General features: G+C 42.7%; 2 protein-coding genes and 1 pseudogene across 5 annotated transcripts; 1 reads left to right on the forward strand and 2 right to left on the reverse strand.

Annotated features, from left to right (window-relative positions):
* Positions 1 to 7,393: 7,393 nt before the first annotated feature.
* LOC105713801 (small ribosomal subunit protein eS26-like) lies at positions 7,394 to 35,174 on the reverse strand (annotated as a pseudogene).
* On the forward strand, positions 35,145 to 72,103 carry FAM234B (family with sequence similarity 234 member B). The gene is made up of 13 exons (XM_012447704.2): positions 35,145 to 35,209; positions 45,123 to 45,518; positions 48,340 to 48,438; positions 51,808 to 51,996; positions 53,115 to 53,245; positions 57,143 to 57,290; positions 57,641 to 57,782; positions 58,786 to 58,929; positions 59,110 to 59,191; positions 62,246 to 62,401; positions 66,836 to 66,953; positions 68,460 to 68,680; positions 69,295 to 72,103. Exons 1-13 carry the CDS (start codon positions 35,173 to 35,175, stop codon positions 69,298 to 69,300), a joined length of 1,869 nt encoding a protein of 622 aa, XP_012303127.1. The 5' UTR covers positions 35,145 to 35,172; the 3' UTR covers positions 69,301 to 72,103.
* A 79-nt stretch (positions 72,104 to 72,182) lies between these two features.
* On the reverse strand, positions 72,183 to 82,367 carry GSG1 (germ cell associated 1). Of its 4 annotated transcripts, XM_064377696.1 has the most exons (7): positions 82,278 to 82,367; positions 78,880 to 79,198; positions 77,615 to 77,755; positions 77,261 to 77,308; positions 76,313 to 76,465; positions 75,212 to 75,323; positions 72,854 to 73,304 (listed from the first exon to the last, which is right to left on the reverse strand). In XM_064377696.1, the coding sequence occupies exons 1-7, from the start codon at positions 82,284 to 82,286 to the stop codon at positions 72,962 to 72,964; spliced, it is 1,125 nt and encodes a 374-aa protein (XP_064233766.1). In that variant the 5' UTR covers positions 82,287 to 82,367; the 3' UTR covers positions 72,854 to 72,961. The 4 variants fall into 4 exon arrangements, with proteins under 4 accessions (XP_064233763.1, XP_064233765.1, XP_064233766.1 ...); XM_064377693.1 differs by lacking the exon at positions 77,615 to 77,755 and having other exon boundaries at positions 72,183 to 73,304; XM_064377695.1 differs by lacking the exon at positions 77,615 to 77,755 and having other exon boundaries at positions 72,183 to 73,304; positions 77,137 to 77,308.
* Between the last annotated feature and the right edge of the window lie 61,812 nt (positions 82,368 to 144,179).

Consider the following 144,179-nt stretch of genomic DNA (forward strand, 5'->3'; position numbering starts at 1 on the left):
TATCAAGTTTGTTGGCAAAGAGTTGTTTACAGTATTCTTCTTTTCTCCTTTTAATATCTGTGTGATCAGTAGTGATAACCCTCCTCTTATTTCTGACATTGGTAATTTATGTCTCTTCTTTTTTTCTTGGTTAGTTTGGGTAAAGGTTTATCAATTTTTTGTTCTTTCCAAAAACCAGTCTTAGGTTTTGTTGATTCCCTCTATTGTTTTTCTGTGCTCAACTTCATTGATTTCTGTTCTAATTTTTATTTCTTCTGTTCTCGTGTTAGGATTAAACTGTCTTTCTTGCTCTAGTTTCTTAGGTGGAAGCTTAGGTTATTGATTTTAGATCTTTCTGTTTTTCTAATACATGTGCTAAATTTCCCTGTAGTCACTGTTTTTGCTGCACCTCACAAATTTTGGTAAGTTGTATTTCCATTTTCATTTAGTTCAAAGTATTATAAACTTCTCATAAAAGATAAGTTGTTGAGCCCATATAACTTAAAAACTGACATATTTGCTGACTATGTGTGCTTAGAGAAAATGTAGAGAACAATGTGAGGCCAAAGTTATGGAAACAGTGGAGCTTGTGAACCAAGAAAGTGGAACGGGTTTTAGCTAGGCAGGGAAAAGTGAGAGAGAATTCCAGGGAAGAGTTTAGATTGTAATGCCTATTGGGAGAATCTCTATTTGGAAAGTATTTTATTTTAAATATATAAAATACAAAACAAAATTATCAATTTAACATGCAGTTATGGGTATTTGTAATAATATTTTCTTTTCTTTCTTGTTTTTTTTTTTTTTTGAGATGGAGTGTCACTCTGTCTTGCCCAGGCTGGAGTGCAGTGGTGCGATCTCAGCTCACTGCAGCCTCCACCTCCTGAGTTCAAGTGATTCTCTTGTCTCAGCCTCCTGAGTAGCTGGGACTACAGGTGCATGCCCCGACACCCGGCTAATTTTTTGTATTTTTAGTAAAGACAGGTTTCACCATGTTGGCCAGGCTGGTCTCAAACTCCTGACCTTGGGTGATGCACCCAGCTCGGCCTCCCAAAGCGCTGGGATTACAGGCATGAGCCACTGAGCCTGGCTCATAATATTTTCTGATAAATGGCTGTATGAAAGCGCTTTAAAATAATCAAAATAGGCCGGGCATGGTGGCTCATGCCTGTAATCCCAGCACTTTGGGAGGCTGAGGTGGGTGGATCACCAGGTCAGAAGTTCAAGACCAGCCTGGCCAAGATGGCGAAACCCTGTCTCTTTAAAAAGAAGAAGAAGAAAAAATAATCAAAATATACCTTTTAAAATAAACAAACAAATGAAAAAACAAAAATACCTTTGAGTTTCTCTTGACCTTTATTGTTTGGCCCATGTGTTAGTTACAAGTGTGGTGTTTAATTTCCAAATATTAGGGAGATTTCCTAGCTATCTTTCTGTTACTGATTTCTAGTTTAATCCCATTATGGTCTGATAAATTCCTTTGTGTGATTTCTATTCTTCTAAATTTGCTAAGGTGTGTCTTATGGGCCAGAATGTGGTTTATCTTGATGAATGTCCTGTGTGGGCTTAAGAATAATGTGTATTCTGCTGTTGTTGGATGGAATAATCTATAATGTTAATTAGATCAAGTGATCGATAGCACTGCTTAGGTCAACTATATCCTTACTGATTTTCTGCCTGCTTGATTATCAATTACTAACAGAAAAGTTGTTCAAGTTTCCAACTATAAATAGTGGATTTGTCTATTTCTCCCTTCAGCTTGGACTTGGGCACGTTTAGGATTGTTACATCTTCTTGGAGAATTGACCCCTTTATCATTACGGAGTGCCTTTCAGTCCCAGAAAATTTTCCTCATTCTGAAATCCATGTGTCGGAAATTAATATGGCTCCTTCAGTACTCTTTTGATTAGTGTTAGAACTGTTTATCCATCTCTCTCTCTTTCCCTCTTTCTTTCTCTCTTGCTTTCTTTCTCTTCCTTTCTTTCTTTTTCTTTCTGTCTTTCTGCATTCCTTTATTTTTAATCTGTCTGTCTTTATAATAAGAATGGTTTTCTTGTAGATAATATATAGTCTTGTTTTCCTTATCTACTCTGACAGTCTCTGTCTTTGTCTTTTTTTTTTTTTTTTTTTGAGACAGGGTCTTGCTCTGTCACCCAGGCTGGAGTGCAGTGGCTTGATTATGGCTTATTGCAGGCTTAACCTCCTGGGCTAAAGTGATCCTCCCACCTCAGCCTCCTGAGTAAGCTGGGACTACAGGCACATGCCACATGCCTGGCTAGTTTTGTTTATTTTTTGTAGAGATGGGGTTTCACCATGTTACCCAGGCTGGTCTTGAACTCCTGGGCTCAAGCAGTCTATCTACTCCTCCTTCCCCAAGTGCTGGAATTACAGGCATGAGCCACTGTGCCCAGCCTCTGTCTTTTAATTGGTGTTATTTATTGAAATATTTGGATAAATATCAACTATTTGCAACTCTTTTCTATGTATCACCAGAGGCTTTTCTGCCTTCTCTGGTTTCAGTTGAACGTTTTATGTTTCATTTTATCTGCTCTATTAGTTTATCAATTACATTTCTTAAAAAAAAAAAAAAAACCCAGCACTTTGGGAGGCCGAGGCAGGTGGATCACGAGGTCAGGAGATCGAGACCAGCCTGGCCAACATGGTGAAACCCTGTCTTTACTAAAAAAATAAAATAAAATAAAATTTAACTATTTTCTTTAGTTTTGGTATGCATTAAGTCTATCTTCAAATAACACTATAACATTTCACATGTAGTGCAGATACTCTCTTTAGATTGTAATCTTAAGCAAGTCTGGAGGATTTTAGAGATGAATGTGTGGAGGAGTGAATAATCTACTTTATCTTTCATGGGTGGAAAAAGAGGTTAATAAGTCCCATACTGCCTGCTTCTCCCCGTATCACCTAAAGGTTTGTTTTTATAACTTTTTGATTCTATGTGATTTGGTGCACAAATACACATAACTCATATCTTTATTATGCATTACATGCTTTTCATTATAAATGGCTTTAAAAATCTTGTTAATGTTTTTTGCTGTTAACTCTGATATTAAGATCATATCCCCAGCTTTTTTTTCAGTTAAACTTTTTAGACACACTCTTGCTATCCTTTTATTTTTAACTTTTTAAAATTTTGATCACACATATTTGGCAATGGACAAAGAATCCCACCTCTGCCTATATGTTCTACAATGCACTCTACATCTGAAATCACACTTTTCTTGTGCAGAGATGCATCCATATGCATATGATCTTTACCAGAGAGGTTTCCAGATTTATTTGTGATTGGATGAGAATGTGTATTCAAAGGTAATATAGTACTGGAGTTATCTTCACGGGTATCATACTCCTCTTGACTCAGCCCCTACCTCACCACTAAAGATTCGTTGTTGAACAAAGCAATAGACAACAGAAAATCTCTTTTAGGTGTGCCCAAAACAGAGTTTCGCTTTGCAATCCAATCTGAAGACTTTTTAAGAAGCATATTTATTCAGTAATGTGCTATACAGAAAAAGAAAAGAAAGTGTATTTAGCTATTTCACATTAATTCCACGACAAATGTTTGGTTTTGTAATAAAATTTCAAGTTGAGTTTGTGTCCTTTGTAGGGACATGGATGAACCTGGAAACCATCATTCTCAGCAAACTGACACAAGAACAGAAAATCAAACACCGCATGTTCTTACTTATAGGCGGGTGTTGAACAGTGAGAACACATGGACACAGGGAGGGGAGCATCACTCACTGAGGTCTGTCGGGGGGAACTAGGGGAGGGACAGCGGGAGGTGGGGAATTGGGAAGGGATAACATGGGGAGAAATGCCAGATACAGGTGATGGGGAGGAAGGCAGCAAACCACATTGCCATGTATGTACCTATGCAACAATCCTGCATGTTCTTCACATGTACCCCAAAACCTAAAAAGCAATAAAATATAAAATATATATATATTTTCCATTTTCATAATTTATAGCCTTTTTGTTTTTTGTTTCCTGTGCCAACACTAAAGCATTTGTATTTTTGAGCAAATGGTTTCCTTTATAACTATGTTATTTATAACACCCTATTCACCTGTATTTCTTGAGATAAGGCCAATTAATTTCCTACAATGACCAGCAATAAAATTAACATCTTTGTTCTTCCACCTCCCTCCTGGTGTTAGTTTGTAAGGAGTGCTATAACAAAGTACCAAGACTTGGGTGGTTTAGCAACAGAAATTATTATCTCACAGGTCTGGAGGCTAGAAGTTCAAGATCAAAGCGTCAGCAGGGTTAGTTTCTCCTGAGGGCTGGAAGGGAGGGACCTGATCCATGTCCCTCTCCTAGCTTCTGGTGGTCTCAGATATTCCTTGGCTTGTAGATCGCATTCTCTCTGTGTCTTCACATTGTCTTCACTCTGTATGCGGCTGTCTCTGAGTCCAAATTTCCACTTTTTTTTTTTTTTAATAGATACGGAGGCAGTCATACTGTATTAGGGCCCACCCTAATGACCTCATCTTAGCTTAATCATCTGCAAAGACCCTATTTCTAAATAAGGCTACATTCATAGGCTCTGGGGATTTCAACATCTTTTTTGGAGGAACACAATTCAAACTATAATAATCTTCTACTGCTAGATTTTATCTGCATTACCCACTTTTTAGTGTTTATGATTTTATTATTAATTTATTATGTTTAAGTTATATTTTTTACTTCTAACTTCAAATGATAAAGAAATCAAATTACTTCCTACTTTCTATCTTCTCTTTTGATTACCACTCAGTTTTTGCTGATTATCTCATTTATACATTGTAGAGCTTCATAACATTCCCATTTCACTCTATTATTTCCATGTTTGTTCGACTTCGCTTGCTTTTCTCATTCCTGCCCTCTTTTCATTCCTGTAATTTCTACAGTCTCTTCCTTCCCTCATTCTTTTATTTCTCTGACATTTTTATTTCTGCTTCTTTCTGAGCTCTCGAGTTTTTATATTTCTGCTTTTAAGTTTTGTTCTATAGTGATAATTGTTTCATTACATTTTTATAACTTGTGACAAAATATTTGGCCTAAATTTTCATCTGCTCTATAGGGATATTTTTCTGGTGTTTTTTGATCCATTCTTTTTCTGTTCCTTTTATCTGTTTTTTCCTGTTGTATCTCTGGACAGCTCCTGTGTGGTTCTGTTTTGAATACTTAGGTTTTTTTTGAGACTGAGTCTCTCTCTGTTGCCCAGGCTGGAGTGCAGTGGTGTGATGTCAGCTCACTGTAACCTCTGCCTCCCAGGTTCAAGTGATTCTCCTGCCTCAGCCTCCTGAGCAGCTGTAATTACAGGCACGCGCCATTACGCCTGGCTAATTTTTGTATTTTTAGTACAGACGGTTTCACCATCTTGGCCAGGCTGGTCTTGAACTCCTGATCTTGTGATTCAACTGCCTCAGCCTCCCAAAGTGCTGGGATTACAGGCGTGAGACACTGTCCCCAGCCCTTGAATACTTTTAAATAGAGTGTTTACTGTATCAGTGATTCATGGTAAGTCAATGTGGAGAAGGGGCAAGAATGTGTTTCAAGCTAGGGAAATTTTAAGAAACAATTCTCAGGTTTATGCGGGAGTTTATTTAGCCTTCCCCCCACCCAACCAGATAAAAGCTGTTCACAATGTAAATTGTCTCTTTTCTTAATACCCCATGGACAGATGATGAGAAGGAGAAGAGGAAGAGAATGTGGAGGAAGTGAATATGCCTGCACCAAGGGATTCTTTTTTTTTTTTAAAGGAGTCTCGCTCTGTTGCCAGGCTGGAATGCAGTGGTGTGATCTCAGCTCACTGCAAGCTCTGCCTTCTGGGTTCAAGTGATTCTCCTGCCTCAGCCTCCCGAGTAGCTGGGACTACAGGCGTGTGCCACCATGCCCAGCTAATTTTTGTATTTTTAGTAGAGACCAGGTTTCACCTTGTTGGCCAGGATGATCTCAATCTCTTGACCTCGTGATCCACCTGCCTCAGCCTCCCAAAGTGCTGGGATTACAGGTGTGAGCCACCATGCCCAGCCGGGATTCTTCTTTTAAACCTACTTCATTTGTTTCTAAATCAGTCTGTGCATCCCAGTTTCCATCAGTGCAAACACCGATTTTGTACTTCAGTACGTGCCCTTAACCTTGGTGAAATGCCTTTGCTACTTCTTTCTGAGATTTACAATCCTGAGGGATTGCTTCCTCTCTGAATTTTTTTGGAATCCCTGCTTAATCTTCTCTACTTTTGGCATTCTTTTGCTTACTTTGAGGTTCAAGGTTTTAAATGTTTCCTAATTTTACCGAGTATTATGTTTGTGTTTGCTTTTCTCCCGCTCCTTGCTATTTTTTTGATAATTTTCTAAGAGGCAAGAGAGAAATTCTGCTTTTACACCACTGTATTTAATTGAAAAGATGGAATCTGCATTTTGAAGCTTTTAGTGTGATAGATGTCCTCAAATTCTTTGATGTTCTTTCCATTGAGAGGTGGAGTCTATTTCCACTTCCCCTTGAATCTGGACTAGCTTCAGCCACTGACTTACATAACTATAGAAGGTGGCAGAAATGACACAGCATGACTTTTGAGTTAAGTCAGAGAGATGGGGCAGCTACTGCACTGTTTGTCGATACACTTGCCCTTGGAGCGTGAGCCATCATGTAAGAAGGCTGCCATGCTGTGAGAAGGCCTAAGCCACATGGTGGGGCCACATGAAAAAGCTTGATTGATAATCCCAGTTAAGCCCAGCATCTGAATCATCCTAGCCCAGGTACCAGACATATCCTTGAAGAAGATTTTATCTGCAGACATTTGAGCTATGCTCAACTGCTTAAATCTTTCCAGTGGCATCCCCCAGACATGGTAAAACAGAGACATGGTATCCTCACTGCGATCTGTCGGAATTCTTGACCCATAGAAGCCTTAGGTATAATAAAATTGCTGTTTTATGGCATTCGTATGAAGGAGATTATACAGCAACAGACAATCAGAATGTCTGGTGAATATTTTGCACAATAAAATTTGAAAGCTACCATCTGAGAAAATTTTTACTCTACTCAAGAAAGTTGATGCTGTGGTTGTATGCTGTTTTAACCTAGATAAGCTCAAACAATTTCCTTGTGTGGTTCTAGGTTGGAGCTGGCCACAAAAGAAATCTGTGCAAGATTTTAAGGGTGGAAATGAAGAAGCGGTCACTTTTTTTTTTTTTTTAAGCAGTCACTTTTTTTTGAAGCAGTCACTGCTCTAAAGGACAGTGTAGGGCATCAATTGCCATTGCAACCCAGATATGTTATCACTGATCTGCTGATTTACCTTGTTGGCATGGATGTCTAGCTCCTTCAGCATTTTTTTCTTTTAAATATAATTCCCATTTTATTTTTCTCCAGAGAATAGTTTGTCTTCAGTCTTTAGGAACTCAGTTCCTTACATGGGCTTTGGTGGGGATCATGGGGCAGCATCTCCAGGCCTAAATCTGGGTGGGAGTGTTCGGTCCTTATGGGCTTCACAAGATCAATTCCTGACTACTTTGCTGTGAATTGCACAGCTCACACATAATAATGTAGTGCCATATACAGCTTGGGAAGCACATAGGCATCAAAGATACTCATTTCAGAAATGTCCCTGACTGTTGCAGCCTTCACTATGTTTCATATGATGAATTCCCTCCCTCCCTCCCTCCCTTCCTTCCTTCCCTCCCTCCCTCCTTCCTTCCTTCCTTCCTCCTCTTCCCTCCCTCTCTCTCTTTCTTTCTCTCTCTCTCTCTCTGTTTCTTTCTTTCCAGAGTTTCACTCTTGTTGCCCAGGCTGGAGTGCAATGGTGCGATCTTGGCTCACCGCAACCTCTGGACTTCTTGGGTTCAAGCAATTCTCCTGCCTCAGCCTCTCAAGTAGCTGGAATTACAGGCCTACACCACCACGCCCTGCTAATTTTGTATTTTTTTTAGAGATGGGGTTTCTCCATGTTGGTCAGGCTGGTCTCAAACTCCTGACCTCAGGTGATCTGCCCCAAATGACCAATATCTTAATGGCCTTGTCCTTGGGCATGCATCAGGCACAGTTCGTGCAGCAAATAGGCTGCATGTGGCCATGGCCCTTTTTGGCAAGACCATTGTTCCTTCTTTTCTTTGTCACCTTGGAGACACAGACCGGAGACTCCTTGTCACCTTGGAGGTATGGACTGGAGACTCCTTCAGCTCTTGATGGAGCTCTTTGAGTTTTGGGACAGGTGAAAGTACTGCTTCATGGTGAAATATGCCAGAGACCAGGATCATTAACAGAGCCCTGGGGCAAAACAGTAAAGGAGTATTGCTGCTCATCTCACATTAAAAGCAAAAACCTGAAAAACCTTTGGCCCTCTTTCTTGCTGAGGGTTGAAAAGAATGCTCGTGCTAGCTCAATAATGTAGACCAAGCAACACAGGGCTGTGTTGTCTAGTTCAGTTAAGGTGCCATATTGCAATGTATTTGGGTTGCAGTGGCAATGGTATAGCAGCTGTGTATGGAACTACAACTTTGTTCAATCTTTATAAGTTTATAGTAATAGTCCAGCAGCCAGTTAATTTTTTTTTGTTATTTCTTTCAGGGCCAGGAAAGCAATTTTAACTGGAATGTGATGGAGACCATGATCCCTGCTTTCTTTCCTTCTTTAAAGGTGACACTGATATCTGTAATTCTTTTCAAGGTGTGGTTTTCCTTCCGATATACCATCATGGCTAGAAGAGAAGACATGGGTGAGCTTAGAGGCTTCCACTTGGCCATTTTTACCATAATAACTCTTATTCAACAGGTCAAGAAAGAAATCTGAGGGCTTTTCCAGTTTTTAATTCTAACCATCCCAATTATGCACTTAGGGGCCCGTCCAGGTACCCACTGTGAAATAGACTTGGACTGGGACTCCGTGTATCTCCTGGCTTTCATAAGCTCCCACTCTAACTTGGGGACTGTGCTGGCATTTCAGGCCCCCAGGCAGAAGTATCAGCTAAGACTGTGTGTCTAATAGCCCTCAAAAATCTGGGCATTTCCCCTTTCCCTAGCATATCTGGAAAAAGGCTGCAGGTCCCTTTGGGGAGGGAATGGGGGCGTGCTTATTGTATGTATTTGCAGTGACATTGCAGGATTCCTTATCAAGGGGATTAGACTTCCTCTTTAATCAGTAGGCTTTGGTTCTGAGAACTGGCCTAAGATCTGAAATATAGGTTTGCAATTACCTGTTTGGTGACTGACATCAGCCTTTTGCTCACTAGCTTTCAATTTCTGTGTGGTTGTATAAACCAAGGTTATACAGTCTAATTGTTTGCCCTTCTGTATTGCTTTTTGTAACACCATGGTCCATTAGCCATTGCCACAGATCCTAGTAGGTCAGGAAACCTTGACTGCCACTCTAGCTTTGGTCTGTATTACAGTAATTATGTTCCTCTTGACTGCTAAGATTAGATGCCACCATCTGGTCTCTGCTATTCTTGAATCTTATCATCCCCATTGATAATTGCCCAATTCCATTGCAAAATCTCCTGCTCTCAAATGTGATATACAGATGTACAGAGGGACAGTGATAGCTGATCTCAAAAGATGCTGGCACCTCACCAGCACTGTTATTACTTCCTCTACTGGTTATTACTTGGGCCTTCCTGGGGGACCTAGTCAGGTGGTAGGTTCTCTGATTCACATCACATAGGATTTTAACATTTATACTTTTCTGAACCTGTTGACACCTTTCTCAACACTCTGTTGAGGCAGTTCTAGCATCTCTATCTCACAGGAGACTGATACTGTAGCCAAGCCTTGAGGAGTAATCCCAACAGCATTTTAGGACTGACTACAAGTGTCCTTATCAAGACATTAAGTTCCAAGTCATGAAAGAGTGCTCCCATATTATTATCTGCTCACTTAGTCCACCTTATATTCTGCCGTCCCCAGTCTAATGTCCTCAAGCTCCACTCCCATACACACCCCAATTCCCTTTAAGATGTGTTAACCAGGTCTTTAAATTTGTCAGATGAGTATATAATATGCTTCCAGAGGAAGAATTTTCACTTGGGTTGTGCTGTGACTTGTTCCTCGGCACTGGTTTGGAGGTAGTTAGGGAAGATGGAGTTAGCTCTTGAGAAGGATAAGCACAATTTTGTGAAGCACCTGCCTCACGTGAGCCCTTTGCAGGGTCTCCTACTGAATGGAGGCTGTTCTTTAACAAGGGGGAGGGAGGTTTTTTCACCAACCTGGAGGATTAAGAGGTATCTGATGGTTCAAGGTGGTCAGGTTCATGCAACCAAATATCCTCATCCTAGTCTCTGATTCTCATGATTATCATACCAGATCTTCGACCTTGACATACGAGACCTACTGAGGCTGTCTTGGAGCTCTGCTAGCCTGGCAATTCAAGTCCAGGCTTGCTTTTGAACCGTGCCTGCCCTGTGGCTACAAAGGATAAGAACCATTTTAAAACACAACCATGGACGCTTTCTCACTTTCACAGGGTGTCTTGAGTTGTCTGCCTAACCCGTACCTATCTATGTTTTTTTTCCTTTTTTCTTCAAGACCTCTAAAGCCATGAACAAAAGTCAACCAAATTCAGTTTTTATAATGATCTTTTCCTACTCATCCTACTTGGTGCTTTTTAAGCCTGACCAGTAAGTGACCAGTCTCAGCATCTCAATCTGAGGGTCTGCTTTCTAGAGCTACTTCTTTATTTAACTTATTTTTAAATTGACAAATAAAAGTTGCATATATTTCTGACATACCACATAATTTAAAAAGTATGTATATACTGTGGAACAGCTAAATCCAGTGAATTAACATATGTTTTATCTCACATACTTATTTTTTGTGGCAAGAATACATAAAATCTACTCTTAGCAATTTTCAAGTACACCACAAGCTGTTATAACTATAGCCATGTTCCACAATCATCATCTAACATCATTATATTCTACGATAGATCTCTCTTTTTTTTTTAGATGGAGTCTCACTCATTTGCACAGGCTGAAGTGCAGTGGTGAGATCTCGGCTCACTGCAACCTCTGCCTTCCAGATTCAAGCGATTCTCCTGCCTAAGTCTCCCAAGTAGCTGGGATTACAGACTCACGCCACCACACCCAGCTAATTTTTGCATTTTTAATAGAGATGGGGTTTTGCCATATTACCCAGGCTGGTCTTCAACTCCTGACCTCGTGATCTGCCCACCTTGGCCTCCCAAAGTGCTGGGATTACAGGCATGAGCCACCGTGCCCAGCCAATAGATCTCTTAAACTTATTCCTCCTATGAAACTGAAATTTTATATCATTTGACTGACATCCTCCTTAATGACCTCCCTATCCATCATCATTCTACTCTCTGCTTCAGTGAGTTTGGTATTTTTTTTAAATTCCACGTATGAGTTTATATGGTATTTGTCTTTCTGGGTCTGGCTTATTTCACTTAACATAATGCCATCCAGGTTCATACATGTTATTGCAAATAACAGAATTTCCTTGTTTTGTTTCCAAGACTGAATAATATTCCAGTATGAGGAGCTACTTCTAGTACCAACTGTTTAGCCTAGGTTTCTTTAAAACACTGAGCCTGAGACAAGACTTGTGTGATGGTCATTATTTTGGAAAATGATCCTCCAAAGAAGAATGAGGGAAGGATGAAGCAGGAAAGGAGGAAAAGCTAACGTCAGAGCACCTAACTGAGTGGATCACACTGTGGAGAGCTGGAGATTAATCCTATTAGGGACCCTCTGGGAAGTTATGTCCAGCGCATGTAAGAATCGTCTACTTGAAGGAGAAGAAGGGAATATTTATCACTGACTTCTATACGTTGCTGGCTGAAGATTGTCCCATGGGATATAACTCTCACATTTCCATGTTTGAAGAAGTATTTGGTTCTTTTAGGTAATAAATGAGATGATGAATGAGGCTTTTTTTTAAAAGTATAATTATGAACTTACGGATTTTAACATATTTAAGTGTCTCTATTGTAATCATTATTCTTATTGATAATGTCCCATCTTTGGCTATTGTGAGCTCCTTCAAAGTGGTGCCTGTGACCTTTTAACATGAGATCAGCAGACTTTAATAGCTTCCTTGTTTTCTAGTATGTCTAGGTCTTCTAGGCTCATTCCTGCTCCAGACACAAAATTCTCCATTTTCCCAAGGAGCCCTTCAGAGATCACGGTCTGGCACTAGAGGTCCTCGTTGCTATTGGGTTGGTCAATGCATGGAAGGCCTGTTCCCTGGACAGAGCTAGAAATACGTTTTTGTTTATGGAAAAGGGAAATACCTCATGACTTAGTACGTATATTTCCAATTCAAATAAAGTTTTACAGTTTTTCTTTACCTACCTTCTTTGATTTTATATTTGCACTTCTTTACTCTTACTAATTAACATAATTACTTATTTGCTTGTTAAAAGAAAAACTTTAGACACAGTAAACAGTTTAACTGATCAAAGAGGGATTCACAAATTGGGCAGCACCCTCATCTCCTGGAGCCAGAATAGGTTTGGAGCAACTGCGGAGCTGCCATGTGGTTGGATAATATTTATGGACAGAAAGAGGAAAGTGGTGGACAGAAAACAGAAGTGAGGTACAGAAACAACTGGATTGGTTCCAGCTCAGTGTTTGCCTCGTTTGAACATGGTTTGAACAGCTGGCGGGCTGTGATAGGTTACAGTCTGTTTATGTATCCAGTTAGGTTACGGTTCACTATATACGGAGCGACCTTTAGGCCAAACTTAAAATATGTAAGGAGGCAGCTTTAACTTAACACAGTTTAGCCTGTTCTATTTGTATATATAATTGTTTCAAACATCATTACTATTTGTATATATAATTGTTTCAAACATCATTACTATTTGTATATATAATTGTTTCAAACATCATTACAAAATTACTTGTTTGCTATATCCTATCATATACACATATATAATAGTTTCATATTCACCATGTCAATATTGTTATTAACAATATGATCCCTGAATACAATTGAAGATTTCTTTGCAATTCTACTTTTCCCTTAGAATATATCCCACTGGGAAGATACAGTCAAATTAATATGTTTTGAAGTTATCAAATTAATTGAATATCACATTCTCTATATGTTAATAGCTAAACCATCAACTTAGTATTTATTTTGTTTTCAGTTTTTAGGAACTGATTTATTTTTTTATTATGTAAACCATTTATGTGGTTTGTAAGTCAAAAGCTCTGAAACAAAGTATATTTAGAGAAGTTTAACTTCTAACCCTGTTCCCTCTAACTTGCTTTTTCCTTCCATTTTTCATTAAAGTTTAATTTATTCTTCCAGTTTTTTGTTTGTTTGTTTTTGTAGAGACAGGGTCTTGCTCTGTCACCCAGGCTGGAATGCAGTGGCATAATCATGGCTCCCTATAACCTTGAACCCCTGGGCTCAAGCGATCCTCCTGCCTTGGCCTCTCAAAGTGTTGGGATTACAGGTGCGAGTCACTGCACCTAGCCCCTTATTCTTCCATTAAAAAAAAAATCTATCTATCTATCTATCCATCCATCCATCTATTCGCATTCCTTCTTTTCTTAGATAAAAGGTAGAATACTATACACTTTAATCTGCATCTTGCTTTTTTTCACTTAATCACACTTCATGAAATTCACTTTGTAATGGTGCTTAAAGATTGTATTCCTTTCTGGAGCTTCATAATTCTCCTTTTTGTGAATTTATCCAAATATCAGTTAAGACAGTGCCAGCAGATTTGGAAAGTAACTGAGTCATTAACTAGAAGGATAGATTTATCACCTATTGCAATGTGGAAGACTGCAAAAGGAACAAATTTGGGGGGAAGTATCAGAAATTTAGTGGACATATTTTGCTTGAGATGTCTATTAGACATGTAGGAAGAATTACAAATTGACAGTTTTGGATATGCTGGTCTAGAATTCAAGGGTGAGGTCCAGACTAGACATATAATTTGGAAGTTAATAGCTGGGGAGCTGGTGAAGGAATGGAAGAGTCTAGGCTGGTTATTTCTCCCCTGATTTTATTAACTCCTAAATTTAGGAGATTTGGGTTGCCTGTTTTCAGCCCCTGGACTCCTGTTTCACTGGTTTCCATGGTGAACAGGGAGGCAGTCATTGTCTCCAAGCAGAGTAGGAAAGGGGCAAGAGGAAAATGCAATCACGTTCTCGCTCACCTGTGTCCCCTGCCAGTCTTCTCTCCTGGGCGATAGTCAACCCTTCTTCTCCACCCTTTTCAGGTGCAGGACTTCCATCTCCCAGGGGTTTCTTACTGCTGATGTAATTAGTTCCTGGAATTTATGTTTCCTTCTGAGCTTCTCCTTGTTTGATTCTGGGGAAGGGAGCCAGCAACCCATGCCAGTTTTCCATCTTTGCAGGAAGTCAAATTCTATTAGATTTTAAAAATTAAACAAGGAGAAATAATATTTTTCAGAGAAAAAAAGATGGGGAAACTCTGATTTATCATCTCTTTCAAATATCCTATGAAAATATTTCCAGGAGATTGACTCTGATTAGACTCAGATTGGGAAAACAGGGATTCAACAAAGCTGGGAACTGCACACTGGTTAAGAAAATAAAGAACTACTTGCCAGGAAACAAAAAATATTCTATGTGAAGACATGCTTTAACTCTAAAACCTTTCTGACATTCTACTTTGGGTAAACATGTATAGCATTTCCTTAAGAGCTACATTTCCCCAGCCTGCAGTAAACAAGGGGAAAGAGATCAAGTTGATCACAGACTGCTTCTCTTTAATCTTGTAGGATTCACTACTACTATGTAGAGAAAATGTTTTAACATTATAAAGTCAAGCATAAAAACCTACAATCAAAGTTAAATATGATGAGCATTAAAATAAACAGCAGAGATAGTTTATAAAATTAAACTAGATGATATAACTGGAAGTTAATAAAACCTAAACAGATATTAGAAAAGTTTTCTGATAGAAATTAATATCTACATTTTTATATAGTTTCTCTTGATTGACTATGTCCTTAGTATACTCTGTTTTTTGTTTTCTATTTTTGTACTGGTGGCTTTTAAATGATTTTTACAAGAAATATGTTTATTATCTACCAACACAGATAAAAAAGGAATCAAAAGGGAAAGTTCCCCTATGAGAGCAGAAACTTCCCTTCATGAATGCAAAGCAACGTACCTCCCAGAGATAATTGCTCTTGACAGTTTAGTACGTATCTTTCCAGACTTTAAAAATACAAGTCAACATTTTTACATATACACACATATATTTAATACATACATATTTCAGATATATGTAGAGAGATCATTACATCTCTATATATCTGGAACTTATGATGAGCATGTTTATATATTGTTAGTACATTTAGATCTATGCCATTATTTGAAATTCATTTTGTACATATGTTAATAAATTATATTTTATTTCATTGAAAAATACTCACAAAAAGAAATTTAAAATGAACCCACCTGTGTTCCCAGCTACCTTGGAGGCAGAGGTGGGAGGATTGCTTGAGCCTGGGAGGTGGAGGTTGCAGTGAGCCAAGATTGTGCCACTGCACTCCAGCTTGGGTGACAGAGCAAGACCCTGTCTCAAAAATAAATAAATAAATAAATAAATAAATAAAAAATTAAATAAAATAGAATAGAATAAAATGAACCATATATTTTTATTCCTTTTTAAATTAAAACATTATAAAAATAATCTGAAAAAGTAGTATCTGGTCATTGGTCCCAGTTGTATCACTTCTTTTCTAGTTGCCAGTTTGTATTTTTTTTACATTCACTAAAAGAGAGAAGAGATCAAAAAAAAGAAAAAAGAAAAGAGAGAAGAGATCCACAGATGTGTAAGGCTAAGTGTAAAAAGGAATACATTTGTAACAGAAGCAAATAAACTCTTGAATGCCTGATCTTTAAGACTAGGTGGCCGGGTGCGGTGGCTCACGCCTGTAATCCCAGCACTTTGGGAGGCTGAGGCAGGCCGATCACCTGAGGTCGGGAGTTTGAGACCAGTCTGACCAACATGGAGAAACCCCGTCTCTACTAAAAAAAATACAAAATTAGCCGGGTGTGGTGATGTATGCCTGTAATCCCAGCTCGGGAGGCCGAGGCAGGAGAATTGCTTGAACCCAAGAGGAGGAGGTTGCAGTGAGCCAAGATTGTGTCATTGTGCTCCAGCCTGGGCAACAAAAGTGAAACTCCGTCTCAATTTATAATAATAATAATAATAATAATAATAATAATAATAATAATAATAAAATAAAAAAAGACAGGAGTGGAGGAAAATATCAATTTATCAAATAAGAGAACAGAGATGGAGGATTAAAATTCAGATTAAAAAGAGAATTTGAAAGGGATTATATGGGATAGACAGAAAAACTTCATGCAAAATCCTTTCTTTAAAATGTTTACTGTTATTTAAATTGGCCTTGTAATAAAGAAAATAGCTTCATTCTTACAAATGAGAACAAAACTTCAGGTTTTTCAGGCCAACAAATGTAGGAAAATAAGAAGTAAGTTCTGTGATGAGACAGGTTGAAGTAGCCCCTGGTACATTCATGTCACTAAAAATAGCCATTTCTTTAATGACAAAATAGCTATAGAAAAATAATGAAAATTGCCATTCTTGGTTTTGAAGCCTCTACCAGTTGAAATGGAAAATTTCTCAGCTTTTAGAGTCCATATCTAAGGCCTTTAAAGACCTAAAGCCCATGCAGTGAGAGAGAAAACATTTCTGAGAGGCAGGAGGAATTAACTTCATAAAGAAATATCTCTCTAGGGAATGTAAGGCTTTATTGCAGAAGTAAAAATTAGCCTCAGAGGAAAACCTTTTGCAGTAAAATGACAAAACTTCATGTAAGGCAAAGGGAAGGGGAAATTTCTTTTTTGTTTTGAGACAGAGTCGTGTTCTGTCACTCAGGCTGGAGTGCAGCTCAAGCAATTCTCCCACCTCAGCCTCCTGAGTGGCTATGATCATAGACATGTGCCACCATGCCTGGCTAATTTTATTTCTTTTGTAGAAACAGGGTTTTGCCATGTTGTCCAGGCTGTATTTTTGATAGAAAGAAGAAAATAACCTCAAATAAAATTTCCTAGGAATTCTGCGTCAATATTTCAGGCATTTTCAGGGTTAATGCATGGAGCAGGGATTCGACCTTGCTCCCTCTGGCTTCAGAAGACAGTATCAGTTCTCCTGGGAGGCAGTCACAGGTGCAGTCTCCAAGCCCTACAATAGTGGCTATCTGCCGTGTGCCCTGAGCTCTGGGGCGTTGAGAATGTCCCAGCAGAGACAGAATGACTGAGGATTAAAGAAGCAATTGCAACTCACTGGGGATTAGATTTGCAGACCTCTGAGATCCCTTCCAACATTGAGATTGAATGTTATTAAAAGAAACAACCACACACACAAATCCCCTTCAGCAGGGCTGAAATTGGACCTGGGTAGGGGTGAGGTAGGGTGGCTATGTGGGGTGGGGAGATGGCAGGGATGTGGGAAGACCTGGGGAAATGTTTCTAGCAGGGCCTCATCAATAGAAACAGTTTGATTGCAAATGCATAGCTAAATTCACTGGGATGTGGGTGGGGGCAGGTAAGAGAACTCCCCCAAGGAGAGAAATAGGGACTAGCAGGGGCATGCTTCACTCAAATGGCGTTGCAGCCACTGGAGGGGACTTAGATTTCAAGGAAGACACCCCATAGCGTGGGATTCCCTGAGGCAGAAGGCTCAGAATTAGGGCCCCTTTTGTGTGAGGGTTGTACTGCTCTTCACTCTGAAATTGTCATTCTGGATTTACTGAGAAGGCATGAAATTAAAGTTGGTAGGTGAACTATATATCAGGCAAACACATTGTGTTTAGGAATAAAGAAGCATTTTTTGTTTCTTGTTCCATCTTAAACTAAATGTTTGCCCAATTTTCTCCTCCATTTCTTCATTTAAATTAAAGCTGAAGAACAAGTAGTTTTTTGAGAACCAGGAACTGGAAGAGATGATAGATCACCAATGAGATTAATATTTTAAAACCTGAGTAATGATGTAGTGGAAGATAGATTGAAAGTTAAATTGTTATTCTACTTGGAAAGAGTTATATGATATGAAACTAAAGGGTAATACAATTATTCAGTGTCTAATATTTTAGCCCCAGTTTCAAGGTGAAAGAGAAAACATGTATACAGATTTTGTCAATAAGAAAACTCAATAAGTTTTTAAGGTTGAGAAAAAATATTTCTAGTCTTTTTTTTTTTTTTTTTTTGAGATGGAATCTCGCTCTGTCACCCAGGCTGGAGTGCAATGGCGTGATCTCGGCTTACTGCAACCTCTGCTTCCCGGGTTCAAGCAATTCTCCTGACTCAACTTCCCGAGTAGCTGGGACTACAGGTGCATGCCACCATGCCCGGCTAATTTTTTTTATTTTTAGTAGAGACAGGGTTTCACTGTGTTAACCAGGATGGTCTCAATCTCCTGATCTTGTGGTCCGCCTGCCTCAGCCTCTCAAAGTGCTGGGATTACAGGTGGCTGAGCTGCCGCACTCGGCCTAAATATTTCTAGACTTAAAGAACAAGTTCAGGTTATGTGGAAGTTCTCTATGAGGAATCTATTTGTCTTAGATCCTCTATTAGTGAAGGAGAAAGTAGCTTTATGTAAATAAAATCTCTGAAAAATAAGACAACAGATTTTCATGACTTTAAGGCCAAGGCATAAAAAGAAAATGCAGAAATAATATTTTTTCAGTGAAATAAGTAGCTTTATGCACAATCTCCTGAATAAAAGAATAAAATCTTAGATTTTTGTGGTGGAGGGTGGGGGGCGGGGTAGGAAGAAAATAAAGTATTTGTGATGGTAATAAGAAAAACAGCTTCATGTCAATCTCTGTAAGAATCCTACTTAAAAGTCTTCAAGCTACTGACAAGGCAAAACAAACAGCCAAAAAAACTAAACAAGTCTTTAACTCCAGGGTAAAAGAAAGAATAAAAATTAAATGTCTAGTCTGGGCACGCTGGCTCAAGCTGTAACCCCAGCACTTTGGGAGGCCAAGGCAGGCGGATTACAAGGTCAGGAGCTCGAGACCAGCCTGGCTAACATAGTGAAACCAGGTCTCAACTAAAAACAAAAAATTAGCCTGGCATTGTGGCACTCGCCTGTAATCTCAGCTACTCCGGAGGCTAAAGCAGGAGAAACGCTTGAACCCAGTGTAAGTTCTTTTAGGCTGACTGACGGCGCCATGGACGCCATGTTAACCTCTGTGATCTGCACGGATACTCCAGATAAGTTCCTGGAAAATCTAAAGTAGCTGAAGACCAGGATAAGAGGAAGAATGATCAACCCCTGGTGGCTACTAAATTTGAGACATTCTGTATTGTTCCTTATTCCGGCCCTAATTGATAAGGTCATTGGACTTTATAACAGACCTTGGTCAACCTCCTGACCCTAAAATCCCCTCCTAGCTTGCAAACCTACTAACCCCCTCCCAGCTTGCAAGAAACCACCCTAAACTGTAACTTTCCACTGCCTGCCCCAAACCTATAAAACCAACTCCTATCCCACCACCCTTTGCTGACTCCATTTTTGGACTCAGCCTGCCTGCACCTAGGTGAATAAACGGCCATGTTGCTCATACAAAGCCTGTTTGAGGGGGTCTCTTCATTCAGCACACACGTTTTAACACCCAGGAGGCGGAGGTTGCAGTGAGCTGGGGTCGTGCCACTGCATTCCAGCCTGCGAGAAAGAGCGAGACTCTGTCTCAAAAAAAAAAAAAAAAAATTTAAATTAAATGTCTAATTTCATGGAAAATAAACTCCATGCAATATCATCTCTCTTTTGTTTTTGTTTGTTTGTTTGTTTGTTTGCAGAAAGTGATTTATTTAGGTAGAGAAAGAGAAAAGGGAGAGGAAGAGAGAACGCTTCCACGAGAGAGAGTGTGTGAAAGGGAACCCCAGAGCGGAATCCAAGAGAGAGAAAGACAGCTTCCATGAAGGGAGTGTCTGTGGAAGGGGATCCAAACATGGAGTCCCCACAATATCGTCTCTCTAAAAAATTATCCTGGGTTTCATTATTAGGCTCTTCCAAAATTAGGACAAGAGCCCTTTCTTACCTAGGCTGTACCTTCATTCTTTTGATCTTGAGATAGAAATTTCAGACACGAAAGGACAGAGGCTATTAGTGAATTTTTTATCACCTTTATCCTCATCATACAGTACCATGTATGACCCTCGTGGCTCCTATCCTCTGTCTGAAGATTCCTCTTTGAAGTTTCCAGTGGTCCTTGGCCCACATGTGGTGTGTCTGTGTTCATCAGGACATGGATGAAAGACAGGTTGCGGACCCTTTGCAATTGAGTATCTGCAGGCATGCCCTCATGATTATTTCAAAAAAGATTGCTTTTCAATTCATATACATTACTTTGTTCAAAGCATATCCTATGGGCTTACGGAGATATCACATCTTATCCTCTACTTCATTTGGTTCACCGAGGGACAAGTTCATGCCTGTCCTCTTAGAAACATGAAAAAATACAAAGCACAATTTCTCAGGGAAGAAGGACTCTTCATGGTGAAGTTAAAAAAAAAAAGTCCACATTTCCCTCTTTGTGTCAGATGTGCAGCCTGGCTTTTGAGAAGAGGTTTATAAATCTTGCAGTGCCTTGTTTAAGAATAATAATTAGTAATGGTCTGTTAATACCATCTGCTTCCCAGGAGGAGAAAGAATCACTACAGGGCTGGATTAGGGCCTCTCTCCAATCCTACATAGGGACATTTGCAAAGACTCCCATAATAGGTGTTAAAAGCTTGACTAGAGAAGAAAGTTGCTTTAGAGAGAATCTCTCTAAGATAGAGCAAGAAGTAGATAAGATAATACTACTGGGAAAATCTACTATATAAGAGAACAAAACTTCACATCTACTAAGCAGAGGCAAACAAAAGGAATATTTATGATTACTCAAAGTTGAGGGTACTCAGTAAATTAATACCCATCTTCTCTGCATAGCTCTGATTGAACTGAAGGAGCAGATGGAGATAATAGACTGAAGGAGCAGATGGAGATAAAATATCAGCTTCACTATTGAAAGAAAGCTACGCTGAATGATGCGGTTTAGATCTATTGCAAAAGGGTTTTGCAAATTCTTCCTCTGAATTGGAGGCTGGCACAGCTGGACAGCTGTAGGCCCCTAAGCCATAGCAGAGCCGAACAAAGTGTGTGCTCTCTGAAGGCAGGCATATTACTCTCTAGTCTTTTCTTCCTTGATCTCTCTGTGGCATTTAAAATAATTGGCTATGCTTTTCCCCAAAATACTTTCCTTGCTTTGTTTCAGGGACACCACACTCCCCTGGTTATCCTCTGATTATACTGGCTATGCCTGCTGGTTTCCCTGGCTAGTTCCTCCTCTTCTCCCGGAACTGTGAATGCTGAAATACTGCACAGTTCACTCTCCCCTCCTCTCCTGTATCACACATGCTTTTAGTGATCTTATTCAGTTTTCTGACTTTAAATATGGGTTAGGTACATTAGTTACCAAATTTCCTACCAAAGCTACCAAATGACTACCAAATTTATGTCTCCACCTAGGACTTCTCCTTGAAGTCTCGAGATTCACACATGCAACTGCCTAGTCAACATTTCCACTTGCATGTCCAATTGGAGTTGAATTTGACACATCCAAAACCAACCCCTGATGTCTCCTTCCCATTCTACTCATCTCCCAGTCTTCCCCTTCTCTAGTCTTCTCGTTGCTAGGGCCAAAAGACTCATGACTGTCCCTGACTCCTCCTTCTCTCATGCCATACATTCAATTCTTCAACAAATCCTGTGGGCTCTTCCTTAAATTAACTTAAGAATCCTACCACTTCTCCCTACCCCCAAAGATGCTAAACTAGTCTAAACCACCAGAAGTTCTGGCTGGGGTCACTGCAGTAGTCAAAAGTGATTTATCATCCCCAGGGTCCCCACAGTCTGTTCTCAAGACAGCAAAGTGATCTCAAGGGACACTTTTAAAATGTAAGTCAAATAAACACTTCTGTGCCCCGAAGCCTTCAAAGTCTCCCTATTTAATGTAGACTAAAAGTGAAAGTCTTTACTTTTCCCCACCAAGTCTACAGAATCTGTTCCTACTCTGGCCATATCTGACCTCATCTAATCTCTAATCTCTCCCTAGAACCATCCTTTCCTGGCCTATGCTGTTGTTCCCGCCTGTAATCCCAGCAGTTCTGGAGGCTGAGGTGAGTGGATCACTTTAGGCCAGTAGTTTGAGACCAGCCTGGCCAATGTGGTGAAACCCCATCTCTATTAAAAATACAAAAAGTAGCTGGTGTGGTGGTGGGTACCTGGTACCTGTAATCCCAGTTACTAGGGAGGCTGAGGCAGAAGAATCACTTGAAGCTGGTAGTTGGAGGTTGCAGTGAGCAGAGATTGCGCCACTGAACTCCAGCCCGGGTGGCAGAGCGAGACTCTGTTTCAAAAAAAAAAAAAGACACTTTCGGAGGCCGAGGTGGGTGGATCACGAGGTCAAGAGATCGAGACCATCCTGGTCAACATGGTGAAACCCCGTCTCTACTAAAAATACAAAAAATTAGCTGGGCATGGTGGTGCGTGCCTGTAATCCCAGCTACTCAGGAGGCTGAGGCAGGAGAATTGCCTGAACCCAGGAGGCAGAGGTTGCAGTGAGCCAAGATCGCGCCATTGCACTCCAGCCTGGGTAACAAGAGCGAAACTCCGTCTCAAAAAAAAAAAAAAAGAACCATCCTTTCTAGCAACCTTTTTGCTGGTCTTCAAACAGGCCAGGAATGCTTCTGCCTCCAAGTTCTTATTATTCGTGATACCTCTATTAGATTTTCTTCCAATATCACCCTCTTATTGAAGCCTTCCCTAACCATCCTGTTTAAAATTGGACACCTGCCCACCACTCCCTGCAACTTCCACATTGCATCTCCCCTTCTCTATTCTATTTTTCTGTAATACTTATCACCATCTGACACAGCATATATTTTACTTAACTATCTTCTTCCCTGCTTGACCCCATAGCTCCCACAAACATACATGATGAGGACAGGGACTTTTGTCTGTTTTGTCTGGTGTGACATCCCCAGCCTCTAGAATAGGGCCTTTCAGTAATGACCACTCAAAAATTTTTTGAATAAATAATTTTATTTTTATTTTTTTGAGATGGAGTCTCACTCACTCTGTTGCCCAGGCTGGAGTGCAGTGGTGCTCACTGCAACCTCTGTCTCTTGGGTTCAACGAATTCTCCTGCTTCAGCCTCCCAAGTAGCTGGGATTACAGGCATGCACCACCACGCCTGACTAATTTTTGTATTTTTAGTAGAGATGGGGTTTCACCACATTGGCCAAGATAGTCTCAATCTCTGGACTCAAGTGATCCGCTTGCCTTGGCCTCCCAAAGTGCAGGGATTACGGGTGTGAGCCACTGGACCTGGCCTGAATAAATAATTTTAAAAATGAATCAATGCCTGAATCTCAAAGGGAAGCAGCAATGCTAAGCATGACCTGCTTCCTTCCTCTGAACCCTAGTCAGGAAACTCACAAGATACGCTAGTGAAAACCCCTCCACATGGGCATCTGAGGATTGGGGAATAAGTGTTCCCCTAAAAACTGATGGGGGAAGATTTATCACAACGTGTCTCTTCAAATCAGACCAGTGTTGTTCTTAAAGATTGGGGAAGTGGAAAAAAGATTAGCTTCATGAAAAATCTCTCGGGAGAAGAATAAAACCAGGGTTTTAAAAATTGAATCAGAAAAAGAAAATGATTTGTGTTAGGAAACAGCTTTAAGCAAAATCTAAACAATCCACCTTTGGTCATTAAGGCTGGGGTAAGAGAATAAAAATTAATCATTTGATTAAAGAATAAAATTCCCAGATCTTGAAAACTAAAATATAAAAGGAGAATATTTATTGGAAGAGAGAAGAAAAAGAAGTGAGTGAAATTTTGTGAACCGGACAAGTAAAAGGTAGCTCTTCGTACAGAGGTCCTTGAAAAGTTTTCCAGAGCCTTTAGTTTCTTAAGGATAAACTCTTGGAAGGAATAAAACATAAAAGAAAAAATTAAAATATTTGCAGTGGCAAAGGTACAGTAGATTTATTTGTCTCACAACTCTCTCTAGTTTGTGGTTACATGCATACTTTTAGCTCTGCCACTGTGATTATTTCTCTCAAAACCTCAACTGGGCCAGGCGCAGTGGCTTACACCTGCAGTCTGAGTTACTTGGGAGGCTGAGGCAGGACAATTGCTTGAGCCAGGAAGATCGAGGATACAGTGAGCTGTGATCATGCCACTGCACTCCAGCCTGGGCAACACAGTGAAACCCCATCTCAAAAACAAAAACAGCCCCGTCTGGTGGCACGTGCCTGTAGTCTCAGCTACTCGGGAGGCTGAGGTGGAAGGATCGCTTGAGCCCAGGAGTTCTGGGCTGTAGTGCGCTATGCCGATTGGGTGTCTGCACTAAGCTTGGCATCAATATGGTGACCTCCCAGGAGCAGGGGACCACTAGGTTGCCTAAGGAGCAGTGAACTGGCCCAGGTTGGAAACGGAGCAGGCCAAAACTCCCGTGCTGATCAGTAGTGGGATCACGCCTGTGAATAGCCACTGCACTCCAGCCTGGGCAACATAGTGAGACCCCATCTCTAAAAAGAAACAAAAAACAAAACAAAACAAAAAAACAAACAAATAAACAACAATTGAAACAGAAGAAACACAAAAAACTCTCAAATGGCATCCTAGATAGAAATTAAGCCTTGCATCAAGTACTGTGTTATGTCAAACCCCAGGTTGACAAACCAAGCTTGCTGCCAAACCCAGAAAGCTGCCAGAAGTTGTAGATGGTCAGGTTTTATTAGACTATCTTGAAGCCAAGATTATAATGAAAAATGCTTAAGAAGTAATTCTTAGGTCATTCATAAAATTACATTAAACAATGTGCTTCAAATAAAGAAACCGAAAGTATTAACTATGTAGGAATGAGACTATGGATAGTATTTAGTATGATTGTGTGTTAGGCAGAATGTATTTTTATTTATTTTTAACATTTACTTATTTATTATTTTTTGAGATGGAGTCTTGCTCACTGCAAATTCCACCTCCTGGGGTCAAGCAATTCTCTGCCTCAGCCTCCTGAGTAGCAGGGATTACAGGCACCCACCGTCATGCCTGGCTAAATTTTGTATTTTCAGTAGAGACAGGGTTTCCTGACCTCAAATGATCCACCTGCCTTAGCCTCCCAAAGTGTTGGTATTACAGGAGTGAGCCACCTCACCCAGCCTATTTATTTATTATTTATTTTGAGACGGGTTCTTGCTCTGTTGCCTAGGCTGGAGTGCAGTGGTGCAATCATGGCTCACTGCACCCTTGACCTCCTGGGGTCAATCAATCCTCCTGCCTCAGCCTGGAGCTACAGGTGTGCACTACCACACCCAGCTTATGTTTTAATTTTTTGTAGAGATGGGAATCTCTCTATGTTGTCCAGGCTGGTCTTGAACTCCTGGCCTCAAGTGATCCTCCCATCTCAGCCTCTCAAAGTGCTGGGATTATAGGTGTGAGCCACCACAACTGACTGAGAATTTATTTTTATATAGCATATCTCAGCCAATGGCTGTTTACCTTCCCTTCATGACAGGTCAATTTAAAGGGAGTTTATTTCCACATATTATGTATTAGGCTGTCACCTAAGGCAATGGTTCTATATAGCCCTGCCATCATTCAGGGCAGAAGACAGCCAGGGAGCCTGAGCGTTGACAAGATTTGATCCAGTCCCCCCCAGGTGAGAGCTGACGGAGGCTGCAGGAAGACCAGCTGCTGGGGTGGCAGGAATGTATTAGGCTGGGTATGGGTGACTGTCTCATTTGCAGTCAGGCTCGCAGGTGAAAAGTGAGAATTTGTGCACATGTTGTATCTGGGAGACAAAGCACAGGTAATTGAATCCACCATCATGACCTCTCACTTGTAACTAACTGGTCTTCCTGTCTCCATTCTTGTTCTCCTCCAGTTTATTCCCTGCATAGCAGCCAGTTGGATCACATCACTTTTCTAATTAAAGTCCTTCAATGTCAAGGCACCTGCATGATCAGGCTCCTGTCTGCCTCTTGCTTCTCACCATCAGCTCTTTGCAACTGTACTCAGGCACACTGATTTCCTCCATAGAACCAAGCTAGCTTCCTTCCTTCCTTCCTTCCTTCCTTCCTTCCTTCCTTCCTTCCTTCCTTCTTTCCTTCCCTCCCTCCCTCCCTCCCTCCTTCCTTCCTTCCTTTCTTCCTTCCTTCCTTCCTTTCTCTCTCTCTCTCTTTCTTTCTTTCTTTTTTTTTTTTTTGACAGAGTCTCTGTCGTCCAGGCTGGAGTGTAGTGGTGTGGTCTTGGCTCACTGCAACCTCCACCTCCCAGTTTCAAGCAATTCTTGTGCCTTAGCCTCCCAAGTAGCTGGGATTATAGGCATGTGCCACCACATCTGGCTAATTTTTTGTATTTTTAGTAGGGACATGGTTTCATCATGTTGGCCAGGCCGGTCTCGAACTCCTGACCTTGGGTGATCTGCATGCCTCGGCCTCCCAAAGTGCTGGGATTACAGGTGTGAACCGCTGTGCCTGGCTGAACCAAGCTTTTTTCTGACTCAACCTTTATACGTCCTGTTCTTCAGCCTTTACATGAACAACTTCTACCCATTCTTCAGGTCCCGGCTTAAGCATCAGTTTCTCAGAGAGCCAGTCATTTCCTCACTCCTCAAGTTAATCTATGATCTCCCTGTGATTCTTTCTTACAGTATTAGGTTCTTTTCCTTTATGGAGCTTGCCACACTTTGTAATCATATATTTGTTTATTGCCTGCTTAATGTCTGTCTCTACCCTAGATTGCAAGGCTTTTGAAGGAGCTTACTGGATTTGTTTACTATTTTATTTTATTTTATTTATTTATTTATTTTTTTTAAGATGGGGTTTCACCGTGTTGGTCAGGCTGTTCTTGAACTCCCGACCTCAGGTGATCTGCCCTCCTTGGCCTCCAAAGTGCTTGGATTATAGGCATGAGCCACCATGCCCGGCCTGTTCACTATTTTATATCCAGCTCCTTGAAAGCACTGGCTAGGAATGGCCTCATGAGAAGGCTATAGTCAGTGGACATCAGGAGCAGGAACTTGATACTAAGTGTCGATTTTCCTATTCTGTGTTAGAATTCCCTTTTTTTTTGTTTTGAGATGGAGTTTCATCCTTTTTGCCCAGGCTGGAGTGCAATGACACCATCTTGGCTCACTGCAATCTCCTCCTCCTGGGTTCAAGTGATTCTCCTGCCTCAGCCTCCTGAGTATCTAGGATTGCAGGCACGAGCTACCACGCCTGGCTAATTTTGCATTTTTGGTAGAGACTGGGTTTCACCATGCTGGCCCGGCTGGTCTCGAACTCCTGACCTCAGATGATCTGCCCCTGCTCAGCCTCCCAAAGTGCTGGGATTACGGGTGTGAGCCACTGGGCTGGCCCTTATAATTCTTTATTGATTCATGACAGATTTCAGTGTTGAATGTAGCTGTTATTTGGCCAACATTTGTTCTCGTTGGTTGGGAGTGCTAGCTGATGAGTCAGACAGGTTCTGATTGGTCAGGACTTATGCAGTACTGTTTTTTTCCTTTTTAGATTACATCCCTTGTAAGTGAGGCTTCTCAGTTCTCCATGCTCATTGGTTAAGTCCTAAGTAATGCTCTAAAAGTCAGTAAATTAAGGTACCACTGGCTGTGTGACTGAAGTTCTAGAACACTTCATTTTTCTGCACATCTTCAAGTATTTATTATTGATTTAAAAATTTATATTTATTGTATTATATTTATTATGCAGATGTGCAGAGATGAGATGGCCAGAGGTAATTATCGGAAATGCTAAGTCCACCTAACAGGAGGGATGGGGAGAAGTGGCAGCCATGAGGCATATGTGGAGCACGTGCACACTGCTGAGATTCACATGCAGAGGGACTGCATTCCCCCAAGTCATGCAGCCTGGGTGCTTGGACCGTGACATTGGTATGAAGAAGAGTGGTGAAAGAACATGAGAACATTTGCATTACACAAAGAAAGAAATATGAGCTTAGGAAAACAGTTTTATTAATTATTAAGTCCAGCTGGGCACAGTGGCTAACGCTTGTAATCCCAGCACTTTGGGAGGCTGAGGTGGGCAGATCACTTGAGCTCACAAGTTTAAGACCAGCCTGGGCAAAATGGCAAAACTCTATTTCTACAAAAAATACAAAAAGTAGCTGGGTGTGGTGGTGCACACCTGTAATCCCAGCAGCTCAGGTGGCTGAGGTAAGAGGATTGCTTGAGCCTGGGAGGCAGAGGTTGCAGAGAGCTGAGATCACGCCACCACACTCCAGCCTGAGTAATAGAGCCAGACCTTGTCTCAATAAAATAAGATAAAATAAAGCCCCCCACTTTTTTTTCTAAATTGATTTCACTCTTTTCTTATAATGTGATGGTTATCTATTCTTACATTCACATTTATCCAGTACACATCTGGGGCCATATGCTATGCATTGTATAGGGCTAAAAAGACACAAAATTTCACTTCCATTCTTTAAGAACTCAACATTTAGTATGAGAGTTTTAATATGACAGACATATATTCAAATTTAATATTATTCAAATTTAATATGGTATACATGTATTCATATTACAACACACAGCTGCCTATAATAAATACTTGAAGATGTGCAGAAAAATGAAGTGTTCTAGAACTTCAGTCACACAGTGAGTGGTACCCTAGTTTACTGACTTTTAGAGCATTACTTAGGACTTAACCAGTGAGCATGCAGAACTGAGAAGCCTCAACAAGGGATGTAATCTAAAAAGAAAAAAACAGTACTGCATAGGTCCTGACCAATCAGAACATGTCTGACTCATCAGCTAGCACTCCCAACCAATAAGAGCAAATGTTGGCCAAATAACAGCTACATTCAACACTGAAATCTGTCATGAATCAAGTACTGTCATAAAGGAGTTTATAGTTTGGTTACAATGCTATAAGTGAGGCAGGGATTACAGATAGTTTTCCATTTTCGAGCTGAATCAAATTGATAGGTAGTGGCTCCCTGGATAGTGGAGTGAGGGATTCTGAAGCTATGCCTGGGCCCACCGTCAGAGTGTGGTGATTGACATGTGCCCTAGAAGAAGAAAAGACAAATTGGAGCACACATGCCATGTATCTGATGTCATTGCTTGTGATTAAAAGACAGAAAAATTTGCCTTCAAATCCTTCTTCAAGTCCTCGGGAATTGTGTAACTTGGGGCAAATGGCTTTATCCATCTGAGTTTACCTTTCCTCACTGATAGACAACTGGGGCAGAAATACCTGCCTCCTAGGATTGCTGTCAGAATTCAACAAAGTATTTTTGGAGGGGCGATATGGAGAACATTGTGTGAGAATTCCACTGTATGGAATGACAGCTTCCATGGAAAGGTTCTGCCTGTAGGATGGAGGTGAGACTCCAGCCTCATGTTGAAGCTAACGGCAGCAGAGGGCAGGAAATTAGGGAGTAGAAAGCCTGAGAGCGAAACTGACCCAAGAGGTCTTAGTGGTAAGGAAGAAGAAGTGACGGGGCCAAGAGCAGAGACGTAGAGAAGAGATGCATCTAACAGAAACTCTTTTTGGGGGGTGGGGAGGTGAAATTCTATGTGCCTTGATCTCTCTCCCTGGCCCCTTGAATCTTCAGGAAAACTCCCCAAGTCACAATATGCTTGACCCATTGGGTTTTTTTTTTTTTTTTTTTTTTTTGAGACAGAGTTTCACTCTTGTTGCCGAGGCTGGAGTACAATGGCATGATCTTGGCTCACTGCAACCTCCACCTCCCAGGTTCAAGTGATTCTCTTGCCTCAACCTCCCAGGTAGCTGAAATTACAGGCATGCGCCACCATGCCCGGCTAATTTTTTTGTTATTTTTAGTAGAGATGGGGTTTCTCCATGTTGGTCAGGCTGGTCTCGAACTCCCAACCTCAGATAATCCACCTGCCTCGGCCTCCCAATGTGCTGGGATTACACGCGTGAGCCACTGTGCCTGGCCTGGATTTTTTTTTGGAAGCCAGTGAAGGGGCTGTTCAAGACTGGCAAGGGTCCAAAACATTGTCTTCTCTTACAGGTGATGAGTGCTCAGTGAATGGGGGCTGTTACCATCCACACTACTACTATAGGTCCTTCAGTTGACATAGGAACACGCTAGAATGAGCAATGGGAGGACGGAGAGCTCATTTGGGCTGGGTGTGTCTGTCCTTAATTACAGTGTTTTGAAACATATGTTCCAGCCAGAGGCTTGTTCAGAAGAAGTCTTTGTTTAAATTTCAGGTCCCAGAAACGATTTTACAGTCTAGACTCTAGAAAGTTTCATAGGCTGGAAGTCTGTATGATCTGAGTGAGATGAGCCCTTGTGTTTTATCAAAGGACATTTTGGGAACATAAACCTGTTTATCTTTATGGCAAGCCATGCAACTTCTGGGCAGAGTTCAGTTCTCTGTGAAGAGAAGTAAATATGCCACCAGTACTCACGCTTTTCAAACCTCCTGATCCCCAGGCAAGGCTGATTTCACAGGTTCCTTGACATCTGCATTTAACCCCCAAATGTTCTCTGCTGGGCACCTCTTTCACTTTTCTCAATCTCACTGCCCTCGTTGCTATTTGCTATGACATTTTCTTTTTGCTTTTTGAATCTCATACTTATTACTGCTTCCTGACTCTTTCTGGCACCAGTGTAGCAGAGGGTACTACCCTCAGCTTGAGGTAAGTCAGTGGAGTTCAGATTTGTCCACTCTTTGCTGATAGATGTAGGAATGGCCTCCAGAAATCTCTCTGCAGAGGGAGTGAGGAGCCTCCTGGGAGAGCTTCAGCTTAGACACGTAAGTCATGATGAGAAACTCAGCTCAGGAACAAAGCCTTGGTCCCTACAGGAGAAAGGCAATCCTAAGTAGAGCAGTGCCTGAACCCTCCCCTACCATCAAGAACTCAGCTCTGTAATTTACAATGGCATGGGGTTACCAGTGTTGCAGAGATTGGCTAGATGCTCCCCAAACTCATCTCCTTTTCTTCCTGGGCTCCTACCTTCCTGGCACACATATTCTGTGTCTGAGTTCTAGCCTAATAAATGCGGGCAGAAGTCGTGTACAGCAGCTCCAGGCCTGGCCCAGAAAACTTCCTGCATGATCTGGGATGCAAACGATCCTATGGAGGACTCCAAGGCCCTAAGGATGACGCAGCTGGAGACAGAAGGGCCTGGGTCCCTGAATGGCTGGGAGGAACAGAGCCCCAGCGCAGTCTACTTGCACCCCCACTTACACTGTGACATAGGCAGAAATGAACTTTTACTCTCTTCAGTCACTGAAATCTTGAGGTTGTTTGGTACAGCAATTATCTTGCTCTGGTTGACTTGCTAAGTAAAAATAGAAGCTCTGTCCAATGAAAACACTGCATCCAACCTGAAGGAGTAGCAGCATAGCACTGGCAATTTCCTAATAAAGTGTAACATAAAAAGGAGAGAGAGCCAGTCTTCCCTAGTTTCCTTTGCCCTTCACAGCTTTGACATTTTAGGAGCACTAAAATATGAGGTGGCTGTAAGGTCTTTTAGGCTGACCAACAGTGTCATGGACGCCATGTTAACCTCTGTGACCACAACGGTGACTCCAGATGAGTTCCTGGAAAATCTAAAGTAACTGGAAGACCATGAAAAGAGGAAGAGTGATCATCCTCTGGCACCTACTTAACTTTGAGATATTCTCTATTGTTCCTTATTCCCACCCTAATTGATAAGGCCACTGGACTCTGTAACTGACCTTGGTCAGCCTCATGATTCCATACCCCACGACCCCCTCCCAGCTCCCAAACTTACGACCTCCCCCCAGCTTGCAAAAAACCACCCGAAACTGTAACTTTCCACTACCTGCCGCAAACCTATAAAACCAACTCCTATCCTACTGCCCTTCACTGACTCCATTTTTGGGCTCAGCCTGCCTGCACGCAGGTGAATAAACAGCCATGTTGCTCATACCAAGCATGTTTGGGAGGTCTCTTCATTCAGTGTGCAAGTTTTAACAGTGGCATTTAGTGGGAGATACAGGAAGAGGTAGCAGTTTTTGAAGGCCTGGCAGTACAGTGGAACCAAGGAGGAAGGGAAGTGGCTGCTGGTAGACACAGTGGCATTGGTTCCAAGAGGAGGTGGTGAAACCTAGTGGGGTGGTCAGGACCAGCATAAGTGGCCACACCGTCCAGGAAAAGTCAAGCATCAGATGGCCAGATTTGATCATAAGCCTATGAAGGACACTTAGAGATTTCCAGCAGTACTTGGAGTATTACAAAACTAATAACCAGCAATGTGGGTTCCCTCTATGTTATGGGAACTTGAGAAAGTTGGGGAAGAACACTTCACTGTAGATCAGTGTAGGAAAAATAGGTGATTTTCTGGCTTCAGTTATGATTTTCAGAAAAGTAATTTCTTTAAGCAGGCACAGCCGCCAGGCAGGTTAGGCCGTTCATAGGCATCCCGCCCCTGCCACTCTTGTACTTGTTGGAGAGGCAAGCCAAGTTCAGAAGTCATAAGGGCCTGGGTGTTTGCATTGTCCACAGTGACCTCAGTGGGTGTTTAGGCAGCAAAGGTATTCACGTTCCACTCGGTAACTGGAGGGGAACTCACAGATATTCTCTATGTGAAAGATAAGGATCCTGATTCATTTGGCAGCTGCTTTGAATTTTTTTCTTTAATTGAATAAAAAGTACATTAAATTTGAGAAATACTATTCTAAGCTGCAGTTCCTATGTTAAAATGAAAACAAAGCTGTGGAGATGAAAGAGATTTGCAGAAGGACAAGGAAGACAAAGTGGGGGAAAGCTCAGGGAGCCGAGGAAGGAGGGATTCCCGGGCATCGGCCTCTCTGCAAAAATTATTCGGGCAAAGCTGGGTGATTAAGGGGAGAGTGGAGATGCCTAAAGGTCCAGCATTGAAATCTGAGGAGCTGGAGATGCTGCATCTATTGGATGTGTGCACACTGGCACATGTTTATAGGTACATGTGTAAGTGTGTGCATGCCCATGGGCACTTTGGGTAACTACACAGCAAAGTTTTTTTTTTTTTTGAGACAGGGTCTCACACTGTTGCCCAGGTTGGAGTGCAGTGGTGCAATCACAGTTCACTGCAGCTTCCAACTCCTCAACTCCAGTAACCCTCCCCCCTCAGCCTCTCAAAGTGCTGAGATTGCAGGCACAAGCCGCTGTGTCTGCTAGTGAGGCAAACCTTTTAATAATACTTTAAATTATACATCTTTATTTCATTTCTATCACAGAAGAAGATACTCTCCGGGAATATACCTTTTTACTAAGAATATGAGACAGATTTTTCTTCTTTTTTCCTATCCTGTGTGATCTGGCTATTCCTTTCCACCCAAACTTCCTCCTAGAAACTCAAGTTCTTGTTTTGCAACTAAAATGGACATTTTCTACATCCCTGTCACACTCCCAGGTTATTTTTCTCAGTCTTCACATTTCAGGAATGTGTTCTATTTAGCTAAACTGGTATCAGCCAAGCTACTAGTGGCTCATCGTGACTTGTAGTGTTGCTCCTCTTAGATGACCTACATAGATGTAAAATATGTTTTTTAATCATGCCTCCAGAGATATGGCAAGCAGTAGAAATTTTGGGTTGTTGTAGAATGCTCATGGCTGTAATCCCAGCACTTTGGGAGGCTGAGGCAAGTGGATCACGAGGTCAGGAGTTCAAGACCAGCCTGGCCAACATGGTGAAACCCATCTCTACTAAAAATACAAAAATTAGTTGGGCATGGTGGCGTGTGCCTGTAATCCCAGCTACTCAAGAAGCTGAGGCAGGAGGATTGCTTGGACCAGGATGGAGAGGCAGAGGTTGCAGTGAGCTGAGATCGTGCCACTGCACTTCAGCCTGGGCTACAGAGACAGACTCTCTCCAAAAAAAAAAAAAAAAAAAAAGAATTAATAAATACATTACTAAGCCATCAAATTACTATTAAATGTATTACTATTTGTTATTAAGTTACATATTTGTAATTGTTATAACATTAAGAAATTATTGATAAAAAGAAGAGTGAACACTTAGAAAACACTGAGTACTAGGCACTGTTGTAAGTGCTTTCCATGTGTACATTTAATTCTCAGGAGAACTCTATAAATTAGGAACTGTTTTACCCCCATTTTGCAGATGAGAAAATTGAGGCGGGGAAAAATTAAGCAACTAACCCTCTGGCATCTAGGAAATGATGCAGTCAGAATTTGAACTTGGGAGGCCTGGCTCCTGGCTCCAGAGCCTGTGCTCTATCAGAGACAATGGCATTTTTTCCCCCGTGGGAACAAAGGTGAGACTGATTGCTGGAGACTCTCAGATTACTCCCACAGGATAGTCCTGTCTCCAGTTTCTTATGAGAATTAGACAGCCTCCAAGTGAGATGTATCTTAGAGCTCTTGTTGTGACACTCAGAAGTTACATTACCTTTCTGTTTCTCAGCTTTCCCTTAAATAAAACAAGAAGAGTGGAACTGGATAGCCTCTAGTATCTGTTCCAGTTCTAAGACAATATAGTATTAACATTGCTGCACTAAAATGCTGATCTCTTGCGTGTGGAAAAGAAGCAAATCAGTTTCTCCTTCTACACCCTTCAACTAGAAGCTGCAGCATTGATAGCTGAGTAGACACTTGTAAAGAACTGGGAGCAAGAAATGAGGGTTCAAGCTCTAGGAAACTTCAACCTCTACCTAAGAAGCATAATAGAAACATTCTTGCTAGGTGCCTACTGTGTGCTGTGTGTTTTAAACAGGTCGTTATCATTTAATTCTCACTGCAAACTTGTGAAGTAGGTAGTATGTCTTTAATTTAAAAAAAGTAGCTGCAGCTTAGACGCCCCGAGGGACTTGCCCAAGATGGCCCAGCTAGTAAGTGATGCAGGCAGGATTCAAATCCAGTCTGCCTAATTTCAAGCCCACGCACATTGCACAATCCACACCTCCTTAAATATCTTATTCGAATCATTTTCACTGCAAGCCTACGGGGTATTTTCTCCCCATTTCACTGACGAGGCAAGTGAGACTCAGAGGGGTGAGGTGACTTGCCCTGAAAGGGTGGGAGAAAAGCCTGCAGAGCGTGCACGCGGGCGTGGACCTCCCCCAGGCTCTTTCCCCGGGCGTGCGGGTCCCACCTTTCCCGGTCCCAGCCCCGCGAATCGCCCGCCCTGAACTACTCTTCCCGGCAGAACGCGGGTGCGCGCACGCGCACCGGGTCCTCCGCCATGGCGACCGTGCTGTCCAGGGCGCTCAAGCTCCCGGGTAAGGAGTCGCAGCCTTGCGACCACCCTGTCCCCGCCGGTGTTGGGATAAGGGGAGGCGAGGCTCTGGGGGCGAGGCCAGTCGGAGCCTGGCTTCGACCCAGACAGAGCTGCAGGCGCCTGGTGGCGAGGCGGGTGCAGCCTCTGGGGGCTGGGGTCCCCGCGCCACCAGAGGGCGAGAGGGGCGCCCAGCCGGGCAGGGGTCGCCAGCGTGGGGCGAACCGGGAGACGCGCGGGGAGAGGGCGCGGAGCAGGTGTCGCGGCGGGGAGTGTCAGGGCGCCGGTCGCCGCTGTCCTGAGGGGAGACTGGTGAAGGGAGCATCCTTTCCGAGCGCCGCGGACCAGGCACCGCGGGGACTCCGGCGCCTTCTATCTTGGCTGGATCTGGGCGGGGGCGGCGGGACGGCGAGTGGTCCCCTGTGGAGCATCCCCTCCATCTAATGACAGCAGCGACGCAGCCGTGAGGCAGGTGGGACAGGTATTTAAGTCCCTTCCTAGTTTACAGGAGAGAAAATGAGAGTGATTTGGCTAATTGAATTGTCCAAGGTCTCACAAGTATTGGGAAAGCTTGGCCTTGAACGTCAGGGGTCTTGTCACTTTAAATCTGAGCTTTTGATCCTACATGGTCAGTCTCCGGCGGTCAAGGCTAAGCATGGGAAGTGATTTGGAGCCTGTAAGTTGCCGGTAATGTATGGAATCTTTAAGGCAGCATTAGGGGTGATAACTTCCAGAGCGAATTCAGTACTTCGGGCAGCAGCTCTAAGGTTTTTTTTTTTTTTTTTCCATTTTTTTTTCCTTCTAAACCTCAAAGGATATTTATTCCACCCAAATAAATTGTAAACATTAGAGTTTAGAAAAATTAATGGCTCTACCTAGATAAGTTTTAAGCATTAAGCGATAAACATTTGTTTGCTGATAATTTGTATGAGAGGGAAAAGCAGTTGCTTTCACTGTTATCTCTAGAGAGGGCTATTTGGGTGTTGGATGGAGAGCTAGCTTGAAGTTGCAGGGGGATTACAGGGTCTTTGTTCTCAAGGAGCTTCCAGTATGCTACCCTGAAGCAGGCCTTGCCATTTGGATGACACTGGGTTGGATATTAATTTGTATTTTTGTCCTCAGACTTCATGAGCTCAGAGATTTTTTTTTTTTTTTTTTTTTTTAATATGGGCTCGTTGGAACTTTGGAAGGAACACTGATAGTATCTGTCTTGGAATGTGTGCATAACATTGGAATTACGTATCTGTCCCTTACCTGCAGGATTAATTTTTTTACTTTGAAGAGAGTAGCCTTGTATATCCTTAGTGTAGAATGATATCCTCCCAGAGGGGCAATAAGATGTCAGACACATTTAGCTTTATTTCTTTTTGTTTTTTCATTTAGAGTCCTTGTTTTATTTCAGTGTAGGTCATTGTTCTTCTCTGAGGATGAGAATGTAGGAAAATCTTGCTTTAGCAACTCTTGAGCTCTTTTGTGTTCTTATGCTCCAAGGCTGTGGTTATTATTCCCTGGTGTATTAGTTGTAGGAACTGGTTGGAATTCCCATAGCCCAGTCCTTGGGCCTGTTTGGAAGGCAGCTTGGCCCTGAGCCCTGAGGTATGCTTGATACTTTTTTAGGCCCAGATATAGTAGGCATATGTTCTTTCATGTTATGTGGGTTTTAAAAAATGTTCACTTGCACTTTTGCTTGTCTCCTTCTTGCCCTTTCTCCCCTCCACCCAAAATACTATTTTTAGTTTTTACATTAAGTATAAGTTCTTTTTGTATAGCTCTTTTTGGCTCCCCTGTAATTGGGGTTCTGAGACTGATGTCCTGTTTGGGCTACCGTGTTATATTCCCGTAGTTAACATCCCCACTGTTTTCATGTGTGAAGAAGGCAGGATGGAATGGTGGCTGAGAGCATGAGACAGGCTCAGGTTCAAATCCAGTCTACCTAATTTGTTACTTAATCTCTTTAAGCTTTAGTTTCCTCATCTGTAACAATAACATTATTATGGAACATTCACTATATGCCACATGTTCTACTGCATATCTACCTCTTAAGGTTGTTTGAAATAGTAACGGAGATGGATGTACTTTAGTAACCTCTGACATATGTTAATTAGTGACATAGTTAATCAGTCTTAGCTGTTGTCATCAGCGCGGTGCTCATTTATGAATGTGATACCTGAAGGAAGGCTTGACGTAATAGTGAACTATTGACAGATCTCTGCAGCTTTGTTATGAAAGAGCAGTTTCATCAAGCTCAGGAAGGAAAGATGTTTGGCTCACATGCATGGAATGAGGTTAATTAGTAGCAGAAGGCCAATGTGACATTCGTAAAGCCTGTGGGACAACTTATCTCCTAAGTTTATATATTTTTTTTCTTGGGTCATTTTAAAGTTTGAAGGCCAAACACTGGAGGGAATATCAGAGCAAAATGACTTGTTTTATTTGTGTAACTTAGAGTCATTATATGCCCTTGGATAAACTAACCCATGATATGAATTATTTACCTTTAGTTGCAGTAGAGTGTGTTGTATAGTATATGTACAGTATAGTGCATACTATAGTATATGTTATAGAATAGTGTATGTTTTAGTATATTTCCTGAAAACATCCAGGTATGGTATTATTGCATCACTTTCTTATTTGTGTTTTCCTTTATACCATTTTGGAAATCCTATTATATTTAAGCGACATCTTCAGTCTTCCTAAAAGTAAAAGCAGTAGTTGTGGAAAGCTCATTTATAATGGTGTGTTATGAAATCAGTGCCCTCTCTCTTACTCTTTGAAAACCTTTCATTCATTAAAAATCTGGGTGGTAGCTGAAAGTAGCAAGGAAGCAAGTGAGTGCTGAGTGCCCTAAGCTTGGAAGCTGGATTTGATGCCTAGCTCCTCAGCCTGAGTAGGACTTAAGGCAAGTTTGTGGACTTCTTTTACTTCACTCTCTCTTATTGTCTTTCTGTGAATAGATAGACAAAAATATTATTTAAGACTTCTCTGATCAAAACTTGCAGTCTGTAATACTTAAGCAGAGGTTTGTTTCTATACTGTCTGAAAAATAAATTAGTATAAAAGTAAATATTTATTCCTCTCAATAGGCTGGCCAAGAACTGGCCCTAGTCGTCTGTGATGTAAAGAAAGCATAGGAGTATGATAGCTCCGAGCGCTTGTGTGCTTGCCTTTATATTTCAGCGATGTCATGGCTGGGTCAGAATGCTTGGACTTCACATTGCATGTTCTTTCTCTGAGGACTTTTTAGATATTGCTCCACTATCTTTTAGTAGTGTATGTTTCTATGGAGAAATCTTTGGCTGTTTTTTGTTCCCATCATTAGTTTTGGCCTGGCTGCTCATAGGATTCCTTCTTTGTCCTTGAAGTCCTATGCCTTTTCTAGGATATATTTCAGTATTGATTCTTCTCAATCAGTTTTTCTTGGGACTCTCTGTACTCATTATTCTGCAGTTTTTAAATTTTTAAAATTTTTTTCACCCGGGTGGGGTTGGGCTGAGGATGAAAAGGGCATCAACCTATTCCGCAGTTTTAGGTCTTTATTATAGGAACTTTTTTTTGCAACTCTTTAAAATATTGCTTTTGGTTCATTTTCTTTTCTTATATTGGCTCACCTTTGTTGTCAATATCTATCCCATTGTTTCTAGTCTTTTTTAAAAAAAGTCTTGATTTTTTTCCATGGGATCATATGTAGCCAGTACAGACTTTGAAGCCAGCCTGGTTTTCAATTGTTGCTTATCACTTGCTGTTTAACTATGGGCCAGTGTATTAGTTTGCTTTCACACTGCTGATTAAAGACATTCTAGAGACTGGGCAATTTACGCAAGAAAGAGGTTTACTGGTTTTACAGTTCCATGTGGCTAGGGAGGCCTCACAATCATGGTGGAAGGCAAAAGGCACATCTTAATATGGTGGCGGCAAGAGAGAGAATGAGAACCAAGCGAAACAGGGTTCTCCTTATAAAACCATCAGATATCCTGAGACTTACTCACTACCACGAGGATAGTATGGGAGAAACTGCCCCCATGATTCAGTGATTTCCCACCAGGTCCCTCCCACAACACATGGGAATTATGGGAGTACAATTCAAGATGAGATTTGGGTGGGGACACAGAGCCAAGCCATATCAGCTAACTCCTTAAGCTTCCAAGCCTCAGCTTCCTCATTGTGAAAGTAAAGACAGTAATGTGTCTACTTCACAGAGTTGTTAAGAAGATTTACTGAGATAAAAGTGTTTTTTTTGAGGCAGAGTCTTGCTCTATTGCCCAGGCTGGAGTGCAGTGGCACGATCTGGACTCACTGTAACCTCTGCCTCCCAGGTTCAAGCAGTTCTCATGCCTCAGCCTCCTGAGTAGCTGGGATTGCAGGCGCATGCCACCACACCTGGCTAATTTTTGTATTTTTAGTAGAGATGGAGTCTTGCCATGTTGGCCAGGCTGGTCTTGAATTCCTGGCAAAGTGTTGGGATTACAGGCGTGAGCCAGAACCCCCTGCCTGAGATAAGACATTAAAAGGGCTTGGAAGAGTGTAGGATAAATGTTCAGAACTGCCAGCTATAGTTATTTCCATTTCATTTTGCTTGATTTTCACGAATCTATTCTTTGTGTTTCTGTTTGCAGCAATGTGTGTTCCTTTAGCTGATTCCAATAAGGATTTCTTTTCTAAAATTGTTTTGTTATTTTTCCCATTGTTTTCCTGAGTGCTTGTTTCAGGGAAGATGATTTTCCTGAATTTCTCAGACTCCATGGGGAAGTATATGTTCATTATTTCTTTCATCTCATGGTGTGAATTGTTCAGCATTTGTTCTTTGTTTGCTATGTTTCGTTGTTACTTCTTTCTTGAATATTTGTAGAGCTTTGTGGTGCCTTGTGGAATGAGTACTAAACATGGTTCCTTTCTGATTATTACTGATATTTAAATGGGGCAGTTGTTTGACAGCAAAGCTATTGTCACAGGGGTGATCTAGGGCAGTTGGAAGCGATAATGTAATCCAGGCCTGTTAAGTCAGCTGGCTCCCCATTGGTGCTCTTCCTGTGTGGATGTCTCTGTCCTGGCTAGGAGGAGGCTGCTGGCTTTTCACAGGACTGTGCGGTTTGGCATTTCACAGGACTGTGGGTTTGGCATTTCCTTCACTGACTTTGTTGTATTATCAGTTTATTGCCCCTGAACTCCAAATTCACCTTTGTTGACTGATCTGTGAAAGTGGGTCTGAGTCCTTTTAAATACCAAGTTTGTCCTGCCTTGGATATTGTCCCTCAGTCCTGGGGGACCTTTTAGAGTTCTCTTCTCATCTTTTTGTTTACTATCGTATCATTGCTTAGTAATTTTTAAATGTTAAACCTGTCCTCTTTGAACTACTGTTTGACTTCTGTCTCCTGACTGGGCCCAGTCAGAGTGATTTATGCCCACAGTTACTTTCCTAACCTGCCATACCGACAGTGTGTTTTTTGTGATGTCTGCTTGTACTTTTCCTCATTCGGTCTTACTTCCCTTTGACTGTGGTGTTGAATGAGGCTCACTGGTGCTTCTGTGACCCCAGACTTTGTCTTTCCGAGCTAGCAATTACTGGTTTGGCTACATTTGTGGAACAAGGGAGGTAGTATAACTTGTTGGTTAGAACAACAAGTGGATTCTGCAGTAAAATGCCTGGGTTTGAATCCTGGCTTTTCTTTTTGCTAGTTCTGTGATCTTAGTCATCTTAGCTCTCTATATTTTATTTTTCTTGTTAATAAAATGGGGGATAATAATACTAATACTTACCACATAAGGTTGATGTGAGGATTAAATGAATTAACATATGCAAAATGCTTGGATCAGTGCCTGGGACAGTAGGCACTCAGTACATTTCCAGTTGTCATCGTCATCATCTTACTGTTGTCATGATTATTAATTCTGTGAACTCTGCTTATTGCTGAAGATCTGCAGTGTATGTGCAAATTATATCTGCAAGATATATTTGCCTGCTCTTAGCTTTCTCAGTTGAGTACAAGTTTCAGTGCATTTAGTTCACAAATTGTGGTTTGGGAATTCGGCTGTTTCCTATTTTGTGTTCTATTTTTATTTCTCTTTATTTGTTTTCCTGGTTTTAGGGAAGAGAGTGTGACAGAAATGCCCACTTTTGTCATCATTGACTAGAAGCATGTAATCTTGCTAAACACACCAATTTGACAGCAGCTTTTTTCTCAAAGAATGCTTGCAAATTGTTTTTATAGATTTCTTACAGATTTTATAAGTTCCTGTAGCATATGCTTCTCTTCATTCCTGCCTGTAATAGTATATAGCATGATAAAAATGAATTTCCTTTAAGTTGTTTTGCTGGCCAGTGTTTTAATTAATGATTTCACTTTGACAAAGGTGCTGTTTTAGTCTGATATGTTTGCTGCAAGGTGGAAACTGACTAGCAAGATTGAATTTGATTTAGAAGCTAAATCTTTTACTTGGTGCTAAAAATCCAATTGCACAAGTATAGGGTGGCTTGAGTATGTGTTAAAAATGCTTGGCAGTTTTAACTGAATCAGTAGGTGATTTGAATGCCAAGAAAGCTATCAGGATCTTAAGTTATAGAAATTGAACTGTTGTTTGTTATCTGGAGTAGGTAGGACACAGCTCTGCCCTCCCCTTCTCTGGTCAGACTGTACCTGGGATTGTATCTAGTTCCAGGAACTATACTTTAAAAAGCACAGACACATCACATCATGTCCAGAGGAGAATGACCAGGATGTTGAGGACACCTGAAAACAATGCTTCTTCAGGCCGGGCGTGGTGGCTCACGCCTGTAATCCCAGCACTCTGGGAGGCCGAGGCAGGCAGATCACCTGAGGTCAGGAGTTCAAGACCAGCCTGACCAACATGGTGAAACCCCGTCTTTAAAAAAAAAATCCTTCTTCAAGTCATGGGTTGAAAGAGGTGGAGGTGTTTAACTTGGAGATGAGAAGAGTGGGGGAGGGCAGTGGGAGATACAATGCTAGCACCAGTGATGGCAATCATAATAATAGAAGCCAAAATTTATTGTGTGACTGTAAGCCAGGCACTAAGAACCACACATATATTATCTTATTTGATTCTCATCACAATCATATGAGGTAAAAAGATTAATTATTACATTTCATAAATAGGGAAATTGAGGCTGAATAAAGTTTAAGAAATTTGAGATCACATAGTTCATAAGAGATATAGCTAAGATTTGGCTTGATGTTTGATTGTGAAGACTTGAGTTCTTAAATACCATATCTTATGTCTCTTATGATTGATACCTTTGAGTGTTCGAAGTACTTGCCTGTGGAAGAGGGATCCCAGAAATTAAAACTAGGACAGATAATTGGCAACTTCCCAGAAAAAAAATTCTTGAGTGAGTGTAAAGAATTGTTTTCTAGATTGGAGGTCAGGGGATTCCCTAATACTGGTTACATTCAATTATTTGCTAAGTGACTGGTTGGTAGGTCTTTGTAAGTAGTTAGTTGTAAGTTTGGAATGGGGGTGGGGATGGATTATGTGATCTTTAAGGTCTCTTGCTGTGCGTTCTCAAGTAACTCTGAGAATTGGGAACTCTGTGTGTGCTTTCCTGTTTTTCACATATATATTAAACATTTTAAATTGTGAAAAAATACATACACCATAAAATTTACTATCTTAACCACTTTAAGTATACAGTTCAGTATTAACTCTATATGCACCCAATCTCCAGTACTTTTTCATCTTGCAAAACTGAAGCGCTATACTAAGTAACAACTTTTCCTTCTACCACCAGCCCTAGGCAACAAACAACCATTCTACTTTCTGTTTTTGTGAATGTGACTACTCTAGATTACTCATATAAGTGGAATCACACATTATTTGTCTTTTTGTGTGTGGCTTATTTCATTTAGCATAATGCCCTCAAGGTTCATCCATTTTGTAGCAAGCGTCAGAAATTCCTTCCTTTTTAGAGCTGAATAATATTCCATGGTATGTATATATCACATTTTGTTTATCATGTGAGGTGTATTTTATCTAAAAAACAAAAACAGTCACTTTGAAAAGTATTAGAGTTAATAGTATTCTAACAACCTATGGCTCTGTGTGCAAATTATTATATATAGAGTTATCTGGGATGCTTAAGGGTGTGCCCTAATTAACCAAATAATTTGGTTTACGGAGTAGAAACACAAATTATAGGAGATTAGCTGGAACCTGTGCTGACTCGATGGCATATTCTGAAAGTACTATTTTGAATTAAGTTTCTAATAATTGATTTATTTTCTTGTAATTTGTGTCTTTAAAAATCAAATCTAGGCTGGGCATGGTGGCTCATGCCTGTAATCCCATCACCACTTTGGGAGGCTGAGGTGAGTGGATCACAAGGTCAGGAGTTTGAGACCAGCCTGACCAACAGAGTAAAAACTCATCTCTACTAAACACACACACGCACACACACACACACACACACACATCAAATCTAATATTTTTTGGGCAAGGTGTATAGCTTCAAAAATAAAAATAAATAGAAATATTTTCTAGTTATTAGGATGATAGATTATTCAGTTTTTTTTTTTTATTTTTTGAAAGTACTTAATGTCATAGTTCTGTGGAATGTTTATTTAAAAAAATCTAACATTTATTGATTTTTTAAATGTACCAAATACTAAACTTTAACACTAAAGGTTTTACTTCCAACATCTGGTCTCCATATTGTGTTTTATTTCTTCATTTGATTAATTGAACAAACTGAGATGTAATGTGTGAAGGGACATCACCAAGGCCATCGTGACCCAGAGGTAGACACTAGCATTAATAATTCTTCTTTTCCCATTTTTAATTAGCTAGGTTATGTGGTCTTTCTTATATTTCTTCTGAACAAAAGATTTAACGATAGCGTTTACATTAGTGATAGCTTACCAGATAAAATCTCCCCGAAAGAAACATTTTCTTGTTTTTTACTTGGTGGTAATGTGAAATAAAGGCATAAAATCATTCCGTCATTGGCAGTGAGGGCAAAGGGGCGGGTGGCTCGGGAGGATGTGTGCCTAGATCCTCCTGTAATTTCTCTCTCAGCCATCTCAAATCAACATTGCAGGCTAAGTAAAAACAAAGTGCTTGCCATGCAAAGCAGCTTCAGACAAGTCCCCTACCTTTGTGTTCCTGCTAGATCACCATCCCTCCCAGAATACTTGCTCAGAAGAGCAGTTTTTGAGGTAAACACTGTTTACTGGAAGATTTACTGAAAGAGCATTCAAATCACAGGATGGTTGGTTCTTAGAAGTGAGATTTTTTTTTTTTTTTGGTTTCACCATATTGGTCAGGTTGGTCTCTAACTCCGCACCCCAAATAATCCGCCCGCTTTGGCCTCCCAAAGTGCTGGGATTATAGGTGTGGGCCACTGCCCTGGTCAGAAGTGATTTTTCAATACGTCTTCAGATGAACATTCAGTGTTCACCTTTCTAAGTTGTTTCCATAGAACAGTTGGGAAGCCACAGATACTGGGCCCTGAGAAGCAGCATACAGAGAAGAATTGTTCTAAAAGTTTACCAGGAAAGATAAGGACGTCACAGATCTAAGAACATCTGAGGCAATATGCACATTAGGTACATGGAGAGTTGATGCAGGAGCCATGGTCTTTTTCACGAGTGAGCTTCAAACACATTAAGAGAGCTTTCTTTTTAAACTAAAGACATTTGAAATTTGCTAACTTCTGCCTCCGTTTCCATTGTCTTAAACTCATTCAGGCAGTGATCTTGGAGCACTGTGCTTTTCTTTTTCCTTCCATTCCTTTTCCCTGCTTTGCTGGCATCTGTTTTACAGATAGCCACCAAGGTTCAAACTTAGTATAAACCTGGATTTTTTGGTTTTAGTTTTCTGTGTTCTCCTGGGTCTTTACAGTTGCCATATATTTGGTGAGGGTGTCTCTTCCTCAGTTTCCTTGACTCTCTGTTTTTCTGTCTCTTCAGGGAAGAAGAGCCCAGACCTAGGGGAATATGATCCCCTCACTCAGGCTGACAGTGATGAAAGTGAAGACGATCTGGTGCTTAACTTGCAGAAGAATGGAGGGGTCAAAAATGGGAAGAGTCCTTTGGGAGAAGTGCCAGAGCCCGACTCAGATGCCGAGGTTGCAGAGGCTGCAAAGCCACATCTTTCGGAAGTCACCACGGAGGGCTACCCCTCGGAACCCCTTGGGGGCCTAGAACAGAAGGCCACCTCCTCCCTGGTGTCGTATGTGCGCACGTCTGTCTTTCTGCTGACTTTGGGGATCTCGATGATCCTGGTGCTCCTGTGTGCTTTCCTGATCCCCTGCCCTCCCAGAGATCTACACAGCACCTGGAGCCGCCACTTGGGCTCCCAGGGAGGTGAGCTGCAGAATCTTCAGCCCTAATTCTGTGAAACTTCATGCTATGTCTGATTACATTTAAATTTTCCTCCAAATCTTATAAGTTAATATGTGTCATGCAGCATTCCCTACCCTGCCCTTCCTGCTGTGTGGAGGTAGCAGGGAGGTTAAGATTTGAAAGAAAACAAACACCTCCAAAAACCTGGGGATCACTGCTCTATTTTGTTTGTCAGCATTGGTCTTTATTAGATGCAGAGAGGACAAGGCATTGGTTTGCTGGGTTCCTGCTGTGGAGCCAGCACTGTATCGGGAATGCAAAGCTGTTTAGGAAGGGCTATTTACGGAGAAAAGCAAGGTTCAAGGCCTGGCTACATCAGGGATAGGATTTTTGTAGAACCCTCAGGCATTGGTTGATGATAGAGGCTGGGCGTAATTTAAATTATAAAATAATTAGGCCGGGCATGGTGGCTCACACCTGTAATCCCAGCACTTTGGGAAGCTGAGGCGGGTGGATCACGAGGTCAAGAGATTGAGACCATCCTGGCCAACGTATTGAAACCCCATCTCTACTAAAAATACAAAAAATTAGCTGGGCGTGGTGGCCCCCACCTGTAGTCCCAGCTACTCGGGAGGCTGAGGCTGAAGACTCATTTGAAGCTAGGAGGCAGAGGTTGCAGTGAGCCAAGATCGCACCACTGCACTCCAGCCTTGTTACAGAGTGAGACTCCATCTAAAAAAAAAAATTATGAAATAATTTTGTTTCCTGTAAAAGATAGTTGCTGTCTTTTCTTTCTTGTTCCTCATGGTTAGGGTGGTGCTGCCCAAGTAATTCCAGCTATTCTGTCTCCTTTTGGAGCAGAATAAAACCTTTTGATCTAGAATGGGGTTTATATCTCACCTGTGTTGGGTAGTCCTGTCTCTTATGAACTAGATTAGGCTATCCTCAGACTTTGGCATCAACTTGATCTAGAAATGTTTATCTCTGCCACTTCTCTGATCCCTGTTGAATTAGCTTCTGATGAGGTGTGTGTTCTCATCTTTCGTTTCTCTTAAGGCAAGTTTAATTTACGAATATTTTTATACAGTTTAAAGGTAACAAATTTTTGGTGTGTCTTCCACCCAGCTTTAGAAATAGAACAACATCTTTGAGACCTTCACACTATCTTGTGTGTCCCTCCTGACCACATCCTCCTCTGCCCACCAAAGGCCTCTGCTATCCTGAATTTTGTGTTGATCATTCCTTTTTCTGTAAAGTTTTACCATGTCAGTATGTACCCCTAAACTACATATTCATCAAGTTTGCTGGTTTTAAAATTTTATGTAAATTTAATCATTCAGTTTTCTGTGACCTGCTTTTTTTTTTTTTTTTTTTTTTTTTTTGCAACAGAGTCTTGTTCTGTCGCCTAGGCTGGAGTGCAGTGGTGCGATCTCAGCTCACTGCAATCTCCACCTCCTGGGTTCAAGTGATTCTTGTGGCTCAGCCTGCCATGTAGCTGGGATTACAGGAGCTCGCCACCACACCTGGCTAATTTTTGTATTTTCAGTAGAGACAGTATTTTCAGTAGAGAGTGTTTTGCCATTTTGGCCAGGCTGGTCTTGAACTCCTGACCTCAGGTGATCCGCCGCCTTGGCCTCCCAAAGTGCTGGGGTTATAGGTGTGAGCCACTGCGCCCGGCCTATGACCTGCTTTTTTGTTCAGCACAATTTTTTAAAAACAATTTATTGATATTCATCTATATTGATGCATTATATCTGAAGTTTATTCATTTTACACTACTGTCTAATTTTCCCTGGCATGAATATCTCATGATTTATCCATTTTACTGTTTATGAACCTTTAAATCATGCTTCCAGTCTTTTTTTTAAAAAAATAAATAAATGACTCTGCTAAGAACATTTTTGTGTATGTTTCCTGATGCAGCGTATAAGAATTTCTCTAAGGCATAAACCTAGGAGTAAAATTGCTAGATCGTATTGTAGAGTGTGTGCATGTTCATTCTTAGTAGTTTATGTTAAATTATTTTCTAATGTGGTTGTACCAATTTACACTTCCGCTAGCAATGTGTGAATTCTCTAAATTTGGTGGATGAGTTCAGATGATGGGGATGCGGGGATGGAAGTCCAGACTCCACACTAGGCCTTTGCTGACACCATCCCTGTGGAGAGAAGGGAGAGGGGTGACTTACTGATGCTACTTGGGGTGGAATTCCTTTGGTCCTGCTAGGTGAGGATGACAGTCCTAGCCCCCACCTGGCTTTCTCTGACATGACCCTGATGGTGGTGGTGGTGGTGGTGGTGGTGGTGGGGTGCCTTGTTACATCCAGGAGAAGGTGGAAGCCAGGCTCTACATTCAGCCTTTGCTATATGGGTGGGTAGGGCTGGGCCCATAATTTTATCTGGGGTGTTTGGGTGGAGTAGAGCAGTTATTATCTAAAACTTTCCTGTCTTGCTGGACTGCACCTTTCCTGGGCTATTGACTAGGGAAGCCAGCCTTTTTTGGGGCTTTTTTGTCTGTACCTGTGGCGTTTCTGGGTTGCTGGCTTTTCCAGAACCCTATCTGGGGTATATGAGGCCAAAAGAAAACCCAGGGGACTCATCACCTTGTCATTCCTTGGGTCTTACAGTCCCTTCTCTCTGCCTTTCAGAGTCATCTTATGTTTGTTTTATGTATAATGTCCAGGGCTTTTCGATGCACTTAGCAGGAGGAGTAGAGAGAAGTGTGTCTACTCCACCTAGTTGAGGAACTGGAGTCTGTCTGGTGTCTACAGAGCTGCTGGCAACAGAGAGCTGGTTTGTGGTAACTTGCTCAAGACCTTTTTGTTTTTTTCTGTGTATATCAGGTGGGGACCTGTCTCCATTGGAACTGGCTGATGTGAATGGAGATGGCCTACGTGATGTGCTTCTCTCCTTTGTGATGTCAAGGAATGGGAGTGCAGTAGGTAAGACACGTGTCTTTTTAAGGCTGCTACAGGGTCACTGTCAGCTAGGAGAAAACATCAGAGTTATGTCCCACGTGGTACTGCAGAAGGGTCTGCAGTGAACAGAAAGTTACCATGGTTCTGTCATATGTGAAAACCCTTATCAGAAAGCTCCCACATATAAATAAAGCTCAGTCTAAGAAATCAGAGGGAGTTACAGCTAGAAGGAATTTTTAGTGGTGACCAGGCCAATGAAGAAACTGCGATGCAGAAAGGAAGCGACTGGCCCACACACTTTGCAATGAACAGTGTTAGTCCTCGGGTGTCGTGAGTTTTCTCCTGGTTTTCCATTGCCTCTTAGATTGTAGTGAACATTGATTTTATGCTACCTCCTCCTATCCCTGGCAGAAAACTTTTGTTCATGGACTTTCACATCTTTACACACACACCTCTTGGCCAGGTGTTTTCCTTTCCCCCTTCAGTTTACTCTTGCAGATCTGCTGTCCATCCTGCTCTCTGCATTGGGAAACTGAGCTGTGTGGATGGTTTCAACAGGCTTCCTTGCCTGCTGGCCTCCTTTCAATGGGGAGCACAGCTCAGAATGGGAGGGAGGAAGAGTGTGAGGAGAAGTATTCACTCCCCTGGCTCCCTCCCCGCCGGGGTCACCACAGGATGGCTGCTACAGCCTTGACCCTGGGTCACAGCTCATTTCAAGGTGGCCCTCCTATAGGACTTTCCTTTTCTGGATTCCAGTAATTGCATCCTCTCCTTGTGTCTTTGTGTGTAGCGGGGTGGCTAACAGTTCTGAGGGTCTGCACTATGGCTTGTGGTGTTTCTACACACTGGCCACATCTTTGTGAATAGTCTCCTTATGAAACCCTCCACAACTTACCCTAATTTAGGCTGCTGTTTCTGGGATCCCAGCTTTTACACACGTCAGCTGTTGAAAAAGAAAATAATGTGTTCTAATTTCAGCCTAAGTACACAAGGCTTTTGGCTGGTCCTGCAGCTTCTACCATGTAGAGGAGTCAAACTGTAGCCTGTGAGCTGATGCAGGGACCTGTGTTCATGCTGAGGGTGCCCTAGTAACTGCTTTTAAGTCATCTAGGCCTTAGAATACACTTCTAGGGTGTTTTAGAGAGTTATTTTCTTCTTTTTTTTTGAGACGGAGTTTTGCTCTTGTTGCCCAGGCTGGAGTGTAATGGCACAATCTTGGCTCACCCCGCAACCTACACCTCCCAGGTTCAATTGATTCTCCTGCCTCAGCCTCCTGAGTAGCTGGGATTACAGGCATGTGCCACTACACCTGGCTAATTTTTGTATTTTTAGTAGAGACGGGGTTTCTCCATGTTGGTCAGGCTGGTCTCAAACTCCCGACCTCAGGTGATCCGCCTGCCTCAGCCTCCCAAAGTGTTGGGATTATAGGTGTGAGCTACCATGCCCAGCCTATTTTAGAGAATTCTAAACCGTGTCTCTTAATTAGTAGGAGTGGCTTTCTGAGGCCTTCATGAGATATGGGAGCAGTCTGCCTGGAGATCTGCTATAGAGAGCATCTCTAGCCTAGGAGTAGATTTCTGTGTGATCAAAACTTGATTACACTTTTCCTACTTGTGACTTCTGAAGTAAAAATCTCCCCCATCTACTTAGATCTAGAGATGTTTTTAGTCATTTGGTATCTTACGCAGTTTGCTTCATATCAAGACTCATAATGGAAAGGCCATGGGTTTGGACACAATGTGGACCAGGCTGATTTGGCCACAGATTGTACAAATGGGGATATAGTGAACATATGGTGCTTCCTATGTGTTATATACCATTGTGTATAACATACGTAATGTATGAAGGAATTTATCCCTCCATACAGTCCTGTGAGGTAGACTCATTATTAATCCCCCTTTTGCACATGAGGAAGGTGAGACATCGTGAGGTTAAAGAACTTGCCCAAAGTCCTGCTGCTGGTAGATGGTAGAGCTGGGGATTTGGGTTCAGGGAGTCTGGCTCTGGAGTTCATGTTCTTGGCCCTCATGCTGCTGTGCCCATAACCCACAAAGCTCTGTGCCACTGGACACAGAGTGATTGAGTTTTTTATTTGTCTACTCACTTGTTCCTGCATTCACTTGGCAACTGTGTGTTGATACTGACTGTGCAGCAGCCGCTGTGCACCATCTCTAGAGTTCTGCTGGTTACACACAGAGTGCCGAACAAGAGGAGCCTGGCCTTGGCCTCGAGGAGTCATGGTCTAGCAGGAAGGGGTAACCCATCACCGCCCGGGGAAAGGTGACTCAGAGCATTGTAGGATGGAGTAGGGTCCTCCAGGAGAAAGAACTGCACAGGATAGGGATCCTAGCACCTTCGAGAAGCCTGGAAGTTACCGGATGCCACCCCTGTTTGTCATATATATCTTCTGGCAACAAGGTCTGAAACAGCCATCCATAGTTCATCACTTGTTTTTAGGTTGTGTATTTAATTAGTCTACCTATGGAGGAATAGGTAGAAGGAAGCTCTAAACGTTTTGTTTACTTATCTGTATTAATTGTTGCTGAAAGTGGAAACTATGAATTGAGTCGTGTCCCTATCCTGGAGGTGAATGTGAAATTGACACGGCAGAAAGTTATGAGTGTGATTTAGTAATTAAGTGACATAAAGGTCTATTTACTGAAGACATGGCTACTCTAATCCCTTACCAGCTGCCCTTGGACCTAGGTATTACATCTTCCTAAGTATTCTTTCCTGACCGGGGCCAAATCAACTGATTCCATAGAACTCAAAACTAGCAAAACCCGCTCATTATTGCTATGTGTAATCTTCAAGTTTATTTTCAAAAAAAATTTTTTCTCTGCTCTCAGGAAGCATTTTCTAGTGATGACTAGAATTCAGGTATTTTGCTCCCTGCTCTGCACACATTCTAGATCAGTCTCATGTTTCCAAGCATATCTTTTCCTCCTGGTTTTTTGTTCCTAACTACTTTTTCGTATTCTTGATTTTGCTACTGTCTCTTACTAGGCAAACAGTTGGTTGCTATAGATGCAGGGCACCTATAGTAGAGGTGCAGAGATTAGTGAGACAGTCTTTCTCCTTAAAGATATCACCATTTAGTTGGGGCTGAGGTGGCAGACATGTAAAGAGAAGTGTTGGGAAAGGTGCAGAAGTGGAGATGCGTTCAACAGCGTAGAGGACACCACAGCTCTTGTCTTACATGAGAAGCGTGTTAAGCAGAGATGACAGGCACTCTGTGTTCACACCTTGCTGTCAGAAGTGTGGGAGCGAGCTGAATGCACAAGTATGGTTGCTGCCTTACCAACATCCACTTGTGGTTTTCTGGCCTCTTGTTCATCTCTGCCTCTTATCTCCCTGCCTGCTTTCCTTTTTTATCTCTCTGTGTGCTTTTAGGTGTCTCCAGGCCAGCTGCTAATCTTGTGTGCCTTTCGGGGATGAATGGCAGCACACTGTGGTCTAGTCTTCTCCCCGAGGAGGCCCGAGATATCACATGTTTGAAGCTGATACCAGGAAACTTGGCTGAAACCATCTGCCTTGTGACAGGGACACACAAGATGCTCAGTGCATTCAATGCATCGTCAGGTAAAGACCATTTACCACAAAAGCGCTTTGCATCTATGAGCTGTAATTTTGGATTAGAATTATCTGCTGAGTAGGGGACCTTTTGACTCTCACATGGTGGAAAGTCTGATTTCCTGCTCTGGAAGGTGGTTATTAAGGGAAATGAGAGAGAAGGTTTGGGCAGATTGAGTAAACAGATCCATGGTTCAACCTGTTTGGTGATAGGATGGGGCTGAACCGAATTACCCAAACAGAAACTACCCTGAGGCCTTTCGTGTATAAATAGTCTCCCGACTCTGTTCTTTGTACAAAAGACAACTGAACTTTGGCTCTTCATATTTGATATACATGGGATCCATGTGTAAACCTGGGCATTAACTACTTAAAAAAATATGTCAGTGACGAAATCAAGGTTTGTTGAGGCTTGTTGACTGGACTTTTTAGGTTTTTATTGCATTCAGACATACAGGACAAAGGGAATGAAGAAGAATCCCATGTCCCGAAGCTCCTACAAAATCCTAAGTTTACAGCCCATAGGCTTGGTACCGCTGGGCTGTGTGCTCACGTAGAGCTGAATAAATAACATCCTTCCCAGGTTTAGAGGTTGGTGTTTGGTCGTGGGGTGCTTCTCAGTGAAAAAACTAGGATTTGAGTTAACTGTAAAACTGAATCCATCTTGAAAACTTTTGATGATGCTGTGGTGCTTACTTATGTGACCATGGGGGAGAAGCAAGGAGAGTGGTCTGGTCAGCTGCCCTGGATGGTTCCTTAATAGTTATAACCTCTAACAGATCATTTCCCTCAGCCCAGGCACGGGAGCCCTTCTTTGTTGGAAAGGAGTTAGCACCTCCATTTCATCTAAAAAAAATCTACGTTAGAAATTACCGCATGGATTTGTTAGCCAGATACTTGAGGATTCAGATCACTCTCCCTGCTCCCTCCTCCTCAGTGAGACAAAAACTAAAGAAAATAAGTAGGTAGGAGTTGCTATCTGTCATTCAGCCTATTGTGTTTCACTTTTCTGGTCTGGGAACATGGCATCTGCCTTTTCCAGAGGCAGGAAGCTGTCAGAGTGACCAGCCTATGTGTCCTTCCCTAGGGAAAGCCATTTGGACTTTAAACTATGTGTCCTTCCACAGGGAAAGCCATCTGGACTTTAAACCCAAACTACTTGTCCAACGGTACCTTGGCCGCCCCAGTCGTGGTGCTGCCAGACTTGGATGAAGACGGCGTTCGAGACCTAGTGGTTCTGGCCATTGGGGAATTGCAGGTATGATCTGTTAAATGGTTTTTGTTTCTTATGGGGAATGCTTCCATTTTAGTTGTCTCACCTCCTCGTGTTGCTGTTATAAATGCTGCTTGAAATGTTCTTTTTACGAGAGCTTAGGTTTAAGTAAATTCTCTTTGTGAGGTTAAGTGAATACATGACATTATGAACCCATTTTCCCTGGAGTGGAGTGGAGCTTTAGAGTCAGATAGTTCTGTGTGTAAATTCCACCTCTACCACTTTGTATCTCTGCGGCCTTGGGCAAGTCATGGAGCCTGTCCAAGTTCTGGTTTCTTCATATGTAAAAAGGGCATGTTATATCTACATGTATAATTGTTATGAAAATTAGAGCTAACATGTTTAAAGTGCCTAGAATAGTGCCTATTTTTTACTGTGTGTATGTATTTTTAGTTTTACTATATTTTATATATATGTACATTTTATGTCAGTTATAAAACAATAGAACAGGCTGATACAAAGTCCATAAAAGATTTACAGAAAAAAATCTAAGTCAAGCAATAATAACAACAATGACCAAAGAAAGGTGTGTTGTAATCTAGGCTGTGACAAGGCAGACTTTGATTCAGGACAGCGACCTTTGAATTATGGTCCTAAATTATGCTTTGCAGGAACTTCAGTGTGCTGCAAGTAATTACTCTGTACACAGGTGAAGTAAGAGTAGTCTTTCCCCCAAATCACAGGAAGGAATAAATTAATGAACAGGACGTACTCAATTTTAAGTGTTTATTCTAGAACTATTTTTCAGAACTTTTGTCAAAGTTTCTCTAAGATTTTTTCTCAGACTTCCTAGTGTGTCTGCCAGGGAAATGCTTGTGCACAAAACAGTCAAGCAATCGGCCGAGAATATTTGTGGAAAAATGTGAATATGCCTAATTTTGCTTCATTTGATAACATTTTAATTTTAATAAACCTTGTGTTTGCTGTTGTGATCTTTGTATTGCATATATGGAGTAGAGTTGTAAATTCTGCAGGTAAAATTACATGGAATGGAATGAAATCTGTTAAGATTTTGGGGCTTTCTGCCAACAGCCCCCGAAAGTCAGAGCGCCCCATCAGCCATGAGTTTTGAGGAGCACTGCTCTAGCACGTTAAACTCTCCCTTACATTTGCAAGATAAAGGAAAGATCTAGAATGAGCTAAATTTCTGAAGTCTACTTAGTTTTAAGCTTTTTAAGTTTTAAGGGTACTTTGTGTTCATTTTCTTTAGCTAGTTGGTCTCAAAGTGGACCTGAACCAAGGATTCAGGAATTATTCATGTAATCTTTTTTATCCCAGCCATTGTGAATAAAGAGATTGGGGACTAGGGAAAATTTGAATTATTACTTCCATCAGGGAGCAGTTCTCTGAAGGGGAACATATGGCGAGGAACAGCAAGCCTTTGAACAAGTTTTTATGTCGTGATTGAATTTAGAAATCTTGGTCTCACCACCCCGTCTGGCTGCTTATTAGCTGGTGGTGGTTGGTGGGATAGTGGCTCGGGCCCTTGGGGACCCTCCATAGTAAGGAGGTCTTCACTGGAGGAAGCGGCTTCTTGTCCACTGTTACTCTGTGCCCTTTGTGTTGGTCTTTACTCAGTGTATCGCCCATCTTGCCTTACAGAATTTACTTGTTTTCACAATAGGGTACAGCTAGGGCATAGTCTCTGTTCTGCTTGAAAAGTGGTAGACAGTTCTAGGAAAACCTTGCAGAGGCACTGGGTATATAGCACAGCAGCTTCATCTTTGTACTGACCTCTTTCAACCTCTATACTAGCAACAAGTTACCCGAGGAACTTGTATAAGCTCCTGAGATGGAAGACTCTCTCATCACAAGGAAGGAAATCTATCTCTATGACTTAGAGTGATTGCATTTGTTGATCTGGGTTTAGAGTGAAGTAGGCTTGGAGAACTGGACCTGATTTGGGATTAGAAGAACTGATGTGGTCTAGAACATTAGTGGCAAGGGACCTTGAAGACCATCTGATTAACCTTCTTGCACCACGTTTTGATCTCTGGTTCAGCATTACAGACATATTGGCACCCCTACTCTCTCGGAGCACCCAAGCTGATGAGAATAACACTAATTTGTGAGGCAGTCCATTTCATTTTTGGGCCAGCTCCAGAAAATTCTGTCCTAAGCAGAAAGAAATCTGCTTTCTCATAGCTTCCACTCATTATTCTAGCCTCATTCCCATAGAGCTCCTCTGAATGAGTCTAATCCTCTTTCTATAGGAAAGCCCTTTAACCATTAGCCTGGTCCCTTTAAGCTTGCTACTCAAGGCTAAATATCCCCATTTCTTTTTATTTTATTGTATTTTTTTTAATTTTTGAGATGGAGTCTTGCTCTGTTGCCCAGGCTAGAGTACAGTGGTGCAATCTTGGCTCACTGCAACCTCTGCCTTCTGAGTTCAAGCAATTATCCTGCCTCAGCCTCCTGAGTAGCTGGGATTACAGGTGCACACCACCATGCTTGGCTAATTTTCGTATTTTTAATAGAGACGAGTTTCACCAGGTTGGTGAAGCTGGTCTTGAACCCCTGACCTTGTGATCTGCCCACCTCTGCCTCCGAAATTGCTGGGATTACAGGTGTGAGCCACTGCGCCCGATCCCCTTTGCATTCTAGTTTGTCCAAATCGCTTTTAAAATGTGGTACTTATATCTAAAAACAGCATTTTATTTGTAGTATAACCAATTATATCAACCTAAGGGAATTGTTACTTATTTTGATGTAGACTCTGTATTTCTGTTTTTGCAGCCAAAGATCATAATAGCATTCCTCAGATTTGCTTTTTGTTTATAATCAGTTTAAGTACCTAACAATAGGTACCTAATTAAAGCACCCTTATTAATAGGCCAGTTTTTTTTTTCTGACAGATTTTGACTCATCTTCCAGCCTAAGGTTTTCTTGAATTTTGAGTCTGTCATATGCCATATCCCTCTCAGCTTTGTGATAAACTTGAATTCTGTTCTTTCAAGTCTTTGATGAGAATGTTTAATAGGAATGGGGCAATAGCAGAGTGCTATGACATTCCTCTAAAAGCCGCCCTCTAGGTTTGTATTGATCCCATAAGTAGCTTTTCATGGTACACTGCAAACCACATTTCTTCATCTTGTCCATAGTTCATGATGATAAACTTTATCAAAAGCTTTATTGATGTCAAGATATCAGTAAAATCCTCATATTTCTTAACTGGTGACTCTGTCCCCAAAAGAAAATCCTCTAGAGCTGAGGTTGGCAACTGTGGCCTGTAGGTTAAATTTGGCCCACTACTTGTTTTTGTAAATAGATTTTTAATGGAACACACTCACACCCATTCATTTGTATATTGTTTATGACTGCTTTCACACTGGAACAGCAGAGTAGAGTAGTTTCTACAAAGATCATCTAGCTGGCAAAGCCTAAAATATATACCATTTGGCCCTTCATAGAAGAAGTTTGCTGATCTCTCCTTGAGAATAATGTTGATGGTGTCCAGGCCAGACATCTAATGTTCTGATGGGAGAGCACTGCCTGGATTGATTCTACCTGGAACCAAATATTACTGGGGATTTCTAGGTATGGAAGTAAAGACCCAGGGGCCAACCATCCTATTTTTAGCTGTAGGCTAGAATTCTGTGCCTCAGGAGACTGTTCAGCAAGCAACAATTGTGCTTCAGAGAAACTGTCTGAGGTGTTTTGAAGATGGCCTTGGCCTGGCTCTAGTAAGGCAGTGGATCATATGCCTCACTTGCTTACTTGCAGAAGAATAAAGTGAAGCCAGGTTTGGGTTGGTGCTTCCGAACTTGGGGAAATGTTTCTGAACCCGTGGCTAATGAGGAGGCAGTGACTGTCTGGAGAAGCCATTTGATTAGGAAACCATAGGGTTTCTGTTGACTCCACCCCCTTCTCTTACTTTCCCAGCCAGATCTGTGCTTTCTGCTGGTGTCTGGTCGGACAGGAAGTCCATTGGGCCGACCTGTGAAGTACAACATCGTGGGAGTTGGGAATCTGATTGGTCCTCAGGTTTACATCACCACAAATGGGGCCGTCTACATCCTGTTTGGCTTTGGTAAGAAGCAAGGCTAGTTTTTGCTACTGTTCCCCACTGGTGTATGTGATGAGACCTTCCTTGTGAGACAGAGTGAAAGCTCAGGAACTCCTGAGCTTCCCATAGCCTTCTAATGCAGGGGCCTCTCACTCTCCCCCACCGATCACAGGCTGTTGACTCTGCTTGCTGCCTCTTCTAAAGGGAAGACGCTTGTCCAGCACCCACTTAATCACCTCCCGATTTGTTCCATGTTGTCCAGTCTGGGTGGGCTCTGTTAGACACATCTGGTCTGTGTCTTTTGCTCAGATCCTCACCTTGGGACAGTTCTGTTACAATCAACTTCTCAGTGTTGGTTCTTCCTGTGGTGCTAGGAAATATACAGGCTGTCGCCCTGCGGGACATTTTTGTTCAGGCCCAAAATCGAGACAGCTCACCACCTTCTCTGCAGATAGAAGAGCCAGAATGGGAGAAGCGAAGATCCATCAACCTGTCTGAGCTCATTGACGTTTACAGGTAGGGCAGACTTCTGTCTGTGGTCACAGTGAGATCTCCTGTGGACTCACGTGTCTTTGAGTTTCTAAGTTTGGTTGGGTTGGGCTGGTGAATATGTGGGTAGAGGTTTGGGGGAAACAGTGCTAATCTGAATTTACCATCTTCTGATCTGGTTAACATGAGTTAGCAATTTTCTTATCTTGATAACGTAATGTGTTGATATCTATGTGTTGGTGACCATGTGTGATCATTCCTCAGGTAGGGTGCAAGGTAGGATACTTAGGGCTCTGAGTCAGAGCAGTGAGGGAGAGAAACTTATCTGTTTGTGAAACTGTGCTGAAGGATCTGACCTCCTCTTTTCCTGTATTTTTCTCTTAGTTGAAGCATCATTTTGACAGAAGCAAGGATAGCATCCATGAAATCTTATTTTTTATTTTTATTTATTAACTAGAAGCATGAAGTTTGCCACATGCCGGGGATTTTACCCATTTAAACCCAAGCCTGGCTAATAATTGTTTTGTTCTTTTCTGCCTGAAGTTCCAAATCATTTTCTAACATTTTCTTAGGGAGTATCATGTTTTGGCAAATTTGACAGGTATTAAGTAGAAAGGACCCAGTGGCACCGAGTAAGAACTAATTCAGTGAAGTATCTGTCATGGGCTGCTGCCCAAGCTCATTGACAACCTCTGGCCTCCTGTCCAGGTCTCTGTCTGCCTTCCCTATAATTGTCCTCGTCTCTGTTGCCTTTCCCAGAGTGTCCCGTGTGAGAGATATTGCACTGGACCGCTTTTCCTGTGAGTTCCTTTTGAACTTGTATGGAATTTTCTGGGGTCCTTGGATTCTAAGGTCAAGAAAATGAGATTCAAGTGAAACAACAGTGTGTCCCACTTGATGAGATATTGGTGGGGCATGAATATAAGAGCGTATACAGGTGTACGTATACTGAGAGGAAAAAGCCAAAAATAAATGGCTCAAAAATCTCGTCCAAGCCAGAGACTAACTGTTGGGGTCTTATTTAACCCAGTGATGGTGTTGAGCTACTCCAGATGGTGAAGGCACCAGATTCCAACTGCAGCAACCTTCTGATTACAACCAGACAAGGTCTTGTGCTGCTTCGGGGGCAAAATCTTACACCTTACTGGACATTGAGCCTTCAAGGCCTGCGCAGGTTTGCAGTGTGCTTTTTCTCGTGTTTGCTATTTATCCACTTTCCCATGTTTAAAAGTTGTCCAGAACAATTGCTTGCAATTCTTATATCTGGGGCCACTGCAAGAGAAGGGAGGGAGAGTTCTTAGTTTTCCTGTTTTTCTTTTTCACTACTGATTTCTTACTTTGTCCTTATTTGCAGCCAGCCTACTCCTGGATATTTCACTGATGATCAGACATTAGACTTCCTTCTGCAGATACAGGATGGAGTTGGGATGAAAAAGGTAAAACTTTGGGCCTCAGATCAGTCAAAGCATATGTAAAGTATATACTTTGTGTTCAACCTTCTGCTATGCACAGCGTGGAATAAAAAGAACCTAAAATATAATCTCTGCTTTCAAAGAACTCAAAGCCTCACTGAGTGGATAAAATGAAAACTCACAATTCCATGCTAAAATTTGTAGCACTGGAAGTCTTTCTAGAATAATCTCCTTCCTATATAGGAGTTTCTTGTTCTGGATCCCTAGCTTACAGTTAGGCAGTGGGAGCCTTCTGAAATCTCTTGGTGGAGAAAGGCAGGTATAAAGAAATGTAACGCTTTAGCACACAGCTATACCTAAGATTTCAGAGAAGCCTACAGTGACTGAGTTTTTATGGAAGACCTTGTAAAGGAGGGAAATATAAGCAGGGCTTTTTCTTTTTTTCGAGAAGGAGTTTCGCTCTTGTTGCCCAGGTTGGAGCGCAATGATGTGATCTCGGCTTACGGCAACCTCCACCTCCCAGGTTCAAGTGATTCTCCTGCCTCAGCTTCCTGAGTAGCTGGAGTTACAGGCGTGAGCCACCATGCCCAGCTAATTTTGTATTTTTAGTAGAGACAGGTTTTCTCCATGTTAGTTAGGCTGGTCTCGAACACTTGACCTCAGGTGATCTGCCTGCCTTGGCCTCCCAAAGTGCTGGAATTACAGGCATGAGCCACTGCACCCGGCCAAGCACGGCTTTTAAAAGCTGAATGGTATTTATGTGGACAGGAAGACATGCCAGGTCAGGGGCGCCAAGACCAGAGGCCCAGAGACAGAAAGGATAGAGTGTGTTCTAAGGACACTGAATAGATCTTTTCAATATTACATGAAGTTGTATATTGTGAGAATATAGTGATTGGATAGATGACTTTCATTTCTTTTAACATTACAGCAGAATTATAATTGATCTTGCATTTTGATTTATTTTCACTGTGAAATATATTATCTATCTTTATATTGCACACTGTTCCCTGAGAGAGAAAAAGAATTCAACAGACACTTTATCATCACCTTTAATATGTGCCAACTTCCGTGCTGAATGCTGGAGACACAAAATTAATGGAGACAGAGTCACTACCTAGCTCTACCACATGGTAGAAAGTGCTGTTGCGGAGGTTTGCACAGGGGTCCACTGGGGACACAGGGAGCAGATGGAGTGCGGCGAGCTGAAGGGCCAGGGAGGCAAGAGGTACCTCATGTTGGTCAGGGGCTGTATGTGGAGAATTATGAGGGCAGAGCAAAGGTTTGCGGAATAGGTAGGTAAGTGTGGGCTGAGATGCACTCCCACCAGAGAGATGAGAATGAGGTCAGCTTACCGAGGGCCCTTAAAGCACAGCTGTAGAATCTGGAGGAGGCATTGGAGGCCATAGGGCTATGTGGTAATGGGCAGAGGACAGATACAGTGATAAAAGCATCATGTTGGGGAGGGACTTCCGGCAGCGTTATGTACGAAAAGCCAATGCCTGTGTATAATTGAAAGGACTTTCCGATACAGATTGGAATTTCACTGGTGCTGGGAGGCTAACGGAAGAAGGGTGTATAGTAGGTATAGTAGGTTGAAGGTGGAGATGCTGAGAGTTTTATAGCCCTGGGTTTTAATCCTGCCACCACTACTTACCGGAGATCTTGGGCATATTACCTAATCTTGCCTAGCTATAGTTTCTACATTTATAAAATGGGGTAATATTACCTGCCTTCGTAGGGTTATTGTGACAGTTAAATGAAATAATGTGTTTGAGTAGATAAAAGTTTTTAGTGTAGTGTCTCTAGACTTCCTTTTTCCCGAAGACTGCCAAAGGGAATGGTTTTTTTTTTTTTTTTTTTTTTTGAGATGGAGTCTTGCACTGTCACCTGGGCTGGAGGGCAATGGTGTGATCTTGGCTCACTGCAACCTCCGCCTCCCGAGTTCACACGATTCTCCTGCCTTAGCCTCCCAAGTAGCTGGGATTACAGACGCACACCACCACACCTGGCTAATTTTTTGTATTTTTAGTAGAGATGAGGTTTCATTATGTTGGCCAGACTGGTCTTGAGCTCCTAACCATGTGATCTGCCCACCTTGGCCTCCCCAAAGTGCTGAGATTAAACTGCTCCTCTGTTTTTCTTTCTCTGCTGGTTCAGAAGATTTTGTCTCTGCCAGGCTGGTTCCAGGAACTTGTGTGATACTGAATCTGAGCATAGGCAGAGAAAGGCAGGATTCAGGAGCCTGGAAGAATAGGGCAAGTGGATGTCCAAAGAGTTTAGGTCCTCCACTTTCAGAAGCATGGAGACGCTGAGCAGGAGGGAGTAAGGATGCTTAGGCTGGAGGAAACTGGGGAGCTTCTTGGAGATTTTGGTAAATGAGAGGCTCTAGATTTGTGAGGTATTTAGGGTGAAGAGCAGTTATAAGTGTTGCCAGGATTATGAATTTTAACCCCTTCATGATTATCCTTTGAGAAATGCAACTAGGCAATGAATTCCCTCTTGGATTATTATTATTATTATTTGGCTGTTTAAATGGCGCTGCTTTAAATTTGAGACTTCCCTAGCTCCACATGCCACGACAACCAAGAGTCAGATCCAAGAGTCAGATCCATAAAGCTGGGAACATCGTGCCCGAGGGCAGCGTTCATAGGGCCATTGTTTCCTGAGTGGCTGCTGTGTTGTGAAGAATAAGGTGTTGCTGTGGGCATCTCCAGAGGGGCTGCTCTCTCTGTCTGAGGACTGTCCTAAACATGGACAATCCCTGTGTCCACATCACTTCCTGTATCTCAGAGCCTCCTTTTCTCACCTGTAAAATGGGGTGGACTACATGATTTCAGTGTCCCTTTCCCACTTGAAAACTTTGCAGTTCTTGAAACTCTATTAAATGGGAACAAGGGCTGCGGAAGCTTAGGTCCTGGTCCTTAGCCATTATTCATGCTCTCTGAACACCCAGTTTGCTTGCATCTTAAAAGCTTAACCTGTTAATATTTGTGTTATTTGAATACCTGTGCATTTTCTGGGCCTGCTGTTTTTTTGAGGTCTGATCACGTTCACTCTCTGTCTTCTCTTTTGTAGATGATGGTTGTGGATGGTGACTCTGGCTCCGTTATTTGGAGTTACAGTGCTCCATGTCACATGAAAGAAACGCCAGCCACCTCAGCAGTTACTTCAGACCAGAAGTCTGTCTTCCTCTTCTGGGCCGAAGGGCTGTCACCTGCATCTCCCAATTCTGTGAGTGAGCCTGAGAGGGTCCCTTTTTCATTTTGTCAGACAGCAGCTGCTGTGCTGGGCTGACTGCATTCTGGAGATGTTATTTGGCCCATCACTTTCTAAGGGGTTGGGGTAGAAACAAGTCAGCACTCGCTGGAGAAAAGCAGGAACCTGTGTCCTCCTGAACCACACCTTTGCCAGTTAGCAGAGAACGTGAATGCGGACAACAGCCCCCTAACTGCTGGCTACTGATAGTGGGAGGCTGAATAAAGAATAAGTCCTCCCAAGATACTAGATCCAAATTTACAGATAATTAATACATGCTGCAGTTGTTGAAGAGGATAAGTCATTTTGACTGGTCTGGAGTGGGCAGAGAAAATTTCATGGAGGGGTAAGGCTGGGCTTTGAGGCGTGTGCCCTGAGACTGAAGGATTGGGGATGGGGGAGGGTGGCCAGCAGTTGGAGAGGGACATTGACCAGATAAAACTGAGAGGTCATTTAGGGAACTATGGGACAGAAGGTCTGACACCTAGAAGGCAGATTTTAGAAAGTCTTAAATGTTACACTGCAGTATTTTCATGGGGTTGATGAGGCAGGGTGCCACCTGTAATAGGTACTTGGGAGTTTTTAGTGAGACTCACCCTGACTTAGTTCAGTGAAACACACCTTGACTCAGCACTTTCTGTGTGCCAGGCACTGTGATCTCTGTAGGAACCTAAGGATAAACTGAAAATAATCTTGGCCCTCTAGGTAAGGCAGATGGTCCACGGATAATGGAGGGAACCTGATGGAGGCAGGATCCTGAATTCATCAACCAAGCTCAGCCAACAAGTCATGCAACTTTTCTGAGCCTCATTGTCTTTATCCATTAATGAAGATGCTAACATATTCACTCATTTGAGGATCAGATTTACCTAAATCTAGGTCATATTTCTAACTCTGATATGTCCTAACATGTGACCATGGGCAATTTATCTAACATTTTAACTTCCTCCCCTGAATATGAGGGGACTTCAGAAAGTTTATGGAAAAGTGAAATTAGAATATAAAAATAAAAAATATGAACTTTATTTCTCAACATAAGCTCCATCAAGTTCAAGACACTTTTGTAACCACTGATACCAGCCATTTAGTCTATCCCTAAAGAACTGAGGGTCCTGGGAATTTAACCATGTCAATGCAGTCTTTTTTTATATTATACACTGAAGAAAAATGAGAGCCCTTCAAAGACTTTTTTAAGGTTAGGAAACTAAAGAAAGTCACAAGGAGCTAAATCAGAAGTGTAAGGTGGATGCCTCATGATTTCCCATTGAAACTCACAAAATTCCCTTGTTTGATGAGAGGAGTGAGTAGGAACATTGTTGTGGTGGAGGACAACTCTCTGGTGAAGTGCTCCCTGGTGTTTTTCTACTAAAGCTTTGGCTTTCTCAAGCACTCTCATTTTAAGCAGATGTTAACCTTTTTTTTTTTTTTTTTGAGATGGAGTTTTGTTCTTGTTGCCCAGGCTGGAGTGCAATGGTGCGATCTCGGCTCACAACAACCTCTGTGTCCTGGGTTCAAGCGATTCTCCTGCCTCAGCCTCCCGAGTAGCTGGGATTACAGGCGAGCGCCACCACGCCTGGCGAATTTTGTATTTTTAGTAGAGATGGGGTTTCTTCATGTTGGTCAGGCTGGTCTCGAACTCCCAACCTCAGGTGATCCGCCCTCCTCAGCCTCCCAAAGTGCTGGGATTACAGAGATGTTATCGTTCTTTAACCCTAAAGTCAATAAGCAAAATGCCTTGGGCATCCCCCAGAAATATTGCCATGACTTTTGCTCTTGGCCGTTCTACTTTTTCTTTGACTGGACCACTTCAAAATGACCACCTCTTGGTAGTCATTGCTTTGATTGTGCTTTGTCTTCAGGAGCATACTGGTAAGGCCATGTTTCATCTCCTGATACAGATCTTCAAAGAAATGCTTCAGGGTCTTGATCCCACTTGTTTAAAATTTCCATCGAAAGCCCTGCTCTTGTCTGCAGCTAAGATGGACCAACGGTTTTGCCACCCATCCAGTGGAAAGTTTGCTCAACTTTAATTTTTCAACCAGAATTATGTAAGCTGAACCAGTTTAGGTGTCTTCAGTGGTAGCTGTTGTTTATGCTGTTAATCATCGGTCCTCTTCAGTTAGGGCATGAACAAGATTAATTTTTTTTTCTCACAAATTGATGAGGATGGTCTGCCACTGTGGATTTAATCTCCGACATCATTTTGTCCCTCATTAAAATGAGTTATTCACTTCTAAGCTGCTGATTTCTCTGGGGCATTGTCACCATAAATTTTTCATAAAGCATCAATGATTTCACCATTCTTCCACCCAACATTCATCATAAATTTGATGCGTGTTCTTGCTTCAATGTTTTGGCAGAATTCTTCTTACTTTGTTAGGGGCTCTTTTCAAACTGATGCCTCACCCTTCTTGCTGCCTCAGACTAACTCCTGTTCAGGCATGTTATAACAAGTTAGTATGAGTTTACTTAGGTGCAAAAAAATTTTGAAGTCCATGCATGGTTTTTTTCATAATCTGCATTGCCACGAACTTTTTGAAGACCCCTCGTATAATAAAATGATGGTATTGGATAAAATAAGTCTCAAATGTAGTCTTCTAAAAATAACTACAAAGCAAAGCCATGTTACAAATGCTTTAATAGAATTAAATAGGTACAAGTAAGAAGTTTACATGGAAGCACAAAAGAAGGGAGATGTTAATTTTGCCTGGGGTGATAAGAGAGCATTTCCTCAAAGAGGGGGCATTCAAGGTGGGCACCTAAGGATGAGAAGTGTTTTAATGTGTGGAGATGGGTAGAGAGGATGGTTAGACAGTCTAAGGGGCAAATAAGATTGACAATGGTTAGGCAGAGTAAGCTGAAGCATGGATTTAGGTTAATGATCAGACATTTCTGTAGCATGGGGTGGACAGGTAAGTCATTGCAGCTCAGTCTGGAAAAGGCATATTTTGGTTAAATGGTATAAGACTGTGGTTTTCATGCTAAGGGATTTGTGCTTCATTCCGTAGGCAGCGAGGAAGGTGTTTGGTTGTTTTCTTGTCATGTTAGCTGGGCTGGAGATCTGTCCCTTGATACCTAGGATCCTAAGGGTGTGTGGAAAATGCCCTCTTCTGCTTTGTGGGCATGTGGTGAGAGTGAGGTTGTGAGTTTCCTGTGCACACTTCTCCTCACTTGGGGGCTTCTTCCCTTGCTGGGTTATGGAAGCAGGGGTAATATTCATCCCTCACAGCTTCCATTTCCTCTACTGCAGGAGGCCCAAGGTAGCCCCAGAGGAGGAGAGGCACTTGGGAGGCTCTGGAGATCAGCCACTTGCTAACCCATGGGTGTACTTCTGTGCTTTAACAACTGCATGGCTGCACACTCATGAACCTGCCAACTCTCTAGTCCTATCCCTGCACAGAAGTCATACTGACAAAGATAGTCCCAGTGTGCGTTTCTTCTGCTGTAGAGAGTTTGAAGACTGACACTCAGGCCTTGGAGCTTTTGTTTTATGATTGATGATTTGCCTTGGTCTGGTCAACATCCCATTCATTTCAGGAACAGATAAGATTTTTATAATTTTTAGCCTGATGCTTGCAATTGGCTGTGACACCCAGTGAAAGGAAATATCTTTGGCTCACTCTGTTTTCATAAATAGATTACAATTCCACAAAGCCCCATCTGCTGCAAGGGATGAACCAGTATTCCAGCACTTCCATGGGGAGAAGACTGGGAAGTCTCCATGTCAGATTCCTCTCTTGGGTCATACACATTGCCCTTCTTTTTCTCCTTCCTTCCTTTCTTTCCTTTCTTTCTTTCTCTTTTCTTTCTCTTTCTTTCTTGCTTTGCTTTGCTTTCTTTCTTCTTTCTTTTTTTTTTGACTGAGTCTCGCTCTGACACCCAGGCTGGAGTGCAGTGATGCCATCTCAGCACACTGCAACCTCTGCCTTCTGGGTTCAAGCAATTCTCCTTCCTCAGCCTCTTGAGTAGGTGGGACTACAGGCATGCGCCACTATGGCCAGCTATTTTTTTTTTTTTTTGTATTTTTAGTAGAGATGGGGTTTCACCATGTTGGCCAGGATGGTCTCGAATTCCTGACTTCAGGTGATCTGCCCACCTCAGCCTCTCAAAGTGCTGGGATTACAGGTGTGAGCCACTACACCCGGCCTTTCTTTTCTTACAAGGGAGAAAGCTTTTTCCAGCTGTAGATAGTGGTTTGAAAGAGTTAGTGATTAGTGTTTTGAGCTCTTTGAAATATGTCTCTTGTATATGGGAGTTTCTTTCAAACACATTCTTGTAGTTAGGATCAGGCATTAGCCTCTGAGAGGAATGAGTAATCACCATTTTCTCCTCTGATTTTTCATCTGAGAACTGTCATGTGTGGGAATGTAGAGTTACCTTTGCTCTTTCTTTTTTGTGGCTCATTGTCAGGGTATCATCCTAGGAACTGAGCCACCTAGCCTTCACCACCTTTACCTACTGCATCCCACGTTCCCCTCCATCCTTCTGGATCTGGCCAACACCACCGGCACAGTGACGGCTTCAGAGGGTGAGTCCCAGTGCCAGCAGGAGTCTGTGTACGCAGACGGTGAGAGCGTATGTGCTGGCTGTGTGTGAAGAGACCATTGCCCCACCCAGGGAAGGATGTGTGCTTCTCAGAGGACAGCAGGGCACTTTCCCTGGTGCCTTGGGCTTTGCTGGAATCCTCCTTCTGGGTGGAAGCACCAGGCTTGTGGGGTGAGAACCCATATGCTCTGAATGTGGAGGTGAAAGTGTGTCCCATTCCAAAGGGTCTGTAAGGTGATGATTCATGCAGCCACTCCTTCAGCAGACATTAATTGAGCATCAGCTGTATGCCAGGCACTGTGCCAGGTGCTGGGACTACAAATAAGACTAGTTTCCTGACCCTCTCGGAGATTAGGATTTGGAATTAAGTGTGGAGGACATGATGGAGATAGAGTGTGTTTTGCCAGGGCATTGATTTAGTGAAAACCTTTTTTTTGAATGGTAACTATGAACATTGCATAGAAATTGGAGAAAGGGGAAAAATCAAAGGAAGAAAGAAAACTGGCCATAATCTGGCCAGTCATAACCACTATTAACATTTTGGAAGTGTTCTTCTACTTCACATTATCTGTCTAAATAACACTGTAAACAAAATGGGATCCTATATGGGAGACCCTCAACTCAGGAAACCAAAGCATTGGGATCGCAGCCCCTGCTGCCTGCTAGTCAGGTTGTCTGGTAATCTCCTTCTCAGCGATTCTTTGCCTCATGGAGTCTGCTGTTCCTGTTGGCAGGTCAGGGAGTGCAGGAGTGGGAGAAGACCAGATGGTCACATCTCTTTTCTTTCTTTCCACATTCTCTTGCTAATTATGGACTTGGCTGTCTACTTACAAACTCACTGGTCTTGCGCTGCAGCTGGTGCTTGTAGCTCTCGATTTACTGGGATACATGGGGAAGAACAGCTTACCTGGAACTTGCAGGCACACCTGTCCACTGGTTGGGGGGTTGGGGGTAGGAGGTATGTGTGAGCTTGGAAAATCCTGCGATTGGATCTGAGTCAGCTGTTTTTTTTTCAACAGCAGCATAAAATATTCAGTGAACATTAAATAATTGTAATTAAGAATCTGGACACCATTTTTATTACAACTTGTATTTTAAAGATGAGGCAAAATAAACACTGGCAAGGTAAATCGCTTCTGTGACCGTGCACTGGCAGTTTGGGAATTCTCAGGCTCCCTAGTGTTTCGGGCTCACTTTTCTCCTGAATTCTTGCCATAGGGGCAGATCCTCTCGGTTCCCAAGGTGGGCTTTTTTGGAAATAGCTTCAGAGGAGTAAAGGTACAAAGACCAGGAGGAGCGTGCTGCTTTACCGGCATCCAGTTCTTCCCCTCTTTGTGCCAATGGGCCGGCTCACTGCCTTCTGTTTATTCACTGCTCAGTACATTTCCTGTGTGAACTAATGAGTAAATGTATTGTTGAGCCAAACCCCTCTCCTGTTAGTAGACGGTATGTGTCCTTGTTAACTGCTCTTGTTTTTGTCCTTCCTCAGTTGGAATTAACGACCTCTGGAAAGATGCCTTTTATGTTACCAGGACAACAGGGCCAAGCTCCGAAGGCCATCCAGCAGCCCTGGTGGTCAGCAAGCTTAGTCTACGGTGGGCACTGATGGAGGGCCAGATGGCCCAGCTACAGGAGTCCACCCCCAAAATTGGCCGTGGGGAGCTGCGAAGATTTCTCTCTAGGATTAAGTTTGTTGAAGCTCCCTATGAGGTGAGTGGCTGCTGAAATGTTACTCTTGAGGGTTTAGGACAAATACTACCAATTCCAGCTTTGTCCTTTACAAAGGAGGGAGAATGGGGAGCTTTCTTGAATAGATGGGTATCAAGACAGTTGTTTTGGTCCAACACTTATTTCCTGTGGATGCCTTCTGACCATGAAGAAATGGTTCTCAGTTGTTTTCAGCTGGAAGTAATAGCGTCTTCCTTAGGGGACATTTGACAATGTGGGGTCATGATTTTTATTGTCCCAATCACTGACAGGGGTGGATAAGACTGGTATTTTCTGGTTTGGGGCTAGTGATGCTGACATCATGCAGGGCTTGCAGCAGTTACATACTCCAAAGAATCATCTTGCTCAAACGCTAATGTTGTATCCCCACCCCTACTCCCAAGAAATACTATCGTCTACTTCAAAGTTCCAAAGCTTATCATGGAAAAGGACAACGTTTCTGGGCCTTTCTGGAAGGAGGAGATGTTCACAGGCTATTGGGGATAAAGAAAAGGGCAGGAAAATAGAGGAATATTCTGACCTTTAGTTTTCCTCCTTTTCTTTTAACATCTCTACCATGAAAAACAATAAAGTCACTGCTAACTCTTTTTCCATAGATCTAATCTGATGGAATCTTCAGTTGCAGAAGAAGTGAAGAGTGGATATCCTTTCTACTCTCCTGTCACTGTAAAATGTGTTCTGTGGAGAGAGGACTTCTTCATCCTCATTTTACCACCTCCCTGATGGTCATAAAGCACTTGGGAAGGCATGATGGAGTACTTTGACAACAGCATGATCTATCTGGCTGGGGTGTCTTACCTACCTTTTCAGTTCCTGCATTAACCCCCTCTAGGAACTCTGCGTGGACCGTTTGGAAATGTGAATCTCTTAAGTATTTTATTTTTTTGGTATGTCTAATTTATGAACTCTTGCTGGGAAAGCCAGTGAAGTCTATGACTAGGAAACATTTTGTTGTATGTTATGCCGTGTGTGTGTATTTTTTAGTGTTATGGTGAAGTTCTTTTCCAGATATGTCCTAAGCTTCAGGGATCCAGTTTCTTGTCCTTCTGAAATATATCTGGTTTGTTTGGTCACTTTGAGACTTCCAGATGCCCTACCTCTGATTTTGAGGGCCACTTACTTCTCTCTTTATTCTTTTCCACCTGTACCTTAGCTACTTCCACACTGTAGACAGAGTGAGAAAGATTTGTAGTGGAAGACTGAGTTACCCATCACAGCATTTTCATCTCTTTTAATATCCTGTTTCCTTAGATTTTTCCATCCAGTGTCTATTAAGTGGCTGCAAGAATAACCATATTCCTATCACAAGGGGAGCAAGAGTATGTAGTCTCAGTGACCCACCTCTGACCAAGTCCATATGTTGTGTTATATGTGGTTCTGATGGTTCTGCCAGTCACGATCTTTTTTCTGTGGCTACATCAGAAGTGTATGTGTGCATGCTGTCTTCAACTTAGAGGAGAACTGGAAGTCAGGAGCCTTTGATGTCCTTATCCTGCTGTATCTCTTCTCTGCATCTTTTTCTATAGGGCATACCTCCTCTCACTCTGCTTTCTCTTCTATTCAGGGATATGTTTCTGGACTTTTGCTTCTGCCACTTGAGTCCAGGATACAGCCATTTTGTCCTGCATCTCTCCTTTCCTGTAGAGCCTTTGAAGCATTGTATTTTGGGAAAATTCTTCTGTAAATACTGTAACTTTTATAAATGGTTATTTAGAATTATCTCCAGTGCTTACTTCTCCCTTCTTCTGTATAATCTGTTACTTCAATTAAGTTCTCCTCTAAACTTTTAGGTCATGTTTATATAGCAGAAAATTCAATGTTAACGGGCAGAAAACTGCTTCTTAAATAACCTGATAGGTCATCCCTGAGTGCAACTCAGGTTCTCTCTTTACCTGGGCTTGTATCTTTTTTTTTTTTTTTTTTTTTTGAGATGGAGTTTTGCTCTCGTCTGTCAGGCTGGAGTGCGATGGTGCGATCTCGGCTCACTGCAACCTCCGCCTCCTGGGTTCAAGTGATTCTCCAGCTTCAGCCTCCTGAGTAGCTGGGACTATAGGCATCTGCCACCATGGTTGGCTAATTTTTTTTTTTTTTTTTTGTATTGTTAGTAGAGACAGGGTTTCATCATGTTGGCCAGGCTGGTCACGAATTCTTGACCTCAGATGATCTGGCCTGGGCCTCCCAAAATGCTGGGATTACAGATGTGAGCCATTGCACCTGGGTGGGCTTGGATCTTTTAACTTGTGTTAGTAAAGCGATTCTAGAAAATTATGAAGTTAAGATTTAAAGGGATATCTGTTAATTACCCACTGACAGGCATTATGACATAACAGGTTGGTAGCAATAGATCCAACAGGCGTGTTGCCTGGGCTGCAGATTGGCCTTAATAGGTTTCTGGGTGCCTCTGCCTTAAGATCCTGAAGGCAAGTTTGGTTTTAACAGTTTGGAAGTCATCTTGTGGGTCCAGCTTGACTTTAGGGGATGAAGAAGATACCCTAGAGTATGGGAATGATTCCAGATAATTTTGAGGATTTGAATCCACTTGAGTATAAGGGCCTGGGACCTAGTTTGGTTTAGTATAGAATTTTAAGGATTAATTTATAGGCAGCTGAACACCCAAAACTTGGATGGTGGTCCTGCAGTCTGGCTGGGCTGTCCAGGCATAATCTGGTTCTTTGTCATGTTAAGGCTTTCTGGGAAGCCAGCCACTCTATGCAGGAGTGAAACATGAAGTTGTTTACTGAGGACCTGTTTTGGTGGAATTGTGTGGGCAGAGGACTGTGTTTGTACAGAGTAAATACCAGAAAGAGATGAGAGGAAGCTAGAAAAACATAATGTCCCTGAATTCTTCATGGTGTATTTGCAAACTAACTTGACATAGATTCTTTTGACTATAATAAGTTTGAATCTCTCCTTGCCAAACAACATTATAAGCTTAGTTTTCTTCTTCCTCTTGCAGCTGGTACAGAAAGGTATACGTGGTGGCTGAAAATTGAGGAAGCTGCATCTGACCAATGTGGGTGCTGGTTTCTTGTGAAATGTGTCCCTAAACCTTCTTCTCTTTGCAGGCAGCCACCTACCCAGGTGTCTAAAATAGGAAATGCTCCTTTCTTTCTCTAATCTTATCATTGGGTTGCTGGCAAAGCCAATATGACCACTACTGAGAAATAGTAATGACTTCTGCAAATGCCAGGGTCTTCCCCTCTTCCCTCCCTTAAAAACCCTCCCTTTTCCTTAGACCCCGTTTTTGCCATCCCCCAAATGTGTGGCATGGTGAAACTAATCCCCCTGAATGTGAATTGCTGTCCTTGTTGCCCTTGTTAAAGAAGAGCCAGCTGGTATATTGTCAGGAAGCACTATTTAAAATGTGAACTGTTACAGAGTAAATAAATACATACTCTACGGGAATATACTTGTGTGCCATTCTCATTCTTCTTAGCCATCAAGGATGGTTTGTTTCCCCGTATGGAAAAGAGAACGGGCAAGTAGATGGGTGGCATTCTTCATGGAGGAAATAATAACGTACATTTCTCAGAAGGGATGAAAAGGTGGGATCCAGAGAGGAGCCTGTGCCCCCTTGTTCACTGGGAAGTCCCTGGTATGACTGTCCACTAGGGAACCACAGTCCCATCTGAATAGCCTTGGTAGGCTGTTTCTAGAAGTGACCTTGACCCTGTGTGCTGTTGGTGCTTTCTTGTGTTAAACCACTCTCCTGTGGGGTCCTGGGACAATATTTAATAACACTTTTACTGGGTACCTACTGTGTGGATGCAGGACACTGCCCCAGGCAGTGTGGAAAACCTCTGTGCCACATGGGAAAGCGCTCAGGGGTGCTTCTGTCTTCCTATCTGTGACTTCCAGAACAATTCATGTGTACCATGAAAAGCTGAGCCACAGTCACGCTACCATTAACTTGGTCACCTCCATTTCTTCAATTTCCAGGGGGATAACTAGATTTATCAGACCTTTAAGGTCAAGAAGTATATTCTACCTGTCTTATCTCCATGGTTTAGCCCAGAACCTGGCACAGAAGCTATCAGTAAAGGAGAGGAGGGATTTCTGGATGCGTGAGATATGGGGTGGGTGAAACGAGCTGTAGAGGAAAAGACAGCAGTGGCACCCAGGCATCCCTTAGGATTTAAAGATAACCCTTATTTATAGCCTCTAAAAACCATGCTCAAGAGACGGACTTTGGCTTAAGCACATGTTGATAATCAGTAGACATGTAAGGTGGGGCTCAAGCCTACTCCCAAACCCACTTAACTCCTAACACTGCTCTTCCTCTACAGATGACCTAACTGCTTCTTTCAGCTCCTGGCTGGCCCCTCGTGGAAATCCCTTGTTCCGCAGCTCCGAGTAGAAGTCGACTCCTTCAGAGACAGAGTGGATGGGCTGATTATGATACTGGTGGTAGCCAGTCAAAGGACCCACAGTGGGGGCTGCACATGACAGCCGCTGAGGGAAACACTGGTGGTGATGCGGTAGGCAGTTCGGGTTTTCCTTGAAGCTCTTACTATGCTTGCACTTGAACTCCAGCACCATCCTGGTGTACGTGTTGAAGGTGGTGACAGCCGATGCCATGCAGCAGGTGAAGGAAAGCCAGGCCATGCTAGGGGCAAACGGCACAAAGTAAGAATAGGACTCTCTTGAGAGAAAAATGTCATGACCTCTTCCTACTAGTGGACTAGCCTAATGCCTTGTAGGGATTTAGGGACTTTCCACCATGTTTCAGGTAAAGAACTGTGAGGGGAGAACTTACTGCTTTCTAAAAAGAATGACTCATGTAGTCCTAATATCAGACAAGAAGCTTAATGGATTTGTTTTCATTGAATTGATGAGTTGTTGGTGCTGTGCCCTTTTCTATCTGATGTGCCTATTGTGTGTGTGTGTGTCTGTGTGTATTTGGACTCCTATTTCCCAAGCTGCACTGACCCTTGTAAAATCTCTAAGATTCCCCACGCCTGTAGCTATGCTGTATGCAGTGGATATAACCTACTGTATGCCCTCCCTCTCCCACCCCAACACATACACACACACACACACACACACATGCCCTGCCAAAGGTGTCCCCCCACTCGGATGCTGGGAGGAATCATCCCTCTTCCATCTTCCTTTGTTTTGAACATAGCAGTCTTGGGGTCAGGGTCCACAAAGTTGAGCCTCTGAGAGTCATTCAGGAAAACATTTACTACAAATTAGGAGGTATTATAGGTTGTACTGGTGGAATCTGCTTCATATGAAAACTGTGGTTTTGGCTTAAGGGAGTTCGTAATGGATGGGACAGGAGCTGGAGATTAAGAGAATCTGGATAGATTCAAGAAAGTAAAAGCAGACACTAGAGAACCATATTAAACACATTCTGGAAAGTCAGATCCCTAAATCTCCCTGTGGTTCTGGGAAGCTCAGGAAACAGGAATTTTTGAGAGGTTAGGGAGGGGTTTCATGAGGACAAGTGATGGTTAAAGCCAGGCCGCATGCAAGCACTGTGTGTTCATATCTGCTGCCTCTGACAAATGCAGTAGGTTCAGTCTGGGATGCTTCTGGGAGTTGATTGATGGGTGTTGCCTAGCCTGAGCTCTATAGCTGTAATGCCAAGAACAGCCTGAAGACAGTCAAAAGGTGAGAAATGCTGGATCTGAGAACTGCGTTGAGCTGATGCCCTGGTTGGTGGAGTAGACTCAAGATTCCCAAATCAATAGCAGAAGATCGCACCACGGGAAAGTGGATAGTGCCTCACAACAGATGTGCAGGCTTCCTTCTCTGAATGGAAACTTGAGCCCATCACTGTGTCTTTTCAGAGGGCTCAAAGTACTTAGCACTTATCGCAGGCAGTAAATATCAGTACAGGTTGGCAACTTGCCGTGAATAAAGAGTGCTCCTTAAGGGAGAAAGTAAAGAGCTCTCAAAGATAATATTTAATTTGAATGTGTTGCTTTGTGATGGTTGCTGTCGCTCTTTTTAAGAGAAATCTAAAATGACCCCTTAGTTCTTTAAGGGTTGGAGAATGACTGTGGTAGTGAAGTTTTATTTTCAACACAGTTCGGTAGAATAAGAACAGATATAGGAGGAAGTGAAGAGGAGAGGAGTAAGCCATTGACAGAGAATGCAGTTCAATCCAAATTTCAATTTCCTCCAATTCCAAATGTCCTCCAATAACTTGAATTAAATTTTAAAAATACAGCACATTTCCATAAGGCCTACAAAATCAGTCTTGTTTCCCCAGGGTGACGTATATACCAGATGAAGAGGCAACTGCCACAGCTGATGAGCAGGAAAACTGGACAAAACAACATCCTCCCAAGACAAACCCGAGGAATCCTCCCTGTACCCTCTCAGAAGGCAGGGAAGAATGGATGTGTCCTGACGATGCAGCCCTGCGTGTGGCTGACAGACTCCTGGGAGGCAGGATGAGGAGAAGGCAGGGCGACACCCAATAAGCATCTAGCTGAGGGTAGAAAATCTCATGAAGATTGGTTGGACAAGGGCTACAGAGGTTCAGGAGATGACAGCACTTACTAGAAGGCCCAGCCGTAATTCCAAACATGTGGTCTCCAGTCTTCTGGACCCAAGTTGGCAGTTGCCTGGAAGACTTGTGAATACATCATGTGGGCCACCATTCCCAAGAGACCTAAGGAGGAAACAGGAAGGTAGAGCCCTTAGAGAAAGGCTTTCATGCCATCTGTCGGGAGTATGATTTTGGAGCATCCTTCTTTTGCGGTCAGGCGCAGCCTCTGTTGGAGTAGCCCATTTCCTTATGCCACCACATTTCCCGAAGACTAATCCACAATGGGGGCTTCTCCTTAAATGCACATATTTGTAATAGGTGACCCAGACTGTAGGCTGAGAGCTGTGGAAAAAGTCTCTGAGTCAATGCTGCACCCAAGGCCACTGCACCCCACCCCTACTCCTTCCTACCCAAACCCCAGTGTTGGCTTAATTCTTCATCTTATATATGCATCTCTCACTTTATCCAATGGAGACTGGTCTTGAAAAGCTGTGTGTATGTCACAACTGAAAAGTAACCCAAACAATAGATTGTACATATTGAGAAAGCTTGCAAATAAAGGAACCTAGAGGTAAATCATTTTGTAAAGCACATGGTAATCCAATATGCAATTTTATGTGTCACTTCACTTTAAAATTAAAGATGCCAGGGCTGGGCATGGTGGCTCATGCCTGTAATTCCAGCACTTTGGGAGGCTGAGGCGGGTGGATCACGAGGTCAGAAGTTTGCCACCAGCCTGACCAACATGGTGAAACCCCGTCTCTATTAAAAATACAAAAATTAACTGGGTGTGGTGGCACATGCCTATAATCCCAGCTACGCAGGAGGCTGAGGCAGGAGAATCGCTTAAACCCAGGAGGCGGAGGTTGTGGTGAACCGAGATTGCACCATTGTACTCTAGCCTGGGCAACAAGAGCGAAACTCCATCTCAAAAAAAAAAAAAAAAAAAAAAAAATTAAAGATGCCTACTATCTCCATTCTTTATAGATGCCTACTATCTCCATTCTTTATACTGCCTTTGGGCTCCTTCTGGGCAAAGACTCATGCCCTCCAGCCAGGGTTTCAGAGGTGGCCAGGGCCAACCACCTTCTCCCACTCCAGGAGCAACTCACCTGACAGGAGAGAGGAAACAGCAGCAAAGGCGCTCAGTTTGAGCCCACAGGCAGGGTTCCCAGTGAGTAGCAAGTCCATTAGTAGCAGGAGGAAGCTGATGAATTGAAGTCCGATGTAGGTGATCTGCGTTCCCAGGGATAACCAAAGGATTTCTGCCGGAAACCAGAGGAAGAGGAACGCTCACCCTGACGGTTAAAAAACTGAACAGGTCGTGAGCATAGAATGTCTAGTAGGAGTTAAGATCCTAGCAGCATCCAAGAAGGGGAAAATGAGGCACAGCGGAAACCAGTGAGGAACATTACTTCATTCCAGTTCTTTGACATCACTCACAGCTCGCACTCCATAACCAATATATACTCAAGTAAGCTTGACTGACTGTAAATATTGTTAGGGAGATTTGAGAAGAAATCATCAGATTTTCATAAATCCTGCAGGGATATAATGTTACTCTAGTTACTTTGTCTCTCTTTTTCCTCATTTAATTTTGGGATGGTTCCCTCCCTCCCTCCCTTCTTCACTCCTTTCCTTTCATTTTGCAATCATCATCATCATCGGAGGAAAAGGAGGAAAAACCTAAGCCTTCCTACATGGTTACTTGGCAGCAAGAGTAGGTTAGTGCTGTTGGTGGCTTTCTGTTTGTGAATCTTATTTATCCCCGCTGTTCCGTTTTTGCCTCCCTGCATATGAATGAAAGTCAGCTCAAAGAGGAATTTGTGTCACCCTGTGGGGCTCAGAAGAGAAAAGCGGAAGATCACAGTGCAGTTTAGATCCAGAGAGGTCCAAGTCTATGGTAACTACTGTAAATTCCTTATCAGACACATACTTGCCACAAAGCCCCAAGGGAGGGGAGGGGAGGGAAGCCTTCTCCATCAACCACTTCCCTCCAAATTGGAGAGTGGGGTGACATGGGCCTTGCAACGTGGCAAATTCCAGTAGTCCTTTCTCACCTCTCTTGGTTGGTGGTGTGAGTTCAATGAAACTTCGGCACCTCTCCCCTGAAACATATGAGGGACACCATCATGGAGCTGCTCCCTGGGATGGTTGGGATAAAAGCCTTCCCCACCCCATACCGGGCGCTGCTCCCTCTGCTCTGACAGCACCTGCCCCGCGTAGAGCAGGAAAGCAGGAAAGAATGCCTGGGTAAATGAATGGCACAGCCAAGAGTCAGCCCAGGTTAATTTCTCTCTCTTCAGTCTCTGATAATGCAGAAGATGTTTCCCTGAGAGCGCCTACATAGGTTAATGTTCCCATTTCCTGTGTCCAGAAGAGTTAATGATCTTAGTTTAACTTTTGCTTAATACCTTTTGCTGCTGCTGTACCACTGGACCGAAGGGCTCTAAAGTATTTCCAGGACTGGGGATGGAGCAGTGCTAAGTGGTACAATAACAAATACAAATGTAAATACACACTTAAAAAAAATTCCTCTTCCATCTCCCTTTTAGCTCAAATAGGGAGAAGTGGCAGATAACAAATTGTTCATAATTCTGGGCATTAGAAAAACTTCACTACCAGGTGCTTTCTTCCCAGGCCACAGAGTCACCTTTCAGTACTCTGGGCAGGGAAGAGGAAGTATCTTCAGCTCATTCCTGCAAACCTGAGGAACACACATGGACCAGCACCTGCCTGCTTTGCTAGTGAGCACTGAGGGGCAGGAGACCTGGCAGATCTGCCTTCGGCTCCTCAAGGGCTCCCTTAAATGATCGAGTTACCACCCTGGCTGGCTTCATTTCCCCTTCTTTTAAATGGTAGCAGTAATACTTAGAATGAGAAAACACTTTCAGGCCAGGAAGAGGCTGTAAAGAGGATCTACTGTGATGCTTTCATCACATAAATGAGCAAATCAAGGCCTATAGAAACCAAGTTCTTTGTATGAGGTCACAGTTGAGCAGAGCTAGGGCTTTCCTACAATATTCCTGTCCCTTCGTTTTGTTTTTAAACAGCAATTCTAGCTCACTAGACTGGAAAGTCTTATAATGGGAAAGGTCTAAATGAAACTTTTAAGGTTAATTCTATTTTTTTTTTTTTTTGAGATGGAGTCTTTGTCACCCAGGCTGGAATGCAGTGGTGTGATCTCGGCTCACTGTAACCTCCACCTCCCGGGTTTAAGCGATTCTCCTGCCTCAGCCTCCCGAGTAGCTGGGACCACAGGTGCATGCCACCACACCTGGCTAATTTTTTGTATTTTTAGTAGAGATGGGGTTTCACCCTGTTAGCCAGGATGGTCTCGATCTCCTGACCTGGTGATCTGCCCACCTCAGCCTCCCAAAGTGCTGGGATTACAGGCGTGAGCCACCGTGCCTGACCAGTTAATTCTATTTTTAACATGCTATTTTGAACCAACAAGTCTACTAGAGAGGGAGGAAGTGAAAAGCCAGAGGACTTTCAACCTCATGAAAGGGCGCTAGACAGCGGTGGAAGATTCTGTGCTGGGAGGAGGGTGAGGCCCACTAGGGTGTGGCAGTGCTGCGCTTCCCAGGGCGGCCCCAGCTCCAAGTGGGCCTACAGGTTTCCATGCCTGCATTAGGTCCCTGACCCTGTTGCTTTTCCATCCCAGAATGTAGGCTACCTGGTTCTTCCACAGTTTCCTCACAGGATAGCCACATGCCACTCCGGAAGCTCCGGAAGGAGAAGCGGTCATCCCCAGTCTCCCAGTTGTATTGTACCACATCCTGGGTGGACGTGTTGGCGACATCTCCATCCAGGGACACTGGCATGTCAAAGCACTTGGCTGCCAGATCTTTCTCGCACAGGGGCTTGGGCACCTTCTGTGTTCCCACAAACCAGTAGTTGCTGAACAGGGATATTGTCGAGAAACTGAGTGATAGCATGCTGAGGATGGCAGATAGGCGTGTCCGCTGGCTAGAGAATGCCTTCGCGAGCTCCATCTGTAATAGACAAATACAAGTGGAAAGGAAAGGAGCAGGGAGCTTGACTCAGAGCCAATTTCGGGTATGTCTTTTTTTTTGAGATGGAGTTTCGCTCTTGTTACCCAGGCTGGAGTGCAATGGCGCGATCTCGGCTCACCGCAACCTCCGCCTCCTGGGTTCAGGCAATTCTCCTGCCTCAGCCTCCAGAGTGGCTGGGATCACAGGCACTCGCCACCATGCCTAGCTAATTTTTGTGTTTTTAGTAGAGACGGGGTTTCACCATGTTGACCAGGATGGTCTCGATCTCTTGACCTCGTGATCCACCCACCTCGGCCTCCCAAAGTGCTGGGATTACAGGCTTGAGCCACCGCGCCCGGCCTGTACCTTCTTAATGGTACCCTTTTCACGTTTATTTCTGGTCATGTCTTGCTTTCATTCCAAGATTTCAAGCCACCATTAGGTAGCAAATGTGTCTTTGTGATTTTTATCTTTCCCATAGCAACTAGCACAGTATTTTACACATTAGACACTCAATACTAAATTGCTCAGTAAATTGAGGATGTTCTGAATAAGCATTAGATAGCAATAATCTCAGAGGTTATAGAAACTCAATAGTTTATATAAACTTTTAACTTTATATAAAAAATGTATAATTAATATAGAAATATATAAAGACATAATTATATAATTAATTGACAAGGCAGTTGATAACTTCTGGAAAAGTTTTGCATAAAGTCTAAACTTTGTAAAAGTGTAGAAAGAAGAATTGGGATCATTCCGTTTTTGGCTTTGTCTCCACTGACAGGTAGCAGCACTGACTTGCTGAGGCATTTGCTTTTGTAGCAAAGTGAGTCACTGGTGTCCTCTTCCCTGCATTATAGATTCCTCTGAAAGGAGTCATAGCAATGAATATTAAACTGGAAACCTCCGGGAGAAGCAGATGGATGCTTTGGGGCCTGGAGGATTAAAGAGGGCAGTGAACCTACTGGGATGTGGGACTATTGAACCCCTTGGAGAGGAGATGGGGCTTATGGTTCTGGGAGAGGTAGCAATCGGGCCCGGCTTCCAACCACTGCCACAGAGATAGTAGAATTTCAAATGCGAGGTGGCTGTGTGGTGCCCGTGTAGGCTGGACACCAGGTATGGGGTCCACACAGCCATGGGTAGGGTGTCGGCAGCCAAGCCCTTGGTTGGTGGAGAGGAACCTGGAGGGCCGTGTCTTCCAGCCTGGTGTATAAGTGCCTGCCTCACAGTGGGGACATGGGGGAGGCTGCCGAAAGAACTGAGGCCCCGGGTGGCTCTGGCTGGAGCCCCTACTCTCTATGTCATTTTCAGCCTAAGAGAAGAGGAGGGCAAGCTAAAATATGACCAGTATTAGACTGCCAACTTTGTTGAGTGGTGGCTTGGAGCCAGATTTAATTTGACTTAGAAAAGTAATTTGGCAAGTCTCTCACTTTGTGTTAGAGCAGTTTATACAGTTACATTAACGCACACCGAACAGAAAAGAAGCCCATGCTTAGTTGCTGACAGACGCTTCTTAAAGTAAACCTTCTTGAGCTTTCTAGGGGATTCTTCATATCAGAATTAATCAGACTTAAATCTGCTTAGCTTAAGAGCCATAAATAAAACCATAGCTAAATGGACAGGCCCATGAATTTCTCTCCCTTATCACCCCCAGCTTAATGTTTCCACATTTAACAGAGAACTTTACCTTAGAAATATAACAGCTTGTTCTTCAGAGTTTCCAAGGACTATGACAGTGCATATTTCAAACAAAGTGTATATTATTTATAGTAATAAGAAATACACAAAGATCATATATATATAACAACCAATATACAAAACATGATAAAGACAACTTCTGGAAAGCAATCTGCTAATGTGATTTTACTTTTAAAAGCACTCAACAAATTAACTGTCAAGAATTGTCAGTTCTTGCAAGACTCTGGGTGACCTTGACTAAGGACAAAAATTCTGCAGCATCTGGAAGGAGGAAAGATTTTCTGTGGCCAGATACTGAAGTCGTATATTGCCCAGTTCCCCTTTCCTAAAATGTTTTCATCTTGGTTTTAGTTATGAAAACCCTATTGGTTTTAGTCATCATTCTCTTACTGTGAGTCGTCCTTTCTAATAATTCTTACATTGCTTGAATGAGAAATGGACTTCCAGGTAAAACATCTTCACTAATCATTCTGTGTAAAGACTGACTAAAAGACTTAGGCCACTCTAACTTTTGTAACCTCAGCGTTCATTTTTCAACAACTATTTTCAGTCTGGTTTGGAAATTTGCCTACTGTCACATCAGATTTTAACTTTACCCTCAATCCATTTCAAGTTATGCTTGCAAGATTTTAACTCCACATTCAATCCACTTCAAGTCATATATATTTGCAAGTTATTCTCTGGGTTATTCAGAAATAAGAAAGAATAATGAACCCCATACCAAGGTACACCCACTTTGTGGCACCAAGGTGACAACCAATTTATGGAAGAGACAATTTGAAGAATAAAAAAGAGCTTAGACTGAGCTCAAAGAGGTTCCTTCCAGAAGGAGTGTCCACCAGGGAGAGACACAAGAACCTCATTCAATTATCATCTTCTTGATATCGAATGATTATCTCACTTGAGACTTTCCAAGAATTATCTTCAACACCTATAGTACCTTGCCCTTTGTCACATACTTTACTCCTTTCCCCAAACATGCCTTTTCCTGCTAGGATCCAGATACCTCTTGAATTGGAAGAACAAATCTAATTTTGCAATGGTTTCCATAAAGTGATCCTGAAGAAGTAATGGCCATAAGAACAACTCCATCTTTGTGTATGCGACAGATCCCATGCCAAGGTAACTCTTTACTCTCTAGAAAAGTGACAGAGTGGTTCCTCTAACACTCAGGGCCTTAGATCATTAGGAAGTGGTAGGCACCAATGTATCATCAGTAACACTTCCATCAACATATATTAACACAGAGTAACCCAGAATTAGCATAGGCTAGGAAGGACAACAGATTGATGAGGCAGGCGCACTTCTTAAAAGAACCAGGTACAAAATAGCTGTAGACTGCATCTCTTGAGCAATAAGAGGGGAAGCTGGTTACCTTGGCCATGGTCAGCGTCTTGCAGCTTGTCTGGAAGAACCGAAGGATGCCATCTGCACTCCAAGTCCCTTTGGTTTACTGTTGCAAGAATGCAAACTGTCTTCCCACCCTCCTCCCTCTCCTCCCACCCTCCCCTTCTATCTCATATTCTTTGGAGTGCCTCATGATTAAATGCTGCCTTACAGGGAACATGGGCATTTAATAATTGACAAGGCAATCAGAGCCCAGCTGTTCTGGGAGATTACACCAGAGAGCTTGCCAATGGGGATCTGGGATTAAGCACAAAGAAGCAAGGACCTGCAATTTGCAGAGGAAAATTTAAAAAGTAAATGATGGTTTAGTTTCCACTGCCTGCCATTCCTTAGGTAACTGGTGTGAATGGACTGGGCTTGAATATATGGCCGACATGAAGATATGGTGGGTCACCATTACTGCAGAAGTTTACATTCCCTTGATGGCTGGTTTCCATCCCTTTGAAGAAACTCTGTTCTCTGCAATGTCAGGCCCTCATGGAACCTGAACAGGAAATAGCTTCCTTGTTCCATGGGTGGTCTCCACCTTCCAGCTAGAACATTTGAATAAGGACTATTAAGTACCTCCCTTTACACATGGAACGCTGAGTGAGGGAGAGTGTTGGCTGGGGATGGGCTGAGGATGCAGATAAAATAGGATTGGAGAGAAATGAAATCCAGGATCAGGAATGCCGTGGCTATTTACCATTCCTCTCCCACCCTTCAGGCAAATAAATGAAAATATTTTATATTTCAAAAAAATTTCTAAAACGTTGAAAAAGTATATTTCAAAAAAGAATTTCTAAAACGTTGAAAAAGTAATCTGATAAATCAGTAAGGGGTCGTTTACATATTTTCTTGCCACCAGTCAACCAGAAATACAAGTTGTTCTTTCTTTCCTCAAAAATCGTACAAATAGCTGGACGTGGTGGCTCATGCCTGTAATCCCAGCACTTTGGGAGGCCAAGGCAGTTGGATCACTTGAGTTCAGGAGTCCGAGATAAGCCTGGCCAACATAGTGACACCCTGTCTCTACTTAAAAATACAAAAAATTAGCCGGGCATTGTGGCAGGTGCCTGTAATTCCATCTACTTGTGAGGCTGAGGCAGGAGAAACTCTTGAAGCCAGGAGGCAGAGGTTGCAGTGAGCCAAGATCACACCACTGCACTCTGGCCTGGGCCACGGAACGAGACTCTGTCTCAAAAAAAATAAAATTGTGTCCCAAATTAATTGGGACGCCAAGGTTGAGAGAGATTCTGCCGCTGCTTGTGATTCCCTAAACCCGGCATGGACTTTCATCCTCTGAGCCTTTGCTGATGCTCTTCCTTCTCCTGGAATGCCTTCAGTCTCTTTTTACCTGGTGAATTGCCTGCCTCTCAATGAAATTAGTCTAAAAAGTCATCCATTCTTTGAAAATGTTTGTTTTCTCCCTAGACAGACAGTTCCCTCCTCATGGTCCTTGTTACACTGTACCTCTCTCACAACACTTAAAAAATATTTAAATACAATTTTAATAGAGACAGGGTCTCACTATGTTGTCGAGGCTGGTTTTGAAGCCCTGGGCTCAAGCAATCCTCCCACCTTGGCCTCCCAAAGTGCTGGGATTACAGGTGTGAGCCACTGCACCCAGCCTTCTCACAACACTTTCTATATTCCATTATAACTACTGCATTTGTCTTAAATGTAACTTCCTCAAAGACCTCTCTTTCATTTTAGAGCAGTTGTTCTCAGTTGTGATGGAGTATCAGAACAATCTTTGGAAGTTTGGAAAATATGCAGATTCCTGGACCCACCCTGAGATTTCATAGTAGTTCTGGGTAAGGCCCAAGAATTGGTAATTTTAGAAAGTTCTTAATATATATCCAGGGAATTCATGAAAAATGGCACCTGTTCGACTCATTTTGGGCTTACATTTAATAAAACCCTCTATATCCTGCCCGGCCCTTCCTCCCCCTCTTCCAGATTAGCCATGAGGTCATGTCTTTCCTGTTCTGTATTTGTGCAGTTCATTTAGGGAATCAAAGGCAGGTTCTTCTGAACTTCTGTGTTTGAATCAGACCACATTTAAGCCTAACGAGTTTCTTTGGATCCTGCTCTTATCACCCGTAATGTCTGCTCTCCTCGGACTGATGTTAACAAGCAAATTTGATAAACATGTGCCATGTTCGAGTATATTTTCTGCATCGCCCAAACAACCCTTTATTCATTGTGACAGAACTCACTCTCCTTTGGGAGAAGCAGCAGGAATTTTCTGTTCTTTTTTTTGCTGTTGCATTGGCTGTTGGTTTCCTGGCCAGTAGTTTCATCACAACGCTGGGTGGCGCTATCCCCTCATCATTTCCGCTTCCGTCACGTGCTTCCCCTACCAGTCAGCAAAATGTGGGTGGAGGTGGCAGCTCCTCCCTGTAGGATCCTTCTCTTTTTATTCATTTGGCATCCTCCCTGCCTGCTAATCTACAGAATGCTGTGTGTCATCTTTATGGAATTCAGGGCTCTGGCTCAACTTTGGGGGCATCCAGCCACTCCCTAGAGGAGTCTCGTAGGATTGTTTCCTGTAGCACTTTTTTTTTTTTTTTTTTGGTGTGGCCAGTTCCAGCTTTCAGTGACTCAGTAGATCCTCAAATACTTCCCATGGGAAATACAACTCCACGGTATCAGAAAATACAGCCAATGTTTCTTGATGAGTTTTGTGCACATTTTTCTTTACTGAATTGTATCTTCATTCTCTTTCCACCCCAGAACAGTGAACAATTATTTTCCCTTCTCCGTGCTTACACCCTTCAAATACTTGCAGACACTTCTCATGTCCCGCTTGAGTCACTGTTTGGCATTGCCTGCTGTCTTCAGTTTTTATTGCCTCTGCTCATAAACCGCACCCCCTGTGCCTTAATAGCCTGAAGTTCTCGTCTCTAGGGAAAAGGGGATGGGAGTGGTAGAGTCTTAAGTGTGTTATATGAGGAGGCCCAGGGATGGATTTCGAGTGAAGCTGATGAAACTTCAGCTTCCATGTCCCCTACTCACTCCACCCCTTCTCAAACCTTGTTACCCAATTTGCAACTGTGTACTCTTTTTCTTAAAGAGGGCCTCCAAAATTATATTATTTTAGGCCTCCAGAAAGCCTGGATCCACCCCTTAGGAAGCTGTGCATTTTGTGTGTGTGCTTGGCTGCCTGGCTGCTGGATGTGACCAGTCTTGATCACCCCTTCCCCAAGGACCCTGGGCCACAACGTCTAATTTCCTCTTTTTGACAAAACATGAGTTTCTCTGCCTGGCCACAAACATCAGAGCCCAGCATCCCACTCACTTCCTTTCATTGTAATTTGGGCATGTTAATATTTTTTTCTTCCCTTTCCTCTCTTAGAACAGAAGAAGTAATTGCTAGTCAATGTACATAAATATAATTAGGTTCAGCTCAGAAGCTCATGACTCAGCACAGACAAGAAGATTCCACATCTAAAAACAGTATTTAGCTCTGGTATGTTGGGCTGTGACCATTCCAAGATGACCTCCGCAGGAATATCTATGCACCTCACCATTATGACACCACAGGGCCAATGGTGGGGACTAACCTATATTTGCTAAGGTCTTCAGTCACTGTTCCTTGTACTGGACAAAACCACATTTATTAGGGTGTGCATCAAGGGAAAACAGTGGTTTTGGGGCACCCACACATACTTTGTAAATGGGAATGCAGTTTATTGTTTTGTGAGTACACTGCAGGTTAGAAGTGATTAAAATGATAGGTGTGAATGCTCAGCTGGAGAGCAGGTTATATACCACACCACTTCCCTAATGCCAAGGCCTGGGGCTAAGGGATCTGGTGTTTTATTTTTTCTTCACGTCATCCATCCTGGTATCTTCCAGGAAAGGTTTGTTTGCCCTGGCTGGCAGGAGTATCTCTGTCCTCCCAGGAGCCAGATTTCCAACCCACGCATGATTAGCTCCTCTCTGTTACTCAGTAGAGAAAGGACTGGAGTGGGGTATAAATGTCTCGGCTATCACGGGTCTGATGACCATGCCCCTGTTCTCTGCTCCTGTGTGTCTAGCATGTGCCTCTCTTGTGTAACTCATCACATGGCTTACTTGTCTGTTATGCTCATTTGACTTTAAGTTACTTGATGTAGTCGCAGCTATGTTTTATTCATTGTTGATCCTCAGAACCTCGCAATGTTTTAACGTCTATGAATGAATGAATGAATGAATGAATGAATGAAGTGTGTAATGCAAACAAGGCACATGGATACAATTAGGAATCCTGAGTGAAGATGTGAATAAAGAAGTGTGTCCAAACAGCCTTCTGTTGCTAAAGAAAACAGGATGCTTCCCTATTCACATATGTAAGAGCAGTGAGAAGCTACAAAGGAAGTTCATGGGTCCACAGACACACCCTAAGCCTTTCTACACAGATGCACCCAGAGTTTTGTCAAACAGATCCTCTGCCAATCCATTTCCTCTCACCTGTGGAAACATTCCTGCTTTTCAATGAGCAAAACCCAGAAAATGGTGATGATCTCATGAAAGAGTATTATCTTTAGTGCACAGAGATCGGGAACAAACACATTGCTCAAAAACCAGTGACAGATTGAAAATGTTATGTCCTTTTCCAAGCTGGGTGGTCCCCTACAGATTAGATGTCATTTTGGATGATGTATCTCTAACCTTCTGAGCTTTTGCTGCTCTAACTGCAATGTTTACATCAGTGCTTGACCTTCGACTCCTTTACTGATGAAGGCAAAGAAGGTCTTCACACAGGACATTTTCACATTTGTTTCCCAGCCCGGAAGGGAAGAGTAACGCCACCAAAATGCCCGTACTTAGTGTCCAAAATAACTACAGCACTGTAGGACACCTAGCTCCGGGATTTATCCTCAACTGTAACCAGGTGTAAGGGGCCATCATCTCAAATGCTCGCACAATCAAACGGCTCCAGTCTTCCTAACATAGGTCCCGAGTTCTGGGAATACTTCCACTTCCATTCAGTGGGAAGGACCCTAGAAAAGCATCTCGGGGCCTAGTTCTCGTCTTTCCCTTTCCGCTTTTTAATGGAATTGTTTGAGGACTTTTGCTAATGCAGTCATTTCCAGGAGAGGAAGCCGCCTTTCTTCCAGGCCCCAAGCAGATGGGGTGAATCAGAGGGGCAGCCACATCTGCACATCCTGTGGGGCAATCGCTCACGCGCGGGTGACGGCGCCCGCGGGTCGGCTGGGGCCGGGGGCTCTTGGGGACCGCGGGGCGAGGCGGGACATAACGGGTGGGGCCTCTAGGGGATGCCTGGGCCGCGTCATCTCCACTTCCGAGCGCTCCTCCCTCGTCTCCAACCCCGATGAGTAACGCGCCCCCTCCCGTTTACTACGGCGCCTGGTCGCCTAGCAACGGGGCGCGTTGCCACGGCAACGGGCGGGGCGTGTTTGGCATTGTTTTCGAGGCTCCGCCCCGCGGCCGCTAACACCTCGGGTTTCCTGACCGGGTGGGGCTGGGGAGCGGGGCTGTTTCTTCCTTTGGGTCTTCCTGCGTCGGCTGAGAACCGTGTCCCCGGGGCCCTCCCAGAGAGCTGGGACGGCCAGGGCAGCCCGGGGGACCCAGCGAGCCGCGAGGGCGCGGCTACGTGTGCCCAGGAGCTGGGCCGAGGCGCTAGGTCACCCGAGGCGGTGGCGCGGCCCCTCTGCGGCCTGGTGAGGCTGGGCGGGAGGGCGGGAGAGACGGGGTCGTCGGAGGGAAGGATTCCTTTCACCCCGGCCGGTGGGCCAGAGCTCGGGATGTGCCGGGCTGCTGAGAGTCCAAAGTCAGGCATTTCCCTGCCCTTGCTTCCCAAAGCTACGGGTTCCAGGCTCCCGTTCTAAGGGAAGGGGATGTCTGCGCCCCTTTTGGAGGACCCGAGGGGCGGGACTTCGGCACCCAGACCGCTTAGCAGATCCGAGTTCTGTTTACGACTCTAGGAACGACTGCACTGAGGATTTTGGCCAAGTTACTTAACCTCCCACAGGGTTAAATTTACCCTCAGGGGCAATTGAGGGCAATGAGTTGTCTTCAGTTCTGTGAAAATAAAAGAGGTAGAGGAAGAGTGCCTCTAAGCAGAAACGAAGGGGAAGCGAACCTGTGCTACTAGCAGACACTTTGCTAGACTCTTCACAGACATCTTCCTTAACCTCACAACTAGCCTGAAAGAGACGTGGCATCTCCAGTTTACAAGTGAGGGTTCCGATTGGGAGGGTTTGACTTGCTCAAGGCCACAAAACAAGTAAATGGTAGAGTCAACATTGGCAACCTTCTAGGACTGCTGCCTGACTCATCACAGGGCCGCCACTCAGTACAAGCCAGGGCACAGTCACCTTTAACAAAATGTACAGATTGCAGGCCAGATTATGGGACCTCCTGCAGAATGAGACAACGGATTAAGTGTACTTTATACTTCTCAGGTACATATTGGCAACCAGACTCTCCCATATTCCCTCTGTGTCTCTCCTAGAAAACCACTGATAAAGAACAATAATAAAATATATTCTAAGCCATGACTGGCTTTTTCTGTCATGTTCACATTCACTTCTTTATCATCTATTCACTTTGGGCTGCTTCTGATTTAGGGAGGCTGCCTGAGCCCACGCTTTGATGGCTCTTCAGAATCGCCAGCTCAGCCCTGCAGTCACAGAAGTGCCCCTTAAATTATCCTGTTCTTTCCTTTGAGATCCTAACTTCCAGCTGGTCAACAACACACCACATTGCTCCCTGTGTTGGAGTGTGTGTGTGCGTGTGTATGCTAGTTTGCCGGCTAATCGCAAGCTTCATATTTCTCTCCTGAGAAAGGCAAAATATTTGAGAATGCACAGCATTTGTTTTTTTAAGTAACCCTTAGAGCTGAAAGTCGGGCGGCTGGTCGTTTCAGGATGTAGGTCCAATCCTAAACAAGCCACAACTTCTCTGCAGAGTGTGAGAGTCTTCCTGGGTCTGGAAGGGTCCCTGAAGACTCTCCTGGATTCTCTGAGACTAGGAAGAGCTTGACCTTGTGTTCTCCTTCCCAGTTCCAGATTAGAGCTGGCTTTCAGCGGGACCTTGGGGATGCCTCACTGTTCTCTGGCATAGAACTTAATGTCTGCTCTTTCAGCTCACCGGGGTGACCCACAGCTCTATCGTCGCCACCACTACTGGGCCTTTACTAGAGTCCAGATTTTGGCAACAGGAATAATACGGATGAAAAGAAAAAAGGAGAGGCATAGGGAGCCCGGGGAACAGAGGAAAAGGAAGATGATGAGGCAAGGGAAGAGGAAATGGAAGTTTTAATGAAGGAAGATGAAAAGGTAATAGGCCAAGGTATGGACATACCAGGTTTATCTATGAACACTAGGCTGAGTAACACATTTTCACTCCATTTTGTAGAACCCTATAGTGCATTTCTAAGCTCCTTACTGTGACCATGAGAAATCTATGAAATTGATAAGTTAGTGTAACCTGTATTACAAATCCAGCATTAAGGGTGTGTGTATGAGATGTACGTGAGATCTCAAAATCAATGTACCTAACCTGGGTGAGGTAAACATTTTGAGTCAGTTGAGAGGGATCACTCATTCACTTTTGCAGTGCAAAGGCAGAGAAGTTTCAGTTTCTCTTCTGTACCGTCTCAATCAGTTGGGCAGAATGTTTTGCGTGAGGATGAATCAATCCCCTCTTGCCAGCAGAGGGGTAAGGTGGTGTGTGGTGGATTGAAGAGGATGTCCTGAGGGCAGAATGCCAGCCAGGGCGGGGCCAGGTGACCCATGGGGTTTGCTCTGTGATGTCACAATGGCGGGCAGGGGTCTCCTGGTGCTCCCTCAGCCTCCTCCTTCCCCTGGCCCCAGAAGGATTTGGGGGAGGGTGTCACACTGGGTACCTGCCAATGGCTGGATGTCTTCTGAAGTCATCCAGATCAGTGCTTCTCTTATTGTGTGTAGGATTCACCAGGGGAACTTAGTCAAGTGCAGATCCTGAAGGTCTGGGTGGGCTCTCACATGAGTCCAGCCAGACCACACTGAGTTCTGAGACTCTAGACCAGTGCTGCCAAAGCAAAATGCAATGTGGACCGCATATGTCATTTAAAATTTTCTAGTAGCCACATTAAAGAAAAGTAAATTGTTCACTTACAAACTGGGAATAATTATTAATTAAAAGAAAAAAGTAAATTGGACACACATACTGTGATACAGCAATCATGTTATACAACACTATGTTTAAAATGTAGCCCTCCCCAAACAATAAAGTTGGGTTTAATAAAAAATATTTTATACTGCATTCATTTTAAAAATAAAATTTAATGAATTCAAATTACATAAAATTAGAAATTCAGTTGCTCAGTCGCACTATCCATATCATAAGACCTCCACAGCCACACGTAGCAAGTAGCTACCGTATTGGATGGCACAACTCAAGGCCATTTCCTGAACAGGTAACAATGTACAGAAATTACCCTTCTAAAGGACTGGTATCTGGAAACCCAGTAAACATTCACTAACATCATTTTAATGAATACATAATTAGTGTTTGGGGACTATTAACATGGAGGCATAACTCCCGGAGGCTGGAAGGGAGTGTAATGTTGGCCTCACCCAGAGTTTCAGCTAACAGTCTGCTGCTCTGTGAAACATGACACACTCAGTCCTCCTCTGAGCTTTTGCCAGGGTTCCCCTCACTGGGATCCCTTCCTCCTCCTTGCTGCCTGCCTAAATCTTTACAACCCCAGGGCACGTGATTCCACTCTCAATACCTCGTGACTCTAGCCCTCCTTACTCCCACTTTTCTCTGCACTCACACAGCATGGCTGCTTTGCTTTTGGTGTGTTAGTCTGTTTCTCTTGTGAAATGCTAAGCTGCTTGAGGACAGAGTCTGCTTTTTTACTTCTGTTGTGCCTAATATAGTGCCAAGGGCATAGTAGCTGCTTAAGAAATACTTATTATTTTACTTAATGACCTAAACTACCTAAGGAAGTGTCTAAGAGAGAACATCAAATCTCAAAAGTCCCAATAACTTGACCAAATGGAACAACATGCTTTATTTTTGGCACGTCTTAACTTGATTAAGATGTCCGTTCTAAGTTAATTTATACATTTAATACAAATAACCATGAGTATTTTTAAAGACCAACACAAGTTGATATTAAAGTTCATATGGGAAAAAAATGCACAAGACTACCTAGGAAAACCCTGAAAAGGAAGAGCTCTGAGGTGATGCCAGCCCTAATAGATAATAAAGCATACTACAAAGCCTCTGTGATTAAAACAATGTGGTACTGGTGCATGACTAGGTAAGCAGACCAATGGAAGGTAATTGAAAGTCTAGAGATAAACACAATCGTGTATAGACTTCCAGAATAGGACAAAGATGATGCATATAATCACTGGGGCACAGATGATCTTTTTAAGAAATGTTGTTGGGATAAACTAGATGGCCATTTAGAAAACTGTAAATTGTATTCATTTAAAAATCATATACAAGAATAAACTCCAAATGGACTAGAGATCTGAATTTTAAAGATGAAATTACATAAGTACTAAAAGAAAGCATGGGTAAATTTCTGTACAACTTGGATGTAAATAAAGGCTTTCTACCTACGACTAAAAATCCAGATACTTGATAAGGAAAGATTGAAAAATTTGACTACATTAAAAAACCTCCAAACTTCTGCATGGCAAAAATCCCCATCATAAACAAAACTAAAAACAAATCACAACTGGGAGAAAATATTCGTAACATATACCAAAGATAAAAGGCTAATATCTCTAATAAACAAGCATTTTTTTTTTTTAATTAAGAGGGGGAAAAAAAGACCAAAGTTCTGTAGCAAAATGAGCAAAATTCAGGAGAGGGCGATTCACAAAAAGACATATGAATGTGCCAGTTGTGGTGACTCACACCTATAATCCTAGCACACTGGGAGGCTGAGGCAGGAGGATAACTTGAGTCCAGGAGTTCGAGACCAGCCTGGGCAACATGGTAAAACCTTATCTCTATAAGACGTACAAAAATTAGCTGGGAGTAGTTGTGCATGCTTGTAGTCTCAGCTACTTGGGAGGCTGAGGTGGGAGGATTGCTTAAGCCTGGGAAGAAGAAGTTGCAGTGAGCCATGATCCTGCCACCGAACTCCAGCCTGGGCAACACTGGGTGACAGAGCAAGACTACCTCAAGGGAAAAAAAAAAAAAAGAGAGACACATATGAATGACCCTAAATATATGAAAAGTTGTCCAACTTCACATGTAGTAAACATAATGCAAATTAAAACTCGAATGGAATTTCACTTCTTATTCATTAGACTGACAAAATTATGAAGTTTGACAATGCAATCTGTTGATGATGTGGGGAACAGACGCTGTCACTCATTGCTGGGGGGAATCCCAAATGGCGTACCCCATTGGTGAATTTGGCAATATCTTCACCCAGAAATCCTACTTCTAGGAATTTACCCTGAAGATACACCTCCAACAATATACTCATTACAACATATTTGTAATTGTAAAATATAGAAACTACCTAAATGTCCAAGCATAGGAAATTGGTGGAATTAAATATGGTTCATACACACAATGAGGTATGGTGCAGCTATAAAAAACAAAGCAAAACAAGGGAGATTTCTATAAACTTACATGGAGTGCTAAGTACATTAGGTATATAGAATGCTATCGTTAGTGTGAAAAGGAAAACAGGTGATACAAAATGTACATATATCTGCTTATTGTTACCACAAGAAATTCAGGAAGGATAAATCAGAAAACAATGAAGCTGATTATTTACTGGAGGTGGGGAATGGAAATGATTCTGGCGAGAGTGATACTTCTTTAAGAAATTTTTTTGGTATAGTTTTGACTTTTGGAAGCATGTTAATATTCTACATGTTTGAAAATAAAAGTATAACAAGATGAGAAGGGAAAGAAAAGCCTAGAGCCAAAAGCAAATGGAAACAAGTGATCTCAGTTGTATTTCAAATGAGTACTATAACCACGCCGAAAGGAGAAAAGACGAAAGAAAGAACGAATCTAAGACACTCATGAATACAGTGCTTGACCGTCTACTGGCCAGTCTTGGGTGAAGTTGAGTGGGGGAGAATTGCAAACAACTCCTGAACTCTTTTTGTTTATTTATAACTTTAAAAATTTTATTTTATTTTAGATACACTGGATACGTGTGCAGGTTTGTTACATGGGTATATTGTGCGGTGCTGTGTTTGGGCTACTAATGATGTCATTACCCAAGTAGTGAACGGAATTGAACATGGCATCTGACAGTTTTTCAATACTTGCTCCCCTCCCTCCCTATCCCCCTTTAGAATCCTCAGTGTCTATTGTACCCATTTTTGTGTCCATGTGTACCCAATGTTTAGTTCCTACTTATAAATGAGAATATGTTGTATTTGGTTTTCTGTTTCTGCATTAATTTGCTTAGAATACTGGCCTCCAAATGCATTCATGTTACTGCAAAGCACATAATTTCCTTCTTGTTTCTGGCTGTGTATTAAGAGTATTCCATGGTGTATATGCACCACATTAAAAAAATCTAACCCACCATTGATGGGCACCTGGGTTGATTCTACGTGTTTGCTATTATGAATAGTGCTGTGATAAACATAGAAGTACAGGCTGGATGAGATGGCTTACACCTGTAATTCTAGCACTTTGGGAGGCTGAGGCAGGAGGATTGCTTGAAGACAAGAGTTCAAAACCAGCCTGGACAGAAAAGTGAGACCCTCTCTAGGCAAAAAAATAAACAAACACCTCAAATCAACTGGGTATGGTGGCTCGTGCCTGTAATTCCAGCTATGGGGGAGGCTGAGGGAGGATTGCTTGAGCCCAAGAGTTTGAGGCTGCAGTGAGCTAAGATCGTGCCACTACATTCCAGCCTGGGTGTCAGAACAAGACTCTCTTAAAAAAACAAAACAAAACAAAACCCCAGAAAACATATGAGTGCAGGTGTCTTTTTGACAGAACGATTTATTTTCCTTTGAGCATATACCCAGTAATGGGATTGCTAGGTTGAATAGTATCTTTATTTTCAGTTCTTTGAGAAATTTCCAAACTGCTTTCCACAGGGGCTGAACTAATTTGCATTCCCACCAAAAGTGTATATGCGTTCTCTTTTCTCTACAACCTTGCCAAAAACTGTTATTTTTTGACTTTTAATATAGCCATTCTGACTGGTGTGAGATGGTATCTCATTGTGGTTTTGATTTGCATCTCTCTGCTAGTGATTTTGAGCATTTTTTAATATGTTGGTAGGTGGCTTATATATCTTCTTTTGAGAAGTATCTGTTCATACCTTTTGCCTATTTTTTAATGGGATTATTATTATTTTTTTGGTGTTGATTTGTTTAAGTTCCTTATAGATTCTAGATATTAAGTGTTTGTCAGATGCATAGTTTGAAAATATTTTCTCCCATTCTGTAGGTTGTCTGTTTACTCTATTGATAGTTTCTTTTGCTGTGCAGAAGCTCTTTAGATTAGTTAGGTCCCAATTGTCAATTTTTGTTTTTGTGGCATTTGCTTTTGAGGACTTAGCTGTAAATTATTTACCTACACCAATGTCTAGAAGAGTACTTCCTAGGTTTTCTAGGATTTTTATAGCTTGAGGTCTTATGTTTAAGTCTTCAATACATCTTGAGTTTAATTTTTGTATATAGTGAGAAAAAGGGGTCTGGTTTTATTCCGCATATGGCTAGCTAGTTTTCCCAGCACCACTTATTAAATAGGTTATCCTTTCCCTATTGTTTAATTTTGTTGACTTTGCCAAAGATCAGTTGGTTGTAGGTATGCAGCTTTATTTCAGGTGTCTCTATTCTGTTCCATTGGTATGTGTCCATTTTTTGTGCCAGGTACCATGCTGTTTTGGTTACTGTAGCCTTATAGTATAGTTAGAAGTTGGGTAATACGATGCCTCTGGCTTTATTCTTTTGCTTAGGATTGTCTTGGCTGTTTAGGGCCTTTTTGGTTCTATATGGAGTTTAAAACAGTTTTTTCTAATTCTGAAAAAAATAATGCTGTAGTTTAATAGGGAATTGAATCTGTAGACTGCTTTAGGCAGTATAACCATTTTAATGATATTGATTCTTCCAAGCTATGAGCACTGCATGCTTTCCCATTTGTTTGTGTTGTCGATAATTTCTTTTAGCAGTGTTCTATAATTCTTGTAGAGACCTTTCACTTCCTTTGTTGGATGTATGTATTCCTGTCTTTTTTTTTTTTTTTTGTCTTTTTTCCATGTATGGCTACTGTAAATAGGATTGTGTTCTTGATTTAGTTCTCAACTTGAATGTTATTGGTGTGTGGAAATGATACTAATTTTTGTATGTTGATTTTTTTTTTTTTCAGATAGAGTCTTGCTCTGTTGCCCAGGCTGGACTGCAGTGGCATGATCTTGGTTCACTACAACCTCTGCCTCCTGGGTTCAAACGATTTTCTTGCCTCTGCCTCCCATGTGTAGCTGGAATTGCAAGCATGTACCACCATGCCTGGCTAATTTTTGTATTTTTAGTAGAGACAGGGTTTCACCATGTTGGCGAGGCTGGTCTTGAACTCCTGACCTCAAGTGATCCACCCACTTCAGCCTCCCAAAGTGTTGGGATTACAGGTGTGAGCCACCATGACTGGCCTGTGTGTTGATTTTATATCATAAGACTTTGCAGAAAGTTACCAGGACAAGGAGTTTTTTGGTGGAATCTTTAAGGTTTTCTCGATATAGTTTCATATTATCAGCAAAGAGATAGTTTGATGACTTATTTTCCTAGTTGGATGTCTTTTATTTCTTTCTCTTGCCTGATTGCTCTGGCTGGGGCTTCCAGTATATGCTGAATACGAGTGGTAAGAGTGTATATCCTTGTCTTGTTCCAATTCTTAGAGGTTTCTCATTCAGTATTATGTTGGCTGTGGGTTTGTTTTAAATGGCTATTATTTTGAGGTATGTTCCTTTGATGCCTAGTTTGTTGAGGGTTTTCATCATGAAGGGATGTTGGATTTTATCAAATGCTTTTTCTGCATCTATCGACATGATCATATCATGTTTTTTATTTTTAAGTATGTTTATGTGGTGTATCACATTATTGATTTGCGTATGTTGAGCCATCCTTGCATCCCAGGAACAAAGCCCACTTGTGATGAATTAGCTTTCTGATGTACTGCTGGATTCAGTTTGCTAATATTTTTTTGAGGATTTTTATGTCCATGTTAATCAGGGATATTGGTCTGTAGTTTTTGCATGTGCGTCTTTGTCAGATATCGGTATGAGGATGATACTGGTTTTGTAGAATGAGCTAGTGGGGAGTTACCCTCTCCTCGATATTTTGGAATGGTCCCAGTAGGTTGGGTACCAGCTCTTCTTTGGATGTCTGGTAAAATTTGGCTGTGAATCCATCTGGTTCAGTCCTTTTTGTGATTGCTAGGTTTTTAAAATTATTGATTGTATTTAATTACTCATTCTTGGCCAGCTGAACTATTTTTAGTGTATGTGCCTTATTCATCTTGTGGTAGATTGTGAAACAATTGTGGAACTATTTTGGATGTATCATGAGATTGGGCAAATGAGTAAATGCTGTTGAAAGCCGAGTTTTCATTATGGGAAAGGGACATCAACACATGGAATGGAGGAAGGCAAGAAGGAACCTATGGGTTCAATAAAAATTAGAGGCATCAGTATAAAGTCATGATTTCTTATATTTACATATGAAATACACACACACATTCATGCATATATGCATAAACATGTATGCATGTATATATTGTATATGTCTATGTGTATATGTATATTATATTTGTATATGTATGTGTAAATAAACGAGTATATTTTGGCCAGGCACAGTGGCTCACGCCTGTAATCCCAGCACTTTGGGAGGCTGAGGTGGGCGGATCATGAGGTCAGGAGATCGAGACCACCCTGGCCAACATGGTGGAACCCCGTCTCCATAAAAAAAAAAAAAAGAGTGTATTTTAAAAGGACTTAGAAAGAAAGACTCCCCCATAGTAATGAAAAACTAGCACTCAGATCTTGGGCTCTAATACTAAGAGGAGCCAGAGTTCCTCAAATAAATGTCCAATTCCAGAGCTGGGATAGGGCAGGTGCAAGATGAACTTGGAACATCTTGATATGCCAGAAAGTAAAGAAATATCTACAAAAAAGTGATGGGGATGTTCACAGGGACAAACAAGCCCCCTGAAGGGGTTCCTCCTGGCTAAATATGGTATAATCTAAGCACCAAAATAATTAAGCACAGTATTGAATTATGAGTCACTGGTAAAAACAGGACTCCGTGAGTCCATATGGATGATAAACAGATAGGCAGATAAATTTGTATGTAAATGAATGAGAAGAGAAGACTCTTGCTTACTCTACAAAGCAAGAAGTTGACTGGTGAAGACGGAGGATGTGCTGAAGTTTAAAGATCATCATTTTGCAACTATTATAGTAAATGTGAATTTAGACATGATCATCAATAGATGCTAAATACAGAGGAACATTTTAATGAGGAACAGGCCAGTTGCATGGTCTTAATCTGTCTCCCCACAGATTGCTTATTAATTGTAAAGGAAAAAGTAGCCCTGCAATAGGGAACTCAGATAACACTTTACACAGTCAAGAAATCGAATAACAGCTTGACCAGGTAATTAAAATTGACGTCAGCTTGAGGAGGAAGATGGCCACTGTGTGTCTCCTGAGAAGGGCACAATGTCACTTACGAAGTATTCAGGCAGCAACTATGTAACCTGAGTCTAAATGCAAGAAATCATGATACAAATTCAAAATGAGTAATATTTCATCTTTAAAAGTTGGATTTGTATTCTTCAAAAATGTCAATGTCAAGACAATATTAAAAGCATCTGGGGACCCCATTTACAGTTCTCAACTATTTTCCAGGGGTAGTTGTGAATACATCCAAAACATCTGACACTAGATCCTTTTGAGACTATAGGCTCAGGTCCCACTGTGATTTCCAGGTGTTCATTGCTGTTGCTTTCTTGTTTACTCTGTTATTTTTCATATAGGGAAGTGAAACTGCTGTTTTTTTCTAGTTCCACCTGGTTCATTCCTGGGGGTGGGGGGGGGGGCAGAGAATATATTTTACTCATCTCTGAAATCCCCACAGTGCCTGAAACACAGATGCATGCTCAGTTAACATTTGCTGACCTGAAATGGGTTGAATAAATCCAGATTGTTCTAGTAGCTGAAGTTTTGTGTGGCGGTCTGGGGAAAAAAACCCCTTCAAAATCAAGGAGTATAGTCTAATCAGCAGTATCTCTAAGATTCTTTTTTTTTTTTTTTTTCATCTGGTGAAAGTGGTATAAGCAAAGCTGGATAAAGAGTTTAGCAGAAAAAGTGGTTGTGGTAGGCTGAAAATGCTACCCCCCACAACCCGACCCCAAAGATATCCGTATCCTGTGACTGTGGTCTTATATGCCAAAAATGGACTTTGCAGATATGATTAACTTAAGAATTTTGAGATGGAGATTATCCTGGATCGTCAGGATGGGACCTAAATATGATCATATGTATCCTTATGAGAGGGAGGCAGAGGGAGATTTGACACATACAGAAGAGGAGCAGGCAACAGAACTGTGCAGGCAGAGGATGCAGCCCCAAGCCAAGGAGTGCTGGCAGCCGCCAGAAGTCAGAAGAGGCACGGAAGGATTTGCTCCTGAGCCTCCAGAGGAAGTGGAATCCCACTGATACCTTAATTTCTGCCCAGTGAAACAGATTTTAGACTTTCTGCCTCCAGAATTCAGAGAGAATAAGTTTCTGTTGTTTTAAGCCATAAAGTCAGTGATATTCATCACAGCAGACTTAGAAAAGTAATACAGTGGTAAAATGGAAATTACTTCAATTCCATTTCTACTAGTAACTCATACACATACTCTCAGGAAGGCATGTTCTCTCTGAGCCTTATTGCTTTTAATTTATGACATAGAAAAATTGAACACGTAAAGATATAGTGCACAAAGGAGCAAAAGTATGAAAAATACAACTTCTTCATGCAAGTCTCTCCTCCCTCTAATAAAGGCAAGTGGTTCCCATCCTTTCATTCTTTCCTTGCTCCATTGCAATATTGCGAACCATAACATGAGCCAAAGTGACTATATGAATAATTCTACCTCTTGTCTTTTCTTTGTTAAAGCATTGTCAGGCTGAGAAAGGATCCAACTCAGACTTAAAAAAAAAAATCCCATCGTATATTCTGACTAGTCATACTCTCCTTAGTGAAATTTAACAGACTTAACCTTCTCATCCATAATAATAACAATATAATGTTGACTGGCTAATATTTATGAACTACTTAAAATGTACCAGGTACTATGCTATCAACTTTTTTGCTTATTGTCTCACTTAATCTCCATAATGCAATAAGGTAGGTCCTATTAATATTATTTTACTGAAGAGGAGCCTGAGGATGTGACTTTATTGATGGTGACATGTGACTTTCTGACGAATTATAGCAGGGCCACAGTTTTTATAGGGATTCATGCAAGTGGGAGTACTATGGCCAAGATACACATTTTGTCCAACTTGCTGTGGTGATTAGCAAATATGGCAGAGTTTCAGAGAAGGTGAATCTCTGTGGAGGCAAACTGAGAGTGGGCAGGATGTATGGGGAGAATTTCCAATGGAGTTTGGACTCTGCTGAGTCATCAGGGATCCAGACTTAACTGCTATTTAAAATTGGATGATTGCTCAGGGGAGTCTGCTTGATTATTCTTCCACCTCTGGCATTATGCAGCTTTGAGAAGAGCCTAGGGCAGGACTTTCTCAAATGTAGGTCATTTCCAGTGTGGCTTTGAAGCTTCCAAACCATCTGCATTCTCTATTGGGTAAAAGGTAGAGTTTTTAACATTTGGATGTGATACTATCCATGAAGCAAAGAACAATTTAAAAATGCACAAATTGCACTCCTGTTTATACTCAGTCTCAAGGCTAATTATGACACTCTTGATTTTACTCTAAGTGCAAGTAATTACTGTTACCTTAGAAAGATCATGGGATGGATTGTAAGTAGAACTGAGTTGCAGAGTTAGTGGAACCTTTGGGTGTTGCCCCTTTAAAAAGTGAATTGAGACAATCTTCCCTAGTTACTTCATAAAGACATCGTAAGGTTAAACTAAGGAAACAATAAACTTCTTAAGAGCTTTGGATTGAGAAGGATCTTGGTTTAAATTCTGCCTTTTCCATTTATATGCTATACGACTTTGGGCAAATTTATTCAAAATCTCTCCAGTCCTCAGTTTCTATATGCAAAGAGTGGAGATAATAAAAGCTACTTCATAGAGTCTTAGAGGGAATTTAATGAGATCACAGTTATAAAGCAGTTACATGCACACAGAGTAAACATTTAATTAATGGAAACTATTATATTAATGTTCATAGTTTGTATGTTCATATAAAGGAATTAAAAAGTGAAAAGGCATTATGCGGTATATTACTTGTAGTAGCAGTAGAATATGCAAGGCTTGTGAAATTAAAGCCTGCCTCTGAATCTACGCAAGTGTGTTTTGATTTACTAATGACAGTAAGCAAGGTGAATATGCTTGTTCCAGTGATTGGCTTCAGACGTACAGTATGACCAAATCCTAATGAGTTTTCCTTGAGACATAGCCCACCTATATTTAGACTTCACGTGCTGGTATTTGGTGAAGAATTTTATGTTCTGGTTAACTTGATATGCATCTTCTTCTATTTCCTCTTTAGATTGTCAGTTTCTTGAGCAAAAAGACAACATTTTCTCTGTGGCCGTGAAGCCCTGCAGGGCTTTGTGAGGCCTGTGTGGGTGTTCAATTTATTAAGTACTAATTGGTGCCAGAGGAAAGCTGAGACTGTTATTAACTTTTCCACCCAATGTGATTCTGGGGAGCTGAGCGTGGTGCACATGGGGAGCGGGCTCTAGAAAGCCTAATGATTTGCCAGGGATTCGGGTGCTCACAAAGGAACGCATGTGAGATTCTCTCCCTAGGGCTTCCATGACAGTGGCGTGAATGAAAGTACATTCTATAAAGCAAAGAGGATTGGTTCTGTCTCCTTTAGTTCGCTTTTGAAGTGCTGCCTTTCATTAATGTAGACACCTAAAGTCCATGCGCCGCCACTCCCTACCTGTGGGAGCTTGAGTATGTCATTAGGTCACTTTGAGCTTCAGTTTTCTGTTTTAATTTTTAAAACAGGGGTGATAGTATCAGTTCTCTTTACTTCACAGGGTTGTCATCAGCATCCGATGAGACAGTATACATAAAAGCTTTGCACACTGCCGGGCATGATACACAGGGAAGGTACTATTATGATGTCATCAGCTAGGGCCTGGGTCTTTATTGGTGGTTTCCTTCCTCAGAGATGACAATCAGCTGCATTCAAAGCTTCACACGCTTCCCTGGCTTCTAAGTAGGATGGCTGTAGAGAGCACTCTGGGGATAAGCCCCTTGGTGGCCCAGTTTTCCAGTGCACGGACTGTGCTTCAATTGCCCCAAACAGTACAGATGGAAACTTGGCAGTCCTTCAGAAGTAAAGGAGATGTGCAGAATATATTCCCCCACTCTAACACTGCTGGACAGAGAAAATTCTATTTTGTCTTCCAAGACTGGAAGTTCACACAGACTAGCCACTCTTTCACGCAGGGCCCCTGGGACCACTGACGGGCATTTAGGAGAGGACTGGCTGTGAATGGGGTGCTTTTGAGGACCCCAGAGCAGAATTTCCCTGTGGGAAGGTAACCAGCCCCTAGTGGTTCAGGGTTCCTGGTGTTTTCTGGGTCTTCTGCTAATATTTCTACCCTGATACCTCCCTTGTCTACCCCACATTTTGACAGATTTCTCCTTTGAGAGTCTCTGCTTTAACTTATGGTATGGGGTGAAAGAACAATAAGCCACTGGTACGCCTGGTCCATGGAGCTTTAAGCTTGACTAGCCTAGTGACAAAGTAAGTTGCTGATGCCAGATTGGTCTCCTATCCATGCCTCCTCAGCTCCCTTGGGAAAGGGACACCATTAGCTCTCACCATTATACCCACCACCTCATTTTTTGAGGAGATTTCCAAAAGAGAAGGGGCATCTGAGATTGCTTTTGCCCTTCTTGTTGGTAACTATAAGACATAGAGGAAGACAGAGGCGGCTGGTCCTCTGGAAAAGTGTAAGGGCTTCCTTGCTTACATTTCTCATCACGTCTGTTTCTATTAATATTTACAAGCAGCTCATGAACAAATTCTCTTCTTGCCACTTTCTCCATTTCATTGCTTTACCAGGAGGAAGGTATTTCCAGGGCAGTCACAAACTCCTTCAAGCTTCAATCACAGCATCACTGAACTTCAGAGTTAGTAGGGGCCTTGGAAATATCTATCCTAAAGACTTCATGTGAACACATATGAACCCTGCAGCTCAAAGAGGCGGGATGATTTAAAGTCCCTCAGCTCAGCAGGGGAAGAGGGACTCCCACTCTGCACTGGACCTCCCTATAAACTGTAATTAAAAATTACTATTTTAGCCACAAAGTATGTGATGCATACAAAAAAAAAAAAAATTAGCAAAACAGAACAGTGCTGTAATCTGAAGGGACAACTGTGTCCTGGACACTGTTTCCTACCTGGCCCACAGGGACACCAGCCTGGACCCTTCTCACGCCCCTCCTGCCCTTGCTGCCCATTTGTTTTGAACTTAGATCCCTTCATCAGGTCCCCTACGCCCCAAAGAACGCCGTGTTCAGAAAGCTCTGTCCCTTCTCCACCCTGCCTGCCCCAGCGGTGGAATTCCAAGCCAAACAGCACTTTCCTGCCTTTCCCATTCCGTACAACATTCCTGGGCTTGTTTCCACTGCTGGCATGGAGCTCGTAGGTAGAGGAAAATGGAGCAGACCTTTGAATGGATATGTTCAACACCACAATGGAAATGATGAAACGTAGATAAAAAGTTTAAGCCATGTAGTTACAAATCCTTAAAAGGATTGCTATCTCAAAACATCTTGTATGTGCAAATTTAATAATTGCAAGCTTGGAAGTGTTGTGAAGCCAACACAAGCTCTCTGGGAGCTGAGGGGCTCTTTCTGGTGACCAGTAATTGAGACCCAAACCAAAATTCTTTTGAGAGTGAAAAGGTGTGTTACTGACGAGGACGCCAGTGGGCTTCTAGCTGGTATTTAAATACCTTACTGAGACCGGGAATTTCATTTGTCTTTGAACATCTCTGAGCATTTGCTGAAATTAGCATCTTTGCCTTTGTGTGACTTCTCCCCTTGGGATCACTGGGCAGGGAAAACCTCATCCCTTTTCCCAAGAGGACAGCTGAGCTATTTGGGAACAGCTCTCCCGTCTCCTGAGTCTTTGCTTCTTCAGGCTAAATATCTCGAGGTCCTTCAGCGGTCCGTTATTTGGGGTGGTTTTCTGGCCTTTCACTGGCCTGGTTGCCCCTCTGCATGAGCTGCCTGTGGTCTGTGTTTTACAGGGTCTGCCCGGAGCTCGGTGCAGCCTCCTCCAGGCTCTGGTTCTCAAGTTTCTCAGCCTGACCTGACATAGCCGCTTCTTCGACTCAGGGAGCAGATGCTCAGCCCCCTCATTTCCTTGAGCTTCTTTTCACACACTTTCTTGGGCACAGTAGATGGGATTGGCGTTCATCAATGAAAAGACCAGAATTAGCGGGAGGAACAAGGGCAGCAGTATGGGGGCTTTATTCACAACTGAGTTGCTCAGGGGCTTTATGAAATGAATATGCTTCAATACCTGTGTCTCTTTTGCTATGACAAGAGCTTCATTTCCAGAATCAGACTACTTGGATACAAATCCTGTCTTGTTCCACTTATACAATGTTTAAATTTGAGCAAGCTACTTCATCTCTCTTTGCCTCAGTTTCCTCCTTTGGGAGATGTAAAATCGTACAGGATCAAATTAAAGTACTGAAAACAGCATTTGGCAACATGGTACGTCTCAACTCATGCTGTTAATATGATCGTTATTCTCTCTGCCCTCCTTTTCTCTTGGTGCTGTAGGTCACTCTTGGGGAGATTTTCCAGAGCAGCAAAAACTGCACCTTGCATGAGAGCTTCAGGCTGAAAAGTCACCTTCTGCCCTCTAGATTGCAGGTGTCTGGGGGAGGATAACAACACCTGCAGCCTGTCATTAATGCCTTTCAGGCTCCTGAGGCCTTTCATCCTGGAAGACTCCAAGGGCCTCGAATGAAAGAAGCAAAAACATTCATTAAAACATTAACAATTGCATGGCAGGTACAGCAAGTCATCCGATACAGCCCATTATGAAACATGCTTGTTATCTGGAGCATCAAGCAGTTTTAAGAGGTTTGTGTATTCCAAGTAATCTTCGAATTTCAGTGACCAGAAGAGTTGAACCCAGAATCTCCCTTCCATTCTTTCTTTCCCTTTCCCTCTCCCTCTGGCGAACCAGAGACAAAGGCTTGGTCTGAATGTCCCCTCCAGCTCTGTTTTCTCAGATGGGGCAAAGTGGAAAGCACAGGACGAAAGAGGGAGAGGGTAGGCGTACCAGATGCCCGCAAAATAACGTCACCAACAGCAGAGAGAACTGGGCCTGTCATCTGAAGATCTCAGATCTATTTGTACTCGACATACCTGATATCTGCTGTCAGGCATAGTTGTGCTTGATTTCTAGAGAGAACATTCTGGCTTGACCCAGGTTAGAATTTCACTTCCTAGGTGTAAACAGCAGCAACAGTGATGTGTTGGCTTGTGAAAAGATCAGTTTATTGTTTCTGGCTTTTTTTCCCCCGAGATGGAGTCTCTCTCTGTCGCCCAGGCTGGCGTGCGGTGGCATGATCTCGGCTCACTGCAACCTTCGCCTCCCGGGTTCAAGCGGTTCTCCTGCCTCAGCCTCCTGAGTAGCGGGGACTACAGGCATGCACCATCATGTCCAGCTGATTTTTGTATTTTTAGTGGAGACGGGGTTTCACCATCTTGGCCAGGCTGCTCTTGAACTCCTGACCTCAGGTGATCCACCCACCTCAGCCTCCCAAAGTGCTGGGATTACAGCTGTGAGCCACCGCACCCAGCCCATTGTTGCTGATTTTTAATGAACTCTGCAACATTCATCAATCGAGGATGTGCAAAAGATTTGCTCCAGTCTCAGTTCTGGGCTGTGTGGTTGGCCCAGCTGACTGCACTGTAGTGACTACATAGTGGGTCATTTGGAGGTTGGCACATGCACAACTGTGAATGGTCCAAGGCTGACTCAGTCTAATTCACTAGCACTCAATTGCATTGCAAATCCCTCATTCTGGTGAAATAAAGTGACGGCAAAATTTCATTTCCTGATCATCCATGTGAACACTCTCAATAGGGTATACTATCTGCTAGAGATAATCTGAACCTGTCAATCAGAAGGATTAGGGTCCATTGATCAGGGCAGATTTGTTCGCCACACAGGCTTTTAAAGACATGCATTCCTGGGCCGGGCATGGTAGCTCAGGCCTGTAATCCCAGCACTTTGGGAGGCCATGGTGGTTGGATCACTTGAGGTCAGGAGTTCAAGACCAGCCTGGCCTACATGATGAAACCCCGTTTCTACTAAAAATAAAAAAATTAACTGGGCATGGTGGTGGGCACCTGTAATCCCAGCTATTCTGGAGGCTGAGGCAGGAGAATCGTTTGAACCCAGAAGGCAGAGGTCGCAGTGAGCCGAGATGGTGCCATTGTACTCCAGCCTGGGTGACAGAGTGAGACTCTGTCTCAAAAGAAAAAGTATATTTGTATATATATACACACACACATGCACACACATTTTTAATATATATATATACATTATGTATATTTATATACATCACACACACACACAGATGCCACTGGATTTTCCTCTTTCCCACTGCTCTTGCCCTCTGCACGGATGGGTGTTCCTCTTGTCCTCTGCTCAATGCATGGCTGGCAGGCATGGAGGTGGCACTCAGTGAAACTGGTTGTTGCCTCTCACTGTCACCACTCTCTTGGGTTTGGTGGCACATTCTTATCTCATGTTTCTAGCTTTTTAAGGGAGATGGAAAGAGAGAAGTGAATTAACATTCAGTGGATGCTTATAATGAATCAGACACATTATATACATGAGTTCAATTAATTTTGCAGGTTGCAATGTGACCTGAGAGCTGTTGTGTTTTTGGAAAATCTGAGTTAAGGAACACAGTGGGTAATATACATATGAATATACATTTAGACCAGAACACAGGAGATAAGAGGGTGGGGAGCTTCCCTGTAAGGCCTCCTCTGTTCTTTCTGCTTACAGGTGATGAAAGTGTTGTCAGATGCTAGCTTTGGTATACTTCCACATTTGGGTACTTTTTGGGGTTACACATTCTTGTTTGCAGGTTCATGAAATGATAGACTTATTTACTTTCTGGACTGTCATACCATTGGCAGTGGCATTTTGGATCTGTGTTAGTGTCTCTGTAGAAACACTTAGTATCTTTAGCCTAACTCATTGGGAGAGTATTCTGAACTCTTAGCCACATGTCCGAGGATCTCAGCCATTAGACCATGAGGCCATAATGAAGGCATCTGTCTCACCTTGCAGGAAAAACATCTTGGAGGAAATAAACTGCTTGTATTGCCCCCAATCTATAAACATTCAGGCAATGGCATAATAACCATTTGCAGTATCATCTAATTTTGGTTCCTGTTGCTTTAGTTTTTCTTTTGCACATACGAATGATTGCTTGCTGACCATAATAGCTTAGACCTTAATTCCATTAACATCTTTCTGGAATAGATGACATGCTTGGTGGCTCAGGGATCCTAGGAATGGGGCAAAGATGTGGCTTCTGAGGTCTGACCCTGTTTTCTGTGTGTGGGCAAATGGCCTGTTCCACATGATGAGTTGCTGGAAAGAACTAATATGAATTATTGCAGTTGCCTTTGCATATATAAATACTTAAGTTGTGCTTAGTAATACACTTGACGCAAATATCCTGCAAACACATTAACTGCTAAACCAGCCTCAGATAAGCTCAATGGGCTTGCCATCCCACAAACAGTTTTTACTAGCCTGCCCTCTCTCCAGGCTATAAGCCCATATCACAGAGACAGTAAAATGGAATAAAAATGATTAACATTCTTTCCTATTGACTTTTCTTAAGCTTCTCCTCGTAATAGGTATGTAGAATGGTGATGTGTGAGACTCATTCCATACACAAGTGTTTACTGGCATCTCGTGTGTTCCCACCATAAAGCTAAGTGTAGATGCTAGATCCAGAAGAGGTGAAAGATATGATCTCTGCCTCCCTCGTGCATGAATAATCAAGTCAGAGAGCTAAAAATAACACTCAAGAAGCAAGCATAAAAATTTTTGACAATATGTATAAATTATGTGACTAACCTCTGTCCTGGAGTGTTTGAAAAGGTCACGATGGAGACAAAGGGATGAGCTGGGGCTTGAAGAAGGTTTGGATTATTGGTAATAATTACTTATAATGGAGTACATTAGCATTTACAGTGAGCTCTTTTTATAATCCCTCTGAGAAAGGTGACAGAAGGGGGTAAGAAAATTTGTTGAGTAAATATGCAAAGTGGACCAGATGACAATTGCTCAGGAAGTAGGTTTCATTCTAAGAACTTACAAACCCAACTCTTGTTTTCCTTCCTCCCTCCCTCCCTCCTCCTCCTCCTTTTCTTTCTTTCTTTCTTTTTTTTCTTTCTTTCTTTTCCTTCCTTCCTTCCTTCCTCCTCCTCCTCCTCCTTCTTCTTCTTTCTTTCTTTCTTTCTCTTTCTTTCTTTAACAGTGTCTTGCTTTTTTGCTCAGGCTGGAGTGCAATGGTGTGATCTCAGCTCACTGCAGCCTCGACCTCCTAGGCTCAAGTGATCCTCCCACCTTAGCCTCCTGAGTAGCAGAGACTACAGGTGTGCACCCCTGTGACTGTAACTTTCTTATTTTTATTTTTGTAGAGATGAGGTTTTGCTATGTTGCCTAGGCTGGTCTGAAACTCCTGACTTCAAGTGATCCTCTTACCTTGGCCTCCCAAAATGCCAGGACTATAGGTGGGAGCCACTGTGCCTGGCTTCCCAACTCTTTTATGATGGACAGTAAGCCTGCTTGACTTCTGTTTCAAAGGAAAATTCTACTCTGTCTTCTAAGGCTACTTCCTATACAAACATCCTTGAAAAAGTAATCTGGAACACAAGATCGTGCCTTTCTCACAAGACATGGAAAAATGTGAGAGACCCATGAACAATTCTCTCCTAACAACTTGCTCAAGGTTCCCAGGCTAGCAGCAAGCACCTGATCTAGGATTAGAAACAAAGCAGGCTGAGGAAAATTTAATGACCTCATTGACTCCCTGTCCAAGATCATCAGACTCTGGTCTATCTCAATTTCCGGGACCACCTCTCTTCCTGTTGGGACAATTTTGGCATTCAAGCAGCACGGCTTTTATGCTGCTGACCTGGCTCATATGGGGTAGCCCTGTGTCAGTGCTTATGCTCCTTCTTTGCCCCTTGGGCTCCACTTTTGTGGTGTTTCTTGCCTAGCTCTCCAGGATGAAGTGCCTGCCTTGTCCTTGACCTAGTCCCACAATCCCAAGAATTTAGCTGCCATGTCCCAGGTCACTCTTGGCCAGCATGATGCCTGGATCTTTGTGTCTTCTATCCCAGATGTGCCGCTGTATGTGGGCCACTTGTCACCCTTGCAGGAGCTCCTCCATGTTGACCCACCCACTGAAATCTTTATACTGTCACTTCCTTCACTGACCTGAGACTGCTCCACAGGTTCGGTTGGATTTCAAGTATCTTCTTTTTTTTTTTTTTTTGAGATGGAGTTTCACTCTTGTTACCCAGGCTGAAGTGCAATGGTGCGATCTCGGCTCACTGCAACCTCCACCTCCTGGGTTCAAGCAATTCTCCTGCCTCAGCCTCCCGAGTAGCTGGGACTATAGGCGCACACCACAATGCCCAGTTAATTTTTGTATTTTTAGTAGAGTTGGGGTTTCACCATGTTGACCAGGATGGTCTCGATCTCTTGACCTCGTGATCCACCCGCCTCGGCCTCCCAAAGTGCTGGGATTATAGGCGTGAGCAACTGCACCCGGCCTCAAGTATCTTCTTCTATAACATCTACTCCTATGTGCTTGTCTCACCCTGTACCATGTATTTTGTTGCTGGATCATTGTCTTGACACACTCAGGCAGCAATACCATAGCCTAAGTGGCTTATAAACAGCAGAAATGTATTTCTCACAGTTTTGGAGGCTGGGAAGTCCAAGATCAAGGTGCCAGCAGATTTTGTGATTGGGGAGGGTTTACTTTCTGGTTCACAGACAGCTGTCTTCTCACTGTATCTCCACATGGTGGAAGGGGTAGGGGAGCTCTCTGGGGTTTTTTTTGTAAGGGCACTAATCCCATTCATGACCTATTAAAGGCCCTACCTGTTATTACCATCATATTGGGGGTTAGGATTTCAACATATAGATTTTAGAGGGCACAAGCACTCAGACTCCAGCAGTCATTTGTCCAGTTGTTTACGTGGTTTCATTGCAATGGAGGAGGGAGGTGGTGATGGGCACTTCAAGGGTGGACAGCGTAAGCAAAGTGCTGCAGGGAAATGAGTGTATTGCGCCAACCGGGAAGCCAGTCTGATCTGACCCCATGTAAAGAATGGGAGAATAGAGCCTTCCAATGCCAGGATGAAGAATGCGAATAGAACTCAATGACCGAATCATTGAACATAACAAGAGACTTCTTGGTGGTGTGGACTGGTGGATGGAGTGTGGCTTGGGCATTAGGTAGAAATGGGTTTGAATCCTGGATCTGCTACCAATGAAGTGTGAGTTTGGAACTTTTACTCTATGTCTCAGAGTTTCTCTTCTAGAAAACTGTAGTAATAATACCTAACCCATGGGGCTGTTATGAAGATTGTTCATAAAACAGATAGAACACGGAGCACGGTGACTTCAAATTGTAAATGCTTGATAAGGGGTAGCTGTTATAGATTGATCCTGATGGAATGCTGGTCCTGGAAGGCAGCTTACAGCATATTTAAACTAACCTTTTTATTTTGGACATGAGAAGAAATGAAGCCCAGAGCAGTCAGCTAAGCGACCTGTTTGCTCAACCTTGCCAGGGGTGACAGAAACGTACTCACTGAACACCGATTACGTATCAAGGGCTTGATCGTGTTCTGTCAGACATTTATTAGGTGCTGACTCGCTGCCAGCAGACAGACAGCAGCATCCTCTGGAGACACAGATGATGTGTCTGGTTCTGGCTTCCCTGTAGTGGGGGCACTATCCTCTCTCAGCTACGCACTATCTGGATGTAAATCAGTGAAGTCTTCTGTGATGCAGCCAGCCTACCAGCCCTCAGCCTCATCGCCTCTTTTCAGTTCCTCAACACTGCTCTGCTCTTTGTTGCCACTTAGGGCCACTTCACTCAGGTAATTCCGTGTTTTTTTAGGTCTCAGCTTAAGTGCTGTTTTTTCAGAAAAGCCTTCCCAGATGCCAGTGGTGAGGTGAGGTTGCCTGTCATCTGCCCCCTAACGGCTGGGGCTCCTCCTTCACTGTGCTTCTCCTGACCTCATCAGTACCTACCTTTCTCACTAGGGAATCTCTGTAAGAGCAGAAGTTGGTTGGTCTTGTTCACTGGGACATCCCCAGGGCCTGGCAGAGAGGAGATGCTTACTGAGTGTTGGTTAAATGACTGATTAAGGTTTGTTAGCTGCAATCATTGTTCCAGAATTTTGAGGTTGCTGCTTGGGATGTAAAAAATACTCTAATAATGGGGCTGGTGCGGTGGCTCACACCTGTAATCCCAACACTTTGGGAGGCTGAGGCCGGCAGATCATGAGGTCCGGGGATCGAGACTATCCTGGCCAACATGGTAAAACCCCATCTCTAATAAAATACAAAAAATTATCTGGGCGTGATGGCACTTGCCTGTAGTCTTAGCTACTCAGGAGGCTGAAGCAGGAATAGCTTGAACTGGGAGGCGGAGGTTGCAGTGAGCCGAGATCACGCCACTCCACCCTAGCCTGGCAACAGAGCAAGACTCTGTCTCAAAAAACAAAAAACAAAAAACTCCAAAAATGGAGTAATTCTTAAGAGTATTTCTTCCCAAGAAAGGCAATGAGGAAGGTTACACTGACAGGTACATATTTATGTAATATATATTCTGCCTACCGGCACATAAGCAGGCATTACATTGCCCTATGCTTCTCATTTCATCTTGCAGTGACACTTCACCATGGACCACTTGGTCCAACGACTGGTATTTGGAAACTGCTCTCCTAAAAGTCACAGCCATTAATTAGCTGTAGCAATTGTCATTGTTCTACATTGCTAAGGAAAGCAAATTTCTGAGTCCCAAAGGTTTTCCGGACAAATTTACCAAATATACATCCTTCTTTTATTTCTTCATAGCTCAGTTTTTACCCTAGTTCTACTTTTTATTTTTTAAATGAAAACCTCACCTTGTCATGGTGGCTTATTTAGTTCCCAGGTCAGTTTACCCTGTCCAGGAAAGGGAGATGGCAGCACGTGCAGATAAGGACGTTCCTCTGGGAAGTGTCATTTAACCAAAGTGGAACTTGACCACTTTCTGCAGCTGAAATCCCTTCATGGACTTATGGTGCCTTGAAATCTGCTCAGTCCTGCCTCAGGGTGAGAACTTGAGGACTATGCATGACTGTGCTTGGGAGATAGGGCTCGGTGACACAGTGTACAGTGGTTCAGGTTGGACCCTGCCAAGGGTCCCCAGCTGAGGGAAGAGTGGGCTCTTACCAAGTTATGTAACCAAGTGGGGTCTGGGTCTGCTAGCAGGACAAAGCCACATGTTTCTAGTTCACACAAAGGAGAAAGGGCAGGAGGTGATGGTGGTCCAAGAGTCGATAGAGTGGATTAATGTGGAGCATGTGGGCTTTGCAGGAAGAGAGGCATAGGTTTAGATCTTTGCCTCTCACCACTATCCAAGTGACTTTCAGTAGGTTTGTAAGCCTCAGTTTCCTCATCTGTAAAACAAGAATAAAAACAACAGCAACAACAAGATCTGTTTTATGTTGTTGTTGGAAGGATTAAATGAGCTAATTCAGCAGAAGTCTCAGCAGAGTGGCAGGGATTCATAAATGCTGCCCACGTTGATCAGCGACAGTTCCAGGAAGCTCTGGGCCATCTGGGACGTCTGATGGACAGAGAACTTACGTGCTCTCTCCTGTCTCCTCCTCTTACCTCACTGCCCTGTCCCAACAAGTGACTCCCTTCGTGTTCCCACCGTCTCATTTACTAAAACCAGAAACCAAGACATCACTCTGGACTTCTCTCTCTCCTCCTACCTCACCTCAACATCGAAGCAGTCTCTAAAGTCCATGAGTTCTACCAGCTCACCCTCCTTCTTCCGACCTTAGCCCAGCTACGTGGTCCAGGGCAGCCTCATCCCTATTTTGAACAATGGCAGCACCCTCAGACTGGCCTCCTCTCTAGTTGTTCAGAAATGCAAATCTGATCTCATTGTTTCCTTGCTTAAGACTATCCCCTGGAGCCCTATTTATCTACAGGATAAAGCCTAAATTTCTCTGGGAGGAATCATGGTTTGGCAAGACCTAGCCTGTTTCCTTACTGTTCCTACCACGATGCCTGTGTTCCAGCAATAGGGCACTCCGCGCACTTTCAACAGCTTTATGGCATTTCCTGTCTCTGTGCCTTAGACATGTTATTCTGCTTTCCAGCAATGCTGTTGAGGACGATGATGATGAAGAAGATGAGGCAGAGAGTAACAACAATAACCATTTTCTGTGCTCACTGCTTTGCATTCATAATCTGTCTTTCCTCAACCTTGGTTACCTGGTGAACTCCTCAGATAGAATTACGATCTTTAGGAATATATTGTCATGTTGATTTACAGGAAGGCTTCACCTTTACCTGTAATCCAGAGGGCTTGACTTTGCGGGGTCCCTACTTAAGCCCACGCTGGCATGTGTGGTAGTCAGCGCTGCCCTCCTACTCATTTTAAAAAATAGACTTTGGTTTTTAGAGCAGCTTTAGGTTCACAGCAAAACTGAGCAGAAAGCACCGAGTTCCCAGGTACCCTCTGAGTCCTTGCCCCAGCCTCACTATCTGCATCCCAAACCAGAGCAATACGTTTGTTATGACTGATGAACCTACATTGACCCATGAATATCACCCCAAGTCCTTAGTTTTCATTAGGGTTCCATCTTGGTGTCGTACATTCTGTGGGTTTAGGCACATGTGTAATGACATGTACCCACCATTATAGTGAGACAGAGTACCTTCCCTGCCCTCCTAATCCTCTTTGCTTCACCTATTCATCCCTCCCTCCAACCCTCCACAATCACGGATCTCTTTATTATCTCCATAGTTTTGCCTTTTCTGAAATGTCATATAGATGCAATCACACAGTATATAGCCTTTTCAGACCAGCTTATTTCACTTAGTAACATGCATTTAAGTTTCCTCCATGTATTTTCATGGCTTAATAGCTCATTGTTGTTTAGTCCTGAATAATATTCCATTGTCCGGACGCAAAACAGTTTTTGAAGGACAAAAATGAAGGACATTTTGTTGTCTTCCAAGTTTTGGCAATTATGAATAAAACTGCCATAACATCTGTGTGCAGGATTTGGCATGGACGTAAGTTTTCAACTCATTTGGGTTGAAACCAACCAAGGAACACAGTTCCTGGGTCATTTGATAGGAGCCTGTTTTGTTTTTTGAGAAACTGTTGAACTGTCTTTCAAAATAGATGTACTATTTTGCTTTCCCACCAGCAATGAATGAGAGTTCCTGTAGCTCCACATTCTTGTCAGCACTTGACGTCATCATTGTTCTGGATTTTGACCATTCTATTACATAATAAGTACGTGGGAGTATCTTATTTTAATTTGCAATTCTTGAGTGACATATGATGTCGAGCACCTTGTCATATGCTTATTTGCCATCTGCATATCTTCTTTGGTGAGGTGTGTGTTCAGATCTTTTCTCCATCTTAAAATCAGATTGTTTTCTTATTGTTGAGTTTGAGGAGTTGTGTGTATATATATATATAATATAAATAAAACATATATATATATATATATTTTTTTTTTTGAGATGGAGTTTTTGCTCTGTCGCCCTGGCTGGTGTGCAATGGCACAATCTCTGCTCACCGCAACCTCTACCCCCTGGGTTCAAGCAATTCTGCCTCAGCCTCCCAAGTAGCTGGGATTACAGGCACCTGCCACCATGTCTGGCTAATTTTTGTATTTTTAGTAGAGGCGAGGTTTCACCTTGTTGGACAGGCTGGTCTTGAACTCTTGACCTCAGGTAATCCACCTGCCTCAGCCTCCCAAAGTACTGGGATTATAGGCATGAGCCACCACATCGGGCCTGCATTTTAGATAACAGTCCTTTATAAGATATGACTTTTGCAAACATTTTCTATCATTCTGTGGCTTGTTTTCTCATTCTCTTGAGCTCCTACTCATTTTTCTTTCTTTTTTTTAAATTTATTTTTTCTTTTTTTTTTTTTTTTGAGATGGAGTTTCGCTCTTGATACCCAGGCTGGAGTGCAATGGCGCGATCTCGGCTCACCGCAACCTCCGCCTCCTGGGTTCAGGCAATTCTCCTGCCTCAGCCTCCTGAGTAGCTGGGATTACAGACACGCGCCACCATGCCCAGCTAATTTTTTGTATTAGTAGAGACGGGGTTTCACCATGTCGACCAGGATGGTCTCGATCTCTTGACCTCGTGATCCACCCGCCTCGGCCTCCCAAAGTGCTGGGATTACAGGCTTGAGCCACCGCGCCCGGCCTATTTTTTCTTACCCCCCAAATTGGAAGAGCTCCTACTCACTTTTAAAGCACAGCTCGGGACTTGACTTCTGTGATACTGGAACTGTCTCTTTCTGTCACCAGAAGTTGATCACTATTGACTATGTGCCATGACTGTGCCTTTTACAAATATCCATCATATTGTAATTATTTACCCATCAGACTGTGACATTCTTGGGGAGAGGGACATGCCATTCCTTTTTGCATTTCCAGAGCAAAGTATAGTATCTGGCACCAATTAATGTGTGTCATAGTATATGTGTGTCAAGTGAACTAAAGGCATAAAATGAGGACACATAAAATGAGGATAGCAGGACACCCCTGCTTCCCTGAAAAGCACCGGGTGAGTTTTCCTACAGCAGAAGTAGTGAGAAACATGCTCTGTGAATGGCATTCTGGTCTTGGTTCCATTACATCCTTACCTGGACACAGGCTTTTTTTTTTTCCTTTTTTTTGAGATGGAGCCTAGCTCTGTCACCCAGGCTTGAGTGCAGTGGTGCCATCTCAGCTCACTGCAACCTCCGCCTCCCAGGTTCAAGCGATTCTCCTGCCTCATCCTCCTGAGTAGCTGGGATTATAGGCACCCACCACCACACGTGGCTAATTTTTTTTTTTTTTTTTTTGAGATGGAGTCTCTCTGTTGCCCAGGCTGGAGTGCAGTGGTGCAATCTTGGCTCACCACAACCTCCGCCTCCTGGGTTTAAGTGATTCTCCTGCCTCAGCCTCCCGAGTAGCTGGGATTACAGGCGCGTGCCAACAAGCCCAGCTAAATTTCGTATTTTTAGTAGAGACGGGGTTTTACCATGTTGGCCAGGCTGGCCTCAAACTCCTGATCTCAGGGAATCCATTGCCTTGTTATCCCAAAGGGCTGGGATTACAGGCATGAGCCACCATGCCCCGCCTGGACACAGGCATTTTTGATAGATCCTGGATGTAAGCCATCCCTCCCCACCAGAAAATGGGCAGGTGATTAGAGGCCGAATCCCTACCCAGTCAGGGCAAATACATTTGTAAATTGCTTTGGGGGTCTCCGTGGGCAAGAAGCGTGTCTGTTGCCTGCATATAATTTTCTAGAGTGTGTCCCGACTCAGCTCTTCCCACTCCTTTTTCCATTTCTGCTTATCATTTAGCTAGAATCTTCACTGTGAAGGAACAATTTGCCATTCTGTCTGCCTCCACAAAGTCTCATTTCCTGAATGGAGCTGTAAGAGCCGGTGCATGTGCGTGCTCAGGTGGTGAAATACCTTCTGAATTCTTCCATGGGTCAGAATCTTGCAGACTTAAGTCAAAACCCTTTCCTTGCTCTCTTCTCCTCCCTCCACCATGATCTTCCTTCCGTTGTATTCTTACTTTTCATCTCTGCCTCCCTCTTTCCTTTGGCTTGCAGTGTTTTTGTAAAATTCTCCCCTTCTTGACCCCATATAATCCCTGGCATTTAGCTTAGAATGCATTCCATTATATCTAAGAACACTTTTCTCTCAATGGGCTTCTGTTGAGATCAGACTTTGCATCCAGAGTTGGCTTAAGCCCTAAGGGGATGAAGTTAGGAGAAGAAAGAATTTTCACATGATTTATAGGCTTGTGACCATTAGATTTATAGACATGAATGCTGAGACATTCAAATGAAAAGTAAAGAAAAATCCAGTAAAAGATCACCAGATGTTTTGTCTGCAAGGCTTGAGGGTTTTGATGTTAGGCAGGAAAAATGTGGATTCTTGACTGAACTTTGCAATTTTCACAGGGTATTTTAGGGATATTTAGGTAATAGTCATTATTGCATCTTGAGTCAGTTTAGATAATTTAAAAAGTTAGCAAACTATTGCATGATTGCTGTAAAAAGGCCAAATAATATAGAAATCTACAGAGCAGAAGCTTAAATGTCCCTTCCATCTTCCTTCCTCTCCCTCCATTTCACTCTTTCCTGAGACAAATTCATGGATTGAATATGTGTGCATTGGGACATGTTTTTTCCTGTGCACTTGCACACACTCAGTTCTATTATTACTTTCACATAAATGGTCGTTGTGTACAATTCATTCTGTGATGTTCATTTTTTCAGTGAATAATAGACCTTGGAGATCGTTCATATTAGTACATACAGAATCGTCTCCCTCTTTAGCTGCTGTGGAGGGTTCTGGAACATGGACATAATATCATTTTTCTAACCATTCTTTCAGGGAGGGTTGTTGGGTGGCATCATTCTTATTCTGTCTTTACTTTTCTATTTTGAATAATAAAGCAATCAATATCCTTACCCAAGTTTTTTCTCATATATATTTTTGTGGATGTTATCAAACTTGACACATTTTTGCTGATTTCAGGTGACACTGAACCTCTTTCTTTCTATCCATTTGGCTTTTTAAAATTTCAAATTGCCTGTTCATTTGCTTTTTTTACTGTTCTTAGGAACTGTACATGTTTTCTTGTTAATTTTATGGGATTCTTTTCCAAGATTTTATGATAAATTTTTAAGCATACAGAAAAATTAAAAGAATTGCATGTATAGTAAACATCCATGTATCCACCACTGAGAATTTATAAATATAGCACTTGCTGTATTGACTTTTATCACATAGCTTTCCACCTATCCATCCTTTTATTCACTTCTCAATCCACCTTATTTTTATGCATTTCAGAATAAGTTGCAGGTATCAGTACACTATTTCAGATTCTTATCAATAACAGAATTTAATACTTGTTTACAGTCCTTTTTATTTTTTGTGGTAATGTTTTCATACAGTAAAATGCACAAATCTTAAAGTTTAATTCATTGTAAAGGGGCTTAAAAATTTTTTTTTTCTCTATTGAGGTTGCAATTTGATTAATATCTTTATTTTCTTTCTTTCTTTTTTTTCTTTTTTTTTTTTTGAGTGCAATGGCATGATCTCAGCTCACTGCAACCTCTGCCTCCCAAGTTCAAGTGATTCTCCTGCCTCAGCCTAACGAGTAGCTGGGACTACAGGCACACGCCACGACACCAGGCTAGTTTTTGTTTTTGTTTCTTTTGTATTTTTAGTAGAGACAGGATTTCACCATATTGGCCAGGCTGGTCTCAAACTCCTGACCTTGTGATCTGCCCACCTCAGCCTCCCCAAGTGCTGGGATTACAGGTGTGAGCCACTGTACCTGTAATATATATTATTAAATATTATATTTTAGATGATACTGGGTACCCAGCTAGGCATATTTGAAGTAGGAAATTGGGGAAGCTGTTTCCAAATACATGGGACTCATCACAGTGTTCCTTTGTTTTTATTATTATTTTTGAGACAAGATCTTGCTCTGTCACTCAGGCTGTATATATATTAAGGGTATTAACCGTTTCCTTATTATTTATATTGCAAGTATTTTCTTCAAATCTGGCACTTACCTTTTAACTTTGTTATGATATCTTTCACACACAGAACTGCAAAATTTACATATGTAACCTGTCAGTAATTTTCTTTATGGATTCTAGAGCTTACATCTTCCTTAGGATGACTTCTCCCATCCCAATATTATTTTAAAAATTCAATGCTTTCAGTGTTTTGGTAGTTCTATTTTTAATTTTAAAAATCCATATTAGATTATATTTTTGTGTAGGGAGTGATAAAACCTAACTTTTGCAATAGCAAACCAGTTGTCCCAAAGCCAAAGACTCTTTTTAGAATTATCTGCTGTAGTCTCTGATGGATGATTTTCTCCAAAATTTAGAAGAAGTTGGAGGAGTGGAGGAAGAAAAGTCAGCAAGAAAGTAGGAGAAGGCAGTGCAGAGGGGATGGAGAGAAAATGCGATTTTGGAGTAAAGATTTTAAAAGTCTCATTACGTTTTTCTGCAACAATTGAATGAAATTTTTTTTGTATAAAACTGTGAAAATGCAAGTTTTGTGTTCAATAATATCTCCCATGTAATTTTATTTAACAGAATGATAAGGTGATTCACAGCTTGGGAATTATATAAAGAACAGTTTCTGTATCTTGTTAGTGAAGACTTATCTGTGAACGTGTTGGAGTCAAGGTGTGCAATTTGTCAGGTATCAACTGCAACGTTAGTGGTCGATGAGTCTGGGGACACCTGAAATGAGAGAGAGAGAAGAGAGCAGCCAAGAGCACAGCAGTCAGAGGGAGGATCTGGCTGCACCTTGCAGTTTCACTTTCGAGGTAGGGGACAAGGCAGCCTTTGGCAAGGGAGCATGATCTAGGGTTAATGTGGTCATTTGAGAAACAAGAGAACAAAAGAAATTTGGATGTATAGTTCTTTTGAGAGCACATCTAGAATATCTCATCCAGTCTTGGAAAAGTTAGTGTTGTTTAGCAGACAATCAGCTGAAGTGAACCAGAGAAAGAGAAGCAGCACTTATAAGGACATGTTAAAAGGAATGCGAAAGAATTTTTGTCAATTGCACTACACAGCACAAAAGCAAATTCTTTCTATTATTAGCACAAAATAAGGAAAGAAGAAAATGTTAGTGTTTTGTTGCCATGATAAATGCTTGCAGGGGTTCAAAGAGCTATAAATAAGGGTTCACGTGTGTCATGCTTTCTACAATATACTATTTATTTAAGATCTACTCAAAAGTGAATATTGTACAGCAGGTCCTTGAATAATGTCTTTTCGTTCAATGTAGTTTTGTTATAATACTGATGAGAAAAGATAATTGCTTCCTGGCTGGGGCCACTTTCTGTGTGGAGTTTACTCCTTCTCCCCTTGTCTGTGTGGATTTTCTCCAGAGTGGAAAGAAACTGGAATACCTGGAGAAAATCCACACAGACAAGGGAGAAGGTGAATTCACGTTAGGTGAATTGGTGTGTCTATTTTGTCCAGTCTCTCTGTGTGTGTGTGTGTATGTGTGTGAGTGTGTGAGAGTGTGTGTGAATGTGTGAGAGTGTGTGTGAGTGTGCCCTGCGATTCAATGGCATCCTGTCCAGGGTGGTTGCCTGCCTTGTGCCCTGAGATGCTGGGAGAGGCTCTGGTCACCCATGACACTGAACTGGAATAATTGGGTAAACAACTATCTTACTTGTTTTTATTCATCTTTCATGAAGGTTTAGCTCATTTTTATTTTATTTTATTTTTTTGAGAAGAGTCTTGCTCTGTTGCTCAGGCTGCAGTGCAGTGGCATGATCGTGGCTCACTGCAACCTCGACTTCCTGAGCTCAAGCGATTCTCTCACCTCAGTCTCCCAAGTAGCTGGAACCACAGGCACGCTCCACCACACCCAGCCAATTTTTTGGTATGTTTTGTAGAGACAGTGTTTTCCATGTTGCCCAGGCTGTTCTCAAATTCCTGGACTCAAGCCATCTACCCACCTTGGCCTCCCAAAGTGTTGGGATTACAGGTGTGAGCCACCGTGCCAGCTCCACTTTCATTTGAATGTTTAATATTAGAATTGCTTTTGTCTTTATTTAAAAGTTTGGCGATGTTTTTATGATCAGTATGCTGTAGGAACTTAACTCTGGTTTATATCAATTAGCCTATGTTCAGATTGATTTTGTTATGTTGTTTTGCTTAAAGTCACAGATTCCAAGAAGCTATCAATGATGTTAAGCAAGGACTTACAGTACTATATGACCCAGCCATTCCACTCCTGAGTATTTAGCTGGGAGAAATGAAAGGATAGATCCATACAGAGCCTAGTACATGAGTGTCCATAGCAGCTGTGTGTGTAGCATCTGTGTGTGAAACAGCCTAAATGTCCATCAACAAGGGAATTGATATACCACAGTGGAATATCTGCACAATGGAATCCTTTAAAGGAATGAGCTATGCTACACCCAACAACATGAGTGAATCTCAAAATAATTATACTGAGTGAAGGAGGCCTATCCGGGCACAGTGGCTCACCCCTGGGATTACCCCTGTAATCCCAGCACTTTGGGAGACCGAGGTGGGCAGATCACTTCAGGTCAGTAATTCAAGACCAGCCTGGCTAACATGGCGAAACCCTGTCTCTACTAAAAAAACAAAAATTAGTCAGGCGTGGTGGTGCATGCTTGTCATCCCAGCTTCTCACCGGAGGCTGAGGCAGGAGAATTGCTTGAACCCGGGAGGCGGAAGTTGTAGTGAGCTGAGATCATGCCACTGCACTCCAGCCTGGGCGACAGATAGAGACTCTGCCTCAAAAAAAAAAAAAAAAAAGTAAAATAAAATAAAAATAAATAAAGGAAGCTGGACAAAAGAGAGCACATGCTTCATGATTCCATTTCCCTAGAATTCTAGAAAATGCAAACCATGGTGGAAGGGAGACGGTGAGCATTAACAAAAGTGCACCAACAGTTTTAGGTGTAGTGGATTGTTCATTATTTTGACTGTGGCGATGGTTGCTTAGATGTCTGTGTATGTCAGAATTGTTCAAATTGTATAAACAGTGTATTTTATTGTATGTCAGTTATATCCCAATTACGTTGTTAAAATGTCAGAAGGTATCTATTCATTTTAAAAAACATGATCTTTTCTAAAAGATTCAAAATTAAATATTTTAAGCTAGCAAGATTTACTACTATGTTCAATCCACAAATTTACTTAGAAAAAAAGATTCAGCTAATACCAATTTTTTAAAAAAAATTTATTTATTTATTTACTCATTTTTTTAGGGATGGAGTTGCACTCTGTCACCCAGGCTGGAGTGCAGTGGCTGGTGATCTTGGCTGACTCCAACCTCTGCCTCTCGGGTTCTAGCAATTCTGTCTCAGCCTCCCAAGTAGGTGGGACTACTGATTTTCTGTATTTTAGTAGAGATGGATTTCACCATGTTGCCCAGGCTGGTTTCAAACTCCTGAGCTCAGGCAATCCACCCACCTTGGCCTCCCAAAGTGCTAGGATTACAGGTGTGAGCCACTGCTCCCAACCCCCAAATATTTTTAGAATTAAAATTATTCAAATAATTTTTCTTAGAGTTGAATGAGTCTATGTTGATCATCTATGAGAAGGAAAATGAGTCAGAAGGAAATAGAAGAAGTTTGTGAATGCATCTATTTGCCATGACATTCTTAGGATTATAGAATTAACTCCCCAGAGGGAAATTATAGAAGCCTCATTGCCATTGCCAATAAAACCCAACTGTACAAAGATCTCGGCTAAGAACAGAGCTCAAAACTTATAAACTCTTTCATCTGAAGATACAAGCTTTTCCAGATACCAATTAACAAAATCTTGCACCATGCTATGAGCAGAGGGGTACACTCATTGCTGGTTTTACAGATGTTGAATTGGAACCCCAAAGGGCTCAGACAACCTGTCTATGGTCATCTGGTGAGGCAGCTGCTGACTCAGGGGTGAAGCTTAAGAGTTCTGCCTTCTGGCCCTGCCCTGCCTGACTCTAACCAACAAAGAACCCTCTGGCCCTAAACCAGACCAAGAGGGGGAAGAAAACTCACGGTTTAACCAGTTTGCTTTGGAACTAATATAATATTAGAGGCCACACCAAGGGCGGGAACCAGTGGGTTCAATGCTAAATCCATCTCATTTCTCTACTTCTTCCCTCCCCACTTTGGACCAGTCCATTGTTGTCTTTATTGAACTCTTCATGGCTTGACAGAATATATTATTGCATCTTTTTTGCATAAAGGAGAGATTCTTACAATTTCATTGGACTGTGAGACACTCAATCCTACTGGATTGATTATGGTGATAAATTTGGAGACTTCTGGAACCTGGGAGGGAATTACTGTCAGATCCAAAGCAACAGCAAATGGAAGATTTACCAAATACTAGGAGAGCCTTACTGGAGTTTTGAGGAATACTGCAGACTTCAGATGCATCAGGGGCTCCCCGTCGTCTGGACTAGGATTCCTGGTTGGCTTTGACTCTGTAATATGGAGGAACCGGTTACTTTAGATGTCAGATTCTATCATTAGAAGCAATCTTTTTCCTGGATGACATATGGTGAGATGTTCTAACCAATGTAGGAGGCATCTATTATGCATTTCTTCTGCAGCTTTTACAGTAATATTTGACTTACCTGGGAATTATTCATATATGGCAGACACAGCCACTTGAAACAAAGCTGAATTCAGCAGTAAGCAAAAAAGGACTTTGAGTGGCCAACATGGGCATCAAAAATCTTAGAACTATGCTGTATCTTTTCTTTCACTTTTATTTCAGGCATGACCTAGTAAGCTTAATTATGATCTACAGCAGATTAGAACCAGTGCATTAATGGGGCAGGGGGAAACTTTAGAAACAGAAGCTAGAAGTTAGCAACTTTACAGTGAGGGAGGAAACAGGAGAATTATAAAAGCACAAATGAGAATAAAGAAAGTGTATTAATTTGAGGTAAGGGCAAACAGCTCTCCATAACTCATGAATCCAAGAGTTCATTATTTTTCTTCATCAAAGTTAAATATTGGAGGTTATAATTATTTCTTTTACAAACGTATATTGGAAGCCTGGGTACCCTACCTGGCACTGGGTGTGTAATGACAGACATGGTCCTGTCCCGATAGAGAGTGATAAATTATGTTGAGTGAACTTTAGAAAAGTGGAGAATAATGAATATATTTAGAAAGATTTCCATAACAATTAAAAATGTTTAAATGACTTCATTCCCCAAATTATAAGCTCCAAGAATCTGAAATAATCAATTATGTAGAACAGCTTATTTCCCGCAAGACCTGATGAGGCATTAATTATATTAGCATGACATTGTTATTAGTTTTAAATGAAGAGCGGTAGACATATGTGTTCTAGTCTGAAGACACAGATGTCTGCTGTATTCTTTAATTATTACCAGCTCCTGTGACCTTACATATTTCAACTCAATTAATGCAGCCCAGTGCTCCTGGGGTGAGGAGGCTGGGAGTAAGCTCAAGAGCATTTGGTGATTGGAGGTGACATATTCAAGGGAGGAGAAAGTAAAGACACAGAACAAAGGGTGCAAGGGGACTTCCAATTTCTTTTCCTCTGTTCATGGGAGACCCTTATTTTATTACGTTATCTCCCCATACTTTCTCTTGCATAGAAATAAAGGTCCAAAAGGAATATATTTAATGGACTTAGATCCGAGGGTGGAGCTGCCTGGGGATGTGCTGTGCATTTAAATTAAAACAAAACAAAATGCCTCTTGATTGCCAGGGCAGGAAATTTCTGCTCAACTGGAAGGGCTGGTTACTGGAACACAGGAGAGTCCTTGAGGGGACTTTCTGGAAGGCTGGGGGAGGTGTGGCTGTGGGAGCGCTCCTCCGGGCACCCACGCCTCCCTGCGGACTGGCTGAGGAGTGAGTCAAGTACCACAGGGGTGTCAGGGCAGTGAGATGAGTCGGAGCCAGCCCAGGGATCCGGTCTGAATGTGACCACATTCTGGCAGGGTCATCTCCATGTCATGGAACACTGTGTGCCCAGCAGGCCAAAGACGATTGAGTTGAATAACTAGTCTAGAGAAGAATCAGGATCCAAGCCAGTGTTTAACAATCCAGGAGGCCTCTCCTCACCAGCCTACTTGGACCCCAACCTTTTCTGTGTATTTTTCTCATCACTTAGCCTTAGTACCTAGCGCAGCTCCTGGCATGAGGGAAGTGTTCACTAGTGAATGAATGAGTGGATGGATGGATGGATGGATAGATGGATGGGTGGATGGATAGATGGACTAAAGACGCTTCTTTGTTATCCTCTTATAATATAACCAACTATGTTTCTGAAACGACTTGCCGTTCCTGATTTAAAACACACACCTCCCAAGAAATAAAGCAAACAATACCATCCTGACCTAGGACATTTTGCAAAGCTCAAGGAAATTAATCAGATGCTAAAATTGGGAGAAACTGGACAAATTACCTCCACGTTATTACTATCCACTACTTCACAAAAATTTCCATAGAATGAAAATAAATATTTTTTTCCTTTCCTAGTAAAGAGTTTGGTGGTTTCCTGTTATAATTTTATTTACCTTTAGTGACGAAATGTATACTCAGAAGTTGATGGTTAAACAAGTTTTACCCCGAGGAGTGAGCAATCTAATTATAATGAACACAAACAAGCATAAACACACATACATGCTTCTCTCATTAAAATAACCTCCAGGCAGGGCCTCTGTTCTGTGGCTTCTGAGCACCTTTTAAATATGGTGTCCAGGACGTCAGTCTGTTGTGGAGGGAAGGATGGTGGCTTCGCCTCCTTGGAGACTGACCTTTGAACCCACATGTAACCTGTGGCTGTCCTTCCCCACTACTCTATGAACAGCAGTGCCCAAAGTCCACCACAGAAGCTAGGTCACAAACTGCTACTAGTTACAACCAGTTAAGGTGCTTGCATGAAAATCTAAACCAATGATGTCAGGAAGCACACTTTCAGGTTCTATTGATTTTTTAGAATAAGACTTTCTAGACCAAAGCTTGGCACATTTTTTCCATAAAATGCCAGAGAGTTGAATATTTTAGGTTTTGCAGGACAGTCTCTGCCACAATTATTCAATGTTGCTGTCTAGGGGCGCCAAAGCTGCCAGAGACAATGCATAAGCAAATGGATGTGGCCGTGTGCCAATACAACTTTTTTTAAAAATAAAAACTGGCACAGGTGGGAGATACCTAGTGGGTTGGCTGGGCTTTGCTGTTGGGGGAAAGGGACTGTAGTTTGCTGACCTCTGTTCTAGATGAAGGAAGCTATTCATTGATTACATTCTAGCTCAAGCTTCTTGTTATGGAATAGACACCCCCTGAACACCACTGGAGAGGACAACTTAGGAGGAGCCATACCAGGCAGGGTCCCAAGGCCCACCCAGCTGTGCCTGATGAGACAACCAGTGCAAATACTATGAGGAGGATTACAGTTTTTCTTCATGGATTTTTTTTTTTTTTAAATGAGATGAGGTCTTGCTCTGTCACCCAGGCTGGAGTGCAATGATGCAATCACAGCTCACGGCAGCCTCAACCTCCCGGGCTCAAGGATCTGGGACTACAGGTGCAGGCCACCATGCCGAGCTAACTTTTTAAATTTTTGGTGGAGACAGGGATTCACTATGTTGCCAGGCCTGGTCTTGAACTCCTGGCCTCAAGTGATTCTTTTGCCTGGACCTCCCGAAGTGCTGAGATTACACGTGTGAGCCATGGCACCATGGAAAATGATTTTACAAGAGTAAGCATTTACCCCCTGGCTGTATTGGCTTTCCCCTCAAACTCGCCAATGGTGTTATCATCATTGCCAACCTCATAGCTTCATTAATGCCCACCAGACACCTTTCTTGACCTGTCTTCTTCTCAGTCCTCTTCTACACCACCACCTACCATCTTGTCTTCTCTCACTTCTATTTCTCTGTTCTGGTTAACCTAGTTTTTAGCATTCACTCCAGCTTCCCACTTTCTACCATTCACTGTGCCTGCTTCTATCAATATCACCCATATCACCCAAGGAAGATGCTCTTTATCCCGCTTGTAGTCACAAAATGGCCAGGGGCAGGTGTTTTGTCATCTTTCTCTCCTTCCCCTTCCCCTTCCCCTTCCCCTTCCCCTTCCCCTCCTCCCCCTCCTCCTCCTCCTCCTCCTCCTCCTCCTTCTCCTTCTTCTTCTCATTGTCCTTCTCCTTCCTCCTCCTCCTTTTTTAATTTAGAGATAGAGTCTCACTATGTTGCCAGGCTAGTCTGGCCTGGCTTCAAGCGATCCTCTTGCCTTGGCCTCCCAAAGTGTTGGGACTGCAGATGAGAGCCACCACATCTGGCTACTTTTGTAATCTTTCTTTCTGTTTAGGTGTCCACCACATCCTCTCTCTGAAGTTCTGTGCTATTCAAATCTCTTGCCTCTGACTCCTCTTGGTTATCCCTGCCTTTGGCACTAAGAAGACCCTCATTTCCAGGAGTAGGTTTCCATCCTATGTTTCCCACTGCTGGGTCCTTCTTTCCCTTTCTATCTAGTTTCCCAAGTTGCTGTCCCTGGCCTCTTGGTCCTCTCTTCTGGGTTGCCATCAAGAAGCAGCAGTGTCTTCTCTGTCTGAAAAGTGAGTGGGTTGATCCTTCTTGCCTCTATTTTCCTTGTTTCATTCAGGGTCTTTGACACTCAGCCTTTCTGTTGATTTGTACTCTCATAGTCAGCACACTGAACCATAGATCTTTGCAGGAGCTGCCCTTCCCCACTGGATTGACAGAAGCTTTTTAAACCCTAAACCCTTATTATCTAGCTAGTACTTGGCACCTAGTGTATATTTTATAAATTCATTAGGCTGAGCTCCATGATTTCTTGTAAATGGGCAAAGAAACTCTCAGACAGGCAGTGGTAAGGCTGCAGAGGAGTTGTGTGGCCCTTGGCCAGTTGGACTCCAGGCAAGGTCTGTCTTCTGCTTCTAACGAGGTTTCTCCTTCATTGTCACAATATTTACCCTGTTGTCTTTGGGGTGACCCTTGACCCTTGCAGGACTTTGAGGCTCCTGAGGGCTAGATTGCAGACAGCAGTAGAATGGCTGCATGCACCCAACTGTGGTGCAGAATTGGAGCAGGAGGGATGGGGGCGGCTCTGACTTCTTCCCTTCTCATTCTAGTGGTGGATACTCTGAATGGGGCATTAACTTCTTCATGGAGCTGCTTGTCAGTGATTGGCACTATCACTCATTTGTCACCCAAGCCAGAAACCCAGGTGTCCCCTTAGACGGCCCCTTCTCTTTACCTGCTCATATCCAATCCTTTATCTGGTTCCACATCAAATCTGTCATCCGGTCCCACATCCAATCCCTCATCCAGTTCTCCATCCAATCCCTCCTCCAGTCCTACATCCAATCCCTCATCCGGTGCCACATCCAATCTCTCATCTGGTCCCACATCCAATCCCTCATCCAGTCCCATGTCTAATTCTTCCTCCAGTTCTACATCCAATCCCTCATCCGGTGCCACATCCAATCTCTCATCTGGTCCCACATCCAATCCCTCATCCAGTCCCATGTCTAATTCTTCCTCCAGTTCTACATCCAATCCCTCATCTGGTGCCACATCCAATCTCTCATCTGGTCCTACATCCAATCCCTCATCCAGTCCTCTCATCATAGCCCTTCATGCCTACTTTGCTTCTCCCAGTGCCATGAGTTGTTTCAGTGACTGGCAGCCCTCTGGTGCATGACCAAAACAATGCTCTTCTCTCTGGCCTCTTGACTGCTGTTTGAACCCAATGGATTCACTGTCTCCACTATAACTAGAGTGACCTTTCTAAAATGCAGATCTGACTCTTAATGGTTTCTTGTGTTTTTCAGGTTAGAGGCCGAATTTCTTTTTTTTTCCTATTTTTCTTTTTTTGAGACGGAGTCTCTCTCTGTAGCCCAGGCTGGAGTGCAGCGGCGTGATCTCAGCTGACTGCAACCTCCGCTTCCAGGGTCCCTCCAGAGTTAAGCAATTCTCCTGCCTCAGCCTCCCAAGTAGCTGGGATTACAGGCACGAGCCACCGTGCCCAGCTAATTTTTGTATTTTTTGGTAGAGACAGGGTTTCATCATGTTGGCCATTCTGGCTTTGAACTCCTGACCTCGTGATCTGCCCTCCTCGGCCTCCCAAAGTGCTGGGATTACAGGCATGAGCCACCAAAGCCTGGCCTTTTTTTTTTTTTTTAGATGGAGTCTCACTCAGTCACCTAGGCTAGAGTGCAGTGGCGTGATCTCGACTCACTGCAACTTCCGTCTCCCAAGTTCAAGAAATTCTGCTGCCTCAGCCTCCCAAGTAGCTGGGATTACAGGCACCCACTGCCACGCCCGGCTAAGGGCCGAATTTCTTGGCCATTCTTGACTGCCACCTGCAGATCCTCATCACTCGATCTACTGCTATGGGTGATACGTCAAAAAGTGTTTTGCCCCTTCCACTGCATTGTTACTGCCAGGTTCATAGCCATTCTGAGGATTTCAAAGGCTGATCACTGGAGAACTGAAGTGTTCAAAAGATCGACTTCTCAGGAGCATGGCTGGGAATGAAACGGGCGCTTAGTACCTGACAGTTTCCCAAGCCCTGATGACAGAAAGTCAGTGTAATTAATTCAGAACTTAAGGCTTCTGATTCCATTAGTGACTCATCATCAGTGGTGGCAGCAGCGGCAGAAGTCACTTAAGCTCCTTGTGCTCATGGCACCGTGAAGGTCGGCCTGCATGTTCCTTGTCTGCTGACAATCGCACGTATCTGCAGTGATGTGGGCCGCTTTGGAAAGTGAATAGCTTGGGTTTAGGTGTCTTCAGAGATAGGGTTGGATGGCAGTTCGCAAAGGCTGCGTTAGAGGTACGCTGGGTAAGACAGCTTCCCTCAGATCCTAACTGTGGTGCCGCCAGGAGGAAACACTGGAATCATTCAATTTTTCTTCCAACAAACATTTCTTGAGCGCTGTGTGCCTGGCGCTGTGCAAGGCCCAGCGGATCCCCAGGTAAATATCACCAGTTCCTGCCCTTCCGAAGCTCACAGCTGAGAAAAGGGAGGTACTCCAAAAAGCCATCACTGGATGCTGTGCAGAGGAGTCACATCGTGTTCAGAGACTTAGTCTAAAGTCAGCACGAACAGTCCAGAAAACTACTCCCTCAAAAATCCCATAAACCGACTCTAAGTAGCTTCCTTTGTTTTCAGCAAGAACCTCCTTTTAAAAAGCTTTTACAAAAATAACGTATAAGGTTTATTCTTTAGAGGATGGGGAATAAAGAGATCTCTTTCTCTTTCTATTCTGTTTACTGAGCATGTGCAGTTACATTAATGCAACTCAAACATGCATAGGATGCAGCCCCTTGGCTGTCCCTAAAGATTGAAATTTCCTTGAAGACAAAGTGCTTTGGAAGCGCAAAGGAGAAATGTTCTACCGCTGCCTGAGGAAATCTTGGAAGGCAGAGGCGGTCTCATTTGGACTGGAGGAGGGTTAAGAGCTTCCTAGACACAGGGTACAGCATAAACGAAGGCTTGTTGCTCTGGAGGAACATGGCTGGTTCAGGGAATAAACTGGAGTTTATGTTTGGGGCAGGGATGATGGCAGTGGAGACCATGCAGGGATTGAAGGCACACCCCATGGTGGCCACAGCTGGAGGAAGGCATGGTCAGGAACATTGTGTCCACTCCCTGCCAGCCCCACCCGCCCCTTCCCTCCTCTTCCTTTGCCACTTCCCTCTACTGCCAACTACTTCCCAAAATGGCCAGATCTACCATTCTCCATCGCAATTGTGCTGTGTGGGCTCTGACTCACTGAGTGTTGTTTTCTAGCTGAAGACAGGATGTGTTTCTGTTTCCTGAGCTTCTTTTATCTAAGGATCATCCAGTAATCTGGAGACATCAAATTTCGATTAATCTCTAGGTTGGTTCTAAATGTAGGTGGGTCTCATGTTTCTATTTAATAGTTACACTGTGGCACAGCCGCCCCCAGGGAACCCTTGGACCAGGATGGGAACCTAAATAATATTTCATTTTCTCCTTTGTCATTCAGACCATGAAATGCACATCTTCAAGGACCACGGAAATACTGCCTTCACTTTCCTAGAAAGAAAGAGAAAGTGACTTCTGTATTGAGACACCTCTGGAGAAAATTAAGGAAGTGACAGTGGAATTTCTGAGCAAGAATTTTTTTTAAGATAACTTATGTGTTATACCTAAAGCCTGGAGAGATTTTTTTTATTTTTTTATCAATGAGAATCAGATAAGGTCACATATAATAAAGAAACCAAAATAATAGTGTTATAGAGAAAATAGAAATTTATTTTCTTTTTAAACATAAGAAGGGTAGAGGATAAGCAGTCCAGGGCTGATATGATCATATAAACTGCCAGGGAATCAGAAGATCAGTCTTAATACTCTTACCCTCTGCATGTGGCTTCCACCTAATAGTCCAAGGTGTCTGCTCAAACACCAGCCACCACATCCACATTCTAAGCGGGAGAAAGAAGAAAGGCACAATGAAGGAGGGGAAAAAATGGCATCCGACAACGGTCCTATAAAGAGATTCCCTGGAGCTCCACACATCACTTCTGCTTATAGCATACTGGCCAGAACTTAGCGGACGCTGGGAAGTACTGTCATTTCTCCAGTTGGCCTGGTGAGAATAGAGAGAAACTGCAGTAGACAACTAGCAGCCTCTGCCACAAATCCCACTAGCAAGAGTGCAGCACTGTACCTGTGATCAGAAACCTGGCACATCCTTGCTTCTCCCCCATCCCTGGTGGCCATGAGGCCCACGCCTCAGAGAATCATGTCACGGTGGCAGGGGCCCCTCTAGAGTCTTTAAGCCCCATACTCCATACTCATAAGGCATGATCTCTGTGATCTGATTCTCACTGGTTCTAATTTAAATGGTGGAGAAAGGAGAGGTCATCCCAGTTTGCGATCACACTGGCCCTCCCGGTTTCTTGAGCACATGCTACGGAGAAATCCTACCTCTTGGAATTCCTTCCACATGATGTTCACTCATTCCAGGTAGAGCCATAAATATCAGAGCCCTTATGGAACTACTTTCTCAGATTCCCTAAGTTTTTCCCAGAGCCGCTGGTGTTTGGATATTACGTAAGAGGTACCCGGCATCTTGTTTTAAGCAATAGTGAACATGGAGTTCCTCTATAACCTGAACTGTACATACATGAGTGAAAACAGCAGGAAAAGAAGAGAGGAAGTAGTGGTTCCTGTAAGAAGTAATGGCAGGCAGGGAGGAGGGGAAGGAAGTGGGCGGGCCGGGCCAGCCTGCACAGATATGTGAATGAATCCATTTTCCTTTCAGGGCCTTTCCCTGTCTTTTGGGCACGATCCCCTCCACTGACTCTCCTGTCTGCCCTGCCCTGCACTCACCACTCTCAGGGTCCTCCTTAGTACATGACCAATCTTCCCTCCTTCTTCCGAACCTAAAGCAACATCTATTGTACTGTCTTGAGGGATTTACAGGAGCAATAACACTTCAATAATGGCGAGTAAATGACAAAGCCCGGCCTGGCAGGAGGGAATGCATACCTGGGCTCTCTCTCTTCTTATTAAGGCCAACGCTCCAATCTTTCATCTGTGCCTCCCGCTGGCCACACCCACCAGCAGCCACAGGTGCAAGGGACCCAAGGTGGGTTGGTGGGGAACTGAAGAGTTCAGCATCCCAAAAGCAGGAAGGAGAAGGTGTGAAGTGGACCTGGAGGGACAAATAGGAAATCTAGCACATTAGCATCTAGAAATTTATATTGTAGTTTGAGAGACAGACTGATACCTACATAACTCTAATAAAAGGCAGTGAGATAAGACAGTGAGAAAAACAGACAAGGTGGCTTCACTGGGGTAGAGGATCCCCCTTGGGAGCGGAGAGAGATAAAGTGGGCTGGATATCAGGACCACTCAGCAGAGGATTTTTAAAGGGCTTAGGGCTGAAAAAACAAAACAACACAGAGTGTCTATCAAGGTCATTAACAGAATGTATTATTGACTCATTTGATAGAAAAAATTTTCAAAGCCTGCTAGCAGGCCCTGACTATAGTCTGAGATCTCCAGATCCTCAGATAAGCTATAACTATCCATCAAGGCAATCCTCCCCAGGGAAAGAGTTTCTTCCTTCCTGACCTCCCTTCCTCCTTTCCTCTCTCCCTCTGTCCATCTCTCCTTTCCTGCCCTCTCTTCCTCCTTCCTTTTCTGCCCTTCCTTCCTTTTTTCCTTCCCTCCCTCCCTCCTTCCTTCCCTCCATCCCTTCCCTTCCCTCCTCCCCTCCCCTCCCCTCTCCTCCCCTCCTCTCCCCTCCTCTCCCCTTCCCTTCCCTTCCTTTCCTTTCTTCCTTTCTTCCCTTTACTTCCTTCCTTCCCTTCTTCCTCCCTCCCCTCCCTCCTCATGGAAGGCAGTGTGCCTGCTCTTGGCTCCTGGCTGGTGTCTGCCCTCACATGGCTCTTCATCACAGGACAGAGTTTCTTTCTGTCACATAGACCAGCCTTTCCAGACCCTTTCTGAGGGACAGCACTGCTTCCTTGTTGCTGGCAGGCAACCATTCTTGTTTAGGGAGATGTGAAAGTTTTTCAAGAGAAACAAGCCATGTGGACAGAGGAGAGGAGGGAAAGGTTAGGATTCTGGAGATACTGGGCCAGAAGGCAAAGGCTACAGGACTATAGGGAAGAGGAATATGGGGGGAGACTTAGTCAAATGTTCTAAGGCAAAATGTACTGAAATGTCAGTGGGTTTCTCTTTCCTTCCTCCCTTCCGTAAAGAACAGGCACAAATAAGAAGGAGAAACGACCTCAGAAGTTGGAGGCAGAGCTTTTTCTCAGCTCACTTGACCCAGAACTGACCCTTTTAAAGCTTTACACCGGGAATTCAGCAGTATATAAGATCCATTCACATAGTCCTAGAACCATTAAGCAATGCAGACAGACTCTTGGACATGTGGCATGGATTTCTGGCCGTTCCCCTTGCGACATGCGCCCCTTACCCTGTCTACTGGGACCTGCTTGTTTATCTTTCTCTCACTCTGCCAGTAGTCATTGACCTGATTTCCTCATTGCTTTGGAGGACTATTCAGTATGTTCCTCTTCTGTCCCTAAGAGCCACTGCTCCTTCATAACTCAGTGTGTGGCCAGCCTATTCTGAAGTACCTCTGAGGCATCCCTCTAGATTTCTGTTTTTATTGAGTAGCTACTGTATGCTAGAAAATGCAGTTCACTACTTTTACAGCGCCTTCTTCCTTCTCTGATGGGTCTTCAGATACCAACACGGTCTTCATCTTGGTCTTTGTTTTTAACAGCATCGTGGTTCAAAGCACTGATGCTGAAGCTGGCTTCTGCTATGAGCAGCAACATGATTTTGGACAAGTCTCTTAACCTCTTAGAGCCTTAGTTTCCTAATCTGTAAAATGAGACTGATACTAGTTCCAGTTTCATAGGACTGCTGTGGAAATTAAATGAGTTAATACGTATAAAATGCTGGGCTCCATGTCTGACCCATTGTGGGTTCTCAATAACAATATGCTTTAATTAGTCTCATTTTGGGGGTGATTATTATGACTCAGGGCACAGGGTAGTACTCTTCGGAGTACAGTGTGCAGATTTCTTCTCTGAATTGCTTTCTGTGATGGGTTACAAGGATCTTCCAAGCGTAGAGAGGAGCTAACAGTTTCCAAGTTGATCTCTCCATAAAACTCCATTTCCCATGAAGAGATTAGAGTAGGTTTTGAGATCATTAAAGGCCACTGTAGGAATCTTGTAGAGCTTCTTTGCAATCAGAGAGCCAACTAATGTTGGGGTGAAAGGTCCTTAGTGAGCACTTAAAAAAAAAGACAGGCTTACAGGTTTTGATCACATCAGAACTAGTGGCAACCTAGACCAGAAGACATTTCTCCTAACTTCCAAAGCAGCATTCTTTCTACCTCACCAGGATTTCTCATGTTGAGTATATTTTGTCTATGTCTCTCTGTCTTGGTCTACCTTCCAATCTTCATTCTATCTATCCATCCTCTATTTAATCTGTCATTGATTTATATCTATTCTATTTATCATCTATTTAATCTATCATTGATTATAGCTATTCTATCTATAATCCATTTAATCTATATTGATCTATCTATCTATCTATCTATCTATCTATCTATCTATCTATGTATCCATCTATCAATTATCTCTCTAAGCCAGCTCATGTATCAGGATCTTTTTCTCTAAACGGAAGCTTTTTCAGATCCCAGTTTGTGAGGTGTGAAAGCTGAGCTGCGCTGGCTGCAGGGGGAAGCAGGCCCAGCTCCCTGCTCACTGCTTTTCATTTGCCCTCTGCCGCAGCCCTCGAGACTGCCCACACTCTGATCTTATCAGTACTTGTGCGTCTGTATCTTTGACATAGTTTCAAATTCCACTTTTCTAACCAGTTTTTCTGGTACATGGAGTTTTTAAAGCAGTTCTGTCTTAACCTAATTTTCTCCTTATGATACATTGTAAAAGGAGAGGTTTTTGGACAGATCACTCTGAACTTTGGTCTTTCCAAGGAGCCTGGAAGCCATTCTGACTCTAAGACTGGCCAGAGTTCCGTGGGATGGGAAGGACCCTAAAGCAAACAAGCCTACACCCCACTTTCATCAGTCCAAATATTTCTGTCCTCAGCTTGCAGCACACCCAGGATCAAGTTCCAAAAATTCCATTTAATTTTCTTGGCTTCATACTTACTTAGTTACAATTGGACCAGAAGGGGTCTTGGCACCAAAAACCTGTAAGGAAAAAGCTGTTTCTTTAAACTTTGTTGCCCAATTTTGTAGACATCATAGGTTCAGATAAGGTTGTGGGTGGCCCGTCAATTCTTTCTAAATGTTGTTCTAAAATGAACCCAAACCCTGCCACCTTCTGAGATTCCCGAGTCAGACTGTGGCAATAACAAGCAGACATTCCTGAGCCTGAAGCCAAGTTTTCCTAAGGGTCATCTCTTCTTAGTGCTCTTTCTCCTAGCCATGTACTTCTCTTGACCTGCAGGTGAGAGGAGAGCAATAGTCTGAGCCTCTTCCTCCGGCCCCTGCGCATCTGCTTAGAGGCATCTGCGTGAATGTGCTGGTTGTTCACTTGAGAAGGTGGGACAAGTTTTTGGAAGCATTGCTTTAACTTTCTTAGTTACTTCTTACTTTCAAACCCCCAAACTCTGCCCCATCAATTGAGTCGTCTACTATAGGGGTTATAATGATAGTTATGTGAGTACTTTCTTTCCCACTTCAGGTAGCCGTGTGTGTGTGTGTGTGTGTGTGTGGTGTGGCTGTGTGTATGTGTTGCGTAAGAAGAGTAGGGCAAGTTAAGGAGCTCATTATCTTCTGAGCTCCATGAGGTCAGGGAACATGTCTGCTGTGTTTAGTGCTGCATCCTCTGTCCTCTGCGCTGTCAGATACCAGATACAAACAAGACAAGGATGTTGCTTTTGTAAGCTCCAAATATTGGCTGAAGGAATGAATGGACATCTGCCTTCTGTATCAGTAGATCTTTCCTTCCATCGCGGAGTTAGAAAGTAAGCCATCCTCTGAGACCCAGGACATGGACTTTAGTGGACTGTCGGTTTGTATCCATGGGGACTGGTCAGTGGGGCTACCCTTAAGTCAAAGAGATCATTCATGTGGTATGTTTTGAAGGTTGTTGGGAGTTCTTAATATCCAAAATCATCCCATATTTTAAGGCTTGACAGTCCAGCGTTTGAGATAAATTTATTTTGGACTTAAGTGTTGTTTGTTCAGCAGTAGGTTCTCTATGGGAATGTCAATGTTCCTGGTGGGACATCACCTTTGGATTTGTTAGTCAGATGAAACAGCAAGACATGGTGAGCAGAGCATTGTTTTTGGAATCCAGTGGACTTGTGTTCTAACCCTGCTTCCACCATTTACCATCTGTGTGACTTGGAAAAGTTATTTGACCTCTCTCAGTGGGTTTACTTTCTGTAAAATGGGGATAATAATATCTAACTGTCAAACTCATGAAGATAAATTACATAGTTACAATTGTACATTGCAATTGAGTATGTAAGGTGTCCAGCCATGCATTGGCACACAGAGGACCCTCACACCACGTGAAATATCTTCCCTACATTTCTCCTTCCTAAGAGCCACATCCTGAGGAAGAGGCTGTGGGTGACATGGTTGGAGAAGGTGATGGTGGTGAGAACAGAGGGCAGTGAGAACGAATCTTGTCACAGATTTAAAAATTTTTCTGGGTGGGACAATCTCATTGACTAATATTGGCTGACAGTATGTAAAACTAGAAACCAGAAAATATGAAACTTTTTCTATTTATATTATTTAATTGGAACGGCCCAACAGGCTTCATGAAATGCCTTTGTGCACATGTGAAAAGGTAGCACAGGCCAGATATCAGTCACCTTTTGCCCATCAGCCACTTACCCTGTGCAGTGAACTACCTGTCCAATGTATGAGATAGGCTGCTAACCAAAGAGACAACAATTTGCAGTAAACTTGGATGAGTCCTTAAATATAGAAGTTTGTGGAGGAAAATTAACGATTTAAGTCAGAAGATCTGATTCAAATCACTTCCACTATCAACTCTGCAACCCAGAGCAGGTTTGTAAGGTAAGTAAATACTCCAAACCCCAGTTGCTTCATGTATAAAACTCCAGTTGCTTCATGCTATCCTTGTACACTATTCTTTATAACAAATTACCCCAAAATTCACTAGCTTCAGAAAGAAACAGTGTTTATTATCTCACCCGGTTTCTGTGCATTGACAATGCAGGAGCAGATTAGCTTGTTGGTTCTGGTTCAGTGTGTCTCATAAGGTCATGGTCAAGATATTGGTGGGTCAATGAATATAATACAGCATGTCAACAGAATGAAAACCAAAAGCCCGTGATCATATCAGTAGATGCAGAAAAATACCTGAGAAGCCCAAAACACTTCCCTGGTAAAAACACTCAAGAAACTAGTAATAGAAGAGAACTTTCTCAGTTAGGCAAAGGGTATTTGTGAAAAGCCTACAGCTAATATCATATTAATGGTGAGATTAGATGCTTTCCCCTGAATATTAGATATAAGACAAGGATGTTGCTTTTGTCACTTCTATTCAGCAATGTATTAGAGGATCTAGCCAGGGCAATTGGGCAAGAGAAAGAAATAAAAGCCATCCGGATTGGAAGCAGAGAAATAAAACTATCTCTGTTCACAGATGAAATGATCTTGTATATAGAAAATCCTAAGGAATCCACCAAAAAAAACCTATTGAACTAATAAGCCCAACAAGCTTCTAGGATACAAGGTCAATATACAAAAATCCATTGTATTTCTAAATACTTGCAATGTACAATCTGAAAATTCAATACAGAAATCAATTCTCTTTACAGTAGTATCAAACTGAATAAAATACATCGTCATTCAACAAAAAAGTGGAAAACTTATGTAAGGTCTGTTCTCGCCGAGTGTAAAATGAAGAAACTGAGGCCAGCACAAAAATAATCCAATGCAAATGGTTTTATTCAGGCTCCCGGGTGAGGTTCTGCAATCCAACAGGAGGGGCCGGAGAAGTCACGCGGACTCCTCTCAGGCACGGGGTTTTTTAGGGAGTGGAGGCGTCCGATTGGCTGTGCCCAAGGTGAGTGGGACAAAATGGAGGGGAGTGGGACCCGGATGGAACAAAATGGAGGGGAGTGGGACCCGGATGGAACAAAATGGAGGGGAGTGGGGCCTAGATAGGACAAAATAGTAGGCAGGGAGTGGGGCCCAGATAGGACAAAATAGTATCAGGTAGGTCCTGATGGGACTTTTTTCTCGGGCTCCTCGGGCGGGGTGGGGGCGGGGAGGAGTGTCCGAGCTCCCGGCAAGGGAAGGAGGCGTGTCCGAGCTCCCCGCGAAGGAGGGAGGCGTGTCTGAGCTCCCGGCAAGAGGAGGAGGCGTGTCCGAACTCCCTGTGAGGGGAGGGGGTGTGTCTGAACTCTCCGCGAGGCAGCCAGCCTTACAACTTATACTCTGAAAACTACAAAATATTGATAAAAGAAATTAAACAAGATCTAAATAAATGCGTGGTCCATGCTCATCGATCAGAAAACTTAATATTGTCACAATGGCAATATTCTCCAAACTCATCTATAGATTCCATGAAATCCCTATCAGTGTCCCTGCTGGCATCTTTGTAGAAATTGACACACTGACTGAAATTCATGTGAAATTACAAGGGACCACAATAGCCAAAACAATCTTGAAAAAGAAGAACAATGTTGGAGGATTCACACTTTCTGATTTCAACTTAGTACAACTTAGTACAAAGCAACAGCCCTCAAGACAGTGTGGTACTGGCACAGCAGCAGACACACAGATCAGTGGAATAGAATTGAGAGTCTACAAATATATCCATGTGTGCTGTGGTGAACTGATTTTTGAGAAGGATGCTAAATCCATTCAATGAGGGAAACAATCTTTTTTTTTTTTTTTTTGAGACGGACTTTCACTCTTGTTGTCCAGGCTGGAGGGCAATGGTGCAATCTCGGCTCACTGCAACCTCTGCCTCCTGGGTTCAAGCAATTCTCCTGCCTCAGCCTCCCGAGTAGCTGTAACTACAGGCGTGTGCCACCATGCCCAGCTAATTTTGTATTTTTGGTAGAGACGGGGTTTCACCATGTTGGCCAGGCTGGTCTCAAACTCCTGACCTTAGATGATCCACCCTCCTTGACCTCCCAAAGTGCTGGGATTACAGGCATGAGCCACTGCCCCCGGCCAGAAGAATCTTTTTAACAAATGGTGCTAGAACAACTGGATATCCACATGTAAAAGAATAAAGATGGATCCTTAACTTACACCATATAAAAATTAATTCAAATGGATCAAAGATTTAAATCTAAGGAGTTAAAACTATAAAACTATTATGAGAAAACTGGGGAAAATCTTCATGACCTTGGATTTGGCACTGGATTCTTCAATATAACACCACGAGCACAAGCCACAAAAGAAAAAAATAGGTAAACTGGACTTCATCAAAATTAAAATATTTTGTACTTTGAAGGATACTATTTAAAAGTGAAAAGACAATCTATGGAATGGAATAAAATATTTGAAAATTATATAGTTGATAAAAGATTTGTAGCTAGAATATATAAAGAACACTTACAGCTCAATAATAAAGACCAGATAACTCAATTAAAAAATGGGCAAAGATCTGAATAGACATTTCTTCAAAGAACAGATACAAATGGCCCATAACACAGGAAAAAATGCTCAGAATAATTAATCATCAGGGAAATGCAAATAAAAAACACAGTAAGATGCCACTTCAGATCAAAATAAGTCAGATAACAAATGTGGGTGAGTATGTGGAGAAACTAGAATCCTTGTATACTCCTGGTGGGAATGTAAAAGTGGTACAGCCACTTTGGAAAACAGCCTGGAAGTTCCTCGAATGCTTAAACATATAGTTACTATATACCCAGTGTATACACCTAGGTATATACGCAAGAGAACATATGTTCACACAAAGAGTTGTATATAAATGTTTATAGCAGCATGCATTTACAATAGCCCAAAGTCAGAAAAAAGCCACCTACTCATGATTGATGAATGAATAAATGAAATGTGTGTACATACAATGGAATGTTATTCAGCCATAAAATGAAACAAAGTTCTGATACACGCTACAACACGAATGAACTTTGCAAACATGATACTTAATATAAGAAGTCGGTTGCAAAACACCACATGCTATCAATTCCATTTATATGAAATTTCCACAAGCAGCAAATTTATAGAGACGGAAAGCAGTTTAGTGGTTGCTTAGGGCTGGGGAAGCTGGGAAGATATGGAGGTGGCAGCTAAAGGTTATGGGTTTTTGTTTTTGTTTTGCTTTTTGTGGCGAAGGTGTTCTAAGTTTGACTGTGGTGATGGTTGCACATTATCTGTGAAATACTAAAAACCAGTGACTTCTACCCTTTAAATGGGTGAATTGCATGGTATATAAATTATATTTCAATAAAGCTGTTATTTAAAAAATGCCGAGAGTGACTGCAGTTATCTGAAGTTTTGATAGAAACTTAAAGATCCATTTCCATGTTGCTCCTATCCTACTGGGTCACTGAGCATCCTCACAAGATGGCTGCTGGCTGCCTCCGGAGGGAGGGACCCAAGAGAGTCTGAGGTGAAAGCCAGAAAGTCTTTTTTTTTTTTTTTTAAATTGCCATTTGCTTGAAGAAGACCAAAAAGCTTTAATGACCTAATCTTAGAGGCCACACTCCATCATTTCAGATGAGCCCTATTCAATATGGGAGTGGCTACAGAAGAGCATGAATATCAGGAAGAGAGAATCATTTGGACTCGCTCAGAGACTGGCTATACAAACACCTGCCTCACAGGGTAACTGTCATGATCATATCACATGAGGTAATGGGTATAAAACATTTTGTAAACTTTAACATGCTCTATCAATATTCAATATCGTTCATATTATTATTGACATGGATTAGTTGTCCAAAGCTAAGTGCATTTTGCTTATTAATGTTTACTGCTTTAGTTGTTCAGAATTAGTGTCCTAGAACTCCCAACTATCTGCAAAATTGAGGTATTTGAGACTATGTCCTTATTGATATATGATATGTTTAGTTATGATGGAGAAACCAGTAGTTCTGGAATTTACAGGAGTGAGACCCAAACAGCCCTGCTTGTCAATTCAGCCCCTCATTTATCTCTTCATCAATTTATTATGTGGGCTGAAAAGAGGCAAAGTATGTTGCAAAGTTATCAAAGAGAAGGGTAAAAAACCCTCCAAACTGGGACTCAAGAAGAAACACGGGCTTTCTTCGGGTGATTATCCAGGGAGAGGATTTTCTTCGGGTGATTATCCAGGGAGAGGTTCTTTGCTCCTCAAAGAATCTGGTCCAGCTTCAGGCCAGCCCCAGGAGTGCAATTTCAGACAGGATGGAGATGAGGGTGTGGTGGAACTTCAGCCAGATGTCTGGAAGCGGCCAGCTCCCGGCCTTTGTGGCTGTCTCTCCCTCCCATGTTTATGGCTCCAGAAACACAACATTTGTGGCGTCTAAAGCCCAGGGCAGCAGTGGATTTCATGCTGTCTTCTGGTTATGATTCTCTCACAGGCAACAAACAGAGTTTAGGTTCAACACCATCATGAGACTGAAGTCACAGGTTCACAAGGTAAGGGTAGGTAGAGGCTGGTTATTTAGACAGTTTCCCTAGCTGATGTGTATGTTTCTTTCCTTACTGAGTCTAGTGCTTTCTTGATCTCCAGGAGCTCTCTTAGGAGAATCTATTCTCCCAACTGTTTGGTCCAAGCTTACTCCCCCAGTTGCCTAAGAAACCTGTTCTCTCACCTACCTAGGTATTCTCTTTCATAATTTTATAAATGTTGTTTAACATCTGTGTTAGGCATTTCCAGAATGTTCAGAGATCTAATCTCACATAATCATCAATGGAACCCCGTGGCGTAGGTAATGCTATCATCATTTGAAGACTGAGGTAATGGTGACATGAAAGGTTGTCATGTCTAATAGCATACAGTTGGTAACTAGTTCCCTAGCCAGGGTTCTCTGGGCTTCCTTCTGACTCTGTCCCTCTTTTCTTTCACCCCAGACACTAGGGTTTCCCTAAATCTATAGCATTGCTACCCGTTCTTGAGGAAGAGAATGACCTGCTACAATTAATCCTTATAGAAATGGATGATGTTTCCATAGGCTGTGGAGGCCATTCTCCCTAAACACTGTCTTCTGGTTTGGGTCATTGCCAGGAACTACAATCTAGATCCTTTAGAAGTTAATGAGGAGACAGTGAATCCTGAGAATAGCCAGAGACCACTGCAGGGTGAGCTTACAGTAACTCAAGATCAAGGTCTGCTCTGTAAGCCCCAGATAAGCTCTGAAATCATTCCTGCCTTCTGTGCCTCCTCCCCACTGGGCTTGTTCAGAGGGCACACAGGTTGATTTGGTGTGCTTTCCTGCCTTGTGATGGGGTAAAAACTGGGCCATCCGCTGTGGGCCTGCAGAAGCAGGAGGGAGGACACAGTGATGCCTTATGTGGAGATCTGATCACTCATGCTGCCTTATGATCCTCTTTAGCACCTAGGAAAAACTACGACGAGCAAGTACTCAAAAACTGCTTTTTGGATTTAATTAAATTGTAACCCATATTTTGCCTCCCCCACCAGCCCACCCACCCAGAAAATGTATTCAAATAAAATACATGTAAATGGAATTTCTTTCTCCCTCTCTTCCTTCCCCTTTCCATCTCTCCCTTCCTTCTCCTGCTTCTTTTTCTCTTCTTTTCTTCTTTGCCTGTTTCCATACCTCATAGCATTTATATAGAATGTCACCATTCTCAGAGTGCCTTTCAGTCTCTCAAGCCCTACACACAAAGGGCAGAATTTGAACAAGTGATGAGCCTCCCCCCTACACACAAAGGGCAGAATTTGAACAAGTGATGAGCCTCCCCCAAATAATCTCATTTGATCTGTTTCACCGCTTTTACCCACAATGCATATCAAATATAAATGATCACTAATTCATTTCATCCCAAATCCTAGGGCTTGTCCTATTTTATTTTTTCTACTTTCTGCATTAAAATACTATGATTCACAGTCCTCTACTCCCACCCCTGGGAGTGGGGTGGGTGGGAGGAAGAAACAACCCAACTTCTAGTTTTCTACCGGTGGCCTGTGAAGGTTTCTGAGCAGATGTTCAGGGGATTAGTTTTCAGCATGCATAAATTTGTGGCTGGATCATTATGGTAATCTGTGAGTATTCAGTAAGTTGCTACCTCCTCCTACCACCTCTTTTACTATTTTTTTTTCAGTTCCATTCTATCGTTTAAAGGAACACTTCTACTTTCTGAGGGTCTCATTTCTTACAGTAATGAGTATTAGTTGCCTAATATCCAGGGCAGATGTCAAAATTAGTTAGATCACATTATATACTGGCAATTCTGTTCTCAACCAACTCAGGGACTTTAAGGACTTAAGAACGGTGAGATTCAGCAATTGACCTCAAGGAAATGATACACAGAGAATCTCTTGACCAAGCTCCACAGTTTTCTTTGAACAATTCACCCAAAGTTCTTCAATACAGAATGCAATAGTGTAGCCCAACAATTTTTGCTTATGTCTGGTTTGAAAGGAGACTACATTGAAGTGATGTAAAATCAGTTATTAGACTCTCTTCAAAGAAAAAAGCCTTGTATGACAAGTGGCAGAGAAATCAAACCACTGGAATGAAATCATAACTCTTACTGTCATATTCATGCTTAGTGAGTATTTGAGAATTTATACCTGGCAACTTAGTTAAAAGCGATCATACATTTATGTATTGTAAAAGGTATGGTTCTGAAGGATGAAAAGGAGGAATCTGGGAGGAGAGAAAAAAAGGAATATCAAGCAAGTGGATTCCAATAGTTTAAAGGGTCCCCTGAGAAGAATTCTTTTTTTTTAAAGACAAGTCCAAGGGAACTGTTTGTTCCATAAGAAAACAATATGGTTCTAATAATATAAGAAAAAATGATTTTGATCCATGAGAAAACGGGGAAGCGTAGAAATAAATTAACTTGGCAGGGCTAAGGATTGCTTTGAAATGATCTCAGAAGTGGAAAGTTTGCCAGGCTACCAGTGAAAAGGATGGAAAAAAATGGAAATAATTTGCTTAGAAAACCAGAAAAGCCAAAGTAGGAAATGAAATGCAGCTCTCAAAGGGCATAAAGAGAAACAGAAAAATGCCATGTATTAGTTAAATACTTAAGACATAAATGAGAGATATAGAAAAACATCCTTCATAAGTGAAAAAAGAAAGCTAAAAATATGGGATACTTAAATGCTAAACTTAAAAAAAAATTTAAATTGTGAAAACAATTTCTCACATCGCATCTCTGTATTCATACATAAATCGTTTTGTATGG

This window comes from Aotus nancymaae, unplaced genomic scaffold (genome assembly GCF_030222135.1).
Source record: "Aotus nancymaae isolate 86718 unplaced genomic scaffold, 86718_ANA_hifiasm-v0.15.2.pri h1tg000016l, whole genome shotgun sequence".
Classification (NCBI taxonomy): Eukaryota; Metazoa; Chordata; class Mammalia; order Primates; family Aotidae; genus Aotus; species Aotus nancymaae.

Coding starts and splice junctions, on each gene's coding strand:
- FAM234B (XM_012447704.2), top strand. CDS start 35,173: ATGGCGACCGTGCTGTCCAGGGCGCTCAAGCTCCCGG. Junction 53,246..57,142: donor TGGCCATTGGGGAATTGCAG/GTATGATCTGTT, acceptor TTACTTTCCCAG/CCAGATCTGTGCTTTCTGCT. Junction 58,930..59,109: donor AGCCTTCAAGGCCTGCGCAG/GTTTGCAGTGTG, acceptor CCTTATTTGCAG/CCAGCCTACTCCTGGATATT.
- GSG1 (XM_064377696.1), bottom strand. Junction 77,309..77,614: donor TGGTACAGCAGCAGCAAAAG/GTATTAAGCAAA, acceptor CATATGTTTCAG/GGGAGAGGTGCCGAAGTTTC. Junction 75,324..76,312: donor TGTTTCCTCTCTCCTGTCAG/GTGAGTTGCTCC, acceptor TTTCCTCCTTAG/GTCTCTTGGGAATGGTGGCC.